Consider the following 144,179-nt stretch of genomic DNA (forward strand, 5'->3'; position numbering starts at 1 on the left):
AGAACAGTCTTACTGCAACACCAGTTTCCATACTCAATTTGCTGAAATTCAATAAGGACCAATCCCTCACAATCTTCATAAAGATTAAGTGGATACATCCTGATTATTGGTAAGCATGCTTCTTAAATTTCAATCAACCCCTTAAGTACTAATTAGGGGATTCCTACAATATTTGAATTAGTCTATTTGTCTTTTAAATTTTCCATTGAGTTCAAAAACAGTTCTGTAATTATATTTAAAAAAAACATTTCATTTATGCAGGGGTATTAAGATAAAATGTAAAAGATTAAGTCATTAAAATGGGTAATTCCCACTGAATGTTTTTGTACAATTAGTGAAAAGGGCAAGTTTGTATTAGTAGTATCATAGTAGTACTGCTTAAACACTTTGAAGTAGGCTATTAGACAGAGCTATTAGAGAAGGGAAGCCTTTTGAAATATTTTGACTATGTTGGGATATATTTACAGAAACTGTAAATGGTCCCCACCCCACACACACTTACCATAAGACCAAGCTTCTACACTAGGTTACACATGACTATTATAAACAAGTCAAAAACACCCCTTAAAGCTGTCCCAACGTTTTGTGAATAGGACTCATAGTTTCCGTCTTATGCCAGGAGAGAGGAATTGCTCAGTCAAATACTAAAATAACTTGAGATTCTAGGATAGATGTACACGTGAGCAATATGAGATAGTTAGTACAGCAGGTTTTCCCTCCAGAGGCCAGGGTTCAGATTAGGAACAGGGCACAATGGGGCTTTAACTAAACTATGCAGGAACATAATGTTAAGATCTTCAGAAAGCTGTCCACACAATAGAATGAAAGTGACAGGAATTTACATAGTTCTTAATACAAACACATGACAAACAACCCAGGCAGCACATTAAAACAATGAAACACCCAGTACTGGCTTTACAAACTGTAATCTGCAACCACACTCATGCTGGTGTCATCTAATTCAATACACTTTCATTACTGCAGGATCCAAGACGCATTATTTTGTGGCTTGCCTCTCCATACTGCAGGGTGATGAAATCAAACCTTCGTGCACTGCAAATAATGCCTCACGCCAGCAGCTTTTAAATCACCAACATAACCGGTTTCCTGTATTAACCAGTGTGAAGGATTGCATCTCAGTGTAGGATTTATTTCATTTAAATACATAGAGCATACCCTCTTGTAGTGAAGTGTGAAGGGAAATGGCAGTGATGCTGGTTTGTGATGTGTTTTTATAGACAATGTCTAAAGTCTCTCCATTTGCTTCCCACCTCATTAGCACTAATTTAACTGATAAGTAATTCCCTCGCACATGGTGACAAACGATAAAGAAAACCCGAAGAGAAATTTTGAAAAAAAAAATGACATTAATAAATAAAATTGGAGATGTAATTATAAATCTACTTTACTATTTATACCAGCATCCTCTTGATTTTCTTTTGTCCAGAGCCTCCCATTATTATTCCCCATACCAATATTATGTAAGTAACACTGCTAAGACTGTTTCAAGAGAAATTAGAATGAGGTGATATTTTCTAGGAGTGTCTAGGAGTGAGTTTTTTTCTAGGAGTGAGTTTTTTTGCAGCAGATATTACAGGAAACCAAACAAGCCTTTTCATTAGTTTGGCCAAATCAGGACCCTGCATATCTGTGAAATATATATATATATTTTTCTGGATCTTTTCGTATCGCTAAAATGTGAGAAGATGCGTATTTCTGCAGCAGGAAGGCATATGTATATTTTTAGCCTAAAAAGAATTACAACATAACCTTGGTATCATTAGATTCATTGATCTTAATATGTTTATTTTGGGCTGGATAGTGCTTAATACTTTTCCTTTGGATGACAACATTTGTTATGATTTCAATTCCAAATAAATCACACACCAGCTGTATACAAGCTCAATTTAATTAATGTTTTATAGAACACCCTGCAGTGTTTACAAGAAATGCATTACTGTGTCCGGTGTTGTCCATATCACAACAATTTATTTTTCATCATAATCCCAGTTGTTTTGATAGCTTTATTTGAATGTCATGAAGCAAAAATCAACTTTCACCCAAGAGCGTTCAATAGGAAAAATAGTTTCTCTTAGGCACTATGATGCTAAAAGAGAAACAGATAAATGGATTTCCAGCTGATTTATAACCCATGATGTGTGAATAAAATCAGGTTTATGTTGAAAAACGTTAAAACACAGGATAAAGCAGCAGTGGTTTCTTGTAAACACTGCAGCGTACTCTGTAACACGTTAAGGGTGCTATGAATGTTTTCAATGATTTTTTCATAGCTGTTTATCCTGACTACTCCTATGATGTTTCAAATGCAATACTTGTACATTTAAAATAATGATTTCCCAAAAGACATTGCTCCTTAGAAGTGCTCTCCTTGAAAAGTGCTCTTTTCACCAGGGAAATCCCATTTGACTACTTGTAAGGCTCTTTGGTTTTTCTTTTCTTTCCTTCCTTAACAATTGGTCTTCCTTCTCATCAGTTGGTGATGTAGCATGTTGGTTTTTTTTTAAACCTACAGTAACAGCAAAGTCATACAACCTTCCATGCGCAATCCCAGTCTTTGCGCAGAACCATGCATGCAGCTATTAAATTGCTGTGTCTCTCCATTGATTTGCTGAAGATGTTTCATAGGTTCTGTCTTTTTGATACATTATACTTTCGATGAATTGTCCTGTATTCATTCTCACAGCTACATATAAAAATAGCTTGGAGAAAGCTGACGCCATACCTGCCTCTCAAAGATCTTGCTTCCCGAAGCCATTTTGATCTGAAATGAAATTGTAGGAGTCAATATTAGGAAAATAAAATGCAAAATTCTGTATTTTCATGATTATGGAAAAAATAGTAACAATGTTTGATGCCTTACCCCAGTAGCTACCCCAAAACTGTCACCCTTTTCAATGAGTTCCCTTTTGAAGCTGTAGTACTGTACTGATCTATTAAAGTGACTGCTGGGACAAGAGGTGGCCATTTGTTTCTATTGTTTCTGCTGGAGATGCGTGGATAGAAGTTCAAGTCCACTGAGACTGGGATTATCATGTATGTTGAAGAGTGGTTCATGAACAGACAGAAATGAATAGGTTATGACACATACAGACAAAGCTACAGTAGAATGTTAACTTAAGCTGCGGTCCTAACAAAGACCTTATACCGGATCACCTAGGTATTCTAAAGAAACTTGTGAAACAACAAACAAGCCTAAAGAGATCTAAGTGTCAATTGTCTCAATCACAATAAATAGTTCTGGGCAATAGGTCTGGGCAATAGGTCTTTGATTGACACAAATTTGAATGTATTATCATTAAAACTACCACAATACACTACTAAAAATGAATGGGGATGCACTGCTTAGCCATGGAACTATAGATAAATCATTTATTAAAAACAGGTTCCAAATTATGCAACATTTACATATGAATATATACTGTTTATAGAAGGGTATTCACAGTTCAGTCTGTCTTAATGTGCTACACCCTACAGTGTTTAAAATAAATCCATTACTTCACCTTTGTTTTATCCTGTGTTCGTATCACAGCATTTATTTATTTTTATATATATATATATATATATATATATATATATATATATATATATATATATATATATATATATATATATAGACACACACACACACAATATGATTTTTTTCATCATGGATCATAAATCACATGGATCATACAATTTTCAGCATTTACTCAGAAGCGTTTCCGGAGCACATTTTTGTATTCAGTTTATGGTCCCTACTGCAACAATGCTGGTGCTCTAATTGAAATGAATGGAAAATTGCGGGAAAAACAAAAAAACAACATTGTTGTAGGAGGATACACTACAATGTCTAAAAGAAAACATCTCTTTCATGGTGAACCCTCCCGAGTAAAGGTTGAGAAATGTATTTTCAACTGATTTGTGACGCATGGTGTAATGCATGTAGGATAGAGCAAAGGTAAAATAATTAGTTTTAGTTAAAGGGTGTTTAACACTTACTTTTGTCCTTTTTGTCCCTGAGGCTCTATATTGTTTGCTTTATGCCATTCAGCTGCATAAATAGATACCATAATCAGGTGTAAGACTGCGCATAAGAGATAATGTCTTACATATAGGAGAAACCTTTGTATCAAGATGACCTTATAGAGAAGTAGCAAAAGGGATTTCTGTTAATGCCCAGACACAAGTCATTTTAGCCTAGTATATCATTTATCTTTCCATTTCCAGTATATCGAACATCCATAAGTAAAATAAGAACTGCATCTTACATGACAACACAAACCCTTCTTTATCAGTATATATGATCTATAAATACCGCTCACATTGAAATTAGGTTTACACACGGTAACAAAGAGGCTAGACAGACTGTTTGTAACTCAAAAAACATTTCAGTTTTTGACTTTATATGATGCTGCTATTCTTTTAACAAAGGTTTAGATTGTGCAGGCTCTTTCTATATACACACATTTGTGAAGAGACATTGATTTCATGTTGAAGCATTTCCCCCACTTTCCAAAAGCCAAATTTTTTTTTTTTTTTTTTTTTAATATTCCTAACTTAATACCAAAAGGTCTGCTCCCCCAGGTGAGCAATTTTAAGAAGGATTACCATGGAACATATGCCTTTTTGAACATTGGTAGATAACCTCATACATGATAATATCTAGGGAGAAGAACATAAATCAGTTGAACTCCTTTGTCTTTCATTTTCCAGCACTCCCTGCAGCTTGCTTTATTCTCCTTTTTCTAAAAAGCAAGTCATGGCTATTACAGCAGATCTGTACTGTATTGTACATAGTGGCATTACTCGGAGAGTCACAAGCAATATCTTACTGTCCCCAGTCATAAGCACGACACTTGGACCCCATTGCTTCTTGTGGATATAATTGGATTCAATTGTTGATATGGCCTTAATGATTCTTCAGAGCATAAATTTTCAGCTGTTCCATGAGGTTCATATGTCAGAATAGCCCTATTTATCTTATACTACATTTCAATTGTTTCTATTGTATTGTTATAGTGCACAATATGAGATTAATACAAATGAGTGACAAGAAATGTCTCATTAAATCAATGCCAATATCTCTCCAAATTTCATATCTGATCTCAGCGAGTGACAGTGTAAATGTCATAGCAGCATGTTGGGAGGGGGGGCTAGATTGGTCAACCAGACTCCTCTTTACATGACCTGGTTCATGTCTTGCTTTGACTTTGGAGTTGAGCAGTTCATGTTGCTGCATCACTTTGTCACAGCATGTGACAAGAAATGAAATGTCAAGCCAGAAGACAGCTCATCTCGTTTCCCATAGCTCTATGTTTGTTCATGCATTCTTGTACAAGTTCATTTTCATGGTGACTTTACACATTTTAATTTATTTTTCACTTATTTTCTTATCCTAGGCTTCATTAGTTTGATGTGGAAAGCTGTTCTCTAATTTGGCAACTTTCAATTTCAGTGTTAAACCCTTAACGCTACACCCCCCCCCCCCCCCCATAATTACTTATTAAACGTCAGGAGCTGCTACATTCCTTCCTTACATGCTTGAAATACAAGTTATACAATAATGGGCAAAACCAATGATTTTGTATATCTAATGTCTAATCCCAACAGCGGATACATCTGAGTGTAACCATTAACTGGTCCCCACTGTGCCCACTGGATGTAAGCTTTACACTTTAAAAGTTACCTGGGTGTATTGACTAAAACAGAATATGCTATACAAACTGAATCTAAACAAGATGATGAATAGATAATTAAGATAACTGACATTTTAAACACATGCCAAGTGGCTCTTTACATACTGTATCTTTACAATTGGGCCCATATTACCTTAAAAAAAGAATTCTGATGTGCAGATTAAGAGAACGTATTAACTACTGTCACTCACGGTCAGACAGCTAACGTTGCATATGCCTCAGTCACACAGCACAGGTATCACAGAGTGATGTATTAAATGAATGGCAGTCAGAGTAAAGTGCATTTCTCTCTGAAAGCCTATCCTTATGTAAAATGATCCTTAGCTGCACATCGCTTCATACTGTATTTACATGCAATATCATTAGTGTATATCCACTCAAGAAAAAACATCATGCAGGATATTATTTTTCTATTACCGTACACTGAATTACCCAAAAGCTGTGAAAACCTATTTACAGACTTGCTCAAATTTGTTGGTACCCCTCCACAAAAAACAAAGAATGCACAATTTTCTCTGAAATAACTTGAAACTGACAAAAGTAATTGGCATCCACCATTGTTTATTCCATACACTTTGCTTTTGATTTTTTATTCAACATAATATTGTAAATAATAAAACAAATGAAAATGGCATGGACAAAAATGATGGGACCGCTAACCTAATATTTTGTTGCACAACCTTTAGAGGCAATCACTGCAATCAAACATTTTCTGTAGCTCTCAATGAGACTTCTGCACCTGTTAACAGGTAGTTTGGCCCACTCTTCCTGAGCAAACTGCTCCAGCTGTCTCAGGTTTGATGGGTGCCTTCTCCAGACTGCAAGTTTCAGCTCTTTCCATAGATGTTCGATAGGATTCAGATCAGGACTCATAGAAGGCCACTTCAGAATAGTCCAATGTTTTGTTCTTATCCATTCTTGGGTGTTTTTAGCTGTGTGTTTTGGGTCATTATCCTGTTGGAGGACCCATGACCTGCGACTGAGACAGAGCATTCCGACACTGGGCAGTACGTTTTGCTCCAGAATGCCTTGATAGTCTTGAGATTTCATTGTGCCCTGCACAGATTCAAGGCACCCTGTGCCAGGTGCAGCAAAGCAGCCCCAAAACATAACCGAGCCTCCTCCATGTTTCACTGTAGGTATGGTGTTCTTTTCTTTGAAAGCTTCATTTTTTCGTCTGTGAACATAGAGCTGATGTGACTTGCCAAAAAGCTCCTGTTTTGACTCATCTGTCCAAAGGACATTCTCCCAGAAGGATTGTGGCTTGTCAATATGCATTTAAAAAAATTCCAGTCTGGATTTTTTATGTTTTTCTTTCAAAAGTGGAGTCCTCCTGGGTCTTCTTCCATGGAGCCCACTTTCACTCAAAAAGCAACGGATGGTGCGATCAGAAACTGACCTTCACCTTGGAGTTCAGCTTGTATCTCTTTGGCAGTTATCCTTGGTTCTTTTTCTACCATTCGCACTATCCTTCTGTTCAATCTGGGGTTGATTTTCCTCTTGTGGCCGTGCCCAGGGAGGTTGGCTACAGTTCCATGGACCTTAAACTTCTTAATAATATTTGCAACTGTTGTCACAGGAACATCAAGCTGCTTGGAGATGGTCTTTTAGCCTTTACTTTTACCATGCTTGTCTATTATTTTCTTTCTGATCTCCTCAGACAACTCTCTCCTTTGCTTTCTCTGGTCCATGTTCAGTGTGGTGCACACAATGATACCAAACAGCACAGTGACTACTTTTCTCCATTTAAATAGGCTGAATGACTGATTACAAGATTGGAGACATGTGTGATACTAATTAAAGAAACTAATTAGTTTGAAATATCACGATAATCCAATTATTTATTATCTTTTCTAAGGGGTACCAACAAATGTGTCCAGGCCATTTTAGAATATCTTTGTAGAATAAGCAATAATTCATCTCTTTTCACAGCTTCTTTGCTTTATTCTATGACATACCAAAGGCGTGCAAGTATACATGATAAAATAGCTTTTAATTTCATCACTTCTCAGGAGGAATGAAGCATTATTTCAATGAGCTGTAAGGGTACCAACAAATTTGAGCACGTCTGTAGTTCATTACACCTCCTTGCTTTATTATCCAATGATAGCCTATGAGTTACCACCTTCATATTTATACTGTATCACAACTCATGGCATTACTGAAAAGAATACTGTATTTTCTTGTTACGTTCTAATCAGGGTATTTTTATTTTATAATCTGACCAGGAAGAAGTCTTAAAAACAAGGTTAATGTTTGCTTTTGTACACATTGTACATATTATAAATACCTTTTGGATTTCTTATGAAAAAGTTAAGTGCAAAACAATGGTTAATGCAATCTATCTATCTATAAATATAAAATACATGGATGAAGGCTATATTTGCATCCTGAGCCATTTGAAAAAGACACAGTAGTGATGTCAAAATGTCATAATTCCTCTAGAGGAAAATATACTTGAACTTTGACCCATTTGACTCGACTCCTCGAAACCACTTTCGATTCAAAACACAAAATGTCTCATTTTCAAATCACTCGACAACACCCACAGTAGAGAAATGTTCATTAATGAGCAACAAAATGAGAATACGTATAAAAAAATAAAAAAGAATAAATGTAAAGCTGGTACATTCGTATATCAGAGAAACTGGAGAGGAACGGGAAAGTAAAGACATTTCTGTCAATGACTTTCAAAATTTCAATCGCTAGACAACACCCACAATTCATGTTTTTTAGGCACTTTTAACTAATCTGTCTCTGTGAAGATTTACAATCATTCTTCACCAACGGGAGCACCAACTAAGCGAGCGACTAACAAAAAATAAATAAATAAAGCATACCCCATTGAAACACATTTTTCTTAAAAATATGTTATTTTTTGCAGTTCATTATCTACCCAGTTTAATTCACAGTTCCTGAATAATCAAAAAGAAAATTATATTTAAGATTTTTAAATAGACTTAATATACGTTATTATTGTTCATTAAATTCACTTGCAATTTGAACCGTAACACTCGTTTATTGTCTATTTTTATTACAGATACTAATATCCATGTGCTATAAAAACTAATAGATGGACTCCAGTGAATTCAAGTAAAATAATTCCATCTCAGGCTCTGTGACAGTTTATAAACTCGACCTGACGGTCTCGTAGTTTATGACATCACATAAACCCTACATGGAATTATTTTCCTGTAACTCTCAAAGCCCATCTATTATTCTCTTTCTCTCTATATATATATTGTATATACACGCTGGTTAACATTTGTTAGTATTTTTATTTGAATGGGTGGTATTTAATTCAATTAAACATACATGTTAGTAAGGGTTAACTGTTTATAATCTGTTTATAATTTCCAGTACTTTTTTTGCCATTACACCGCTGCTTGCTGCTCACTTGAAGTGTATATCACAGCCAAGTTTTCCCACAAGGCTTCATTAAAGCACGCAAGCGAAATATATTTTATTGATTTTATATTCTAACTTACTGACACATATTGAGTGCACTGCTGTCAGCTGAAATAATTGAAGTCAGTACTTTAAGCTATCAAGGCACAGGGAAACTCTCGGCCTCTTGAGCTGGGGTGGAGAATAGAGTATGGGGTGGATAATTGCACCAGTTGCCAACGGGTAATACAATTCTTGCAACTACTCCAGCTACCAGCAGCTGTGCACAATCAGCGAGACATCACCATACTGAAACATGGCACACATTTAAGATCTGTGCTTAAACAATGTGTTTAAGGGCAATACATTTTCTTTAGCTAGCTTGTCTTGATGAATCTTTGCAGTGAAACGCTGGTGTAAGCATCTTATTAAGAGTGTACAGTTTCCATCATGTCACACAGCACACTATATAATACAATTCAAACCCCAGGTTTTAGTAAAGCTTGCAGAAACAGAAGCAGTCAAGCTTGCCCTGTGTAATGAAAAATCTACTTAGGTGAGAACTTACTGACAGCTATTTGACCTTTTATTTCTGGTAGCAAAGGGATTGTTGGCTCCTGCGAAATGTAAGAGAGGTTTACGAGCTTTATGAAATGGAAGAGTAGAATTGAATATTTGCAAGTTGAGATGAATATATTGCAAGATCACTCAACCTCAGTTGACTGTGTGTCTTGTTCTACATGGATTTATCCCACAAGTTGCTACAATACCTTATCTGCCATGGCTTAGACATGCATGGTATTTGATGACATGTCCTGATTTATGAACACAGAAGGCCTGTTTGAAACAAGTGCAAAGCCAAATTGTTGGAGATTAATTAATTATACCGTATAAAGCCCACAGTATAAAGTAACAATTTTCGTGCCGGAAAATTAAGACTCAGAAAATGAAAGCACTCCTATGGCTCTCAAAATAAGTGCAGCTGGTAGACCTGTTTCTGAGTATAAAGAAATTGCTTATTTCTTTATATAGTTGACCATGTAAGATCTTCTGCAAATGTGAAATTACTACTGTATGTGTATGTCAGATTGTGGAACCATTTCTGTGTCTGCTGCTTACAGAAACTTTGTGTAGGTTTAAAATTTCTGTAATTCCAAAAACATTGAGTCAGTATGTGAAACGGAAGACTTTTGTCCAGGTTATTAATTAACTTAAAAATAATACAATTGGGTTAGAACTAATCATCACTGCATCACCAGAATAGCTCATAGTCAGCATTCTTCATCAGATATTTATAATTACCAGACTGGAATTTTGGCCGTCACAGAAATTAAACAGATACAAAATCAGTCCAGGCGGCCATCTGAGATTTGTAACAAAATATCAGGTACATTCTGGTAATTCAAGAGATATTCCAGATAGAATATTGTTAAATCTAACACAGCCAGGTGCATTATATGAAGCAATATTAATTTATAGAATAAGAATTAATTAATAAGGCCACTGATAAATTATTTTACTATTAATGAGTTTGATACTTGAGGGACCCTGTCAAACTACTGTAGCAGTATATCTTCTATCTGCGGTTGTAGTATGTTTAGTCAGTCGTTTAACTTTAGTGGTCATTACAAGACAGCAATGCTTACTTCACATAGTCCTATTGCTTAAAGAAGTGCAAACTCGTTTTTAAAAATTATGATTATTATTTTTTTTTTTGTTGTTTTTTACCTCATGAGTTTTATTAGCAATATTACTGGTACCTCTTTCATTGTGTTTCCATAATACAAGATATGAAAATGCAACACTTTAGATAAACTGTTGCATCCCCAGAAAGCAACAGCAACTTTTCATGTATAGTGTTTGAGGCAGCTGCACATTCAAAATGGAAATATAAAATGCAAGCAAATAACCAAAAGATCTTCAACAGAGGAAAAGGGGGGCACACAGTAATATTGCTAGTGCTGTAAAACATTATTTTACATAGAGAACTTTATTACCACCGGAATCCTTTAAGGACCTAGAAATTGCACACGATATTTAATATATGCATTCATTTGCTTTTATATATTTTAGAATTTTAATGTATTCATATGCTCAGTTATTTTATAGAACAAGTCTGTTTTAAGATGTTATTTCCTTTTTTAAATACTAAACACATAGATACTGAAAATAATCTTTTTGTGTCCTATTTTTTGACTGGAGAGGTACAGTTTTGTTCAATACTCCATATGCATTTCATTTCATTCAAAGCTAATATTTCACTTTGACCTTGAGTCGCATACTGCGTGGCATATTTTTAAACACTATTGTTTAAAGTCAATTATCTGTATTAGACAACAAAAATAGTGCCTAGAACAAGCAATTTCCTACTCCAGTTTAATTCAGTTAATGTGTGTGCAAGGAGTAGGTGTTGATTGGTTCAGCAAAATGCTCACGAGAGAAGAGAGAAGTTACAGAACTACAATGCAGGAGTCATTTTAAGTGTAAATTAAGTCCTGGTTTGATAAGTACATTTTCTTTTTTAACCCACCTTCCAATATCTAGTTTTAAAGTCCCCCAAAAAAGTCCTTGTGTATGTTTAACCACCAAGGTGGAAGGTATTATCCTAAAATTATATATACATTTTTAATTTCTCTTTGATTTGTTTGTGTTGCACTACAAATAATAACTAGAAACAATAAAACGAGTATTAATATTTAGCAAAAATGAAAGCCACACTACTTTGTTTATCTTAACTACATTACTGTATCTGCTTTGTGGAGTCTTCCTGTTTGGATGGGAAAGTAACTGATAGAGTTCTCCCCTGCTGACTGGAGAATTGCCAGTTGGGATCTTCTCTCCTCCCTTTTAAAATGTCTGTGGCATACCTGAAATGGTAAAGACCCAAGAATGTAAAAAAAAAATTTAAAAAAATAAAACAAAACAAAATGTAATTTATTAGCAAGTGTGCAAATGGCTCTCTCTTGAGAACTCTGTATGCTTATCCTTTGTTCTCAACCCTCTATATAATGGCCTTCAGGTCGGTGCTTTGATGTACTATGTTTTTTGGGGACTACTGAAGGGTATACTCACCCTCTGAGTTAGAAGCTTAAATACAGCTCAGATTAGTTGTCTTATTTTGAAGGATATTCGCTCAATTAACAATCACAGGGCCACTGGTTCAATCACCATCGCCTCCACTATAGCTATTAAGGTACTGTCAGTCCCAATGCTGAAATCACTTGGCTACATTGAAATTCAAAGTGGCTAATCAAGTGTCAAAATACCTTTGTAAAAATTGTGTAAATCATTTACTATCTCCAAAAATTTAATAAATAAACAACTTGTTCCATATGCTATAGCAACAAAATTAAAACACTTTCTAAAGTATTCAACTGTAAACAAATACACTTTCACTCCATGACTTCCTGCTTGTTACCATTGTTTTGAAATACTTTTGAGACCTATAATTTGAATCATACATATAAATACAAACTGAATCCCAATAAACGATGCTCCACATGTTTTTAGTGTTTATTGCATGAACTTTACCAAAAGTTTTCGAAGTGCACCATTACATTATTTTCGGAGCAAAACCTGGCCACAAGTTTTGTTAATGGCTAGTTAATTAGTTAATGCATACTAAACTATTTATTTAATACAAATGCTAATATAATATATACTTTTTAAATCCCAGGCTCGCGAGCAGAACATTGTTAGGAATAGCTTTAAAATTGTATTTTATACACATGCTACAATTAACTAACCATTAACAATTGGGATCATTATAAAATTGGAGAACTGATGTATATTTCAAGGTGTTAGAATGGATTCATATTTTAATGTATTGGTGAACACTTTGTAGGTTCCTTTGGGCTATTAATCTGTTTCACAACATTATTCCATTCAGTATTGTTCTGAACATTATGGTTAAACACACCTCTGGATTACATAATCGACTTGAACATGGGGCCTATATGCATGTATTTACCTATTAGAGGGAGAAAAAGAAACAAATACATGTTATAAAAATAAATGTATACATTTTTCTTTTGTTGGTTTCTGTACAATGTTTAAGATTTAGGATTTTTAACACATACATAACTGGTTGGTTTCACAGACCTGGATTAGCAATAACTCTGGACTACCCTACCTTAGGTTACTTTAGGCAGACCAAGATTAGCGTTAATCAAGAGATCACAATGAGCTAATCATTGATGTATGACCTATTAGCAAGGAAGTTAAAATGAAACTGGTTGTTTTTCAGATCATACTACCATGATCAAGCACTGTGGACACCAAAATCCAACAGATTTATAAATATTCTTTACTGTTTAAAATATTGGAAAATGTCAAACTCCGTACAATGTTGTTTATTGTAGTTAAATTTTAAGAAACAAAATTATGTTTTAGTGACTTGCTGTGGAAATTGTGGGTGAAAAATGTTTGTTGTTCATATCCAGCAAAAAGATCCTATCAAATGTATGTAAAACTAAGCTAAACTTGTGCACTGCATTCAATGTAAAATTGAAAATGCTTTAAAAGTTAACTAGGTTCTTTATTCATTGAATGTATCATATGATCACAATTACATACATTTAAAATTATAATCTAGGGGAACGATTGTATAATTTTAATTGTAATATTGCAATCCCCAGACTTCTGCTTAATATCTGCCTAATATTAGGATTATATTAAACTCATACTCTGTAATAATTCAGATAAAATGTGCAACGGACCACTCAAATGATAAGTTTACATCTGGGGGAAAAAAAAAAAAAAAAACTTTAGTTATTCCTTACAAGTTCTGCAAAGACATTACTCTTGCACATAGGTAATCGAAGCACTGTTAAAATACTAAAATCTACCATCTTTATGCTTTCATAATATTTATTATCAATAGAAAAATAAATCTTATACATTCGAAGTCGTACACAAAAAAACTGGGATGTTTACCAGATTCTCTATAGCACCATTTACACAACCTTAACGTAAACATTAATTATAAAGCACTTTCTTAGAAAGCGAGATAAATATAATACAGGAGGTTCTGACCTCTGTTAACCAACTGAATGTGATGGAATTGTCTAGCTCAACGTCAAGGTAGCCTTGTGCATGATTGCGTGGCAAATTCTGTTTAAGGTTTGTTACAGATGTGATGGAAAGCTGAAAAGGAATCAAATAAGCAGAAAAAGAGCTTAGATCTGTTGTGAGCAATGAATCGGAATGAGCCGTTAAAAGGTTAGAATTTATTGTTGTTTCTGATTTTGGATTGATGAGAGGAATGGATCCCACAATCAATAGGGGAGGTGAGGGAAAACATTTCAAATTATGATCATAAGGTGTGACGCTGAAAGGAAAGCATACAGTGCAAAGTCGAGACTGCCTTGAAACTAGCTATGATGCTGCGGTGCTGATAGGAAAGATCCCAGTGATGAAGCAGAGAAACTGTACTATTAACTCTAATTGCAATTGTGAGGTGCTGAAAGGACAGCTCCCAATGCTGAAGGAGAGATCTTGAATCTAGAATGAGGTGTCCAATCTGTATGATAAACAGCACGCTCCGTCTCAGAGCGCCCATTCAATCTCAGTAAGTAAATGAAATATTGATTGAAAAGTGACCCTGAAACAGAATGTATTCAAAGACACAGAATGCTGCAGGACTGAGGTAATTCTTATTCAGTGCATTCACCAGCCTCCATATGGCGACCTAAGCCTATAAATAGTTAGCAATTTATAACATGGTTGGCTTTTGTATCAAAAGCATTCTCCCTCCTTTCATTTGAAATAGCTGAATTGCTTTTTGTTGTTTGCTTACTACTGTCCATTTTGAAGGCAGTCTAATTGTTTAAAATATAATTTAAGCGCTATTGAGAGGCTTACCTTTTTAAACAAAATCATTGTGTAATCCCAAAGGTCACAGACTAGTCAATTACTTTCTAACAAAACACTTCAATTTCACTTAGAAAATTGTCTTATTAAAAAAAAAAATACATTTTTCAGAGTACATATCCATTTCGCTTAAACCAACAAGAATACAACACCTAATATTAATTTTATTGAGTAATCTCTATAAATGGCTTTAGCTTAAATAAGTCTAAAAATGAAATGAAAGCTCCACTGTCAAAGCTACTTTTATTTTTTTTTAAACTAAATTTTATTTAAAATCAGGGACCAACATGGTTGGAATGTTATCTAATATAATATAAAATCCAGACTACTCATGCTTTACCATCTCAGCCGATGAAATAGCTCCCATTAAATTGCTTTTGTTCACTGCTGACTAAGACAGCATGGTGAAAGAAACTTACAAAGATATTATTAACTGTTAATGTATTATAAATGAACTTAGACTTGTGACATGCAAGGAAAAAATGAGACGGGAGACAAGTGATGCTACATGATGAACTAAGCACATTTATAATGATAAAATGAGTAAATATAATAGCGGCAATGCTAACCACTGATTTCACGAGATACACTATTTGTCAAAACTTGCACAGCTACAGAATATTTGACGATTTAAAAGTCATTTCCAAGTAACACAGTTTACTACAGCTTTTCTCTTTCATTAAACAAGCAAATCATTCCCTTTTAATAATTCTCTAAATAGTAAATTTAGAGATTGAGAAATCTAAATGAAGAAACAATCCAATGCCAAAAAACTGGAAAATGAGTCTACTCTTACAATTTGACAGAAATGAATTATTAATAGTGAAAAGGGGGAGGGATCAGGGAATTGTTTCAAGTTGTCAATGTCCAAAAGCAAATTGCACAGTAAATTAATATGAAATGAAGAGTCCATATAGTTCAATGAACAAAAGGGAAAGTTCATGGAGGACAAAGATCACAGTTCAGAAAGAGGCTGGACGAAATTCAGGACGTGGAGCATCACACTCATTGTTCTTTGATTGGTTGCACAGAAAAGGAGCAGCTGGGATGCCATTTAGCTTGGCAGGATGGACGTTATCAATGGGTTGAAGTTGAGATGGAAGTAATTCTCTTTTAAAAATTCAATTGCTCAGCCTGATGATCCAGAGGTAGCCAGCATGTTATTTTGTCCATTGAATTTAAGACTGCATGCACAGCATGAGGAGGTGCTTGGTTATGAATGCCCCTATGAGTGGCCTTGAGTGGGCAAACAGATGGTGGGTCAATGGCCTGGGCAGTTGGCACTCAGGAGAGATACAGAAGAGGGTGACAGTTGTTGGGTGTTGGGAACAAAGGCTTACTCAGGAATTACCTGTCCAAAAGCTTGGGAAAGGTAGATCACACTACCTCTTGAGATTAACTGCCTTGTCTTAAAAGCATGCAGGAAAATACTGGCTGGCTGGTGACATAAAAATGCTCCACATACATGCAAATTACCGAGTAGTATAAGCTGCACTGGCTGCTAACACCGTGCTGCAAAGACGCCATCGTTGGAGCGCACAGCTAAAATCACAGATATCTTCACAGTAAAATCTACATTCACGATACTAATGTTTCTAGTGTTAAGAAATGATACACTCTTAAGTATAAGCTCTTAAAATGCAACATACTGTATCAAGCAGTCGCAGGTTATAACTATTTTAGCTGTCATCATTTTTGTTGGCACTTTCACTTTTTTTCTTTTTTTCTTTTTTTATAAAATTCCCAATACACTGCATAACAACAGTTATATGTCTAGACAGTGAGGATGTTAATGGAGTAATGACTGTTCTACTGGCCAGGCAATGGGTTCAGTAGTGATTTTTAGTGCTTTAAAACAAACAAATATACAAGCCTCTCTGGAGGTGGTATTGGGGGGTGGCTATTTTTGTTGAACTTCTTTCAAGACATGGTGAAGAATGGGCCATGGCCAGCGTGCAGCATTATTTCCATTGTCTAGTTCAGATGGAGAACAGGTGCTTTTGTTGATTTGTAAACTTACCAATACAATAATCCACAGTTTTAACCTTAAAATATTTTACAGTGCTTTTGCAACTATATTGCTTTTTAGTTATTTTTTTTTCCTTTCATAAAATATGAATTCCTACTTCTTTATGCCCTACGCAGAAGTAAGACTGTCATGACAGTGCTTTGGCCTCACTCCATTTCAGGTCACTGACCCGACCGGACCCGAACTAACAGTAGTTAATTTAGCGATATCACCTATTTTAACTAATACTGAAAACTATACGCATATCCCTGTCTACATTCAATTGGTTCTTTTTTTGTTTGTTTGTTTGTTTTTTAAACTACAATAATGCTGGTAAAATGGCAGGCTAAGATCTTCTCACACTAGAAACAATTCTGACAAATATACACAAGCAAAGTATAGAACTAAAACATATCAAGAAAAATTTCTTTCTATGAAACATCTGGTAAAACACGTTATTTACATATACACATCTTCAACATAAATCGCATTCTTTTGCATATAATATGTTAACAGAAAAGAATACTTCTGCAAAATACAGTACATCCTTCTTGAAAATGATAAAGGAGGGATTAAATAGAATAAGTTTAGGCATTAACCCACTTTTTGAGGGTTAGCAGCCCGAACCCCTTGCTCGTATGTGATCCGCTGTGTTATTAAATACTGCGCAGCCTGTGTAGCAGCTGGTGTTCCTGTGATCGTCACCTTCCGGTTCCTCGTGCCAGGTACAAATTCTCCCTTTTTTGAGATCTGTATCCTTGCACCAGTCAATTCCTGGTATTCCACCAACGTTTTTCCTCCTTTGCCGAGTATTGCACCGACTAGGTTTTCTGGCACTGCTATTTCAACTACATCTTTCGATCCGTCTGTAGTTTTCTCCGTTCCCAGGATGGCACTAGCTGCAAGTGGAGAAGCGGCACCAAAATATCCATTTGTTGCAGCAGTGGCAGCTGCCAAGCTACCTAATGCGAATGGGCCTGCCGCACCGCCAGCAGTGCCGCCGCCGCCGGAGGCTTCACTTGCATAGGTGGCGATCAAGTTCGCTGCCGCTGCTGCTGCTGGGTTTGCACTTGCAGCAGCTGCAGCCAGCGCCCCCGTGGCTGCAGCTTGGCTTAGGCCCAACCCTAATGTGTTGAGATTATATCCATAGCTGGCTAAAGTGTTGAGTGCAGAGGTGATGGCCACCAGATCGTTCCCGGTGAAGCCGGATAAAACTGCTGGGAATGCTGCAACTCCAGCAAGGTTAGCATGTCCTAGCAGCCCCGCAGCAGCTGCAGCAGTGGGTAACACTTCGGCAGTATTTGCGTAAGGAGAGCCTGTTGGGTTGGAGTTGGCCACTGGACCAGTGACATTGGCATAACTGATATTGAGACAGCTGCCACTTTGGGGATCTTCTTGTATCTTTTGGATGATGAGTTCCACAGCTTTGCGGTTCTGCTCTGGTTCACCACTCACTGTAACTACTCTCTCCTGCAGGTTTATCCCATCAGGTTTCTGAGAGAGCTGGACCCAAGCCCCTGATTGCTCCATTATAGCTTTCACTGTTGCACCACCCTTTCCAATAATCAAACCTGCTGTGCTGTTGGGGACTATTATCTTCACCTGCAAAAAGGGGAACAAAAGAAAAAAAAAATGAATTCCATTGAAACACATACAGAAGCCACTGCACGACTGAAAACAAAAAAATGCTCCAATATTAAAATTACATACATGTTTTATATATCTAATAAACTGTATTCTTTGTTGTGACCTTGGGAAGCTGTTTTTCTTCCATTCTTAGGTTGCTTTACTTTTTGGGTTATTAAAAATGATACTTCTATCCAAATATTTTGTTTCATTTGCTTCACAGAAGCAGGATTCTAAATCCCTGAACTAAAAATAAGTTACGTGACAATTGCTGCTTCACCCTATTTAATAAACTTTAAGGCTTATTTTGGATGCATAGGTATTCCGTTTACTTATGATATGCACAAAAAAGAAGCTGCTGCATTATCAAATAATGACCATAGGGGTTGCAGACTTGCAAAAACAATTTTGTGGTTAAATACAGTAAGCAAGCTGCATTTGTTGGTGATGCACGTTTCTGTATAGATCACCTATCGCTTCAAGCAACAGAATATAAAAGGGATAGTTCACCAGGTGTCAAGATTTAAAATGAATATGCCATTTTCATTTTAATTACTTCACATCTGAAGCAAACATATTTGGATCAGAAACTGTGTATATTAAAAAGCCTATGAAGGTACCAGCTTTTATCAGCTTCTCTCAAACCGTAATCTCTGTGTATTACTAGACCATGAATGTACAATTTATTTTAGGGAAATCACATTTGCTTTCATGTTTAACAAGAAAAACGTGTAACATAGTATGCATCTGATGCAAAAGCGTAGGCTAACTGTGAACAGATTAACTGCAGTGCTATCAAGGAAACAGTGCATAAAAATGCATTAGATGTTCCTGTAAGCTTTGCAGATAGCTGTGTTGCTTTGTAACATTTGGAAAAGAAAATACAACAAATAAAAGAAAAAAAAGAACTGAACAGGAAAGCTAGAGTAGACAGTGAAACGAGATGTCATTTTAAACTAGAATTTCTGTAGGTCTCATGAAATAGACCAATGAGAAAAGTGACAGTGTAAATTTACCAGGCACCTGTTCATAGCTAACTAATTACTCATTTTACCAAAGCAGTCTAAACATCAAGGTAAGACATAGATGAATATGTTATTAGAAGCCCATTGAGAATTTGAAACAAACTAATCGATTTAAAATTAAAAACGAACAGTAAAATGATCAGCAAGATTCTATTTGTGCATGTGCATAATCCATCAAGGGTTTCCAACTGTCTGAAAAAAGACTAAAATATTCACTACATTTTCTAAAATAAAATAAAATAAAATAAAAAATAAAATATGTCAACTTATCCAAAGCTTTCACTTTAGGGAAATGATTTGCATGCTTCAATCTGATTAATTCTATATTAAACTGCCGTTGGGCCCCCAATACATGATCAGAAAGCCCGTGATGATGACGTTAGGAGTTATCAAAATATTATCTGCATTATATGGATTTTATTTACACTATTTCAAATGTTACATTATTGTGCAAAGGATCTGCCCTGATCAATTTTAACTGTTGCTGTACATTCTTGTAACTCAAAAGGGCTAAGTAGCATGACAGGATTCTTTGCAATAACACCTCTTTTCTACAAGAAGGACACATCTTAACACCAATATAGTGTTCACTCAATTAAAAACACAAAACACCCCAATAACAACATATGCAAATTAACAACTGTGTTACTGTTATATTAGATTTAGAAAGTCTTAAACAAGACGACATTCTTTGAAGGTCTGTAACCCAATAGCTATCATATTGCACTTTCAATTAAATTAGTACAGATACGTTTTGTTTGTAAAAAAAATTAATCTGTTGACAATTATTAACATGCAGGTACACGATCTGGTGAAATCATGCATAGAACTTCATGAGAAAATCTAATTAAAATCAGGTCATTTTAAAAGGGGAATGAAAACAACTCTTAACCTTTCAATCCTCTCCGAATCACATTTTATGGAACTCATGATATCACTCCATACTGAATTGATTGTGCTAAAATTAAATGGTTTAAATTATCAAATGTAGTGTGAGACTAAGTAAGTTCCAGAGGGAAGTTTCAAGTACAGTAAAATAAATAATAATATATAAAAATGTAATCTATATTTTTATCACTTGAAGCTAATGCTGATGGGGAGCTAGTCCTCTGATCAGGTCATGACTGTGGCGTTGGATTGCCATCACAGATAAATCAGGAGATCTGAAATATCAAACTTTGTTAAAGTCAAGGTGGTCTTTCTCAATGTTTGTAAAAAGCATGTGATACAGGACAATAGTTTGCATAAACATCAATTACCTCAAGGAATATTGAGCTTTTTATACATATAAAGTATCACATGAAAAACACATGCAGCACTCCCTTGTTATAAGGCAGTACTTTATACAGCAGGTCCAGTCATAAGGCAGTATGGTAATGGATCCCATTTGCCCCATAATACCATTCCACTAGGCAGAAAACAAATAGCTGTTTTAACTACGGCTCCCAACTGCTGAGGTATAAATTTTTTTTTTTGTTTAAGACAAATCTAAAAATAATTACTAACTGCCAATGCAATGCTGTATAAAAGAAAAACAAGTCCGAGTGCAGGGGGGCTGTCTTCTATCACCCTGCTGCAGCATGCAATATAACACTACACATATTGCAGTGCACACAAGGAAATTCTTACAGCCAGGGAATGTTTTATTTTATTTTATTTTGGTGCACTAACATGGTGGGATAGTGCAGCTTTAAGTTTCTACTGTTTTAGTTATTCACATTTCTTTGGAGCGTAATAATAATAACAACAATAACAATAATAATAATAATAATAATAATAATAATAATAATAATAATAATAATAATAATAATAATAATAATAATAATAATAGTCTGCTGATTTGTTCCACGACTCAACAGAAGTTCCTTATGTAACAATGATTCTCTGTTATTAATGTACACATATCCAACTATGTTACTCAGTTGTTAGACTCGACAGCAAGGAGTGGAATCGATACCAATGCTAGTTACCTGATCAGCTTCAGGTACCATTTATTTCTCTCTGCTACAGCACATTTGGAAAAAGGCAGTAGTGTGTAGAAGATTTTGAAGAATTCAGTTATATGGTCCACTTAACTCATTCACAAAGGAATGACATTAATCACAGTTCAATTTCGCAAGTAACAGTAATCTAGTATCTGCTTCACAAAGCAGCAGCTTTGAAAGATGAGCTTACATGGAAGACTGCATATGTAATATCCACTGGTAGGGGGCACAATAATTGTCCATCATAGCCGATAATTAAAAAGAAAAAAGAAAAAAACATAACCAACCTTTATTTTTTAATTCTAAGGTTGAGCTCAAACTTCACTGTGTTATTTAATTAAAATCAGACTGTCATTTTTTCTTTATTTAAATGAAATCTGACTTATTATTGAAATAAAATACATCACTTGAATACTATTAATGCCTTTAATTTTAAATTACCGGAATAATATTTCGTTATGAACATGTACTATGAAACGCAACAGTTTATAAAGTTGTGAAGAGCTTTGTTTAAAAAAAAAACAAAAAAAAAACAAATTACATGGTCAAACAAGATAAATTATGTTCATATACTTTTATTTTGTTTTTATAAAAATGTCTCAATCCTAAAATTCCAGGTGATGCAAAACTTGTGTTTATTTTGTATTGCATTTTCATTAAGATATAACAATAACAATCAAAATGCAAAACCTTTGAACATAGCTGTAAATGTAACAGAGGACAAATTTAAAGCGTGCACTTTCGCTTTATATCCTTACCTATTGAGTCTTTTTCTTTTATAAAAAGGAAACATTGAGTCTTACCAATGACTCAGAATGGGGGGTAAACCTTCTTAACTCAGTGTCAAAGTACAAAATTGATGAGATTATTTTGAAATATTATTTTATTTTGTATTGTGTGTTTTATATGAAAGTTAACATCTTGATGGTTATTTAAATAAAATAGGCAAAAAAGAAAAAAAAGACGTGGCCTGCCAGGAATCAAGCCATTCCGGGCTTGATGTTTTCAGCGAAGGTTGTTCATTAATTTGCTCTGTATTTATGTTTAATCAATATTATTTAGCGAAGAGCATCTAAAACATCTGTACTTGAATTAGAGTATTTCCATTAAAACCCAATGTGAAAGTAAGACCTTGCAACAAGACCAATACACTTGTCTTCCCTGTGTGTGACTGACGAGCATCTGGAGTTAGGTAAACAGGGACATCAAAGTAAATTTAAACATTACCAACATTTATTTTTGGCTATTACTTCACCTCTGCCAAGCCATGTGAAATTCTACTTTGAATGGCTCGAAACTACAACTTAATTGTATTTCACTCTTGCGAGTCATATTTTGTATTAGTTTCTAGATATTGACAGGCAACAATAATTCAAAGTCCTAACAAGATCAAAGAGTTTGCTTATTTTTTTTTTTTTGCTTCAGTGCACTTGAGATCACAAGATGATAGCTAACCTCATTTTCTCCTTCTGACTAGATCTGGCAAGGACTAGATCAGATATGGTCTGGTATAAAGATGATGTGCAAGGAAGACACATGAATGGATGGGGTAACTATATAGAGTGTCAGATTCATTGACAGCAGTAAAATTAAAGTGGACATTCTGTGTAACAATCGTGTGGTTTCTTCAAAACATTAGTGTCTCGATTATAATTATTAATTAGCCTAAATACAGAAGTCCACATATCCAGCAAGCGCCTTAAATGCTGGATAATCACATTACATCACACACACACACAATTTGCCATATATTAATTTTAATGAGCAATGTGACATCACTGCAGTAAACAAACTCTGCATGGCTGCAGTAGTGATTATCATTACAGTAGGCATTAATATCATCTTGTCAAATGGGGTCTGCTCAGTAACCTAGTGTTCCAAATAATAAAATCTCACTAATATGACATTCTTCCCTTTATTATTGTTTTTACATTACTGGTGTTATTAAAACAATTATTTAATGCAAGTCCTGTATTTAAAGTCAAACTCTGAATCTCTTTGAAAACCAAGTGCTAAATATTACAAAACAATATAGTATCATTGTGCAGTTTTCAACTAATCAATATCTCAAATAAGTTTGGGTGATTTTTTCTTGTAGCAAGAACAGTGTTCTCTGGTGTCTCAAGGTGTATAAAGAATCCTTACATGTGAACAGATCATCCCTCTCCTGAGCACCAAAGACTCAACATACTTCTATTCTGCAGTATCCTTCAAGTGATAATGAAAAGTAAAATTGATTTTATTTTTCTCCTTGTAAACAAAAGAAAAACCTTTTCTCTGCTTCAGGGAGCATGTTTATTATGCCTCCATTCCTCCCATCTCCTCCTCCAGATAAGGCTAATCTCTGTTCAAATACAATAGTGATGAACGGTGTGGTTCTGCAAATCTCCCTGTTACTTGCTTATAGAACCACTGACAGCTTTGAGATTGCTGTGCAGGAACCTTTTCTCATTCAACAACCGCAGTGCAGATGCATGCCGATATACTGGAGCAGAATGTTAATCACTGTTGCACTCTGGAAACAATTGCCTACTACTGTATGTCAGTTACTGCCACAAAAGAACAGCACAGTTTCAAAATTGCCTTAACCATCAAATCCCTTACAAGTACATGTGCAATTCTAGAGATTCAGTCTCACCAATACAATAACTATGGGACATTAAGATTATGTGCATTAATAATGAATTGTTTCATAAAGGAGAGCCAAAATGGATTAAAGGAAAAAAGAACACTTTAAAAAAAAGTAAGATCAGGAATTTTCAGTCTCAATGTTTGCCAACATAAAAGATACACAATTTAATTAACAAATTATATAAGAATACATCAGAAAAACTATTTGTAAATGTAATCGTTTTCTTTCAAATACTGGCATATATAATCTCAAAATCATTTGGTATAATAAATATGCCAGAATAGACATTTATCCTTTACATGATGTTTACTATTTTAACAAAAACATAAATTACTTACAGCAGAGCATATCAGCATTGGTATAAGAAAATCCAGGTGGAAAAGGGAAAAGAAGATTTCTCGCTTCTGTTCATGTTTTCATTCTGAAAAAAATATCTACCTGCTACTTTAGAATAACGTATTCTTATTTTAACAGCCAATGTTTACTTCAAGTTGCATACCATTCAGATCTAATTGTAACAAACATCACAGAATGGAACTTGGCAACAAAGAAGTATTTGATTTCTTTTTTTTTTTTTGTTTAATTCATAACAGAGAAGCACAGATCCCTATCAGATGCTATTATTTTTACACTCTTCCACTGTTGGTATTAAATGGTAATATTACTGTGTGTGTGTGTGTGTCTATATATACATATATATACACACACACACACAATTGTCTCTGTCGATTCACGCCAACCACACCCCTTAATAATGTAATGGAAGGTTAACCACTTACTCCATTTCATGAAAAACTATGGCTGCTCCCCTGGTTACATGTATGATTTAACATGATGCCATAGTGATACGATTCATTATAGTGCTTTTTTTGTTTTATAAGGATGATGAAAGCATATATTAATCTATGAAGTCGCTGCTGATGTTAAAACAGTTTCACATGCATCTATTTTCTTTATTTCACATGCATCAAATAGTGAAATAAAGCTTTGAACAGAGATCTTACCTAGTTCTTTTCTGCCAGTCAGATGTTAGTTAAAAGAAGTAGTACTATATATTGTGAAAGCAGCAATACATTTAACCAATTTTATATGAAGGCATAGCAACAAAATAGCATGCAATAGCTGTCTGCAGCTGGATACTAATTAACTAACTGCTGTCAGAAGCTGTTTCTATTTTATAGAGCCACCAGTATTTACATGTAATTGAGGGTTAATTCATGGACCTTAAACATCCAATCTTCTGGGTTGCTACCTGGCAATGTAAAAATCATTGATACGGACAACAATTACTAGTTTTTAAATACACAACAGTATGTTTATATTATATTTATATTAGAGCATTTGTGTTTTCAGACCTTATATACAACTAAAAGGGTTTACCAGTTCAAGTGTACATTTTGAAACACACATCCCAATTTCACCCGAACGTCAGATGGCACCACATCATCACAACAGCAGCTGCAGTTTTACTTTTGAAGAAGCGAGTCGGTTTCTACCTCAGTAGGGGGCGGCTACAGATTTAGGGGCAGCTGTCTGCATGAGGGTTATAACTAGCATTTAGACTTAGGATAATTAATTGTTTATCCAGCTGTTCTCAAAGGCGAACAAAAATAAAGTTTGGGGGGAGGTGATCTGCTGTCATCTGGCTGGAAAATGTAATGGTGATGTCAGATGCTGGTGAACAAGGAACGTTAATACTTCGCAGTTCTGCCAAAAGTAAACCTACCTTTTCAGCTTGCAATCTTCCAAACTGTTTATGATGTTTTGCAAACTGTAAAAAGATGGCTAAGGTTTTCCCTTATGAAGGAAATCTAAAACCCTTCCTCTTCCTGTGTGTCTACCTGTTCTCCAGCTGGCAACTGGTCACCTGTGGAAGGCATGGTGTAGATGGTAGGATGATACCGTACCTGATTGGCTCTGGAGGTGGTCATGGGATCGGATGGAGAGGACTTGGTGGTAGTTGGGGAAGATGGCAATGTCTGGGAACAAAAGCAGTTCAGGAGCAAAATCACCAACCTTTACAAGCTTTATACTAAATAGTAAAAAAATAAATAAAAAATAAAATGAGTGCAGATTTTGTTTAAATCAACTGCAAAAATCTAGGAGAACAAAAAAGATTTTTTTTCAAGACTAACAATGTTCCAGAATAGTCCAATTAATAACTGCCATTACTTTAACTGTAAAATAACTGATATTTTTAAGCAAGATATCATGATCACATTCATCAAAAGATAAATCTTTATCCTGTACACTTCCATTGCTGCATGGCCTTCAAGTTAATTTTTATAGGTGAATCAAACCTTCCCAGGGATGTAAGGAATGATTGTGCAGTGTATGTTTTGTCGTTGGCTTATTACATGTAATTGGCGATTAACCCTTTGCTTCCAAACCTCTACACAGCTATTCTAATATGGACACTGATGCTTTATAGTTGTATACATTCATATATTATATACATTTAAGCATATCACCACACCATTTATCCAGGACAAAATCAGTAAAGGTTGTCTACAACGTCCAATGAAATGCAGTTGTATTGGGTACGGGAAGTTGCCCGTTAAATTTGAGAGAGTTAAAGAATACCTGACTTTCTGCTGAATTGTCTCTGTATAAATGTGGACTTTTGCTTCATTTTCAATTTCATGATGAGTCACATTTTATTCTGGGAACAGGGATACACTGCAAAGGTTTAGAACAGACACAGACATATCTGATTTTCTCTGATGTACAGTACAACATTTATTTTATGGTAGTCATGAAATGTTACTGGCCATGTAAAGAAAAGATTACTTAGAAGCAGGGGTATTTTTTGTATATGTCATTATACAAATTATCCCGAAGGCCATGGAGACATCTACTGTACGTAGAACTCGTTTGAGATTAAAAAGGAACACCACATTGTTGTGTTTAAAGTAAATCGTTACATGCATATAATTGGCCCACAAAAGACAAAACGAATTTGGTAGGAAGCCAAGGGTTAATCTTAAAATATACCACCGAATGCAGCTTGGTTTGGCACCAGATGTTTAAAATGATGAATAAAACACTCACATAAACCATGTATGCTGAAATGAATGACTTCTCAGAATGACTTCCTTAACAAAAGTACTTCAGCAACAAGTAGTACAAGTAAACAATGACAGTCATTACATATTAAAAACACATTGCAATGACATCATCAAGAAGTACCTCAGCAGTTTTACTCTGCTTTTGCATTTTACCACTGAAAATTTGAATACAAATACACCAATTTTGCAAAAAACTATTTTAAACAGTGAGAAAACATAACATAATCTTTCCCCTAACAAATGTGGTAAAAATATCAAATCCATGACACTTACTTTTAAGGTAAAAAAAGAACAAAAAAAAAAAAAAAAAAAACCACAAAAACACAAAAACTATAGCCGAAACATTCAAAATAGTTCAACAAAATGTATAGGATTGATTACTCTTTATATTATTATTAACATACAATTAACAAGTATATCAGGTCACTTTTGTAAACCAAATTATACATCAAAGAAGTTTCATCTGGTAAAACAGTTAATTACATGTAATACCAACATAGATGAAATACCTAGAACAAGTTACAGACATACAGAGATATTGATAAATACATCTAAAGAAGAGAAATCATGCCTATAATGCATTAACTGGTACCATTTTGCTGTTGGTTTAAAGAAACTTACCAGCAAATTACAAACAGCTGCAAACATTTGACTAAATTAGCACCTGGTAATGACTAATGCAATATATCTAATTTCAATATCTGGCAGCTTATCTTTAAATGCACGGGTCACAGAAAATTATGATTGCTAAGCATAGCCAACCCTAAACACTTGCAATGACCTAGTCTCATTTAAAAATCAGCATCATACATCATACTAGATTTATTCACACTAGACATAAAAACATCTGTATTTTTTGTAACCTTGGAAACCTGTGTGTCAATAACAGTGTATTCATTTATTTTGCATACTATGAAAAGCCATTTCTACATCTAGTTAGCAGACGGAGAGCTCAGTTCTCTCACCTGTTTGATGCGATCTGGGTTAACGGTGGTCTGGGGCTGCAGGATGCTGACAGGCTCTGTCTTTGCTACATTCTGAGGCATTTCCCGAATCTTGTCGGCAATGAAGCCGTGGACTGCATTTAATGCTTCAACTGTTCCCTGGATCAGACATACCCGTTCCGTGGTACCTGCAGAGCCCATAAAACTGACGTAAGTACCTTTAAGGAAAAGTAAGCAAGGATAGTAAGGCAAAATCAAGACAATGATATTTGTTGTTGCATTCAATGCTATCCAATTTTAAAAATTCTAGTAAATCAATTTCATCACTCTGTGTATTAACTACTGTTGAGATAATTTGCTATGAGTTTCTAAACTACATTCAAATTGTTTACACTTTAAATATTTGATCTTAAATTATCAAAGCATATTACAATATCATTAATTGCCCAATAGTTTGCTTACTTTTTAAAGTAAATGATCATGAAAAAAGGGTAAAACAATAAATACATAAATAAATAGTAGAGTTCACTGGTTGCAGCATTATATTTGTTTTTCTTCATAAATTCCCTGTTTTTTTTTTTATTATTCTAAATAATTACTTATTTTCTCACACATTGTACCTTGCTTAACCTTTGTGAATGGATGGATACACTTTATAACTCAGCCTTGTATTGTTGTAGGACAAGGTTTTGAGAGCTTTGGTGATATTGTCATGTTACTTTAAATTGTGTTTACATGTTAAAATACCAAAAATGTGTTGGTATAGTATGATGAGATTTTATAAAAATATAAGCAAAGTATAGCCAAAACTACCACAATTCAAAAACTGAATGTGTGAACTAATCACCCAGTACCATATAGGGAGGTCCTCATTTGACAACTGTGTTAACAACCATTTTAACCCCCTCAGTAATGCATTAAAAAGTAGTCCCTGAAACACTGTGTCATTATTCAAGTTTACATTTTTTGTTTGTAAATATTATGTTTATATACCAATTATACTAATAAAACATTCTTGGTTTAAAGTTTGTTTTGTAGAGGTTTCTTACAGTACATTAGTTGCACAAAAATGATCTCCATTAATGACCAATACCACTCATACCAGTTTAAATTGGGGTCTGCTTCCAATACACATCACAAATCAAATGCCTTCCATAATAATGGAAATATACAGTAGACTTCCTAGATGACACTATTTAAAATAAATAAAAACAAAAGGGTATGTAGGTACTGTAGTCCAAGATTAGTGTTACTCATAGTGTGAAACTAGTCCTTAGAAAACAGCTTGCTGCTTTAAATCTTACTTTTCAGTTACAATAGATTTAAATTGAAATTCAATAACAGTAACTGGAATGAATACCGTTGTGGTTTTGTTTTTGCAAACCACGTTTAACTTTGTGTGGTTTCCCAGCTAAAATATTTAGTTTCATACATGTGCCTTGGGGAGTCCTTATAATGCAGTATTACTTGTCCGCTAAATGATGAGAAGTGATATGGATTGATCAGTGCAGCTAATGCAAATGTTTTTCTCCAGGTCAGGAGACAACACATTTAAACAAGCAGAGACTGAGTTACACTGTGCTGCAATCACAGCCTGTCTGACCTGGAAAGCAGCGACGGAGTGAAGCTGTGTGCCAACAAACTGCCACAAAGCCTTGTAACCTTGTAGGAGACGCAGCATATTCAAAACAAAACGAACAAAAAAAAAAAAACACAATTTAAAAATCAATGTAAGATCCTTTTTAAACATTTCCATTAAAATGTTTAGTGAAATACTATGCTGTTTGAGGTTGTTATTTGTGTTTGTTTATGGCAGCATATCCACAGATTCTGACACTGTCAATAATGACACCGTAGATAAGTTAATACATACTTAAAGTACGTAAAGACAGGCAGGCATTATGATACGCTCAAGTTTTTTTTTTTTTCTTTTGTAACACAATCAAGTAACAGTCCAATACATGGCAGTTTAACAGCTTTGCTAACAATAAATAAATAAATAAATAAATAAATCAATCCACACACTGTTCTGTACTAATGTTGGGAAAAATAAATCAATCTTTACAGTAATCTCCCAATCATCACTTCTCTTTTGTTAAGTTGCTGATTAAATGTATTAAGTTGTGTTCAGTAAAAGGATTGTGAGAGGTTCTTACTCCAGATATCCGAACTACAATGATCTAAAAACAAACTTTTTTTTCTTCTCCTTGGGTTTTTAAAAAGGTGTATTGCAACTGAAGTTGCTGTCTGACAGGTTAAACAATTATTAGGAAAAAGGCCAAACAGATGTCATGTATAATGACAAATCTAAAAGCAAGTCCACATCCTCTGAGTGGAAATTATTATAATCTAAAAGGCTCTTAAAAAAAACTAAGGGCAGGCTCAAACAGCATGCAAATGTTTGCAGCACCACTCAACGCTTTTTATTCAGTCCTATTTGATTTCAACCTAGAATCTTACAATACTGTTTTTCTGAACTTGAAAAATAAGAATGGCTATGTACAAGAAAAGAATACCGAATGCTTAATATACATGACCAGCAACTAATGGCAAGTATAGTGAGCTTTTATGACTCGCCATCCCTGACAGTTCACTAATTTACAGAGCTTTTAAGATCCATTAGTGTCTAAAGTAAACTGGTAGCTTGTTTTTCATTTTCATTTGTCTGACAGAAGTAACATCTCTTGCTTTTGTATGAGCACAGTAATTAAAGTGCAGAGAAATGTAATGTATGCTTCCATAAACTTTAATAGAGGCAAGAAAAAATACATGTATCTGAGGCTTCTGTAGATTTCATCCATAGCTTTCGCTCAGATTCTCAGAAACCTCAAAACCAGAATGCAAACTTATAATTAAAAGAAAATAGATGACAATCACTTTCTTATCAACGCTGGAAAAGTACATCAAGTGTAACCCATGGTACATCTATTTGTAATTCTTGTAAATAAAAATAGCCTTAAATCTGGGGTATACCGGTTGTAATTCCAGTCCGATTGCAAACCTTCAGAAGAAAGCAACAGTACAGTATTTACAGGAATACCATTCAGAACCTTTTTGGGCAAAAACATCTTTATTTGTTTATAAATAAATACTGCATATTGGCAATTTCAATTATAGTAAGTTTGAAAATGACTATTTACAACAGTGCTTGTGGAGGAAACAGCAAGTGTTACTTGCAGCTATTGTATTACCAACTGTTCAGATTTCTGAGCAGATGCTCGATAGCGACCATGTTTGGAACTTTTGGTAAACATCACACACTCATTACTCATCTCTGATTCATCGCCCTCTACACTGCACATCTCTCTAGGGAGAATGAGGATGCTGGTATCCAGCTCCAATCAGCAGATGTAAAAAGTCACTGTATGAGCACATGAATACAGATGATGCAAGGTGTATCCTTCTGCATTTCTGTTAGGTTTCCTAATCAGCTTCAACACGACAAACACATGAGCAAATCATGTTTTTTTGTTTTGTTTAAAACTACAGTGCTTACTAGATCACGTTATTAAAAGGGGAGCACACCCTCATCAAGAAGCTGTGGCAGATCAAGCGAAGATTTGAATCAAAGAGAACTAACCAAATTATATTATTTTAGTGACGTTCGAGTGCAAGTTTCAAAAATTTAGAACCTGCATCCTAATATGAAAACACATTGGGTCACTGTTGTACTATGCCAGAATAGCCAATAAGCCACAGCATTACAGTACATGACTGGCTTGGGGTACTAACCTAAGCGATTGTGTGGCACATCAACTAAACAATTGATACTCCTTACAAACCAGGATATTCGGTTTCTAATTGCAAAGCACATTGGGAAATATTAGGGTACAGTACTATCAAAAGCTATGTCCGGCACGTTTCATTTGACAAATACCACATCCTTGTTCTTCTCTCAAGTTGTTTCCTTCAAACAAAGGAAGACAGAAAGGCCAAGAGAGAGATAGAAATGAGCAAGGGGGCTAAAACCAATTCCAAAAAGGTTTTCCAATATTATAAACAGCAAAAGAACATTCAAAGGAAGTAAAACTTCTAAGGAGATACAAATGGCAAAATCACAGTCGAAGAGAAAACAAATAGCAAATATATTAAATGATTACTTTTCACAAGTTTTTACAAAGGAGGATACGGACAACATGCTCCACACGTCGACCTGTTCCTATCGAGTTTTAAATAACTTTAGCTCTTAAAATAAACAAATCCCCTGGGCCGGATGAGATCCTCCCAATAGTATTCAAAGACATTAAAGAAGTTATTTACAAACTGCTAACCAAGATCATGCAACAGTCTCGAGACAGGGGTTGTACCGACAGACTGGAGACTTGCAAATGTAATACGGATCCACAAAGGGGGAGACAAAACCGAACCAGGTAACTACAGACCAATAAGCCTGACTTCTATTATATGTAAATTATAATAAGATCCAAAATGGAAAATTACCTATATGGTAACAGTATCCTGGGAGACAGTCAGCATAGTTTTAGGAAAGGGAGATTGTGTCTAACTAACCTGCTTGATATGACATGGTTTATTTAGATTTCCAGAACGCTTTTGACAAAGTCCCGCATAAAAGATGAATTCTTAAACTGAATGCAGTAGAGATCCAAGAAAATGCATGCAAATGGTTTAGGGAGTGGTTAACATGTAGAAAACAGAAAGTATGGATTAGAGGAGAAACCTCAAAATGGAGAGAGGTAACCAGTGGAGTACCACAGGGATCAGTATTAGGTCATCTGCTCTTCCTAATCTACATTAATGACTTAGATTCTGGTATAGTAAGCAAACTTGTTAAATTTGCAGACAACACAAAAATAGGAGGAGTGGCAAACACTGTTGCAGCAGCAAAGGTCATTCAAAATGCTCTACAGAGCATTAAGAACTGGGCAGACACACAACATATTACATTTAATATAGAAAAGTGTAAGGTACTGCACACAGGCAATACAAATGTGCATTATAAACACCATATGGGAGATACTGAAATTGAAGGAATCTAGAAAGAAGAGCAACCAGAATTATTCCAGGGTTAAATGGCATGTCATATGAAGACAGGCTAAAAGAATTGAATCGATTCAGTCTTGAACAAAGAAGACTAAGTGGCAAACTGATTCAAGCATTCAAAATTGAGAGATATATGGACAATGAAATTGACCTGAAAAAATAAACAAGGACCAGGAGTCACAAATGGAGATTAGATAAAGGGGCATTCAGAACAGAAAATAGGAGGCACGTTTTTACACAGAGAATTGTGGGAGTCTGGAACCAACTCCCCAGTGATGTTGTTGAAGCTGCTTGATGAGATTCTGGGATCAATAAGCTACTAACAACCAAAACGAGCAAGATGGGCCAAATGGTCTCCTCTCGTTTGTAAATTTTCTTATGTTCTTATGTTCACAAAAGAGTATGCCTACTGTAGTACTGCTAAATAATAACATAGAAATTCACCAACATGTGGCAAAGACATACAGCAGATAAACGATACTGTAGCTGACTGGTTTTACCTATAAAACTGCAGGTTTTGTCATGCAGCATTGAAGGAATAAAACAATAAAATCACACATAACAAAACATGGCAAATTGGCCAGTCTCGGATCCAATCTTCCCGATTTCAGTTTGTTTCTTCAGACAGTACATCTACTGTACTGCACCCTGGCAGAGGATGTATGGTAGTTTCATGCAATAAAAACAGGCTCAAATGGTCAATTTGAATATTTTTGACTCCTAAACTGTCAAATAAAAATCAATAAGCAAATAGTTTTAAATAAGCAATCTGTTACTGTATGCTGTTTTTTTCGAATGATAAATCAGTGTCAACAACTTTAAAAATAATATATGTAGCGTTTCAAAAGTGTGTTCTCTTCTTGCTGTCAAGAAGGTTTAGTTCTTATGCTCAGGTTCATTTCTTATCCAACTTCCAGATGGCTTCCAATCGTTGGGTGTAAATGAAGCCAAACTATTAAAAGCATAAAGCACTTTAAGCTAGCTGGGATGCAGATTCTTAAATGCAACAATGAATAAAAAAAAATACTCCCTGAATACTGTAAAAAAAAAAAAAAAAAAAATTATATATATATATATATATATATATATATATATATATATATATATATATATATATAAATTTAAAGAATTCATGCAATTATTTCCAAATTCTTCCAGTATGTAAAAGTAAAACTTTACTTTCAATAGTATTACAGTATTGTACTAAATTAAATGCTCATACAGTAGATAGCAGGTGAATATACAATGTAATGAATGAAGTTTGTTAATATGTACTGTAACCAATGATGTTTCTGATGACGTTTGTTACAGATACTGCTGACCGCTGCTATTGGATAACAATTTCATATTTCTTTTACTGGTTGAAACTGATCTGAACAACACTTAAGATGCTGGCTTAGGGAGCACAAGGTAACAGGTTTGTGCCCAATCTCTCCTGATTGTGGAGGTCTCAAAAGGGAGAAAAGTATATTTTAAATGCAGCTACATCATAGTGTTGATGCTTTGGTTACAGATACTGCCAACCCCCCATTTAAAGAACAGTTAGTTAAAAATATGACCTACTTTTCATAGAGAAGGATCAAATCAATAAGCTATGTTACATCTACACAGGGAACACTGTAGCAAGAAGTATAACAAACTACAAAAAATAGTCTTGTCTACCATGCTTTAGATTCACTCTCTCTCTCTTTACACTTGAATGTATGGCACGGTAACCTGTATGTTACAACGGTTATACAGTATAAACTCACTTAAATACAAGTGGTTGGGTCAAACAAGTAACTTTATCCTTTTTTTAAATGTCATGCACAGAGATTCTTTGCCGTGAGCAAAAAATGACGGTTGTATTACTGCACATGCTGACTTTCAGTGAACTGCACTTCGGTTAGCTGACCGTGAGCCGATCCCTCAGACCTCAGCTGCATTCCATCACATCTTATTGACTTTTCATAGGCAACTGTATATCATCCAGCAAAAACAACAAAGGAATAAATCGGGACAGACTCAAGGTCAGGAAAGCCCTAGGATGTGCCATCATCTGAGAAACCATACTATACACCTTACATACAGCTCAGTATATTAGGAGATGACTTAGAAAATAATCCAGAGTGATTCATTGTACAAGATCATTTGATAAACTAAGCATGCATAGAGAGGCATTAATAGGTTGGTCAAATATGCAGGATGACCACTATATTCTCACCCTTTTTCCTTAAACCTGGTCCTGAGCAAATAGTAACATTCCAGAGATAAATCGGCAGCTTTGCGTCTTGTGGTTTACAAAGACACAACCACTGTGACTCCCATTACAGGGTCAGATTGATGCTGACAAGCAGGTCATGGCCTCCATTCTCTGGAAAAATAAACCAAAAGGACGAACGCGTTACCATATTAATCATGCCAGAGCGCTAAATTGATACCCAGGATGCAGTTTTGAATGTATTCTTGCAAGAATTTAATTTAGAAGTAAAACTAATAAACATTTAATACTTCTGTAATTCAGATTCTTGGTACACTCAATGACTTTTGCTAAAGAAAGGTCCTTATAAGCTTAGTCACAAAAGGACACTCACTTCTGTAGATATATATGCAAAACTAAAGAGTAACAAGTGTGTACATCTTCATCCACTGTATCCCAGGTGGTGTTCTTAATTGCTCAAAATTAGCCAACAGCAATTGGATCCTAAGAATAGATGGATTTTATTACTAGTTTTGAAAAATATTTTTAGTGATGCAAAAAACACATGTTTATTGACATGTATGAAAAGCACTTTTGTATTGTTTAAACTTGAAACCCTGATACTGAACAGTAATGCAAGTGATCAGGAGGTAAAAAGGAAACAAGACCCAGTCCTGTGCACATCATAAAAAAATTAAAGATGCATACATTTAAAATGGCCAAGCTTGTGGTATATTACTGCAATTTCAAACCCAGACAGAATGCGGTTACACTTATATTTCATCTAGCTTCTTCCTTTAGAGGCTTTTCCTCCCACCCATGAATTATTTAATGCCTACCCAGAGTAGTCACTATTGAAATCTTTTCATCAGAAATCTTTTATTTTCCAGTACATGATACCAGAATTAATTACATTTGGAGCAGAAACAACTCTTTATTAAAATTAAACTACCAAAAAGGCACAACATGTGCTCAGTGTTTAAAAACTGAAAATAACTTTATTCTATAGGTAAGTCTCAAAGTCAAGGCTAGAAAACAATCAAAAAAGCAGAAAACCCAAACAGAAAAAAACAGAAAGCTAGATCTCAGTTGTGGAGTATGGTAAGGTGACATGCAGAACAGCTTCATTCTTGCTGCACTGCAGGGCTGGATACAATTGTCAGAACCAGGGATGGGTTGCCGCTGATGCTGGGTCACTGTGGGAATATCTTTGACAAAAAGATGGGTGTCTTCAACAGTGTCAATAAACAATAAACACTGTTCATGAGGTTGTGTCATCACCTATTTTAATTGTCCTTAAGTCAATAGAAGGAATAAGGGCAGAGTCATGCAGAGCTACTGCAGGGAATGCCTGCTCTAATATCAGCATTTCTGCTCCTCCTTTTGGTAACTTTAGTATATAATGTGCTCATTATTATCATTATTTATTTGATACAGCCCTTGGCATGTACTGAACAGACTACATGCAACTAACAGCACAAGATTCTAAAAGTGTTACTCATCATATTAAAAAGTAATGAGGAAGCATATGAATTTAAATTTGAAAATAAAACATTATTTAACTCAATGTTATTCTTGCATTTCTATCTTCAACGAAACACATTAACAGATGGCAATAACTCCATTCTTTATGAACCCACAGGACCTTGACATGTGGCATCTACAGTATATACACTGTACCAATTCTGTAGTTTGTTAGCAATATATATATATATATATATATATATATATATATATATATATATATATATATGTCTGAAAAACTCTGGTTCGACACTATTCTCTGTGATGTAAAATGCTGAAGGCATTGATCAATAAAATACTATCCCCAACATGAAACAGGGTGATTAGAAAGTAAGTTTAACACCTATTTATTACATAAATGATCCATTACATACATTTAAATTACCACATGATGAAATTAAACAAAATGAGGAGTAATATGACCATAACAGATAACACATTATCTACAGAATAAAGCTGTAACATTTGCCTAACTGGCTTGGTCACTGTATCTCTTAATTAGGCTACAGCAGAATCCACAGGGACCTAGCATGTGTTGGTTAAAGCGATTTGCCTTGCCTTCCAATAAAGTAATTTATTTACCTGTCACTGCTGAGCCTCCACAGCAAACAACTTGCAAGCTTCTTAACTTTGCCCACACCGCCTTTTCCAGCCCAAAGGTTTTAATACAGAATTTCTGACAGCAGATATGGGGTGTCAGTCAGGCTGGGCTTTTTTTTTTTTTTTTTCCCACTCATTTTGGACCTTTTAATAAAACATTGATATTCAAGCAATCTTTGTGTAGAATAACTTAACAAAAAAAAAAAAACACAATTACAGGACTAGCAGAACAGCAGTACATTCGTTTCAAGATAAGTCTTTGGACTAGTAGCCCAGTAGCATGTAAATCACCCATGACTGGTTTCCCCCATTCTGTATATCTATTTACATGTGCACCGAGTCAATTCTGAATCAGACAGATTATGATATGGTTTGTCGCCCCTCCCCCAGTTAAAATACAAAACACTGTTGTAATAAACACGACAGTTTTTAAATACCAAATTCTATAACATTTCCACCAGATTAACAATCGTGATTGAATCCTCCAAGCTTGAGTGGAGCTCAAAAGAGAAATGTTGCCATGGAAACAGCCAACTCTCATTCTACAATAAAACCATGAGAACATGTCAATGCCTTTGAACAGTGCAATGTGTACCGCTAGTCAATAACCCCTCCCCCCCCCCACATTTTTTTTTATATATACAGTACATAGAAGGAAAAATAGATTTTTCATGCTAGAACACGTTAAATTCGACTTGCAAGATGCACTGCCCTTATTTAAATCAACACATTTAACTAATGATCTCAAGACACTCAAGACAGAGGGTTACTTGTGGTTGTTTACTTTATTAAAGTGTTTGCTAATAAGATTAGCTATAATACACCATAATGTCAGAAAACCCTCTTTAAAAACAATAGACTGGTTAAAATGTGCCCTTGACACATTCTGACTGAAGGGTTTTGACAGATTATTAAATATTTACTGGTCAAAACACACACTGTGGTTACCAAAATGTGAAGCAAACACAGCGAAGAAAATGAGGGAAGCACAAATCACCCCAGCCTGTGATTAATGATCCTTGCATATTTTCTTCCCAGTCACTGGGATCAATTTTGCCCCCGTCACATAATGTAGGAATGCAATAAGCAGACATTGGTTGACATTAAATCATGAACATTTGACAACAACCTCAGTAGAGCTTGATCGAATTCCATTGTTTAGCCTTTTAAAATTGATAAATACATACATATACTATAATATAGAATGTAGTGGCATTTACAAAAAAGGCATAAAAAGGTGTCCTATTATAATGCTTCAAATTATGCATCAGCAATTGATTTCTACCTTACTGGAGGGTTTAAAAAATAAAACAGCTGTCTGGTATCAAATCAGCCATTTTGAAGCAGGACACAGACAGCTAGTCAACTATCTTTGAAAAACTAATATCCTGTTTCTAAGAAAAAAAAGACTTTCTAATGACATAAACCAGGTTACACCAACATCTAAATACATGAAGCAGAAGAACATGAGGAAACAATATTCCATAACCAGAAACAGGTCTCAGCGAGAGCATTTTAATAGGCTGAAGTCATGACACCATATTTCTTGAAGAAAGTCTCAAGAACTCCCACTGAAGATATATAAATCGCTGGCAACTACACAGATGAATGATGTAACAAACATAAATGTTGTTGGGCATGATTCGCCTTTTTATCCCTCTACAGTATATTTGACATTTGAGGAATTTGAAGATGCGTGAAGTAAACAAAAGAAAAAAAAAGTGCAGATTTTAGAGCCTTAATCGTGTCATTGCTTTTTTGAAAAATTTCACACTCAAAATGTTAATTCAGAGAAGTGAAAAATAAAGTCTGTGCACATTTGCACTAAATACTAAAACATCTTTCAGCAGACTGCCATACCCTTCACATAGCTATAAGGTCATCATTAAGGCTTTCCAACTAAAAAATACTTTCCATGTGATGTCATTAAATTAAAGCCATCAAGGGAATACAAAGAAACAAATGTTCTGTTTCTGATAATAAAATACTCATTGAACTCATTTAAAACTAACAATATAGCACAATACAGCTTGTACTATTTTTATTTGGTATTTCGACATAAGACTTTTAAGGCCAGTGAAAAACCAACAGCTGTGGTTAAAGGCAGCATATATTTAAAGTGATAATGCTTATAAACAATACAAACAAATCGAACCACCTTTAACTACACGACAGCTAATTGTTATGTTATGCTTTGCAATATAATCACAGAGCATTATGTAGGTTTGATGAAGCTAAAACCCGCTTGTAAAACATTCATTTGCAACTACAGTACACGTGCTTTTCATTACTGGGTCCTTGTAAAATGTCCAGGGATTTGTTGGCTTCGAGAACTTCCTGTTCTGTTCTCTTAGCTCAATATGTGTTGACACCCAAAACCTTTGTTTCTCCGAATCCCCAAGCTTGGAACCCAACCCAGAAGCCTTTGGTGTCCAGTAAAGACAGATGCCCTAAGCAGAGACAGTGCAAACTCCAACACCCGAAGCCTTCAATGGAAACAGGAATGGAAAAACCAAAGCCATTCTGAGCCCTTGCCAAGCAAAACCATAAATCAGCGTCTCGGGTGAAACTACACTCTGGAGAGTTTTCATTTATACCAAACCACGTTAACTGCACTTAAACAGATTTGGGTTGTCCCTAATGCCATTGTTAAAGCTTGAAAAACATGCTTTAGTTACAAATACATAACCACGACTCTATAGACGTCTTGTGTGACCACGCTAAATGGTTGCTAAAGTTAAGAGCAATGCAACAGGAAACCCACAATATTTACAAACAATCTATTTTAATACATTAGTAGAATCACAAGCTTATATTACTCTTTGCAACAGTAAGGGTATTACAGCAGATTTGACCAAATTATAAGGCTTTAAGGACTGTTAAATTATACATCAGTATTTGAGAAAGAATTCAGTACTGCAAAATGCCTGTATTGGTTTATTTTTGTGCACCATATTTGCAGAACATTGATAGAACGGGGTTAAATAAATGTAATTGTGGTGGATATGGTTTCACACAGTCAGTGTTGTGAAGATAATGCTTACAGTGTTGGTATTAATGTTGTGAAATCTTAATAAAACCTTTTTTTTGCACAATTTACTTTGTTCTTCTGATGAATATTTAAACTATCCTTCAGAATCTGAAAGATGCATTCAACTGCATGCCAGTACCCAAGACTTTTCTCTCAAGACTTGATTTAAACCGATGTGCAATAGGCGGACTTTTCGGCACACAAGTAAAAAAGCTCATTGTGCTCACAAGGAGTGTTTCGCTACGAGTTAGCACTGTGATGTCAGCAAACAGGTTTCATATTTGTGTCAGACTCAGGACTGTGTGTACCATACTATGAAAGTGTCTCTGTGTTAGTAAACTGTTTATATATCCTCTATGCTAATACAATCTCTCTTCAAATATGGTATTTCTTGGCTCACTTTGTCCCATCCATCAGTGGCCCAAATGCCAGCCAGGGAGACAGAGAAAGCAGACGTTCAAGATTTTTTGAGGTCAGTCTCAACCTGAATGATGAGGCTGTTTTGAACTTTACAGACAGTTTGCACTGCCATGTCTCAGGGTGTGAAGCAGAGTATTCAAAGAGGGGATGAATGAATTGAATACATTATTAATTCCTCTCTATGCATCCATTTGTTAAGGATCAGAATTAAACACCTGGTGCATGACTACATTTGATCAATTATTACATGCAAAAATCAGTATGCCCATGACTGGTCAATTAATAAACAGTTGTCCTTGCAAAAGAGCACGCTGTGTATGCTTGCTGCACTTGCTGATCATTGTGGACGACCCCTTTACATAAAAATAAAAATACACAAATAAACACTCCAACCTACTGTACATTACATTTTGCAAAAATGAACATTAAGCACAATAATACTGTAACACAAATCCGCGCAAGTGGATTAACAGATGGGAACAAAAGGGAATTCCGGAATGGTAACCTAAAACTGGACAGTTTAACCAAGAAGAGAGAGATCTGCTTGTGGAACAAATTAGAAAGAAAACTAAGAGAACAAGAAGCATGTCATTCTGGAAACCCACAATTGTTGAACTTTTTTAAATGTCTAACTGGGTGTGCATTTCCTCCATCTCTATTTTAAATTATTCAAGGTTGCTCTACTCTGCCCTTAACAGCTTGCCTGTGTGACATGAACTTCCACAAAGAAAAACAAATACAATACTCCCACTCCCTCTGTTGGCTGCCAACCTGTATGGAATAACTAAAATTATTATTATTATTTTTAATCAAGGAACACCACCTCATATGCGAGAACTATTTTGTAACAGGAACCCTTCACAGATTCCCCCATTTTTTTAAAGCCTGAAACAGCTTTCTGCTTTAAATTTGCAATTTTTTTAAATTTATTTTCATTTATTAGCAGTCATTGTAGGGTGGGCTCAGCTGCAATTAATAACACAGATGCCGTCAACTGTCTTAGAAGTAACTTTTTCCAATAGTCAACAACCAGGCCTTGGCAGAAACCTTTTATCTAATTTACTAACAGAAAAAAAAAAAAAAAAAAGGTTTCCAGTTGAGTGCAATTTCCTCGGGTCATCTTTCTCCCATTGTTTATGCATGTGTAATAGTGCCGTTGCCAGAAGTGATTGTAATGTATTTCCAAGGCAGCTGGACACAGTAAGCTCTCATTTTCCCTTACAAACTTGGCACATATTGGACTGTCACCGAGAACCTTTTCTATACTGTATATATATTTAGTGCCTTGATACACTAAAATAGTAGATTGGCCTGCTTCTAGGGACTGCAGTAGAAAATAAAATTAATACAGTTAATTATAATATAATTATGATTTACAAAGTTTGAAGGGCATGAACAGCAGTCTTTTGCACATTTACCCTGCTTCTTACAGTATGTTTCGCTCAGTTAGATTAAAGTAGCTGCAAGTAGCTCTATTGACACACATTAGTAAGTGCAAGCACACAATCTAGAAAACAGAACCTTGGTCTTCCCAGCTGCAGTCTACAACAGAGTCAGTTCAGCAATCCAAGTCTTGCATATTAAAACAATTTTTAGTGGGCTAAAGGGACGTACCATAGCTAATCTGGTAAAGCAATTTGCTACATAAAACTGTGTGCATACTGTAGCTGCTTTTCACAACTTTTTTTTTCTTAATGCAAGTGTAACATTGGTGCAAAAAAAAAATCCCTTAAATTTAAATACATCATCAGAAGCAGTCTTTTAGCATTTGAACCCATATCATTTTTTCTTGTTCTGCCATTAGTGAAGAGAGTCGTCCGTCCGTCCCCCCCATTTTACAAAAACATAATGCAGTTGAGCACAACCAATCACAACGTAGTTGTCGACTGAATACCCTTTGCCATGCTGTGGGGAGCAGTACCCCGAGGTCAGGATTGAGGCTTCCAGGCAGTGTGAGGAAGCCTGTCATTAGACTTTGATGTGTGAACCACCGCCAGTGTCCAGAGGGCTTTTTCGGTGCTATCAAGCCTATACTTTCATCTAGCAATAAATTATTCAGCACTATTTAGAAAAGCAATTTAACAATAAGCTTTCTATCGTTTCATCCTGCTTTATTTAAGCTAGAAGGAAAGGGTATTACAGTAAATGTACCATCAATCCTGGTCCTATGTTACAAGTTTGATATAAAGGATGGGGTAATGAAAGCAGTTAATAGAACCCCAAAACTATTCTCCCACTCTTAATCTGATCTGATGCAATAAACTGCAAAATACTGCAAGCAGGGTGTACCTGGGTTAGCAGCTATTGCAAGCAACTCTGTTAAATGATCTGTAATTCTGCACTGCTGATAATTATTTGTCACTTACAGACGTTCCCTTGAAGGCAGACACAAAGCCCTCATAATGAATTGTGTGAGGGTAGCACAGGAAAATTTGAATTTAATAATTACCTTAGGTGTTAGGACGGATTAACTCTAATACTGCTATGGAAGAACAAATCACTTATAACTTACTCTGAGAAGGAATTAAACAGTTGAATTGCAAATGTCATGAAATTTGACAGCTTTATGTCTGTTCATTATCATTCTTCGTCTCTTTCTAGACACATGTGCATATCATCTAAACAATACTTAAGGTATAGTATATTGGAAAAGGGTAGTCTTTTCTCAAGAATGTTTCCTGCCTTGCTGTAAGGATTTTTTCAGCAATTTTGAATAAACTTGAACAATAAAAGAGATAAATAAGTCTACCTTATTATATTTCCATTGATTTGCTACATCAATGTTACCTTATATGCCACTTGGGTAGCCCCATTTTGCACAATCAATAAACCTAATCAAAAGTTAGAAATCCTAATTTAAAAGGCAAAAATTTGCATTTCCCTTGGACTGACAGTTTTCTGGCCTACCAGAAGTTAAATAATGAGTTAATTATACAGGCCTGAACTGGTACAGAATGCTGCTGACAGAATGCTTACTGATACTCACTGTTCTTAATGTATCACTGGCTTTTTTCTGACTTTCAGAATTAATTTTAAGAAGTCATGGCTTGGCTTACCACATCTAAGACACCTACAATACATGGCCTTGATGATACCCTACCTTCCTAGTAGTTCTTGGCATACACTGAATGCTCATCAATTGGTGCTTCCAAAATTGATTTTTTTTTTTTATTCATATCCTGCACAGAGAACATTTTCAGGTTGCTGACCAATGAAGCAGAAATGCTGTCAACACACTTCAGAAACATGTGCCTGAAGCTGAGCTGCTCATGTAGTGTATGGAACAGGGCCTAAATATGCAGAGAATCCAAAAGAAAAACAAAAGGTGGCAGACAACATTGCACTTTCTGTTCTTGACGGTGTGAAGTAACTTTGTTCCACTCTTTGCCCAGGTTAGCTTACTCCACCTCATTGAGCACGCAAACTCACTAGAGATGAGAATGGACATTAAAAACAATGCCTTTTGGGAGTTACAAAAGTAAAATGGTTAACATTTAATAGCATATCACAGAAAATATTGCATTGATCCGTTGGCTTCTTTATACTGTATAAAAACTCCAGTACTCTGTACAATAAGTCTCCTGACTTCTGGACTGAGCATGAATACAAGCAGAAGGGACAACAGTGGATTTAGAAAAAAAATAAAAATCTTAAAAAGAATACAAATTATTGGATTTGTTCTGCTTTTTGAATATATATCCAAATAACATTTTAAGCTTTTAAAATCTGTTTACAACACCCCCAACCTGTTATCGCTTATGAAATTGAGTCATATACATTAGTACATCAGAAAAAGTTCATTAAAAATACTTATGCTTACAGAGTGTCACATTTACTGTGTTAATACTCAGGACGGGGAATATTTAAACAGAATCAATAACCAATGAATAGTATAAATAACTGGGGGGGGGGTCAATACATGGCCCTTTTCTTAGCATTTGTATACAGGGTTCAATGCGGAATATGCACAACAAAATGCTTTGAACATAGGCAAAAACTAATGTATTCAGACAAAACTGAGTAAATAGAATGTATGCACACACACACACACACACACGCACACACACAACTGTAGACTGATGAGTCTTGTTTATTATAAGCTGTGAAATTTGTTTGTCAAAAGAGCTGGGTGTCATCTTAAGTTACAACTTTATGAAACAAGGCTATTTAAATGAGCTGGAAGGAGAAGATGGGAGGCAGTAGGAATTCAAAATGCTTGCATTAAAATACTGCATAATGGCTTGGAAAGGGTTTCCGGTAGGGAGGGAATGGAGCAGGAATCCACCAGCAAGCAACAACTGACTCATGTGAGATTCATGTAAAAGCAAATTACAGCAATAACTATACATTTCAACATGTTCAATTGAAATCTGAATAATTTATAGCAAATTGCAATGTGAATATTCAGTGCAACAGTATATTTACCTCACACTTTGACATTGTGCTATCATCATGCTTATTAGGGTACAATGTATGCAGATCTACTTTTCAATGTTTATGACAGATTTCTACCCCCTCTCCAAACTCAAAGCAAACAAATGATAATGAAAGGATTGCCCGAAATGAATACAAATGGAAAGCATAAAAAATGTGTGCATCTGTACAACAGTATTTTCAGTGATAAAACAGCTTTAGGTTATATAATCAGAAGCTTGTGCATCATTTCAAGTGACAAAAGGATTAGAGAAGACGATAAGAAAATGTCTATGCACTGTTCCTAATCAAGTTACAGGGCTGTTGGTTTGCTCCATTGTTAGCGTTGCTTTTGAGCACACTAATAAGACTTAAATTTTTGTATAATTTATTTTTTAACCTCGTAGGGTACCCAAGACTTAAATTAAGTAAGGGCTCATATGTAGTTTTCTACAGATTAATATTCATGAGGCTTGCTCAGTCTAATCAAAGGAGTCCTTGAAATATTCTTTGAGAATACATTAATTAAGCTCTTGCACTCTACTTATAGGTTTCTGGTCACGTTTTGGGCAGAACACAATAGAATGCATTTATGGCAATAGGAATTTATCTTTAAGTAAAAAAAAAAATCCCATCATTTGACAGAAATTAACACAACTGTTAGGTATTTGGGTAAACCTCATTTATTTTACAATATAAATACTTAAATTATTTACATAAACATTTTAAACAAAAAAAAGACCCATTGTTTTCATTTTTTGGTTATGAAACCTTGTACCATTATCTTCACAGCCTATGTGTATGACACATACGTACTTACTGGAACTACAAGGCACTGAGATTAAAACAAACTTGTATGAAGTGCAGTCCTGGTGTTCTTTAATGTATCTACCATACTGCACTAATAACTGCTTTAAAAAAATGTAACTAATGACAAAATCCTGCCTTGTATCTAGGTCTATACCAAGGGATCCAAAGAAAAATGTCTGCAGGTCCACACCTGGGCCAGAATTAAACACGGACTTCATAGCATACTATAGCTTGTGAGTGCAAATGCAAACCACAAATTGTTGGGAAAATAAATAGACACTCCTCATGCCACAGTACAAAAAAAACGATATTTTTTAATCTAAACAAATTGACATTTTAAAGTGTTCCCAAAGCAAACTGCAGTCATGACATCCCATAATAACCTGAAACACTACCGTTGTACAGTACATGTATATATTTGATGATTGCCTAGCAACCACAGCAAAGCGAATGGCTATGGCTCTGGTTTGGACTGGTTTATTGGAAGTACAAATCCAACACATTTTAACTGTTTAAATATATAGTGCTTACTTCTTGTTATTGGCGCTATCTTTTCATACTTTGTTAGGTTGACGTTCAATAATGTTTAATAATGTTTTAGTAGTCTTCTGTTTGCTGATCCCTGCTACTCATGTAGTTCTATGTTAAATGTGGTTGTTCTATTGCTCTTAATGTGGTACACATGAGAAATGCCCAGTCCTTTTTATTTTATTTTCTCTCTACCAAAGCAACTAAAAATAAAAAGTATAAATGTTTCTACTGTAGTTCACATTGGACACAGTTAATTTTCTTTAACTATCTTATCAAAAGCTCCCACTTGTCAACTGAACCATTTCAATTGCTGTAGCTGTAACACTTATTTGGAATACCTCAAATGGACCCTTGAGCCCAGATAAGCTCTGACTTGAAGTTTTATTTTTCTTTCTGTCAATTTTTTCGCCTTTGGCTATGTCTATGGCTATCTTCATTATTATCAACAGTTGGATTTCCTGTGGTTCCTGCGAGCTGATCTGATCCTAAAGGAGTTTCTCCATTAAAACTTGCAGACTATGAACATTTCACAATGTAATTTCTCGCTGCTGTGCTGCTTCATTTATTCAAAATAAACTCACTGGAGCCTCTCAACAATTAAATGTTTTCAACACTGCATTTAAACCTCTACAAAACTCATGTTACAAGGTTTGCAAATGTTCCTGAAGGATAGACAAGTAAAGTAAATTTCAAACAGAACAGTATGCCGTGACTAAGGTATAGTACAGGTTAGCAAAGCTGTACCATGAGAGAATCACATTGTTAATCCTGTTTTGTTTTGTGAAAAACTGTCCAACTCCATCTCTGGACTATTTGGTTGAAATTGAACTCCCATTGGTTGTACTGTAGTGCTAAGGATCTCATATTCCACAAAGTACGCATTCCATATGCCACGAAGTATCCATATTTTCTAATTCCTTTTTACAATCAATTCCCAATTCCAATTGAATCAATTCCAACACATCATTGATCAAAATTGCAATTAGCAGTATTCTGTTAAAATGAGCTTCTCACAGTGACAATAAATTACTTAAATTTAAGTCAATTAAATTGGCTTCAAAATGATTCATCAAAATTCATTTCCGTGGGTAGCAAACGTTTTTAAAAAACACTCACTTTGTGGGGACAGTTAACTTATATAATGTCGTCTAAACATCTGCCTAACAATTTCTACATACATCTGTTTGCAGCATAATAAAATAAAAAATAAAAACACACCAAAGGGTAAACCGTGACTTTAATATTATTCAGAAAGACAGATCTCTAAAAACATTACATCTGTTAAACCCATTAATAAAAACTAGATAAGTAGAAGAATGTGTTCAATCCTGCCCCTCGCCTCCCCTCCCTCATTGGTGTTGTACTTAATTTTGAATATATTTTCTTTCTAAAGAGAAAATCCTGTTAAGTCTTAGCTTGGCCAACCCATCCCTTAGTCAAACAAGATGACTCCTTTTAAAATGCTGCACTGCAGTTATTAAAAGTTATTGATGAGTCTATACACTGTAGCTTGTTAATCTATTGTACACACCAAACACTTACTGTAGCATGACAATCACAATATTTGTCCATGTATTTGGAGTACTGGTTAGGGCTCTGGACTCTTGACCGGAGGGTCGTGGGTTCAATCCCAGGTGGGGGACACTGCTGCTGTACCCTTGAGCAAGGTACTTTACCTAGATTGCTCCAGTAAAAACCCAACTGTATAAATGGGTAATTGTATGTAAAAATAATGTGATATCTTGTAACAATTGTAAGTCACCCTGGATAAGGGTGTCTGCCAAGAAATACATAAATAATTAATAAATAAAGTTAGTTTTCCTCCATGTATTCTTAAGCTAAATGCTTTTTTCACACTTAATTTAATGTCTCTACCCACAATTAGCCCAATTTCTATGTAACAAACACCTCACAGCTTTTCCCACACTTCTGAAGTGACAACTAAATAGTGTTGTGATATTTCCTTTAGTTTTATGTAATATGGAGTAAGTGGAAAATAATCAAGGAACACAATGCCAACAAGCCTATAACCAGTTTAAAAAGCACATTTGTATACTGAACAAGAAAGTCATACAGTAATAACTTAGTTCAATAATTCCTAGTGTAAGGCAGCAATTTAAATTGGCTGTATAATCAATTAAACATCTGCTGTCAAAGGCAGCTTGGATAGTTGGTAAGTTAAACCTTGGGGCTCTACAACAATTTACCACATCATTTAACATACCTAGGTCAGCTTGGTGTTCATTTGCCAAAAAGCCTTAGGCTAGAGAAACAAAATTGGCTGGAATGAACATCTAAATGAGCATAAATATCACAAGAGCAGCAGTAATATGGGAATGCCGCACACAGACTTTAGACATTACGTACTTTTCATGGGCTCTAAAATTCACATTACAGTACATGTATATATATATATATATATATATATATATATATATATATATATATATATATATATATTTTTTTTTTTTACTTAAATGTTGGTATTCTGCATTACTTTTAGCCAGTGGCATGTTGATGTATAATAATGTAATTGTTTAGTAAATTCTGAGTACACAATTATTAAAATAAGGAAGTGCCCATCCCTAATACATAGTTCTCTAGTAAAACTAATTAAACTTGGCTGAGAGAATAATAACTATATTTAGAATGTCCCTTCAACTTATTTATTTTTTTAAAGAAACTGAACCAAGCCTTTAAAAAATAAATTCCAATTAACAGCCACATGAAATGATTTCAAAGCGGTTAGAAAGCAAATTTTCATTGGCATGTTTACTGCCTACTGTACTGAAGGCTGTAAATGGACATAAAATATGTAGCGAAACTAGCAAATGCCACTGATTAAGAGCTACATGTGACTTTCTCCTTAATAACTGTTCTACCTTAAGAGACCACACTAACTGAATTATCTACAACAGTGTATACTGGGAGACGTATTATTTATTTTTTTAGTTTAAAATCAGAATTTAAGTCTTACCCAGGACTACAATCCCAGAATTAACTCCAGAGATGATGCATTCCTATGGAAACAAGTAAAGTTAAAATCAAGCTATAAAATCCAAATTATTTTATATCAAATCAGATAAAAGAAATAATAAATTGCATATAAAATAAGTGGTTTTCGTTCATTTGACCAGGACAGGATATATATTAATTAAACTGGTACTCAAACAATTGGGCAAAGAAGGGCACTTGACCAAGAGAATCATAAAACACAGCTGTGTACCAAGTATGAAGCTAAATCTCATCCGGAAACCACATGTTTCTTAAAAAACTAAATCTCAATACAGTAGGTAGAAGATTACTTTCAATTCTGCACTGATACTGCACACTTAAAGCTAAATGTCTCTTAATACCAAGCAAAGATATAGTAATCACTACAGATTTGACAACAGGTCTACACAACTATCTACGGCCCTACCGAGGTGAACATTCAACTGCCACAATTAATTCACATAATCCAATTCATACAGCAATGGTACCGCAAGTATGACAGTATCATGTCCACCACCATTGATGTAAACACAGCATTTTTTATATCGGATAATAAAAAAAAATGACTGTAGAATACCATGACCTGTAGGCCTACATACAAGTACTTTGGTATTTCATTACAATTGGAGATGAAGATCTCCGGATATATGATGCAAGTGTGACATTCTCACAGACGAACAGGCAGCTCCATTATAATCACCACTGCCATGGATGTGCATCCCTGGTGGGGATAAAAAGAAACTTGCTGCATCATTTTGTTTTTAAGCTCAACACAGAATACAGAGGGGCTTTCAAAACAGCTTCATTATTTTAATTACCACTTTGTACACAGTGTCAGATTCACTTCACACTAAACACAATTTACAGTCAACATCTCAATTCAGTAGTATTTAGCCCTGCTTGATAAACTGTATTAATCTTATTTATAATTCTCTCTGCAAAGAGCAAGATAAGTGTGTTAGAAAGGAGGCCATTTTTCCCCACTGAAACAGGCCAGCAAAAACAAGTTAGGTCAGAATTCTGTCTCCTTGCCAAATGTTCTCAAGGACAATTGGCTGCATGTTACAGAAACTTACAACAAATATGGAGAACACAGCTAATTGGAGGGCCTCCTAGAAATCTACTATTGCTGCTTCATTAAAACAGCATAAAAGATACCCACAGCTTCTCTGGTATTCAGGCAGCACATCTAAAGCCAAGGGGACACTAGTCTACATGTTGCTAGAAAATGTAGAATGAAGTCTGTTGCTACCGCATTGTTGCTTCAAATTTCAGGGGACGCTATTCTACATTATGTAGAAATTGTAGATAGAATGTTGATGGACAACAAAGAGAAGACAATTCACTTTATCCATTACTATTAAGTTCTATCAAATGGAAGCCTTTATTTGAGACAAAATGACCACAGAAAACACAACTTAGGAAGTAAATGTAACATACCGTTGCAGTTTAACATGAACGTTCTTCTACAAAATCAACAGTCATTTGATACTGTTGCTTGCAACAAAGTTGCCTGAAACTTGTAGCTTGCACATCACTTTCTACAAAATAAGTATCCCTTTCTATATTTTTCTAGCAACATGTAGACTAGTGTCCCCTCGACTTAACTGTTCAGGAGATACAGTAATTACCTGATTCTATACAGAACAAAACACAAAAACTATCCAAACAAACAGAAACAAATACACCAGCGCTTAATTTCCAGTGTCGAATCTATCCATTTAAATCAAGAAATGTTGCATACAGTAAATATATTTTGTTTTACATCAAGATTGTCAGTGTTATTAGAAGGACCATGAAAAAGATATGAAAGGATACCAAGTTATACTGGACAATAATTACAAAAAGAAAGAATTGCTGAAGAATGATGTAACCTGCAGGTTAGGTATTAAAAGGAATATTTAGGACTTCTTTGTTAGACCAGCTGAAGAAATGAAGACTGCACATGGTGTTGTTTGCGAAACTGGCAAATGTGTGCATGAATGCCTTTTTAGTATGGCACGCTGATATTGAAGTTAATAAAACATTAGTATTAAACTGACAAATTGTTGTATTGAGTGAATCACTCAGGGTTAATCTACACAATACAACACAACAGTGAGCCAGTTAACATCATGATTTATATAGTAAACCTGGAAACCAAGAACTCTTCATATTGTATGTACAATATGGAGTTCAACAAAAATAGTAGGTGGCTAGTAGATTCAATTCTTGTTGGTACCCTTGAAAATTGTAATATTCAATTAATAAATTCTTTGCATTACTTATTTTATCAAATGTCTGCAACAAATATGTGCGCTTAAAAATAAAAGGTCGATAAACATAAATTTTACATCTCAAAAAGGTCTGGGCCTTTTTTGTATTTTATTTCTGACATAACTGCTATACCAGTATTCAGTGTCTGAGTGCATTGTTACTGTTATTCAATAGAAATAAAAGGGCCCAACACTGCAATTCTCTTTCAATAAAACAGTGAGTAATACTCATGATACAATCAGTCCACTCTCACATACCTAAGAGGCATTTCAAGTTGCTAGGATACCAAACAGCATATTATTTACATGAGTTCTGTCATATTCATGTGGCAAGTTTAAAATACCGGTAACATAACTAGCATTCATGGAACAAACTCAACAAATTCACAAACTTCCTAGCACTTTTTTTTTTGTTTGTTTTTTTTAATGGAAAAATAAGGTTTGTCGTAACATTCCAAGTATTTCACTTTTTAACACATTTTCTTAACACATACGTATGGATTCTTAATTTCTAACCACATTTTTCCTTTTCCCCTGATATAAAACATATCTATTGCTGAACACATGTTTTGGGGCTATGCATTTTGTGAGGCATCTACCGTTGTGGCTTAGATATTTCCTCTCTGTAAAAATCTCTAATGATGTAACCTATAACTCTAATTAATGGGTTTGAACACTTCAAGCGCTTTCATGTATTTATTTATTTTTAGTTTTCTCTACTTTGCTATTCTGGTTCACTCACTGCTTGGTGAAGTAATTTTATGACTAATGCGTTCTACTCTTTGAGGTTTCAGGAAAACATCATGTGGCCCCAAGTACATAATTGGACGTCTGGTTTCGAGAAGACTCAAGCATGTTTCTTTTGTTGTTGTTTTGCCAAGTTATCTCTTCAGTTGAAATTTGCTACACACAAGCCAGCAAAATGAAAAGCTGCAATAATTCCCTGGCAATAGCAATGTTTCTACACAGGCTCTTGACACAAGCTGCATAACTGGACATTCTATAGTCGTGCTTCCTGCTCTTATGTGAATAGTGACAAAAACCTGAAAATGGCAACAGCATTGCCTAAAAGCAGTTCCAATCAGAAGTAATACTGCCTACAGCCAAATCTATTTAGAACAGAAGTTTGTTATTAAAAATGAGTTATTTTAGAAAGGATTATAGCATTTTGAAGGAGGGCTAAATTTGGTCATGTATAATAATCATTAGGCTATTTAAACTGTTTGATAATACAATGTATAATTTAAATAGATTTGTATAATACCCTCAAATTGAATGGTGCAAACCTATCAATGTAATTATTTGTCAACATTAGATCCATCATGTGTACATACATGATAACCGTCAGTACTAATCAATCAATGGTTACTCAGACACCTCTTGCAGATCTTCAGCAGGGGGATTTAATGAGCATTTCGCCCTTCTTAGCCCTATGGAACTTTTGCCTTCACTCCAAACTCCAAAAACTGAGTAAACACAGGTCTAAACTCCAAAAACCCAGTAAACACAGGTCCAAACTCCATCCAACAAACAAACGATTTTTGGCTCCTTTTATACATGTGGCTACTCCCCAATTAGCACCAGTTACCTAATAGGGGAATGGCCACACCTGTGATTGCTGGCAGAGACAGATTCAACCCCATCCCTGCCAACCCTACATTCCCCCCCCCCCCACACACTACTTACAGCAGCAGGTCGGCATCTGCCCTGCCACAGCAGGTTTTTAATTTTATTTGACTAAACTCATTCTCACGGAAATAGGGGACCAAATCAAAACAATAGAAATATGAAATTATTTGTTGTTATAAAACACGTATTGGTGGCAGAATTGTTTTAACTGCTGAAGCGCAGCTCCATCCTGAATTTCAGCAGCACACCAGTGGACTGAAATGTAAGCATGCTAGTTATACCCACGCTTGTGGTATATAACATGTTTACCACCACAGCATTTAGTTTGCAACACATTACAAACGCCAGAATGTCTGTACCCGTTATAATACAAACACACAGTGCTCTCTCTTTCTCTCTTCCACATCACCAATCCCAGTGTTCTCAAGCAAGGCGCTGCTGCACTACAGCACGGAGGCAGACAGAAGATTTTGCAGCTTGTTAATATATATATATATATATATATAGATAGATAATTAGTGCTTGGACGAACACTGGATTTTCATGTTCGGATATTCGCTCATAATTGAAATATTTGTTTTTCAAAAAGTGATAAACGCCATTATATTGCTCTGAACGCAGGCAGAGACAGCATAGCAGCAGGGGCAGAGGGCGTGACCATGGCCCCTGTGTGTGTGCCTTTATTTTACAGCAAGACCTTACAATATGTAACACGTTAAAATAGAAAGATATCCCAGGAGTAAAGACTAAGTTGTGTAGGACTTACTTTACCCCAGTGAATCAACTACAAAACAAAGGATGCCAAATAGCAGTTCAAGTTAAACATTGTTCTGTTTATTACCAAAATAAAAATAAATAGTACATAAAGTTGACAACACATTTTTACTTTATTTTTTCTCACTTTGCCATTGCCTTTTCTTCACAGTAAACAGTGGCCATCGATACGGTTTTCATAAAGTAATAACATGAGGTTTACTTGTGCCTTTTTGTAGCTGAACAAGCAAGACGAAAACTGAAATTGAACTTTAAAACACTTTTTGGAAATGGTGTTGTGAAGTGAAGGGGAAAAAAACTCACCGTTTTGGTTCTCAATTATTACATTCCACATAACAGAAAGTAACAAACTATATTATATATATATATATATATATATATATATATATATATATATATATATATATATATATATATATAATAATGACTAAACAACATTTACAGGAAGTTGGGTACTGTTTAAGCGAGGCATTTCAGAATGACGTGCTTGCCTTTTTTCTGTCTCATGAGATTCTGGCTCGCTCTAAAGCAGCACAACACATTTTTGTCCCGGATGGCTTTCCAGAGAGATCACTATGCGTGCACGCACATAACCTGGTTTGTTTACATTTTGCTGTCTAAAACGTTTAAATAGAGGTTCAAGAGCTGCTGTGTTGATTCTCTGTGATAGATAGATAGAGCTAGAGAGATAGAGAGACAGATAGTCGGATATTTGTCCCAGCACTAATTATATTTTTATCATATACACACACCTTTAACCTACCTGCATTTTATCGGCACCGGATTTGTTTAGCTTCAGCACATACACTACCTTTATAAAAACACCATCTGCAGAATAACATTTGAGTTCCTCATTAAAACATTATTTAAATGAATTGCTATTGTAGCCTACTTAACACTAGTCATTAAGTTTGGAAAACAACATACAGTAATTATACATTGCAGGGTAAAAATAACTGTTACCTTGCGAAGTCGTTACAGTTGCATGGTATTTTGGTCCATTCTACTGTAAATTGGTAAAAGAAAGAGCAGCTGAGTGATTATAGCCAAAAAATAAATAAATAACTCCTATCTTGTACCAGCCTAATAATGGACAGCAGCTGTTATTTGTAATATATACTGTACAAATAACTAGAACATATTTTAAAAACAAAACAAAAATATTCCCATTAAAAGAAGGATCCCCCCCCCCCCCCCCCCAAGTAACAACAATAAAGCAATCTGGATTATGCCGTTTTGTGATCCTTATTGCTGGCTGATTTTGCAAACATGATTCTGCAGAGTTTTATTGAGTGAAAGTAGTTCTCTAGCTTTTTTATTGTCATTTTCCATCAGCACCAGGTCTGATGCCTTTTTTTATTACTGCAGGTTGTTCTGTGTCAGGAGCTTTTAAATGGCAGGAATACGTGTGAACCATGTATTTGAAACTAAGAATATGGAAGGCAGTTTTATATTAGATCAAACTGAGGACTATGCGATAGATATTGTTGTTGTTTTGTGCAGTCACTGACACATAAGCCAAATACAAGACACTGCAACTGCAGTAAGGAAAAATACCATTTTGTATTGTATTTTCCATGATCTTAGCGTCTCTATAAAAGCCAGGAAATTATCATTTGTATACATATATAAATTAAATCAAATGGTTCTCTCACTTCAACTTGGAAACATCTCCTCCATAAATTTTGTATGGAAAAGCTGTATGACTCATTAATCAGTCACGGTACTTAAAACTACATTATCTTTCACTTGTTTATTGCTGAATTCAAGTGGCAGCACTGGATGGTTTTGGCCATTGCAATGTAAGCAACAGACATAATGGGTACTTAGCTCATTGGATTTCAGGGCTTGCGGAAACAAACAAAAATGTATCACGTATCTTAAGTTTGCTGTAGCCCCCAGTGCTTTCTTATTGGTAGCATTATCTATTAAGTTGCGTAGCGCATTGAGTTTGCATGTACACATGAGACCTGTTGGAAACCAAAATGCAATGGGCTATATTCTAATGAAGTCAGCAGACCATACATCTCTTTTCAGCTTGTATATTAGAAACAGTTATTTAGAAAGAGCTACTGTACTAGTATTGTACCATTTGCTTTTTGACCCGTAATGCACATGTTCACACATACTTCATAAAACCAAAATAACTATGTTTATACATGTACACAGCCACCAAATGAGAGCTACACTTATCTTTAAACCACAACTGGTTCCCTCAGTGCACATTAAGCTTTTACAGAACTGATTCTTACATACCATGTAACACAGATTCTTTTAATCTCAGGAAACCACAACTACCAAAACCCATTTATTGAACATCATCCTTACCACTGACTTGTGTTATATTTATGTATTCCACCGTTGTGTAGGTTCATAATGAAATAAAATATAAAGTTCACACAGCGATATCTAGGTTGACACTGCACAGCTTATTGTTAATGTGTTTTTTCGTTCTTTTTTTTCCTATAAATCAGTCCTTCTGTCGTATCAGTCTGATAAATATCCTTATTTGACAGTAGGCAATTTATGATGAGATAGTGCCTAGTTTTACAATAAATTTGCCAGGTGAAATTATTAACGTTGCTTGCAAACAGTGATGGCGTGTGCTGGGAACGAGTGGAGATTAGAAGCAAAGCACAGAATATTTAAATCACACAGCGACTTTCTGATATGAATTAAGAAGCTCTAAAAGTATATATACTAGTATATATAACTTACGATTATTCTTTTTTCATTCATTTTTGTTTTCATTAAACTCAAAATTATTAAGGTGACCAATGTTCTATTGTTTTCAGTGCAAACAAATAAATTATATTCCAGGAGATTCAGGGAGCTCAGCAAAATCAAATTAAGTATTTTTCAAGAATGCAGTTTTAGAAATGTATTTCTACAGTGCTTAAACGTAGAACACGGTTTAAAGTAGCAAAGAGAAAGGCTCGTTAAAAGCCAAATAATTACTTGGTTGTTTACCATGCTGGTATGTATTCATTATAAGACAATGCATGCATAAATAAATAAATAAAGTATGCAATGGTTGCAGTTGGATTTATGTGGGGGTGTGTGTACGCTACAAACTAACTCCCTTCCAATTTCTTATTCTTACTATGATTGGCTGCAAAGACAACAGGGTTAACCAGCGATTAGATAAGGTTTTGTTGGGTGGGTTTTTGTTGTGCAGTTTCCTAGTAACCGTAGCATTACTTGTCTCGTCGTTACTATCTCCGAGTCACAGAACCTGAACGTTCCAGTCCAAGCCCGAGTCCGAGTCACACAAGCCTGAGTCTTTTGCGGCCGTGACTAGTCTGAGCCACGAAAAATGCGACTCAAGTCCTATAAGTTTGAGATAGACAGATATATAGTAGACTTGTAGGACTCGAGCCCCATATATTCTTTAAATAGTTGGAGTTAAAGCTTTGTGAAAAGGGCCTTATGTTTTAAAGGACAGCCCACATTGTTGTTTGCTTAAGCACTCCTAACAGAAAAGTATAAATGAGATGCATCTTAAGGTTTTTTTTTTTTTTCTTTTTCAATATTAATCACATAGGATTAGCACTATAATTTGGATATTAAAATAAAATGTGCTGCATTCAAAAACTAGACATGTATTAAACCAAAAAAAAAAATGGTCATGGAAATCAAATAAGAAATAATGAATCCAGAATTACACATCTTAGCTAAATGCTATGCCAATGGAGATTTAAGTGTGGTTTTCACTTTCAGTGGAGATGCTTTAAGCCTGACAGTAAATCAGTTTTTGAACAGGAACAGGTACAGTACAATGCCTCAATAAAAGTGTTAATTCAAGGACTAGTGTGCACATTACAATATTTGTACATTCTTTTGTTTACTTTGCTGTATACATTCTGTAACATGTTTTTTTTTCCCCCTCTCTCATATTACCCTATAATGTCTCAAAAAGAGATTCACATATATCATAATACCATCTGGGAGCACCAGATTTATTCAAATACACTAACCCAGGTCACTGCTTGTGTTTAATGATAAAACTGGATATTGGCAAATACATAAAACCTACACATTTTGTAAAACACAAATTTAAATAACAGATTATCTATTTCAGTTGTGCAATACATTTAAAATTAGACAATATGGGCAAGTATATTTTCTGTTAAATGTTACATTTGAATCCTCCTTAAGATAAGCACTGAAATAAAGCTTTAATTAGTGCCAAAATCTGTCATTTAGATTTTTACACTGGTTATAAAAAAATAAAAACATTATTCTCTATGCCATTCATTATCAATGTGACCAAGACTGGCTTTAAACCTAGATCGACATGTCAGCACCTTAAAGCACAATTAAACTTGCTAGTGCATGTGTACACACACAGCATGCAGCAGGTGGAAATTCTGCTCATTATCACAGTTTGTTCTCATATTTTAGAAACGTTCACAGAAAGTTGTCAGAATACCTAATTTCTCCTACTACATGGCGATCAAGCTGAAACAACAAAATAAAAGTACCAATTCAAGCTAAGTGCTGTAACGAAAACTGTCATACAAATAATGGCTGAACTGTTTTGGATGTATGAATTTTAAAAGCTAGTACGTACAATACTCTTTCAAATAAACTTGTTATGATTTTGAATGTGCGGTTCTTCAGAACGGTATTATTGTCATTGCTTGCGCCCCGGCACCTCTTTCTTTACACATTAAGCACTGGTAATTAGTATTGTTTAAAATAAACCACAAATAAATTACATGTTTGAGTTGGAAATAAAAACAAAATGTTATTATGTTTAATCAATGTATAAATCGAATATATGACTATTCTTTCCACACGACATTTCCTTTTTTTTCCTGTTGCTCTGCTAGCATTTGCAAAAATAGCTGTCTGAAAGCCATGTTCACTCTAACTAGAAACAGACTGTCCTGAAATACTTCCTGTGGAATAACTGAGGAGTGTAACCAGTCTTAAAGGGTACATAAGGACCTTTTTATTTTATTGTGTTACATGTTCCCATGTGTTGCTACAACTGTTTACGCAAGGTCTGTGTATTGGTTTAATATTTTTTTTTTACATTTTGACCACTTTTTTAAACTTTTAAAATGCATTCCCTGCCTCAAGGCGGCGTCACATGTACCTGCATGGACCTCTCTGAACTACATTTTCCATCATCCTCCTGCTCACTGGTAAATCCATCTCAGGATTGCTTTGCCCAATTAAATCATCCTTAGACTCCTGATGGTAAACAATATTGTAGCTGCTAAAGATGCAACAGACAAAAACAAAATATGGGACTCAAAACGTTGAGTCAAATTTAGGCACTATTCTGGCGAAAGATAACGTTGGTTTATTGGTGTTGCCCAAAAAAATATTTTTTCAGCTTGGTACAGTAACCTTTTTATTTCCTTTTTTGTTTATTTATTGAGCTTTTGCTGCAATACAGCACTTCATTAAAATGACTTGTGTTAATGGCACGTGTGCAACACACAAACCTTAAATGTATTTTTATTTCAGTTTTTCGCAGTTCTAAATTTCTTGAATGCAAATGTTCATTTTAAGCAATTTATTTACACAACAGTACTCACACACGTTTGGTCACCATCACAACTGCTGCATGAAACTGGGGTTACTGTATTCAGCTGGTGTTAATACAGCACCTCTCTGCATTGAAGCATTTGTATATCAGCTGACAATGGCTTGACTGATATTCCATCATGTATTTCTTCTTAAAGGAATAGAGTCTCTATACATGAACCCCCAATGTTTCTGACAAGCACCCGGGTACACATTTTAATGATATCACAACAAAAGGAATAGGCACTTTTTTTTTCGTGCATATATGCAAGGCTAGAAACTGACGTTCACCCATTCGCCCAAGGTGAATTAAAACTGATGAGGACTAGTTGATGACTGTGTCTCCCTAGTCCTGTGGGCAAGTGCTTAAAAAAAAAAAAAGTACAGTTATACTCGCATTCACAGGCTTGCCACGCCAATTTTCTAACAGGGTGTAGCAGTCGTGAACAAACATTAATAATGCTTACAAAACAGTTACTCAGAACTGAAACCTCCCTTCTCCCCTTGTCATGCCAAATTTTGCATTATGCTAATTTGTCAGCATTTCATTGAATTCTGTCTGTGTGATTACTTGCACTATTCATTTATTCATTGCCGTGGTTTAACTGAATTTTCGGTATAACCAAAATGTACTTTTTAGACACCAAAACAGTATTAAAAAATTAATTTCCTCACATGACATTTCATTTTTCAATTGTGTATTTCTTTTTTGACAAAGCCCAATTGCTGAACACAACACACTTAGTTGGTAGGTCGATCTTTAATATGTGTAAAATATTTAAAACTATATAGAGTCAAGTGATGATTGCTTAACTATGTCTTATTACTAATGTATTTGTACAACATTTAGTGTAAAATATTACAATTATTTCATATGGTCAGTTTCAAACAAATGTAATGTGAGGAAATGGCTATTCACTTGAGCCATTTTGTGTTTTGATGTTTTTATACTGTTTTGATGTCTACAAAGTAGATTTAATTTATAATACTGAAAGCTTACATTCAAACCACGGCGATGAATACAATTAATCGCGTATTCGTCATATTTGTGCCTGGGTTGTCTACCTTTAAGATAGTGGATTTTAAAACACATGAAAAATCAAGTAATCATTACAACTATGTGAAACTGATGAAGGCAAGACTGCCAAACAAGGCACATCAAAAGCGTAACAATTACTACACACTGTAAACCCCTCTGATTTTAAAGCTAAAAGTGCTTTTTAGAACAGCTCACGTCCTCGCAAAGCATGCATGTGCGTATTCTGATTTTGAAAGGATGTTTGACTTGGATGAGGCAAAAGGATTAAATGTGGGGAAAACCTATAGAAATTCTAAAACAGGCACAGGAGTGTATACACGCTATTGCGAGGACCCAGCATCTAGCCCAGTTAACCAGAATGGCAACCGATAAATATTTGTGGGTTATCTCAGATGGTTCTACAGATAGTTCCATTACTGAGGCAGTGATATGCTACATGAAGTATGCTGCCAACATTCTCCACAGACTTTGCTGTGGTTCGGAATGTGGGGAAGGCAGATGCAGAAATCCAATCAATGTATCTGAGAAGGATCATTAATGTTTATGTATCTGTTTTTTTTTTTTTTTTTAATACAATAAAAAAATGAAATAGAAGTGTTTATTTTTTAGGAAAATAAAATGAAAGCCTAATATTTTAGGGACCCCAACAGCTGTTGTTGATTCCGACTCAGGAACTTCACATAAGGACTAGTAAGTTTACATAAGGACTTGCAAGTTTCAAAAGGTACTAGTCCTTAGGACTAGTACCACAATTGTGTTAGTTTCTAACCCTGATATGTATAGCTATTATGTACTATATATTGCCTTACAATACGATAATACTACAAAAAATGTACAAGGCAATATCCAAAAATAATCATAATATGTTTTAATATAGAATTAGGCGGTGGATTACCGGCTTATTTTGAAAACCCTGCTCATTACACAAGAAACCGTTTCAGAGCTGACTTGGGCCATTGTCCTATGCAGCTGTTAAAATGTAAACCCCTTTTATTTAAAGAGAAGTCTCCTTGTTCTGCTTTATGCATTGTCGAGGAACATAAGAAACAATTTTAGGGTCTAAAATTCTCGAAACCTTTGGTGAAAGAGAAAGACTGCACAGTTTTACACTAAAGTGGTGGTATATGTTTGATAAGCAAATAAACATGTAAACATAAAAAAACACACATGATTCTACCTCTAACTTGTGTTGTCACTGTTTCAAGACCAGGTTTGTATTTTATAACTTTTGACTATTTTTTCAGGAAACTAAAAGGGCTTGAACAGGAACAGCTTGATATGTCTAACAACAAACCTCAGAATCAACAAACCAAGCAAAATATAGGCTTTGTGGGAGTTATTAACATATGGTTTTATACTCCATACTTCCTTTTGTGCTCATAACTCAGCCAAAAATGTTAGATAAATGGTATTCAGCGAAAAAAAAAGGTCTTCCATGTTCCTGTCAATATTACTACTCAAAATGTGAAAGATATTGTTCACATCCCATGGCATCACGTCATTATGCAGCCTCGCATGTGCATCCAATAGTTGCACTGCAGAAACACTGCACTTGTGTTCTGCCTTTATGCGCAATTCGACCTTGGTGAACACAATCACCATTGTGAAGTAATGTATTCTAATTGCATTTCTATATAGATGACACACTGCATATTTTGACTTTGATTCTCCCAGCTGGTACCTAATGTCAGTTCAGCTGTTCGAGATTTTTTTGCCCCATGTTTCTTTACACAAGAACCAGAGAGTGAAACCTGAACTAGTGTTGCACTCTCCAAACCAAACAGAGTTTAGTATCCAACAGAAAAAAAGAAAAAAAAAAAAGTTACAAGACAGCTGTAACGGATTAATTATTTTTATTTTTATTTTTTGTAAATCGAATCGTATTCTTTCAGGTTGTAATGCCTTTTTTTCTTAATTAAACCAACAAAGATAAAAAGCAAGATCGCATACTGTGTGCCACACAGGTTTTATTTCTTGAAGCTTCAGATAACACTGCTGGAAATCCCTAATATTTCCTAGACACATTTTCTCCACCCATAAATGATCATTAAAAGGGAAATCAAAGTTTTAAAAATGTGTTGTCAGAAGTCTGCAAAAGGCACGTAGCCTATCCATTACCGTTGCCTTGTGTGTGTTTCCTACCATGACGGTGCAGCCTCTGAGGGTCAGATTAATGAAGCTCAGCAGCAGCTGCAGTGTAACGCGAGACACACCAATGCCACAGTTCCCACCAGTCCAGCCCAATTACCTGAGGCATTCCAGCACTGGACAACTGACATTTCTCCTGCTTCGTTCACCAGGGTGCTCACTCTCGCTCGCCCGCCTCCCCCCCCCCCAGTCCCTCCTCAATTAATTTTTCAATCAAACTTCAATGTCTTTTGAAAAGGGGCCCGAGGAGCCCACTGCACCTGCTGTGGCTGGAAATGCTGAGTCCCAAAGAAATGTTTGTCAGTCAGATCTCTGCAGATGTTGCTCCATTTCAAACAAGAACTGCATCCACACATGAAAATGAAGAGGATGATCTCCAGACTTAGGACCTCAAAAGGGAGTTCTATTTCGAAAATCTCAGAGCTAGACAAATTCACAAAAGCCAATTTTTTTCTTATCTCCTGTGAAAGCAGCTGAGACTAAACTTAATGGTCACCAGTAAATAGCATAAGCAACATCAATGGCAGATTCCAGTGGTTCTCAAACTTTTTTGTTCGCGGACCACTACTTTTTTTTTGGGGGGGGGGGGGGGGGATGGATCTCAGATCACACAATAAACAGTATAGCTGACTGAAAATTAAGAACATAAAAAAAAAAAAATCACTATAAATAGTAAGAATAACCATAGACTTACCTTTCTTTTAATGCCATGGGTGGGCCTGTTTCTGTGAGCAAAGTTATTTTAAAATTGGAGTTTTAAAGAAAGGTTCTAGTTTACTTTTCATTAAGATGAATTTACCAAGAGGGGGACAAAAATTGTTTTATTTTTAAAATTGAGAGTTACAGCAGGAATTGATTTGTGTGAATTCTGAAGTTACTGTACAATACACCCATGGAGGTACCAACACAGTCGGAGCTACGAATCTCCAGCTATAATCTTTATTTATAAAACAGAATGTTTGGATACTGCACGCGGATTGGGTGTTGAGGATTTCTTATCGTGCAGTTCTATAATACTGTACAATGCACAGCGGAACTTATTTTAGTCAAAGCCACAATTCAATTTATAAATTATCAATACACAACATATTAAACACGTAATCAATATACACATTGTTGTGAGAGTTCTTTTAAAGTTTAAAAAAAATGAGTGACATTACTTTTGTCACATTTGATCTTTTCGGAGGCATGAGAGTGGACAAGTAGCTAGAATTACAAGAAAAACACTAAGACACTAAGATTTAACAAGTCAACAACTTAATGAAATTTAACAAAATAAATTCTTGGGCAGCTGGTGTTTTTATTGATTGGATGAACAGAATGAAATGGTAAATCGACTTAAAAACTGTTTATCTTAAAAATGTAAATGGTCTGCTACGATAATTGTATGCTTCAGTGTGCAATTCAGCTGGTCAAGAGTACTCAATTTTGTTAGCCTCCGTGCTGGTCAGTGCTGACAAACTGCAATGATAGCCTGTTGGTGACCAAGCATTTAAAAATGCCAATAACGTATTTTTGTATTAGCTTCTCCAGGTCAGCGGTAGTAATGCGTGGATAGTGAACTTTGTCTTTGCCTCCTTTTCTGTATCTTTTCATTATCAACAAAAATACATGATTGGCATTTTTAAATGCTTGGTCACTCAAGGCTAACATTGCGGGTTATGCCAGCTCTTTTTACGGAGTGATTGAGACCAGTACGGAGGCCTTGATTCATTTTAATTAATTACAATAAATGGAAACTTTGAAAACCTCCCAGTTTAATGTTTACAACAAATACAACCTTGTTTGAGGGATTATTCTGTCTCCAAAGCTGAAGGAATATAATAAAAAAAAAAATTATATTTTTTATATTGTATCAGTTTTTATAAGCGGGATAACACTCGGGCTGGTGTGCTGTGTTGGTTCGCTTCATGCCTCCAACCCAACTACTGCAGTATGTTAATGCAACACAATGCACATCCAGTCATGTGTTATCCCTTCACTTTACAAGCTACTGTGTTGAGTGCACGTGAGCGCAATACACAAAAACTCCAGGAGAGAATACATAGACACTCCAAAACTATTTATGAGTTTAGACTTTTTTTTTTTTTTAACAGAGATATTCTCTATGTATGCATTTTCTTCCTGCTTCTGTAGCCGAGTTTAAGGTCTCAAATTTTGAGTTTGCAACATGATCTATAAACCATGCTACCGCTTCCTTTCACTAATTATGTAACCTTTCCACGGATCACTTGAAGGGAGCCGGCAGACCACTAGTGGTCCGCGGACCACAGATTGAGAACCACTGTTCTATTCCATTCTTTTTTTTAAAAAATATTTATGGCAGATATGCACTTTTTATATATATAATATATATTGTCACCATGTTTTAAGACTGGAAAATCAAAAGCACAAACATGTTTCTTTCATTGAAATACCTACAAAAGAAACTAGCACATTATAACATGCATGCTCATTTGTATGCTTTGCTGCATTAGGCAAAAAGTTGTAATGAGCTAAAAACCAAAAATAAATAACACAACATTACAACTGCTCTGTTTAACAGAGGAGACATGGAGACATGCATTGTATTTAAGGAATGCAAGCAGACCATCTTTATGCAACAAAAAATGTAATGCTGCTATTAGCCTGTGCCAAGGTAATTAAAAGCATATCATTTACTGGAGTGCTATGGTATGCACTCACTGAAAGTAACAACTAATGGAATGATTATAGCAAAGAGACCTACAAACACCCCAATATAAGATGACTCTGCAAGCAAAACTTGGAACTGTATCCTTTCCATCTGTGACAGGCTGTAATTCACTCTCTGCTTTCTATTTAACAGCACAGAGGATTTAATATGGAGTTTGCCATGCATGGCATACCAATACACTGCCAGTGCAAATTCTTGTCAGCATATAATAAATAATAAAAAAATAAATTAACTTCAATTTTAACCCCCACCCTCACACGAGGGATGTATGTTTTTTTTCATATTGTTTCTATTATGAGATGCAGGCCATACTGCAGAGGGGTGTTACAGTATTAATATATGAAACAGCACTGCATTATACAAGAGAAACTGTTGCCACTCAGTAATGTTAACTTATTACAAACATTACTTTGGAACAAAGTAGTAAAAGTGTGCAAATGTGTTCTTGATTTAAACTGCAACAGCCTGGAGGTAAATATACTGTATACTGCAATATGGCTTTGTTTTAATTACTGAAAAACATGTACAAATTCTTATTATTGTCACTAAATTGTGGTAAAGAATAATGCAACCCAGCTCTATATGTAAAAATGAAAGCCATCTCCTTATATAACTAGATTCAGTACTTTCAATAACTTATGTAAAACTCGACAGTGTGTTGCATGTATGCTTCCACTGTATTCGGTCACCTGGGCTATGCACCAGTGGGATATACCCCAGTGGTTTTTAAATTGACCCATTATACTTGTGGTTTAATCCTTCCACAACATGGTATGAGTGACAGCAAATTAACCTGTGAACTGATCTCATTGTAAGAGTCAAAGTTCAAGATATTAGCTTCAACCCATTTCAATGGTAACAAGTGGCAAACAGATCTCAGTAGGACATCAAAACAAAAGCATAAGACTATACATCTACAATATCAAGGGCTACAAAGAAGAAACTGGTTTCATTCACACTGCTGTGATCATGTGTGCCTTTATAATTAAATGTTCACTGTAGTTTAAATCTGTCCTGGCAAATAATGCAATATAAAAAATATTGTACATACCTTCTGTGATAATGGAAAATTATTTTAGATAATGTATTATATTTTTGGAAAGACATCTAAAACTACAATACAGCTACTGTTCAGTGCCATCAAAATTTCAAATTATTAACAATGTTACAAACAAACAAAACTTAAATACAAACAGCAACTATGTTTTATTACTACAAATATGATGTATTACAGCTAGGTATATTAATTTAAAAATATTGTACAGGGATTCTTTTTGTATGTATAATTTTGCTATACTTGAATTTTATATTTCCACACAAAGGACTTCCCTCAATCTTGTTTGATACATAGTTTAACTGACCATGTGACTGGCTGCCATATTTAAATGTGTCAGTAGGAACAGCTGGCAACCATTGTAACCTGCCTCTGCCATACTCTTAGACACTAGTATCACAGAAGCAGTTCAGGTTCTTAAAACACTGGAAGGTAGGCAATTACACAAAACGAAGCAGCAAGAACAGGCTCTCATGGTTGCTGCTTAGTACAGAAATCATGTACACTGCAGCAAAATATATCATCTTCAGGGCCTGTTACCTTAGCAACCAGTTTAATCACGCTATTTATCACATCTCCAACTCCACACAGAGAACCCACCCTTTGAAATATTTTAATGCACTCTTAGTTAAAAGCTAACTTTGAATGAAATGAAAAAAATGCATTACAAGGTAAAACCCCAAAGTATTCTGTTCATTTGATGGAGTATTTTCCAAAGTACAATTTGTTTTACTTGGTCTAAGATGCTAAATTTAGATTCGTAGATTAAATATATTTCTTTAAAAGGTACTGATTTAAGGTACTGCAAGAATCCATATACACTTATAATACTACGACTACTACTACCACTCATAATACGTTTGTACTACACCAGGCCTAATTAATACACCCCAGGGAATTATGCACAGAAAAAAAAATCAAAATTATGCTGTACCTCTGTACAAGTATGTGCAAATTAACAAAAAGTCTTGTGCAGTTGTATTGGGTTCTTCTCTCACACTGTATACCAAAATACAGCATAAGGGGGGAAAAAAAGACTTTTTTTTAACATAGTCTTTCTAAATTCCAAGATTGAAATAAAGGAACACCAGTTCTTTCAGTTTGTCTTCCGAAAGAGAACGCACTCAGCATCAGCTGTTTTTGTTACTGCATTTATGTATCTGAAAGCTAATGTTTTCTAATTAGGAAGACACTCAGCTGTCGATGACCAAAACAAGTCGGCGGTAGAGCGCTCTGGATCGCATCGGGTGCCACCTTCACAGTGTACAAAGCAAAGAACAGCTTTTTAAGCTAGCTTTTGCTGATATTTGCAACGTGTGACCTTTGTCGTGACATTTTCTGGCAAAAAAAAAAAAAAAAGAAAAATCGCTCAATGTTCCCTTTATCCTCAGTGTGATCCAACATTTCTCTATCCTTCTCTGTTACTGCGATATTATTTAATATTACGCGCCTACGCATGGTGATATGTGTTATGCGTAAAATTATGCAGGCGCGTAATTGCGTAATTCCTCGGGGTGTAATAATGCTGTCCAGTATGGATTCAACTAGATTGATCATTTCCAAATGCTTGATGCTTCACACAGTCAGCTATTCATTTAATAATACTAATATATATATATATATATATATATATATATATATATATCATTGTACAGAGAGAAGAATGAGATTACATGAGGTTCATATCTTGGGAGAAATAGACTATTAATAAAGCAAGACATATTAAAAACCTTTTTTGTTTAACTGCAAAACCAAATGTACTTCCTTACAAACAGTTCTTCAAAATAAAAAATACAAATACAGCCACAAATACCATTATATCAATTTTAATAAATAGCAAAACCCTTTGGCCTGCTGAATGCTTTCATAGTGTTCCAGAAATAAAAAAAGCCCTTCCCATATCTCAGTCTTTAGAAATATAATGTTATTTTTAATCACAATTACTCATCACAAATACCTCATATTATACACTATATTATGGTTGCCTTATTCATTTAGGGCACTTTGAAGGTTTGAATTTCCTTAGTAAACCTTTTTTTTCTGTTGTAAACACTGGTTGTTCAGTCTCAGCAGAATACCTCAAGTTTAACCTCTGTGTCTTGTTTAGACCAATTTAAATGTTTAAGCCAAACATGATACAAAATGTGACTTTCATGACCTTGTGGAATGTACAATAAGTTCATGTGGTGTCACATTCTTGATCAACTGTATTTCCTGGATTGGTTAAGACAGAATCCAATATACAGTATCTCAATATAACAGCCCTAATAAAAGAATGGTCCTCAGCTCTCATAAAAAAGTTAACATGTATAATTATACTGAGTGAAGAATGCTACACAGAATAAGATCTCAGATTTTTCACTCGCAAATGACTGTAAATATATTTGACGTGAGATCAATCACAAATGGATGACACTATATAAGTATTAAAGTAATGTACAAAAACTACTGACCATTTAGCACTATTCGAATGTCACTAACAATAAAATGCACTATAAAAAATACCATATTTACAGTAAATTTACCTTAACTGTAGTTGTAGATTCATTCCAGTACATATTTCCGTAGTATTAAAAGGTACATCTTATTTATTTAGTATTTTACACTAATATTGCACAACTTAACGTAATTCTTAAACTGAAAAAATCATGTCAATATGAAGGTTAAATTTACTGTCAAAATATGGTATTTGTATTACATATGGATTAGAATTTTTCAAAAACTTTCTTTTTAAAATTGCAATGAATTAATGTTTGACAAAAAATATTAAATCCATATTGCAGCATGCATTCATTGCCTCTGTTTATTATTTGCTTTTCACAAAACCAGTAAAGCAATAAGCAAAATAAAGACTCATGACTGTCTACTGCTACAATACTGTGGGAAGAGCAAGGTTCACACCCTATGCAATGAAAGTAAGAGGGCTGGAAGCAGCCCAGAAGTCGTCAGCTCAGAGAATTCCAGGACCTCAGAAAATTCCACAGGCTTGTGGTCAAATACAAACACTAAGCAATAGTCAGCCATGAGAGGATACATAAGCGGCTCATATGTCCAAGTGATCAAGAGATGGACTTCACCCAATCTTCACCCAAGACCACAAAATGACTTCCATATTCAAATCCTCAAATAAAATGCCCCATAATCTGCAAGGCTTTATTACTTCACAGATTCTCTTGTACCAGACAGCAGCACAGACAGATGTCAAAAACGCACTGTGCATGCTTCTAACTTGCCATGGTGTATCCTTGGCAAGCAAGATTTATTGCCTTTTGAAAAGCAATTCTGTTCTTGTGAAGTGTACCTTAAAACAGAACCATTTTGTTGATCTCTTAAAGTTGGAATTAAATGTCAAAACCATAAATCAATAAGCAGCATTACAAACTGAGATTACTTTTAATTTGTAAGTATAATTTATGAAAAACATACTGCAATATGCGGATATGAGAAAGATATTGGTCTCAAATGTGAATTAGAATTGTAAACTAAATGAAGGACATTTCATTTCATAAACACTGTTTTTTACACTTCTACATTATTGTGAAAACTTAAGGACGGATATTAATCTGCTGTTACATCTATTTAAAAACACACAACAGCACTGCTTACTTGCAATCAGAAGTTAATCAATCTTTCCAGAAGCACAAGCCACAACATACAAAACACATCTACAGTAACTACATGGCAGCATCCTTTGAAGCTGTTTAATAGAATTGCTGCCCTTTCATCCACAATTATGATCTCCTCCCCACCCCGAGTGCAGAGTGGACATGAAAATGAAATATTCCAAATGTTTTCTGTCACAACAGCTGTCCAGGCTATTTCATGGAACCCGTTCAAGTCACTGAACAGCCTCCAAAACAGCTCTACTTCATTACAAAGAAACTAACAACCCCGTTGTCATCGGGCTTCTGATTTATCTGTCGTAACCCCCTCAACCTGAAGCAAATCACATCGATATGAAACATGAGACGGTACACACAGCACAGCCAGCGAGTTGCAGCCACAGCAAATTCATGGTTTCGACGTTACCCCCCTTTCTACATTACAAATAATACAGCCTTTGTAAAGCATGTCCAGATAAGAACAGATAAAACACTGCCTGGCTAAATGTCTTCTCGATAAAACTGACCGATTGGGGTAGCAGTACAAAGTTTAGATTTTTTATTCCACGGTGATACTGTAAAGACTACAGTAATCAAAACTAGGTTTGTAGGTTTTAGGCTACGAACACACACATTTCAGTTACTAATAACAAGACATTATAAAAGTAGCAATCATAATTTGCACAGAATAATGCATGTGTGGAAGACCTGCATGATCATGGAAAACTGGAAAGGCATATAATGCCACGCAATCATAGCTACATTCTCTTCTGCAAAGAATCCAGTCCGATTGCCATGACAATAAGGCATTCCTTTTTCCTCGTACCATCTCTGTGGTTTCTATGTGTACCTGTCAAACTCAAAATTACACAGAACACATATGTAGATTCTTATACTAGCAGTACGTTCTGTGTATTTATTCTCTAATCCTTTATCTGCAACCAGCGACCCACTAACTGTATGAAAACACATGTTAAAAGAATTACAATGAATATAAAATGGTACAATAGGTATCAAACTGATTTCAGGTCAGGCACAAGTCTTGCAAAGTGTTGTATAATGTATTTTCCAAAACATTCTCATTTATGTAAGCATTTAGAAAGTCCACCTACCTGGGTAAAAATCTTTGGATTTAGATAGTTTGATGGTGGCCCCGGTCTCTTTCTGTAACTGAACAATAGTCTGTCCTCCTTTCCCAATTATAGATCCAGCAGCATAACTAGGTATTAGGACTTTTAAGAAAAACTGACCGTCTTCTGCAAAAAACAGTAAAAAAAACACATATATTTGTATTAATAATTTAAAAGTGATAAATCAACACGTCAAACCATAAAAGCTATTTGTAAAATATTTAATTAATTTAAAAGGTAACCAAAAATTCCAAGAGATGTATTTGTACCAATATAAAACGTATAATTACAATAACATTTTAAAACGTTGTGCAACATAAAACCTGTACGACCAAAATGCGTGAGGATGTGCTATCATTGTAGACTAGAGCATGCAAAAACCTCAATGAAATAGAAAAAAAACAAAAAAAACACATAAGCTTTATGTTTACTTAGATACTGCATTTCAGTTCCCTTTGTATGGAGCATTTTCGTCGGTCTAAATTAGAAGCAGATGACAACTGTGGTCCCAGTGATTTGTCATGAATTTCTAATTGATACTATGTTGCTCCGCCAATACCAACAACGCCTTAATCCGACCGACAACTGCTGTAAAATGCAACAAATGGACAATGTTAAAACCAGTGCCCTGTCTGAAGGTGATCATTAGAGGGAATGGCTTGCAAACAAGAAGTTAAATTAGCAAATACACGTGAACGTCCGGCAAGTGTAAATAACGATCTGCACAAAAAGCGATTAAGTTGTTTATTTTCTTTAAAACTGTGATTCGTGATCCCTAATCGCTATATCATTAAGTGTTAAAATCCGATGTCAAAATAATCCTGCAGTATATCTTTCATTGAGGATTTAGGCGAAGGTGATCTCTTTTAAACTCATTATAATTATAGAATCCTTAAGTACTATTTTCCAAATTAAGCTTTTGATCAGTGAATTTGATTACAGAGCAGCACGCTGTTGAACGCATGCAGGTGGTGTTGCTAGGTACTAAATGGAGTACAAGCAGACCCACTCAAGTTATATGGTTTGCAACCAAATAAACTAAACAATCCCAGAAAACAACACAGTTAAAAAATGAATTCACTTTTTTTTTTTTTTTTTAATGCACCCTGTTGAGGTTTGTATAAAACAGTTGACCAATTTAACAGATTTTTTCGCCAAAACATCCAAGGCACCAGCATCCTGGAAATGCTACCAGTACCAGCAATGTGAGGGTGCTACAGTACAGGTCAGACACAGTATGGCATATTTAAATATGTACGTTGTTATGCCGAGCATCATCACAGAAAATAATTTTGTAACTTGTCGGTTTTTGCAAAACGAACATTAAATCAAGTCAAGATGGTTGCAGGATAACAACAACAGTTTTCAGCTTTGAAATAGTAGTGCGGTTATACTAAGTTTGACAACTGATACAATGCAACACTTAACAGGAATTCGTTTCTTTCTTTCGTTTTGCAACTCTGTCACTTTCTAACCGTAGTTAAGACACTATAATCTTTGTTGAAACTGGAAATTGCTTCTTTTTATTACAACTATATAAACAAAAAATGGTCGCCATGTTTGTTTGTTTTTTTCTTTTTGTCTTTTTTTTTTTAAATTTGTTTAACAGCAAAAGCCCTGTGAAAAACGCAGTGATAAATATTAGTACCCACCACCAGTGTTTGTTCTCTTGGTGCTGCCTGCTTCAGGCGGTGCTTCCAGCGGTCTCTTTCTGGAATCCGGCGGGTCCAAGTCTATGGGCACCCCGGTGTGGTTTCCGTTCTGCTGGATGGGAGCTGCCGCCATCATGTTTGCAAGCTTTATTAAAAAAAAAAAAATAGTTGGCTTGATTTTGAACGATTTAAATATCAAAATAATAATGTAGGTGCAGCTTTTAATCCGATATGTAGGTGGATGGTGCTGGGGAAAGCTGAATGTGTCAGAGATGGTGGGGGGTGGAAAACAAGAAGAGGAGGGGGAGGCAGAGAAGTGGGGAAATGTGAATGTTGAGCGTGTGAAATGGGTCCTGAAGCGTGGCTGTGTTGCTTTCTAAGGCTGGAGCTGCTCTGTGCGATTTCGGTAGTGCTGGTGCTGCCGCTGCTCCTTTTCTCTCATTATTCCGCACAATTCCTGGGGGCTGCCGGAGCTCTCACACACCGTGGAAGTCAAAGGTCACCCATCCCCGCAACACGGCTCAACCCACCTTGCACGCTGTCACTGAAAACAGAAGGGCAGCAACCAAATTTGTGGGAGGGAAAGATTTGTGAATGATATCCGAGACAGCCAATACAGAGAAAAGAGGTGAGATTGGAGGTTCTTTCGACGAATCGATGATATTAGAGGCAGGAACCTTACACATAAGGTTAATATTTGGGAATTACGTCATGGTAACCCAAGCTCAAAGCTGTCTGTACTGGTTGCATTTGTTTTGCAGCATGTATTGTCAATTTAGTAACAATACATTCACCTTAACTTTTTGGACAATACTGTAATTTATTCATTTAGTTTTGCTGTTTGTTTATCTGGATTCTTTCCAAGTTAATAATATGTTTGTTTGTTTTCTTAGGTGCTTGTTTTCTTTTTTTTTCTCTTGTTTCAGTAACAATAGTCTTGTAAGACCATGACGTTAATAACGTTAAAAAAAATAGTCATAGGTGCGAAATAACATACAGGTATATTGTATTTATGCTAATCAATTAACTGAAATCATTATTTATTTATTTATTTATTTATTTATTTATTTATTTATTATTAATTTCTTAGCAGACGCCCTTATCCAGGGCGACTTACAATTGTTACAAGTTATCACGTTATTTTTTACATACAATTACCCATTTATACAGTTGAGTTTTTACTGGAGCAATTTAGGTGATGTACCTTGCTCAAGAGTACAGCAGCAGTGTCCCCCACAGGGGATTGAACCCACAACCCTCCGGTCAGGAGTCCAGAGCCCTAAAAAAACTAAGACTCAGCTTCTCAAGAGTACTGATGTGGTGAATTTAAAGCTTTGAATGGATAGATAAATACTAATGTGAGCAGAACTCTTCAACTTCCTTCTAAATAAAACGTCTCTTCGTTATCTCTGTACAGCAGTTGGTTATTGTGCTCTAATGAGACTGTGATTACATACTATGCATTTTGATATTCCAAATAATCTGCATACGATAATGTTATTTGCTCAAATAAGTTAAGTACTGTATAATGTAAGATGCTATTCATTGTGCAGCTGGTATTAGAACTGACATGCTTATTCTTTGATTTTAGGGATGTAATCAAAAGTACAGTGCTGCATAATGAAATGTTATTAAACCAGAAAAGACTGGTGGTAAACCCCAATAGGAAAGCAGCATCAATAATGGCATCTCAACGATGAATAATGTGTAGGTGCAAAGCATTGTGTTACCCACAGTGATGTGTTACAGTGTCTGTTGAATCACTTTCCAAGTCTGACCCGGGATAGATCATCCAGTGTTTAACAGTGGTCATGTGAATGTGGCAAGATATTCATAATGTTCATTCAAGCAGTATTTTGGTGGTGAATAAAGACTGATGTGTACTGTTATTTGTGCTGACCTCTAGAGCATGACATTGTAGTTGGCCTCCCCTGTTCTCTGCCACTTGTCCCTACTATGAATTATAATAATGATCCTTGTTTTTACAGGATAATATGTGCTGTCTCTGTCAGGTCTGATGAAATCATTGTAGGTGCATGCAGAGGGTAATGCCAGTTCTGGTAGGGATCCTTTTTGTTATTGACATTGTATTTGCTTTATTCCTTTTCAGCAGTTATGAATAACCTCACGCAAAGGTTATGTAATATATTAGACCATGGCCAGATGAAAATCACAGCTTTATCTTTTGCTTCTTCAATGAGAAAAACTATGAGGGGCCGTTTCGGACAAAAGTCTGTCAAAAACGGCGAGTGAAGGGTCACGTTTCCGCGCGCAGGGAATCATGTTTCCGCGCGCAGGGAATCATGTTTCCGCGCGCAGGGAATCATGTTTTCCGCGCGCAGGGAATCATGTTTTCCGCGCGCAGGGAATCATGTTTTCCGCGCGCAGGGAATCATGTTTCCGCGCGCAGGGAATCATGTTTTCTGCGCGCAGGGAATCAGGTTTCTTTGAGGGAGGAGTCGGCTTTATGAATTGAGACAAGGAAATCAGTAAATCGTCATAAACAGAAGAAAAATGGCTACTTGTATACATTTTTTCATTATAGTATTGTGCGCTATCTGTTCCGTTACTGACAATATCGAGGATCTGAATTTATATTTTTTGGAGCTGGATGACTGTTTAGAACAAGTTCAACAGGCATTAGATACTAATGATTTTAATACATTTGACCATCTACATCGTTTACTCGAAGAACATGTAAGGATTTTGTCAACTTTAGCATCCGTCCTGGACAGTTGTGAAGTAAGAACAATACCTTAGACTGGTTGTCTCAAAAATCTACTCTTTATTTGATGAATAGTGAAATGTAATGCATTTCTTAAAAAAAAAAATACATTAAGTAATAATACCAAAAAATAACATGTACACAGACCAATTCATACATTGACAGACATTAAAAGGAATACACTAGTAAATACTATTGCAGGATTTCATTATAGGACAAGTTACAGAAAAAACAAAACTGTTTTACATGGTATTTAACTGAATTGGACTGTTTTACATGGTATTTTATCTGAACACCTGACCGATATTTGTCCTTAATTAATAATCAGTTTGGACTGAGCACTTTCTGCACGTCATCACTTTATTTGCCTGCTCTTTAATCAATAAAATAATATTTTTTCACATGGTTTTGATCAGTGGTTTTTCATCGCCATTCTTCAAAATGCATTTGGACATCTACACACCTGGTTGTGTTTGTTTAGACATCATTTTTAAGGCGCAGTAAGGACTTCATTTCAGACTTAAAAATAAATACAAACATTGGACACAAGGAAACATGTTTTTCTTTCTGGCTTTCTTTCCTTGCATTTATTTCAAACAAATAACTAATTTTAATCTTGATTTTTCAACAGGGAGTGGATCAAGTATGTTTGCTGATAAATAGATTATTTGACGCTGTGAGGACAGTGTATGGTGAAGTTGACCAAAGATTGGCTCCTCGATCCCAATTTGAATTTCTTTTCAACAGCCCCCTTGAAAGCACAAGAGGTCGCCCAAGGTATGGTTAAAAGCATTAAAGTATATTGATTTAAATGCTTATTGTATTGCTATTGCTACATTTTATGCTGAGAAAACGCACTACCATATTTAATCAGAGTAATAATAATATGTGTTATTTTATTATTAAACAAATTACATTTAATGTTGCAGATACTGCATAACCAAAGATCAACTACAGCAACTACGTGCAGCAGGAATGCCATGGTGTTCAATTGCAGCTTGCCTCTGCATAAGTGAGCGGACACTGTTTCGCAGAAGGCAGCAATATGGAATGACAGGAGAAAATTATGCCAACATCTCAAATAGTGAACTGGATAATATTATAAGGGAAATCCTGAGAGAAACGCCGAATGCAGGAGGCAACTATGTTCAAGGTAAAATACATTTTTCGCTGTAGAATTTTTGGTATTTGTTCATCAAAGGTGTGTAATAAAACATAGGTCTCAATCAGTGCATATCCTCTTACCCAGTGCAACTTAGAGGTTTCACAAAAAATACACATTTCAATAGTTATTTGTTATATATATTGCATGTTATTTTAGGCAATACAGGTGAAAGTGTACTTGCATGTAGTTATGATTAGGTTTATTTAATTCGAACTAAACAACATTATGAACTATTGCTCTATTCTAAGGTGGTGTCCTAGCCAGAGGATTAAGAGTTCAGAGAAGGAGAATTAGAGATCGATTAAATGCCCTGGACCCAGTTGGCAGAGCCCTTAGAAGACGGCATACAATTAGAAGGAGAATATATAATGTCAGAGGACCTAATCATTTATGGTAGGAACTTAAACATTTATATAATGATTAAGGAAAGTTTAAGGTAAAAATAAAGTTTAAGGTAAATTATAAATCCAGCAGTCCTGTACTGCTAGGGATTAAGGATTTTAAATTATATATATATATATATATATATATATATATATATATATATATATATATATATATATATATATATATATATATATAAATAACACTATTTGGTTGTGGATTCACAAGGTCCATTGTGTACATTATGTGTAAATTGTTTTATTGGAAACCATGGAAACCTAATACTTAAAACTTCTATTTTTTCTTTTCTTCAGGCACATTGATTCAAATCACAAGCTTATTTCATGGAGATTTGTGTACCATGGATGCATTGATGGTTACAGTAGAATGATTATATACCTGACATGCTGTACAAACAATTGTGCAGCTACTGTTTTGCATTTCTTTGAAGAGGGTGTATCAAGGTATGGGTTACCACTGAGAGTTAGAGGGGATCGAGGTGGTGAAAACATTGATGTTGCTAGATACATGATTATGAGCCGTGGCAGAAACAGAGGAAGTTTTATTGCAGGCAGAAGTGTTCACAACCAGAGAATAGAGCGTCTTTGGGGTGAAGTGAACAGAGTGGTTTCTGAGTTTTATAGGCAATTGTTTATGTACATGGAAAACATTGGAATCTTAGATTCTACAAATGAAGTTGATTTATGTGCATTACACTTTGTTTACATTCCAAGAATAGGAAATTCTGTGCAAGAATTCACTCGCCAGTGGAATTACCATCGACTTAGCACTGTTCAGTCAATGTCTCCCTTAGCATTATGGCATTCTGGAATACTTTCAAATCTTACTACAGTAAATTCACAAGATCTTCTGAGTGGCATAGATAATTATGGAATTGACCATGCAGGCCCAATTACAGCAAATGAGGCAGACACATACATTCATGTTCCACATAATACAGTACAAATGAGCGCTGAAAACCACAGGGAGCTTCTGTCGCTTTGTGATCCATTATCAGATGATGACAATAGTGGTATTAATCATTATTTATTTGTTTTGGATTATGTGATAAACAACGTTAGATAGTGTTGTATACAAATACTTACGTTCCAACTCAATTAATTGCAAAAACTATGTTGTTGTATCACTCCCGATGCTACATATGTGGGTGGATACTCATCCCCCTGTCCCTTTTAAGTTGGGTTAGTAGCCTGTCCAGGTCAAAAGCTTCAATCCCCATAGTTCCTAGCAAACCTCCTTTGTTTGTCCTCTTTCTTTCTTCTTCCTTTTTCCAATAACAATTCCTTTCTGTTATCTTCAACTCCATCTCTGCCACATCTCTCTCCTCTACCTCTGATCACTTACAACCATCTGCTAATGCTGTGCATGCAAACCTTTCCTCTAGTCTTATTCTTGATTTTTCGCCAGCCTTCAACACCGTGGATCATTCTGTTCTCTCTACCACTCTGTCTAATCCTGGTATTTCTGGTACACCTTTGTCTTGGATTCAATCTTACCTCTGTTAACGCACTACTGTGGTTTCTCTTTTCTCTTCTTGCCCCTTCCCCCCCTCCTTCACTGGAACAGGCTCCCCCTTAATATTAATCAGTCTCCCAACCCAATGACATTCCGTTCCTCCCTCAAACCCACCTATTTTCTGTGGCCTACCCTAATTCACCTCCGAATCCTTCCATACCATCTTTCCAATTAGATTTGTTGTTGTCTTTTTGTTTGTCTATTGTCCTCTCCTGCCCTTCCCAGCATTCATTTATTTACATATTTGTCAGTTTCCTTTGTTTAATACAATTTTCATTTATCCTATACTGTACTGTTACACTTTGTAAAGCACTTTGATAAAAGCGCTATATAAATATCAATAAATAAATAAATACATAATTGGCCCACTTAAGTAATTTAGAGCACACCCCTGCTTGTCAGGTTTTTTTTTCAAAACCATTATTAAACATTCAATTTTGTGTTATGACTAATAATAAAAAGTAGTGCTGAGCCAAATATATTTAATACAAATAATATTTAATATAAATAAATTTGCATTTGCCATGGAAATAATAAATGATCAAATCAGTTGCCCATTTAGTGTTTGTTGTTTGAAACTGATGAATTGGTTAAAGTAGTGTTTCACAATTCTTTTCTATACCTGTAACTTCAAATTAACTTTAAGAGCTCCAAAGAAAAGAAAAAGCTCAGATTAGGTAAAGTATTAGTTAAATGAAGGGTGCAATTAAATCATTGAGTTGGGGGGAAAAAAACAGAACACACAGATCTCCCCAGGACCAGGAAAAACAAGAAATCCCAAGTATACTGTATTTTTTTTCTCATTTTTTTTTTTTTTTCCTTTCTTTGGTTTTATCTGGAGCATCCCTACCATCCAGCACACCAGAAGATCAATAGTTGACTATGCAAAGCCAAAGCCCTGACAATTTAGAACAGCATATCTCATGGCTTCAGTGAATTCTTCATAAACTACATGTACAGTTGGCAAAAACAGCGTACAGTTGCATGTATTTGCCTTTGGAAATCTTGATTTCTCTCCATTGTCCTCAGCATCATGTAAAAAATCTACAGTGGGTTCTGGTCTGAATCCCAGTGGTGGTACGGTCTTGCAGCCAGTAATAAAGAATAGTAGTGACTTCAATGTGACATCTGATGGCTCATCTGAAATTAATAAAATAAATAAATAAATAAATAAATAAATAAAGCTTGTTACTTACTGTGTTTGTGTGGCCAACATCAACATAATCAAAATACTTCCAAAGACAGTGTGCCCAGCTGAGTGAAAGATGAATCCCCTAAACAAGTTAGAAAAGTAACCTAACTACAAAGAAGTATGTATTTTTTTCTAGTGAACAACAGTAGTACAGTCACCTTGTAGTTCTTGTATAAAGTCTTTCCAGTGAGACAATACAAGATTTTCTGTTCCCCTTTTATTGGAGCCCAATGGGTGTAGAACAGGGCGGAAGATATCAAATGTCTTGGCTGTGAGGGTGTCTTCTGTGTAGCACATGACATGCTTGAATGCATTGGGATACTTGGTCATAGCATCCAGTACACCTAGAGTTTTCAGCCCTTCCTTTAATCTGAAAAAGAATGGACATTTTAAGAATTAAAAACATAGGGCCTGATTCAGCTTACCATGTGCTATCTGCTTTCCATGCTCTATCTGCTTTTTAACACATGGACTATATACCGGGGACAAATGCCATTGAAATGTATGCAAATGACACCACAAGGGAGGTATTTAATATTCAGAAGGGTGCTTCCTTCCACAGTTGCCTTACTGTGTGTTAAAAATAACAATTACTAAAACAATCATTTCGTACAAAATCACAAGATAAAAAGAGCAGACCACTGGAGTGAAGTCTGTGTGAAATATGGATATCGTACAGTGCCAGAGAACAAAGAGCCCAACCATAAACCGAGCTTGAACAAGCACATTGTTTTTAATGACCCCACTACAGCCCTCTTAAAAATGAAAAATAAACATCAAAATGAATTAAACATTAATTAAAAACCAATTACCTTTCATTTATAATGCAAAGCAAAGTTAACCAACAAACATAAAATCTACATTGCAGCTTTGCATTGTTTAATAAGAATTAAAAGCAGGGCCAAACGCAGGGCATGGCCGAGCAGAGCGGGGCAGAGCAGGGCAGAACGGCAGAACAGAGCCACGTAGGGGGCCAAGTGCACATGGCCGGGGATGGCCGAGCAGGACAGGGCAGGGCCGTGCAGAATGAGTGTACCTCTCAAATGCTGCCCGTGTTCTTCTAAAAATGTACCAATGTGCAGTTTCTTCAGCAATCTTGCGATAATCATCAGCATTACGGATAACTTTGTGTGTTCCAGCCAGCTGCATCAGAGTTTGGATTGGTTCAAATAAGTTTGCTGTGTTTGAATGTTCTTCCTGGTAAGTTAGAAGCTGTAAAAAATAAAAATGCAATTTGTCTTTATAAATCTTTCATATTACATTTTGCAAAGAAAAGACTACTTATATTCATTTCCAGGCAATCTGTTATGGAGTGAGATTACTGTCAAATATTTTGTACTATTTACAAGAATAAAAAAAAAATATGACTATGAATCAAAAAAGCTACGAGTTGGATGGAGTGTGATATCACTGTCAAAAATACATCACAGAAGCCACAGATTGTTAATGGTGGGAACAATTGATTAGGACTTCTGAGCGTCCTGTTTTTTTTTTTTGTGGTCGTATTTACGATTCATAGTCGTATTTTTTTATTCATAATGGTAAATACAAGTACATACTATTTTACAGTAATCTCACTCCATACCTGTGCAATATAACGTGAATAATTGTTCTAATCAATAGATACATTGATGAATAAGATTAGAAAAAGCTGTAAATATGATGGTAGATTACTTTTGCAAACACAATTGGCAAATATTTACCTTCTCCAGATAGTTCCTTATGTCCATATCAGGGATATCTTGCACTGCCACAAATGTGGACTCGGGTGTACTTGAAAGCGCCTCAAAAAGTACTGGTGATAAGAACTGTGGGCCAGGTCCTCCATGAACCAGTGATGTTGCAATAGTCATACCCACATAAAAATAGTCATCCGAGACCATCACTGAAATAAAGAATGTTAGATTTAGACAGACTGAAAACGTAATGATAAAGAATTAAAAAAGCATAAATTCATTACATCCACTAATGTAGTTTAGGAACTTGGCATGGTCTGGTCCCACAAAGAGGCTTCCTTGGTGCAAGGACTCCATTAGCATGGTTAAAAATTCTCTCCTTGGTCCTCCGAGGTCGACGGCTCCTTCGCTCACTCCTATATCGTCCATAAATTTCACCGAAAGCCTTTTGCAAGGTAAGAAAGTTTTTTTTTTAAAGCCTCGTTTCGCTCCTTCCCATAGGTGATTCCGGCTGATATTAAACAGGGAAACATTTTCTGTATCAATCTGGGAGGCCAGCTCACAGAGAATATCCCCAATGTCTCTGGTGAAATAATAAGAAATATTAAAAGAAAATAATTATTTATTTTTAGCAGATATTATTGTATCAAATATCTTGTCAGAAACACTTGACTGTGATACTATAAATGTAAAAATCAAAGAAATATCTGACAAATAAAACTACATTAACTCATAAGAATATATACCTATACATCAAACTAAATGCCTATAAAAGGAAAGATAATAAAAAGTTGTCTTTAATTTTAAATGGTTTACAGATAAAGGCTACAATGGCCCCCCTTTTAACAGTTAAAATTGTAATGTATTACAAGTAGGGCCTTGCGGTTTTTTGCAACCTGCACCTCAAGATGCCGATACAGTGTCCTCATGAAACTACCAATTAAGCAATTATTAACACTCACCCCATTGCGTTACTTTAATCAACTGAAACACGGTTTAAAAAAACAAGTAGCGAAAAACATAGGGCCCTAATTATAAGGAAGGAAGTATGAAACACAAATGCAACTTTACCGTTCATGGTGGGATGTTTCAATACCAGTGGAAAGGGGTATTGGATCTTCAAAGCTTTCGCTGAGCTCTTCATCAACAAATAAAGCAGCATACTGCCATTCACTAGAAAATAGATTTGATAGGAGTCCAGGTATTGTGGCACCGATTTCACAGCATGACCTGCAAATCTGTTGCTATTCAAGAAAGACTATGACCTGTTGTGATATACTAATAGCTAAAGTCTTAATATTTGTAAAAATAAAAAAACTAGCACTTTTTTTTTATTGTACAACTGGGACATAATACACAATCTGGATCAAATAAAGTGTAAGCACATTACTGTAGGTGTGATTTCTTACCTTGGACAATCAAGAACCCTGGAAACTGTGGCATTTTCTTCTTCTGTTATGATAAGAGGCCCATCTGAACCTGCTGTCGAATACGGAGCATCTATGAGTTCTGAAGGAGCATCCTCAATGACCTGAAGAACTGTTACATTCAGGCTGTTCATTGGTGGACTGGAATCAGTCAAATCTATTTCAATATCATCATCATCATTATTTGACAGAGTACCTCTGTTCTTCTGCAAAAAAAAAACTCCTGTAGTGAATTAAGTTTAGAAAACTAAAGTGCCTGAATTAGTTGCTTTTAAAAATAAATACAGTAAGACTGTGAATGAATGACTATAATCTTTAACAATCGCTATTTCTATATACGGTACATTCGAACAAATAGAAACAGTCATTGACTGTTACCTTTGCATTTGCAGGAACGACCAGCAGTTGTAAAGATGGACGAAGGCACACAGTTTTGTCCTTGAAAATTTTATTTAGTAACAGTCCATTCATCTTTTGGTCTTGCTCCAGACTTGGCTTTATTAATTTGTTGTGGAGTGTCACCATTATTTCAAATCTACAAGAATAGAGAATGCAAGCTAAAATATATCATGGTCTTAGGAAACCGAATACATCATACCCTAAAGCACACTTCTTCAAAATGCAACATTATAATATATATTTAAATCTTAACTACCAATTATCATTATATTAACAGAAATGATAAAGTGCTTATGTTTACAAAGACTGCCTTCCTTTACTCACTGAATGTTTTCTGTCAGGTTTCTTTCAAAGACTGTGTGCAAGTGGTTTTGCACCTCATATGGCTCCCACTCCTTCATAAATCTCACACCTAAAACCAGATGCCCTTGCTCTGCCAGGTATAAGCGTATTTTGCCTTTCGGGACGTCTGTGTCATTGGGACCCGTTAGTAGACAAACATCTTTGTGGAAAGGGCCACAAACATTTCTGGGTCTCTTTCTGTGCAAAATATATATATTTAAAAATGTTATGACCACTGCATTCATTATATTACTCAGGACTAACTAGCCTTAAAATAGGATTATCTACTCAAAATAGTATATTGTTTAGTATAAGTCATGATATACCTATAAAGAAAGAGCAGCAGTGTGGAGTAGTGGTTAGGGCTCTGGGCTCTGGGCTCTGGACTCTTGACCGGAGGGTCGTGTGTTCAATCCCCGGTGGGGACACTGCTGCTGTACCCTTGAGCAAGGTACTTTACCTACATTGCTCCAGTAAAAACCCAACTGTATAAATGGGTAATTGTATATAAAAATGATGTGATATCTTGTAACAATTGTAAGTCGCCCTGGATAAGGACGTCAGCTAAGAAATTAATAATTAATTAAAATATATACAGTAAAAGCAAAACATCAACCCAGTAGATTTAACATATATCACTTAATGGCAACTCGTTTATTTCTCATCTGTTCCTAAAGCAAACGGACATGCAGTTGTACAAACTACAATGATATGACAATGCCCATAAATTACTTCCATGAGCAGATTTGTAATTTTTTTGCATTGCAGGAAATGAAGATCTGGTTACATTTGCCTCATATTCACTTAATATTAATATAGCCTATATTACCACCACCCCCCCCCCCCCCCCCCACCCACCCCAATAGGCCCATAAACCATACATTTTGTTCCACATTTCAATATGTATACATATACATTATAATAGTCATATTTACTATATTATACAACCAAAAGATAAATATTGTATAATTCACTGCAGTAGTACTGGGTAATTGTATGTAAAAATAATATAATTATAAGTCGCCCTGGACAAGGGTGTCTGCAAAGAAATAGAAGAAGAAGAAGAAGAAGAAGAAGAAGAAGAAGAAGAAGAAGAAGAAGAAGAAGAAGAATGCAATATTTTGAACATAATGTAACTAATACCCAAAATATTTGCTTTCATGGAGGGCTTTTTTTTTTTTTGGGGGGGGGGGGGGGGGGGGAGGGGGTTGCAGTTAGCAGTTGAATTAAATTGAACAGTAGGCCTCATTATTAGAAATTAACTTACTAAAAGCTTTACAATTGTTGGTGCCATTGTAATCCTACCTTCCGTTTGTAATATGTAAATACAGTTACTAAAATACAAATACAGCTCGTAAATAATAAATACAAATAAAAGAAAGAATAATAGGCCTACATTTGTTATTATTATTTAGTATAGAAGATGCCCTTACCCAGGGCGACTACAAAGCAAAGATAATGGGTATTAATTACTTTATTACTACTGTGTCCAAAACATTGCATTTGTACATTATTCTGTGTAATACGGGATGTTAAATCGGTTCTTTTACATCGTTTATTTATTTATTTATTTATTTTATTTTATTTATCTTTTTGCATATACTAATGAGTAGACTTTCACTAGAGTAGAAGTATTAATCATGAGTTGGAGGTACGTATTTCTGAATCAAATTAAAATAGTCCTTAGCAGCATAACTTAAGAAATGAATTGCATATATGTTTTCAGAAATAATAATAATTACCTGGCCCTTCTATTTAAAATCCCTGGAACTGCTCCGGCTCTGATAAAGTTTCTTTGCATATTGAATGCAGGGGAATTATTTTGAGCGGGACGATCAGCGACCACATTCCGCCCTTGAAACAATTGACGAACTTCTTCATCAATAGTTGATGTCTCCTGTCTTGTAGTAGGCATACGATTGTTTTTACCATTCAGGGCACTTTCCAGACGTTGAAGGATTTCCGGGTTGTTAATTATTTCTTCGGCGATTCCCCGGGCTACATTACTATTCGAATGTGAAGACATGTCTAGCTCCTTAGTTTTTTATCGCCTCCTCTGGCAAAATACATTTGTGTGACGACAAAAGTAACCCCTCCCCTCTAGCAGCATAGCCTGCTGATTCCCTGCGCGCAGAAACGTGATTCCCTGCGCGCAGAAACGTGATTCCCTGCGCGCAGAAACGTGATTCCCTGCGCGCAGAAACGTGATTCCCTGCGCGCAGAAACCTGATTCCCTGCGCGCAGAAACGTGATTCCCTGCGCGCAGAAACGTGATTCCCTGCGCGCAGAAACGTGATTCCCTGCGCGCAGAAACCTGATTCCCTGCGCGCAGAAACCTGATTCCCTGCGCGCAGAAACCTGATTCCCTGCGCGCAGAAACCTGATTCCCTGCGCGCGGAAAAGTGACCCTTCACTCGCCGTATTTGACAGACTTTTGTCCGGAACGGCACCCTATCGTGCAACCTGATTCCCTGCGCGCGGAAACGTGACCCTTCACTCGCCGTTTTTGACAGACTTTTGTCCGAAACGGCCCCTCATAAAAAACAACCTGTATTAGGAGTTTAGAAAAAGTTTGGTCCAAAGGATGAAATTCAGTGGCATTATACTTTAATGGTTAATTCTAACGTGTTATACAAAATGCATTATTTTCTGTTTTTCTAATCACAATGTTACCCATTTTGGAAGTGTAACAAGCTGACCCGACATCCTCTCACACTGCAAGCAAGTGTCTTAACCAACATAGGCTTATCTGAATTGGTGGTTTTAACCTCATCTCATTTCATCGACAGAGGACAGAAACCACAGAGGTTACGTGCTCTGACTGGCAACTTCCAGTCCTCTTTATTTAAATCTTTTCCCTTTTCTTTAGACAGGCTTTCACATAAAAGGAACTGTATAATGTAATATTTGCTTCCACTAATGCACATCTTTTACCTACAACTCAGTACATCCAACTGATCAAATCCATTAATGCTTGATTTTCTTACTATGGTTGCTACTGTATTTGCACAACTCTTGCAATTTAAGAGGTTTTTATTCAGCAAGATGGCATTTGCGCACATTTCTTATCTTCTTCTGTTCTTCCCCGCCTTTTAGTACCAAACTGGTAATTCAAATCTTGAACTGTGTCAAAACTGCTCCTAGCAATCTCTTGACAACTCAAACGTCACTAAAGAATTTCTTTCATCTTCCAGCACCAATTTAGATCTATCATTAAGCCAGAAAAAGCCTGAGCTGTCAGAACATTTACTAAATCATTTCTTAAAACATAGAAATACCCCAAGCTTTTAAATTAACTTGGTTTATCTGACTTTTGCAAAGAATAGGAAGCCCAAGTTTCATGCCAGGAGACTTTGAATAGGTGAAGTTATTTAATTGCGTTTGTATAAACTTTCAAGATCGACAAAGAATAATATTTAAATGTTGTACCTTTTATATTTTTCTTTTCACCTTAAAAGAATAACGTTTTTCTATGGAGCACATTATGTTTAAAAATCTACTGTTTTGATTGCACTAAAAATGTATTCTGAATAATGATTTGAGTAAATGTCAATGGTTAAAATTCACCAGTCAGCTTTTACATGCATACACTTTACAGCTCAGTGTTCAAAAAAAATTCTAACTAAGTCTTTCATTATTGTTTTACAGTCGGTGCCTATTGGGTTTAGAAGCATAGCCTTATCAAATCTGTTTAAAATTGCATGAAAATACAATGGCTAATCAAACTTCCTTTTATATCCACAGACATTTCCAAAGCAAGGTATATTGGCCAACACTACCTTTTTCAACATTATTTCTCAAAATGAACTACAAATAAACATATGTACTATTGATGCTCTGTTGCTGGTTTACTGAAAACTGAATGTCTGGGTAATGCACAATGTAGTCAGTGATTTACAAACCAATGCAAAGGCCACAAAAGCTCTTATCATGTTAGGAAACTAGTTATTAACAATAAATAAGCTATAGATTTCAATCTGCGACAAACCTGGCTAGCTCAGATACTGTTTTTTACTTGGCTCAGAGCCAGAGGCAGTGAAAATCAGTTTACCTTTTCACAGCCAATCAGGGTAATACTAAAAGGAGAACAGTTGAGATTCAGGGGGTCAGGTCGGGATCCAACTGACTTGGTTCATCTAGTTACCTTTTTTTTTCTCTGGGGCAGTCACTGTAACGTGTGCTGCAATGGAGCAGCCATCATCCTATTTTATCTCTTGTAAGATTTTTTTCAAAAGACCATTATGACCAGCTTCAGACCACAAATATCTGTGAAAAAAGCCATGACATTTGATATTGAGAATTTTTTGTTTATATACAAATTAGCCATGAATTATTTTCAGTTAAAAAGTCATGGATGTCATCGAGAATACCACTGCAATATGTATTGCAGTATGTGTTTGTAGTTCTTACAGCTATTTTACTGTGAAGTCACAGAGGGTTACAGTGGGGTTAGGTGACACCACAACCCACCCCTTCCATAAGGTTAAGTCATTATAGTTTTCCAACATAATATCCAATACATACAAACAAAAGAGTAACATTGCAGCGAATTACATAAAATCAATTTCTGAAAGTTTTGTTTATGAGAAGGAATAAAATCATTTGTAATTTTAAAAACTCAATAAAGCGGAAAAGGACTCTCTGGTTCATCAAGTATTTGTAAGTTATTTGTAAGTGATTTGGAAGTTGCCCATTTGAAAACCTTGTGAGGTTATCTGACTTCAACATGGAAAGTAATGAAAGACAAGAGAATCTATTTCCATAAGAAGGACATTTTAAATCTAGAAACCCAACAAGTTAAACCTGAATTGTGCACGATCTGAGGTAATTTAAATTAAAATAGCTCTATTTTCTGATAGCCCTAAACATAGGAAATTGTGGATTCTCAAATTGCTTTTGTTGTAATTAAAGTGGTAACAGTTCCAATTTCTATTGCTCATCAAAAACAAAACAAAAATCTTACTAATTCACAAATCCTCAGCCTGGAAAAAGCGTTCATAGATTACTTTTTAAAAACTGCTTCTATATGAAATATTGACGGCTACAAAGCATTGTAAAAAATATATTTTATGTTATGACATTCACAGACAGTAAAATATTTCGAAATTTGAAAACTCATATAGGGACATGCTATTAATGCAATTAAACTAATTAAAATTCAGCAAAAGAATTGCACGGATTCAGAAGTAAGAAGGTGGTTGTGCTATGCTTCAAAATCAAGTACAATGGTCCCGAAAGACCTGATATTTAACTCTGACTTCAGTGAAGATTATTGCAGATCATCCATAAACTCAGAATGCTATGGAAATTATTGGGGATAATCCCCAAATGTAAAGGACTGTAGAGATTGTGTGTACTGTACCGTTATAGCAATATCTCTACTGTCCTGGAGTGTTTTCTGTACTTTTCTTGTTATCGCTGGGAAGTACTCTGCACCTTTTCGTTCTTGAAATCTGACTTTGCTTGGGCCTTTCCCTATTTTGTCCTTGGAATGTTAATTTTAAACTCATACAATTCTGTTTCCTTTAAGAAGTGAAGTCAATACTTTAAAATAACGTGCCAACATAGCAATGTCATCTATACACACTCTAGACTTCTGACTAATTCACTCAATCCATGTGAATGCCTTCTCTCTCCTGTCCATCACTCCTAATACATGGTCCCATACTGCATTAAGCAGTGCTGTCTAACTCTGGTTCTCAGTTCAAACTAGTCTGACAGAGCCTTTCAAGTCTTCCACTTGCTGCTGTTCATTTATCAGTTCTATATAGCTTTCTCAATCATTCTTGATGGTATATCTGTTATCCAAACCGCTCATAAACCTTCTTTCTGTGAAGATCTTAGTAGATAATCCTAATTTATAGCACTTAAAGAAAAACCTTATTTGTAGGATGTAAACCTTTTTCAGCAAATGGCTCATTTATTATTATTATTATTATTATTATTATTATTATTATTATTATTATTATTATTATTATTAGCAATGAGGAACAAAAATGACATAGTGAAACAGTGATGGTATTATAATTAACATCAATTTAGTAAATGTTCTTTTATCATCTGTAATTTTAAATTGGCAAATGTAATCTATTTTACTGCGGTATCTCAATCGGGTTGACATTTTTCAATGATATGTAATTACAGGAAGTCCTTCAGATTTAAACTACATTCCCATGCTTCTCTGTATTTGATCATAGTTATACAACAACCGGACACTGGTCTCCTATTGTTTTCTATGGAGGTCAAACGTTCTGTTATTACTCAATAGCAGAACAGCAAATAAAGCATGGCTGAGAGATAACACCAATTAATGGATGCTTTTAGGGTTAAAAAGAGGTCATAAATTACTTTTTTTTTTATCAGATATCAACTGACCTTCAGAGTTTTGTTCATAGCTGAAAAGACTGCAAGGAACATTTATTAGGACCTGTACATAATATCATGTTGGACATGTGTTTGCCCTAATCACAGCATTGACACGATGTGGCACAGACTCCACAATGTGCTGGAAGGTGTTTCGAGGGAAGTTAATCCATTCAGTCATTAATACTTCACATGCTATTTGTACAGTACGAAAGGATTATTTTGCCCAAGTGATACACATTAGATTTGTGTAAGCAATGGACTTGTTTTAGACCAGTTAAAACAAACAAAAAAGAAAACTTAATGAGTAGTTGTCTATTTAAAGTAGATACAAGTACATTGATGAATTCTCTTTGATGATTGTCTCTCTGAGATACGATATTTTTATATATCCGATGGACCCGTGGAACTAATTAAATCGGACATGACAGGTTCTACTCTAGTAGGAAGCTGATTAGAATGTTATCAGATAAATGGGGCGGCCACACCCTGTTCACTACCTGAACTTTTATTTTACCAGCAGTGCTTTGTGTTCCTCAAAAAAAAAATAAGAAGAAGAAGATCATAATTTAAAAAATCTATAACAAAGGTAATAGTAAAGACATTATGTGTTTGAGGCATGCAAAGCAATTAAAATTGGTTAAATTGAGGTAGAAATCCATGTTATAAATTTCCAATTAAATGTTAGATCCCTCATCAAAAAAAAAAAAATACACTCAAGCTAGCCAAATATACTTATTGCGATAGTATATGTGTGCGTGTGCATGAAATTAGTTATTGATTTTATTGATCCTGTATAATATAATTTTGGCTGAAATTACGCAATTAACTTCAAAGTCAAATTAATTAATGCTTATTGACTATGATGTAAAATTGGGTTGAAAAGGAAAAGGAACCGCTAGTAATGTTTATGCGAATGACTGTGATGCAAAACTTCATTCCAATGGATTCCAGATTTATTTCGGGAATTTCTTAGAGCTGTCTTATGTGGTTGGTAAAATACATGTCATAATTGACTCACACGATTTCATGTTGCAATGCTGCCACATATTTATTTTGTAAAAGATGTTGTTACATGTTTAGTGTTTCATTTCTATTCTGGAGCTTGCCCCCCCCCCTCCCCCCCCCTCCTCACCCTGCAAATGTCAGATCTGGACTGCTTGATCCAAGCCTGTTGGGTTGTGATTCAGCACCTGGGAGCACAGGACGTTCCCAACCTGTAATGCAGGGAGCATGTACCTCAAGTTTATTACAACAGCCTAGTTCATAATTATCTATCAGTTGTAGAGATTATTCAGCAAGATAGACAACTGCAACAAAGTAGAACACTGGGTACCAAGAATAGGTAGAATGTGGCTGCTGTATTTCCTACATCATTTCAACTCAGAAATATCTACAGGATCAAAACATATCACTGCCAGCAAAGCATTAAGGGGAGCTGTCGTTTGGGTAATGACAGAAAATGACAGAATATTAGTTTTTTTTTTTCAAAATAAAGCATTGCTACATATATTTAAATGTATTATCTTTTTCTTGTTTCTCAAGAAAATTGACCAAAAGTAAAATGTTATCCATTATCTTTCCAACTCTATATGACATTTTAGCTTGTAAGATGGGCTGAATGGCCTCCTCTCGTTTGTAAACTTTCTTATGTTCTTATGTTCTTATGTATATTCACTTGTTATATCACATATTACTATTGCATTGCTCCTGTCTACTTCTCCTTTTGCCAACAGAAATGTCCACATTGGAAATTAACCTTTGTTGTTAAGTCAGGAAGTAATATATACACTGTATAAATACTATCTCAAAGTTAATATTTTGGAATATGCTTAGTATATAAAAATTATGTATCAGATTGGTTTTCCTGAAAGGTTTTAAGTTAAAAAGGGATCTTGTCGCAGCAGGGTTTCAAAAGCACAACCACTTACTGTAGTGTTTAAAGACAAAACAAGTCTGTTCATTATAATACAAAAGCAATCACTGGCATATCATGCTGTAGCCTTTTAATAATTAGAGTCTGAAATTGGCATTGTGCTGCTATTCACGTTAATCACATGGACAGGGATTTCAAGATGCATTCTAATTATTTAGATCTTCTCTTTCACACTGTGGATTCATTTGCTGATTAATTTTCAATTTTCTGACGACTGTTTAAATTAGCGCACTCCAAGATTTATTACTTCAGTAAATTGACTGCAATGAACTATTTCTGTAGCAGTCACTCAAAACCAGCATATTAAACAAAGTATTTGATATTCTTATAGGTATACGGATGAACATTTATACAGCTAATTATGTCATAGGCAGTGCCAACTATGTTCATTTGTGGTCTGGTTCTCTATTTAATCCTTTATCTTTAGGAATATCATGTAATGCCGATCTGCATATTCGTAGAACAGAAGGTTTAAAGATCTGATTTCTCATAAAGTGTATGACATAAAAGGTAAAATATTGTCAAAAATAAGTGTTTTGACCTTTCCGTACATCAAAAATGTCACAAAGGGAATATTTGCATTCTTTGTACATGTCAAAAACGTCTCCAGGGACTAAGAAAACGTTATATTTCTAAATATGAAAGTTTTTTCAGAACAGCTGATTACATGGACTTTTTGTCAATCATATCTTAGGAAATTTACATTGCAATAAAAGATGAAACAACAAAAACATCCTTAGGCTGTAATCCTTAGAAAGCACTGCAAATATGACATTATGCAACAAAGAAAACCAAGCAAACATAGACACTGTAGTTACACAGAATATGAACAGTTATCATTAAACACATTTTGACAAATCTTGTTGGTCCTTAAGCAATAAGGCATGAGAGGACATGGGTTGTGCTGGATATTGTCACTTCTTGGTGCGTTGTTATGCAAGAAAGCAGAAATCTATATAGTTTCTAAAGATTTATTAACATGATGTTTGCAGTAAAACATGTGCTAAAAAGACACACATGATGTTTGATGTTTAATTTTCATTACAAATTTCAAATATCTCAATGGACCTCACAATGTTATTAAAATACTTTGAAGAAAGGCTTTGAAAGCATTTATAGTGAAATGATGTTTTCACACTTATTTTATTTTTTCCTTAGCATTACAGAAAATGTATATTTCTGTTGACATTAATTTAAACTGTATTCTGCTTAAAGAGACATTTTATATTAAATAGTCATTTTACATTTGTTTTTTCATAGCTCATATATTGATTTAAAACAGGAAACTATAATGTGGCAAGGCATGCCTACCTCTTGTTATTAAACATCAGGTTGTGTGCTTGCAGAACGAAAGCAGAATCTTTGTATTCCCAGCTTGTACTTGTATTCAATAAACTACTAAACTACCCTGACAAAAGGGACTGCTTGAAGATAAAACATGATTGAACTTTTAAATATTATAAACGATTGGAATACAATAACTGTCTGAAGACCAGTGGTGTAGTCAAGCTTTTCCGATACTTTTTTCAATAGGCAGAACCTTGACTTAAAAGTTAACTTAAGAATCAACTTAAGAACAATTTCAATGCATGCGCACCGATGAAGCGATCTCTGTTCCGTGTGGAAATCAAAATAGTCTTTCTGTACCATGTTATTGAACAGGCATTAGAAACCAGATTCCCTACGTGCCACTACTGATGGTACACGAATCGGAGTCTCTGCCTCCGATAACCGGCACGTATTTTAAATGTCACACACATCTGATTCCTGCACAATTGTACGATTCGTCCTTGTGATGCAATGAAGAGAACATTAGGAACTTCTATTACAAACTACAGTACTAAAGTTTAATAGGGCTAACAATGTTTTTTTTAGTAAAAATTCTGATGAAGAAGTAGCCAAATTGTGTTTTTTAAAGCAAAACCAAAAAACACACTACATTTAAGATTTAATATATATTACAAAATCATAAATTATGGAAGTGCATTGCTGTCATACATAAAAAAAAAAAATTATATCATGTAATTACGTGATAAATTATCACGTAATTACACGATAGGGCATTATCACGTAATATTGTGATAAGTATAATTTATGGGGGCTTTTTATAACAATGTTGTTTGAGTAGATAAGCTGTAAATACGATATAGTAACTCTAATAAGCACATGTACTGCCGTTACTCATGAGTAAATCCTTTACCAGCTTTGGAAAAACGTAAATTTGCGATCACATTTGTCCATGCATACTGTTTATGCTATTCTATAAACCTGTTGTTAAATTAAATAAATGCTGTTTTTTAAAAAGAAATTTTTGGTTGTACCATTAATTTACTAAGAGTATACAAACAACAAGAAACAAGTATCATATGACACACTTGCAGAAATTGAATTTTAAGCCAGTATCACTAAGTACATGAAAATGAAAGACCACGCAGTCCTCCTGAATCTAGAGAAAGCTTCCATGTGACCCAGTGTTGCAGTACCAAGTGTTAAGAATTATCACGTGATTAGAAATGATCACGTAATTACATGATAATTCCCTATCATGAAATTACGCGATAATCATCACGTAATTACGTGATCCGTAATAAATAAGTGCTACACATTTATTTAAAAAAAAAAACAATAATGTTATAAACTCTGTATTTATTTATCTGCTTTGCTTGTTTTTTTCTCACAATTTACAGTACCAGAACCACTGTTTGTTTTTTTGTTGTTGTTTGTTTTATCTGATGAGATCAGACGCGGTCGGTCCAGGAAAAAACATGTATTCAGAATGCCGTGTAAAATTAAACTGTCCAGCGGACACATTCTTTATAAATAAATTGAAAAACAATTGTAATTATACAGTTTCTGAAATAGGTGACGAATAAAAAAAAAGCGTTTGTGTGATTCGTAATAAATCGTGATTCGTAATTATTGGATGCAGAGCTCCAGAAAAAAGACAGGGGGAGGACGTGATATACTATACAGGACGTTGTGGTGATTGACGTTCTGCGCTGGTGATGACCTCATAATCGAAAGGAATAGAAAAAGAACACGCACAATAAATAACTAGACCACCAAAGACAGTATTTACCTGCAAGATGCTTTCAAAACAAGACAAATTTGGTTGGAAAACTGCCAATCTGGCAGCACTGACTAGGGGAGTAGCCTATAAAAGTCGCATGCGAGACTCATGCATTACCTATTAAATGTTACCTCAAGCTCAATGAACAAATCTGTATTTTGTTGGCGATCCGGTACTTTTGGATTTAGGAATACATCACTGCTGAAGACCCACAAAAAAAATGCACATCAACGATAAAAACAAATGAAAGGTATTTACAAAACCTACAGTGAAAACGTCTACAAGAAAGGCTACATTTAAATTGGTCAGTCCCATGATTGTGTATTACAAAGAGGACATTTGTTTTATAATAAACTCTTTATAGCATTTTAATTTCCCTGTGCAGCAATAGGGTATTCATACACTATTTATATTGATAAAAGGATATTGTAGGCCCATAGCTCCCAATTAAATTAGCAGGGTGACTCTAAACTTTTTAATTAAGATGACACTGACCTTTAACTAACTGAACCCTGAAGATTAAAGCATAAACTATTTGTCTCATTAAGAGATCAATTTGAGACAGTGTAATGTTATACAGTGCACTGGTTTCAGACTTTGAGTATTCAGCCCTGTTAACAAGATACAGTTCATATGACCAAAAAGCCAGAGGAGAGTTTTGTATTTGTATTTAATCGTGAGGCAAAATAACTACATTTATGATCTCATCAACCAATATATGTCAAGACCTCTTATTGTACACAATCGAGTCCAGAATGAAGCAACATTTCTTATAATACAGGATGATATAAAGTCAGTTGATCATTGTTTGCCAGGCAGAGAAGGCCAGAACTTCTGTATTCTGATATGGATAGAAGTTAACAGCAATGGCAGTGCAAAAACAGTGAAACGGTAATAATCTTTTAAATTTCTAAACATGTAGTCATGGTAAAATGTTTATAAAGCCACAATACAGAATCTCACAAATAAAGCTTATTAACACTGCATGTTTATATTAGCATTTGAAAACTGCCAAAAGGAAATAATGTGCGCAGTAAACTCCAGACATTATATGTAAACATCATCAAACTGCTTTCAAGGGAGAGCAACATGGTGTCTGGATGCCTCGCTGAAATCACTTTTATGGTCACAGCATGAGGGGAAAACATGATTATTTAAAATTATTTCTTAGCCACACAACAGGAAGCATTGTACCATTGTGTTTGTGAAAAACAAATAAGAATAAAGATACAGTGCATGGGTTTGAAATGTGTGATACAGTAGACATCGACCAGCACTTTAACTGTTTGAGTATGGGTATTATACACTATACAATACAATATTGTCCTAATAATTAATGATTATTTGTATTCAATTACATTTATTGATGTATGAGTGTATTTGAGACTCATCTGTAGTCGACATTTGTCTAAAGCACATTACATTATTTTCCCCCATCAATATGTACAGGATTCAGGCTGAATCATTTGCAAGGGCTGTCATTAGGCCACGTTACATGAGTGTTTGACTTTTCTCCAGACATTATGTCTCGTGAAATAAACGTGGACATGGTACCTTTTTGTGTTTACATGTAAAGCCTCTCATTTCCTTTGGAACGCCTACTTTTCCCAGAATGCCATGTAAACGAAGGAGAGGGGGTGGGCAGAGTTAAATTAGCCATGCTGACGGCCCACTTAGATTCTCGTGCTGTTAACCGTGAAAGTCCCTAAATACTGTTTACATGAGCAGAGAACCGTTTCATGAGAAAGAATCCACGTGTCATTGTGTTTAATGTAAATGGATATTAGAGATCTGTACAACAGCGATCTGAAGATGGTCCTGCTATTAGAGATGTACGGCTGTCTTTATTTTTGTAACCCGACGGTGTACTTTCTATCACTTTTTTGTTTCATTAGATAATTTTGTATCTCTTTATAGAAAATATAGCATCTTCGTTTGTGCTGTACTTATATGACTGCTTCTGCTAAATAAAGAATTGGAATATTGAGTTGATTGTTGATTCCCAAGAAATAAGTCGAGAAAATTCTACACCACATTTTGTTTTGAGAGTGGGTTAAACAATGTTCGTGTTGTGCATTGTATCAAGCTGCCTCATCATAACGTCTTCTCTTGGATATTAACACCCGAGTCTCTTCATCGCTCCAACGGATGTAAGTGGAGGATAGACACGGAATTTGCGCAGACATAACTAGGAGAAATTGCATTGGCGTACAGTTATACACATTTAAACACTGTACTTAGTAGTATTTTACAATAAAGTCGTTTTGACAGATGTTTGGAAAGCTATTTGCAAGTGTATTCTGAAGTACTGTACAGTAGCTGTAACCACCTGAATTCACAAACCCACGATGCAGTTTATCAAACATTTTTAGTAATAGTTTCAAACAGAGACTTGGTAAATACAATCTGTATGATACTTTACAAACACATTTAGATCTATGTATGATTAGCATTATGCAAAGTTCTAGGGAAGACGCAGAAAAAAGTGGGGTTATTTGCAACATCAATCTGATAAGGGAAATACTACAAACAAAACATTAACTTCCCTGCTGCCATCTTTGGACCATGGTAACTGACGTATTCCTATGTGACTTTTATAGCAGCTTTAGGAAAGGACTTGAACGAGCTAATTAACATTTTCACAAGAAACTCATGTTTACAGAAGTAGTTCAACTTTCCTAAGAAAACATTGGCTGGTAGTGGTGGTTAGCAAAGTAGGATCAACCAGTAAAGGCTAGTACAGAAAAATGTCAGAACTGGAAGATTATTATTTACCCATGACACAGGAACCAGGAGACCCACCTGACTAATCTTCGAGATCAACATGAATTAGTATTCGAAAGATAAAAGATAAATAAATCCGGAATCAAAATGCTGCTGTACTAAGGAGGCTTGTCTACTAATCCTTGGAGGCAGTATGTTTCTGGATGGAGGAGTGAATAATGAATAACGCATTACAGATGCATTGGAGAGTCGTAAACACAGTGCTGCTTAACTGACTCTGAGCAAGAAAAATGAGTAAATGGGTTTGAAGATCAGAATGCAGACGTCCCGTTTTATAATTTCTCTTTTCTTCTATTTCAATGCTTCTCCAAATTCCTGTTTGTAACGTTTCAAAGCACCGTGAATATTTTATCATCATGCATTTTCCAGTCATTCTTAAGTTTCACCTTCAACATATGGTTTAACTACTGAATTACATTACATATGGTTGCACAGTTCTTTGGACATATTAAATAGTGAACAGTAACCATTTGTAAGGCATTTTCCATAAGCGGCACTATATACCTGTGAATATCAAGGCAAATTATATTAAATACTGACCTAAAAGGCTTAGCAACTCTAGGTGGGCTCTCTCTTGGCCACACCACTACCTGTCTTTGCATTAAGGCAACAACTGCTTAGACCTTTCTTAATGTACCTAGTATTTCAGTGATTTCGCTCACCATAATACAGTACTTAAATCACCAAATCTCAAAACTAAATTGGGAGAGACATTTAGATTAATAGCTATACTGTAAGTTATTTTGTATAATTGTAATGTATTTACTTGCAAGGTAAGGTTTGCAGATGTATGTAACACCCCTTTGCTTTCTTTAAAAACATTTCGGACTGAGACTTTTAGACAGACAAAGATCCTTAATCAATCAAAAGAAATGTACACATAATCTGAGAAATTGGAAAGCTTCAGCATCTTTTATTTATTTAGCATTTATTATCAATTAATCTTAGTCAACAAAGTAGAGCTAGGCCTTTTTGTTAGTTAGTTAGGCATTTATCACAGTGGCTTCCCAGTAAGCATTGCCTGCACTGTGATGAGCCACCCCGAGGAGTGATTTGAATTTAAATGTAATTCCTTTATTAGTTTCTGCTAACTGCAATTATCTCAGGCACTTAATTAAGTGGCAGACTAATGTATGAATGCTCAGTTCTGCTTGTCACGCATAACAAAGTGATGTATTTATATTCCATGCACAATACGAAATGTAATGATAAAGGCAACAATAATTGTCCAAACCGTTTGTCTTTGTTCTTGCAGTTGCATAGGCACTTTCACTCCCTGTTGGGAATACTTTGATAAAGACAAATAGTGGCACATTCAACTTTAATACAGAATCAGATATGTATTCATTGTGTACCCTGGAAATGCATTGAATGTGTTTAATAAGTGATGACAGACTCACTGTTTTTATGTCCTGATTTGGCACTCAATACTATATCCAATAATGTCATTTGAAACCAATGAAAATAATTGGAAAAGGCCAGTATAAATCGATCCTTTCAAAACTCAGCCAGCATAACTAATTAACATACAATGAGCCAACACTGATTTTACGTCATCATTTTGAACAGACCAACCAACTCTCATAATAATGAATGTATGTTTGTCAGAATAATGTAGTATTTTTAGCTGCTCATAAATCATCTCATTTAGTCTCAACTGTTACCGTTTTGTCCTTTATTTCTTTAATGTTGTTTTGTACTGGATACATTGAAGTAATAAATAAAGATTAGTGTAAATGTAACGTCTGCTGTCACGCATATTCATTACACTTACGAAGGCACTAGCTGACACATTTGTCTGCTTGACTTAGGAGTTGATATAATCAACCTAAATCCTGCTAAGATACAGCTGTTTTTTCTTTAGACCATTTTTTTTAGCATTGCAATTAATCATGTTACGCATGCATGGCATATCTATTTGACTGTTTATTAACATGTAACTGAACTTTAGCAAATGGTTAATTGTATTAATTAAATACATTTATGCCAATTGGAATAAAGCGTTACCACATACCTTTAAAGACCAGAGCTATTACTACCTAAACATCTGTATATGTCTGTCAGTTGATTATTTTAATCAATATACTGTAATAGTTAAGTGTTTTGTTACCCTGGGTTGTAATGATGTGAATATTATTTTTTATTTTTTTTAAAAAAAGGTCAAATGCGCATGTAAACCAGCTACTTGACTTGTGGGTACATTGTTAACTGAGTACATTGTTAATTAAGATTTATTGGGCTTAACAATCAATAATGCATATACTTTCCAAGAAAAGTTGTGTTTTTTTTTTTAAATTTAGCATGCCCAATTATTATCTGTATCCCCGGCTCACCGCTCACAACCCCCGCGCCGACTCGGGAAACGGAGGCTGGAACACGCGTCCTCCGAAACGTGCTCCTGCCAAGCCGTCATTTTTCGCACTGCAGATCCACAGCAATGCCACCAGACCTATAGTGCCGGAGGACAACACAGATCTGGCGGCTCCGCTGCAGAGCCACAGGCACCCTATCGGCCACAGGGGTCGCTGATGCGCGGTGAGCCGTGGATTCCCCTGCCGACCTAAGCCCTCCCTACCCGGGCAGCGCTCAGCCAATTGTGCGCCGCCCCCTAGGAACTCCTGGTCACGGTCAGCTGTGACATAGCCTGGATTCGAACCTGCGATCTCCAGACTATAGGGCACATCCTGCACTCCGCGCGGAGCGCCTTTACTGGATGCGCCACTGGGGAGCCCTAGAAAAGTTGTGTTTAAACAAAGTGTTGGTGCTCCCCTGGGAATATGAAAAACACAATCTTAAAGCCTCTAGTAAAAACAGAAGGCAGCAATGCAAATAAATGGGGAACAATGTAGATTTTAGTGTAATTCAATTGGCACATGCTGTTTACGACTGTAAACAGCAGATTACAAGTTTGAATTAAAGTTAAACAAAAGGGAGATTGTGACTAATAGTAGTTAAAAGGTCAACTCAGTTCCATTTATCTGTAGCTATGATCAAACAGAAGCCTATATGTATTATTTATATGCACTCTTTCCTATCTTTCTGAAAAAAGAAAACACAAAAAGGGCTTACAGGAATAAAAAATCAAGGACATTCTTTTTAATCTTCTTTGTCAAGCAATGTGAACGTAACTTTCTGTTACTATCGAACATGGAGTTTAAAGACCTTGTGAAAATGTAATACTGTTGCGTACGATAATAATAAAGTCAGCAGAAGGCTGATAAAAAAAGGTAATATGAAACAAAGGGTGTGAACCTGTAGGGGCACCATGCGTCATAGTATGGCATTCAACTGAATATACAAAGTAAGTCCAAATTAAAATATAATATGCAACAAAGCATATTCCTTCATACACCATTGAATTAGTTATAGAGTCATCGCTTACAGGAATTTAGATACCAGTGTACATCTGTGTGCTTCCCCAAAGAAACGTATCAGCAAACGTAATGGTTTACTTTTATTTGCTCCTACTTGAATTTGCTCTTATTTACTACTGAATTTATAGTTTTTTATAACTGCTCTCATCTGTAATGCGATATTTTGTAACAAATGGTTAAGGGCGTCTGTTACTACATAATAATAATAATAATAATAATAATAATAATAATAATAATAATAATAATAATAATAATAATAATTACCAAATATATAACCAAATAAAGGCTCCAATTTAATGGACCTAAAGAATAATTATATTTCAAACCCATTAACCAGTTTCTAATTATAAAGCTGGTCACGCTTTATTTTAAGGGCTGTTTTCTTAGTTTATTAACTGTTAACAAACATTATTAATTTTTAGGTAAGGGTTAGGGTTAGGGTTAAGGTTAGGGTTAGGTTTAATAAAAACCTGATTTAATTTGCTAAGCATTACTACAGTAACAATCTGAACCGCATATGATTGACTGGGTTTTTGATCATCCATAGGGCTCTGGTGTTTGATTGATCAGCCACAGGGCTCTGGTGTTTGCAGTTTTAGCTGGCCTATTATATATGATTAACTAACAGTTAACAGAAAATAAATAATGTACATTAACATGCTTGTTAGCTGTTTGTTGACAATTAATAAACAAAACAAAAAAATGTCCTTAAAAATAAACGTGACGTAAAAGCTTTCCTAAAAATGAGTAGCAATTATGGCCATAAAACAGAAAACATCGAGGATGGCTTTCTCTGCTTTGTTGTGGAATGTCATAGTGTGACAAAAAAGCACTGGACACATAATGCATCATCAGCATTCTTCCCACATGCACGTCACACAGGCGGATGGGAACCACTAGGCTGTGAAGAATGGAGGTGCGGCAATGACATCTGAGTTGTATTAGAGAGACAGGGATGAGCTGAGAGACAAAGAACCCCAGAAACTGAAGAAAACAGTTTTCCGTATTGAATGGACATTATCTTGAGTACTGCACTGCACCAGTGACTCTGACAGCTAAAGCGGTAACAAAAACTTGACAAAGATATTGGCTTCTGCCAGTGCTTGGCTAAAATGATTAAATATTACTGATTTTCCACTGACGATATCAATCAAAGTTCCCTAAACAAAATAAGCTCCAACAAGAGCAATTTCTTTAGGGCACATGGAGATTGATTGGAATTTTCTGTTCCAATTTTGAAATATATTTTGTACGTATGGAGTGAAACATTAGATTTGATTCTAGGTTCCAGGCAAATACAATACATTAGACCTTACAAATTTTCTGTCAGGATAATACTGTAAATAGGGGTAATCGCAAAGTCTCATATGAAATTTTGATTGATACAAACCTAGCCAGCTAGACTGGTCACAGTGTAATTTGGCCGTTTTGTAATATAGGTGGCTGGCTCTGGGTGACTTGCAATTACATTATCAAGTGTGTAACTTGAGAAAAGCTTGTGTATATTTTGTTTGTATGGTATATATGTATTTCTAGAAATGTGTGTAAATGTTTTGATTTATATATATATATATATATATATATATATATATGAAAATGTTTTGGTTGGTTATACTATATGTAAGTCTCCATAGTCCTGGTATAAAAGAAATCCACTGAACAACTACATTCTGTGATATTCAAATTACCCCTAAATCACCATATTGTTCTTTTGCAATGGCAGCAGCATGAAAAATTGTCCCAAGTCAATATTAATTCAGTATTCATTAAATGACCAGTTTATAGATGCACGTTACAAATAGGTTGTTAGAAACAGTATTTATTTGTAGGTTGATTTGTAGCAAGTTGTCATGGGATGCTGTCTGACGAGGTTAATTTTGTTAAGGGTGAAAAGACTGAAAACAAAAACAATGTCATTTTTGATCATGAATCTTGTGATACAGGTTGTAAACAGGAGAAGCAGATGTAGATTTTGACATTGTCAATGTTTGTTTGTCTCTCATTTAGGCTGCAAATGCATAATAACAGTATCTACTGATAAAAAATGCCTTTCTGTGTTATCTCCCCTGGCTTCATCAGACGTTCTTTTCATATGCTTGTGTGATAGCAACAGATATTCTTGAACTGCTGGAATGATCAAGAGATTTGTTTATGCTTTGCAGTTTTGCAACAATTCCACTCTCCATGCAAGATGCTACCTAGTTTTACTAGTTGCTGTAAGGTAACATTCTTTCCCTGTTCTTTCTGTTTTTGATGGCCTTATATATAATTCATAGTTCCCATGTGGCTTGTACAGTCCAAATTGCTGAATAAATAACTTATGCAACTAATATACTGTATATATTGTATCGTAAAGTAAGTGTGCTTACTGTACATGCTATAATACATAGCCAAACTGGGATTCCTATTAACAATAAAAAAGGTTCCAGTCATGTCTACGCTTGTGTTTCACGTCTACCATAGAAATATCAAAATATATTATTTTACATCTCATGACCTGAGGTGGCTAACCTCACTGGTATACTGTATGTGAATGTGCTTATGAGGCTAAATAGAAGATCGCTTACCTGGAAGTCTGTCCCTTCTGGTGATTGTCGAATGACATTGCATTTATCACTTTCCTTTCTTTAATGAACACTACATCTGAAATCTAAAAGAGAATCCCCCTAAGCTTTGAATTCTACTCTCAGAAGTACATAGTGTGCTTAACAGTGTTATCGTCTGCCCACCCCCTCCCCCTCCCCCTCCCCCCATTATGAGTGCTAGGGTTATTGCAAGCAATGTATTAGATATATTACAATGTGGTACATCACTCCCTGCCAGCTGGTCCAGCAATAACACCTCCAAATGTTGAATAAAGCAGAGCACCTGCTACTTACCCTGCTAATGCAGTCAATGGAAAAATCGCTATTAACAATAACATTTTATAATTACAACAAGATCAAAGAAAATACAAAGTACTCTATCTTATGAAGGAATGTCTACTGCTGTCTTTCCACAGCCAATGCACAATAGCATCCACTAAGTATTGAGCAAGATAAATAAATACATAATGACTAGGGTGGGTGTGGCAGGGCAAAGTTGTCCTGCCCCTTTAATGGAAGAGGTCACGTGATTGGCGACCATTCTGGCTCTGGAGTGGAGCTACAGACCAGAGCTGGAATGGCCGCCAATTAAACACACATGATCCCAATCACCAAATGGGGGATTATATCATTAATTGTTTAATTGGCCCAGCTGGCCAATATAAAGCGGGCCATGCTGTAGCACAGGGAAGATATTTCTGTTTTGTTTAAATCGTTGTTTTGGCCATTGTGCCCTTTATTTTGCTGTGTGGTATTTTCTTTGTTTTATTTATGTTTTGGTTTATTAAAAATGAAACCCCCATTTGCTAAAATACTCTGGCTCTGAGTCTTGAGAATGCCAGTATCCTCGGCCATCTTGTCACATATGGTTGTCAGATGAAGGATGTAGCGGCCCCGCTGTACTGGAAAACGACCACAGGCAAGGAAAAAAAAAAAAATGACAAAATGGGTAGAAAACAAAGAAAGGTCCGGCCACAGCAACCACAATGGCGGCATCCGCAGCAAGTGGGGGCAGAGCCCTGGGACGTCTGGCCCGGGTGCACGTGGTGTGGCCAGGAGGAGCACCGTTGGTGGGGATGTCTGGAAATTCCCCCAGATTGGTGCGCCCGCTGTGAGGGGTATGGGCATGCCTGGCTGAGTTGCCCCTACGTCCTGCCCCTCACAGTGAATTACAGGACTACATGTCTGACATGTATGTTAATAAACAACATTTATTATGCCAATTATATATATATATATATATATATATATATATATATATATATATATATATATATACTATAACAGCAATTTACAGTAGCACGTACACATGTATAGATAAATGGGTAGTGATATATAGATACATAGATACCGGTAGATAAGATTTAAAATTTTGGTCATGTTTTCAGTAACGTTTATTCCGAGATTTTTTTTTTTTTGGTTTTCAACAGCACAGAGAACTTGAATGTGAACCGATGTTTCAGAACATTGTAGCCTATATAATATCCTTTGAGTATTTTTTGAATTTTTTTGAATATTTTTAGTACTTGCTGTTTGATTTTGCGCCTCCAACTATTAATTATTTTAACGGCGGCATCGTAGAATTCCACAGGAATAACTGAGGTTGAATCTAATACAAAGTTCTCTTTTGACCAGTCCAACAAATTTCACTTTCAAACCCAGTACTTCTCTCGCACGTCTCCTCACTCTCGTGAGATTTTCACACACGTGGTGTGCTTGCGTGTTGGTGGACAGACAGACAGCTGCTGTATTTTCAGCAGTTTTTTTTCATTAAAACTTGTTGTTCTTTGAGATTTTGTTGTGTACTCATTTAATCAAACCAAATAGTGTAAGACATTTTTCAAATCAAGTAAACTTATTTGTGAATAAAAAATGAAAAATGACAACAGAGTCGCAGTCCTTGTTGTGCTACCAGTGTCATTAAAGACACTCAGCTAAAATTGTTGAGTATAAAAGTACGGACTTGGCAGCGGACTGTCTCTCTGTAGCGCGGATGCAAGAACTGTGTTGAGAATTTTAAGAAAACGCATTTGAGAGAAAAAATTTGTATGAGATTTTTAACTTTCATAACTGAAGAGGCTCCAGGGCTGAGCCCTGGCAAACTCCGGCACAAATTAAGCACTGATATAACCCTCCCCACAATTTAGTACAACATCTACCAAACCTGATTTTTTTTTTTTGTTTAATTGTAAATACACAGTACCTGAAGAAGCCATCAGGAATCCATTGTTCAAGTCTGTTGTACCCTTAGGCTTCTTTACATAACCATTAACTGTAGTTTGTGATTAATTAAGTCCTAGATATTAGACTAAGCCCAGCTGCTTGACATAAAATATTGATGAGCTGCTTTTTCAGCTTTTCAGGCAGTGTTGAGAAATATGTGAGAAAATTAACATTTTTAATCTTACCTGCAGTACTGAGTCGCTGCACTGGTCATTATACCTGATTTGCAAATATGACTGAATGAAGGCTATAAACTGCTTGTGTTTTGGCAAGTCCGTTCTCAGCCTGAATTTAGATGCAATTTTTAAAGCAGTGCACTCATACACTGCCTCTCCAAGTTCCATGTTTAATTTTTAATGTGCATTGTTAACAATATACCGAACTTGAAAGAAAATGTAGTGCTGACATATGGAATACAGAAAGTATATGCTGCATTTTATGCTGTTTGATTTCTGTTTTTTTTATCATGCAGTTAAGGTGGTTTTGTAGGCACCAGTGTGCTGAGGTGAATAAAGAAGAAGAAAAAGAAGATGAGATGTGGGACCTAGGTTGGTTCTGCAGGGTGGTGTAATAGGAAACTAATGAGTTCTGTCAGTGGCCTTCAAGCCATTAAACTGCTGTCAGAACTTAAGGCTAAGAGGCAGGAAATCATGCTTGCCACACTGCAAGGCTGACATTTTGGGTAATTAGAACTCCAGGATTGTGATCAGATATCCAATAATAACCCTCATTGTTAGGTTTTCAAGGTGCAAGCCAGGGAGATATGCAAACATGTACCTGTATATACTGCCTGTACACTTCATAGCAGCCCCATGAAAATAAATGCTGTTCGCTAACATGCTGTATATAATTAATAAAAGGCATTCTCTCAGGGAGCCATCTAAGAGGCTTAGCTGTCTTCACACTGCCTTTCTGTCAGTGATCTATGACCACTTTGGAATTTGTGCATTGTCGTTGACTGAAGTTACTGTTTCTAGGTTGAAAAGTAAGTTACACCTGTCAACCTTGGAGACTCGTCAAGGAGAAAGAAATGAAATAACAAACACCAGTGTGTTTAATCAGTCATCACACACAGTTTCTGGCATTGTAGCAGCTGGTTTGGGGCAAGCTAACACCACTGCCGTATTCATGTGTAAATTTTCTTTGATTAAATAAAACAACAGCTCAGAGATTCTGAAGCTATGTGTGCGCAAAGTCAGGCCTGGGTGTGAATGCAAATTGCTTCATTATTGGCTGGGTCTATGCACATTGGCAAGCAGTAGGACACTTGTGGTGACATGACCATTATATTCCAATTTCTCTGTGTTCTTCCATCAGGAAACTAGTGGCATGCTATTTTTCTTTGTGAAAGGGGGGCAATTATTTAAAAAAACTATATATTCAAAATGGGGTATCTAATAATATATTTTGTATTTTATTGTTGTAGCAATAAACTGTACAAAGATATATCACATGTTTTAAGAAATGCATGACCTAGCCACTTTCATTCCAGTTAGTTATTCTGCAAAACAAGCCTTCAACCTCACTTTCTGTTCTAATTTGCCGTGTTCAGTTTGGTTCTCCAGTGCTTCTTAACACAGAGCTGTCATAGAGGACACAATAAAGTATGGTTATTATGATGAAAGCTGATGAAATGCTAACCAGTCCACACATTTTATTGCTATTTTCGAACCCTCTGGTTACCATCTGTAGAGGCTCTAGAAGTGTCCATCCTGTTGTGTAGCTTTTCTTAATTATTCAGACCATTTCCTTTTAGACACATCTGGCAGAACACCTGGATAATTTTACCAAGGTCATAGGCATAAAAACGAAACTTAGCATTCTGATTAGATTTATTGAACTATTAAAAAAAAGGTTCCTCTTTATTTATACCTAATTCTAAAAAGTCACTTAATTAACCAATACTAGAAACCCTAAGCGTTTCCTTGTATTCATTTTAAAGGACCATAAAGAGTACACATGGCAACAACAAGAAAAAAAAAAAGAAATGAGTGTTGCTGTGACCATTCATTCCTGTTCTGATCGCTTCCTTACATTCTGCCCCATTGCGCAGTTAAATTTGCTTATAAAGGGAAAATAATTTCTTACATCTATGTGTTTGAAATGTGCATTTCACAGGCACAGTTAAAATGGTCTGCTGTGCGGAACACAGAAATTATGCATATTAAGAAATAGTGTATGCGATATAAATTAAATATTGTATCATTCTGAAAGGAAATACATTGTTTCTGAATCTCATTTGCTAGTTTATTTGATACGTGTCCATTCTGCAAACGCTCCGAATCAGCTGGAGCTATATCTAAGACTTTGGAGATGTATATTGAAATAACACAGTGCTGCTATAATTGTGGGTAGATCACTTCATTAATTGGAAATGAGAACAACTCTGTCTTGTTTTTCTTTTCCCCGCAACCACTTACACAGCACAGATTTTTTTTTTTATTTCTTATTTTTTAATGCAACATTAATCATAATAATACATCAAAATACAGCATGCGAAGGAAACATGTACAGTGTGAAAGATGTCTACTAGACAAAAGGAAAGCAGGTACAAGTTCCTTCCTTATAGAAAATTAGACAGACCATGTTTGTCACACAGACTAGTGTGTATCCACACGGAGGTAATGTAGCTTATACAATGCTTCACTGGGCATGCGGCGGTACATTTCAGAGTACATGTGAGGGTACATGCGAAAGTCATGTTTTTGGCTCAGATGCTCGAGAACAATGATTAGCAGTGTGGCATTATGAAGATGTTTGGGCGCATATGCATTATTATACAATGATGTACCATTTAAATGCAATGTTACATTGAACTACTGTACAACCACGCGTGTGTTCCGGTTATCGGCTCAGTGTGTTTTTTTCGAGGTATCACACTGAATCTGCAAATTAAATACGTTACTTATATTTTAACATTGAATTCTTAAACTCAGTGAACATTTTAAAACTTCAATATAAAGCCATACATATAAATAAAATATGGAAATGCATTAATAAGTTATAAAACAGTTTTAAATAGTTGGAAATAGCGGTTTAATATTATAGGCACCTTATTTTAGCAGTTGCCTCTGGCAATGGTTCCAGTTGGGGTGTTTACACCTCAACCTGTACAGCTTTGAATTTTTCTTATTCTTATTGTGATTGACTGCAAAGACAACAGGGCTAGCCAGCGATTGGTTGGTTTTTCTTGTGTACAGTTTTCCTAGTAACTGATGACATTGTAATCTGGGGGATGTAGTTGTTAGTGGACGTTTTAGGGGAGGCCGGAAGGGAGGCAGACCACCTGTACATATATTTACGCATTAAATTTAAATTGAGTGTGTATTTCAGATTTATTTTATATTTAAAACTGCAGGTACACAGCTTCTCAGATGATTTTAAATTGAGGCTGGAAATAGCTAATTAAGATATTGCTGACAGGCTCTAGACATGTATTTTGAGACAGTCGTTTCTGTATATCTTCCTTTTATCTTGGGATATGAAGGTTTCAGTTACATGACCTGTAGCTTCTTTACAGCAGGGGATATTTACTGAACAATACGGGGACCACATCAGCTCTGCAAACACATGCTGCAGCTCTCTTCTTGGTAAATGTCAGAAAAGCCACAGGTTTAAACACTGCTCTTTCTGTCAATGTTTTTTTTGTTTTTTGTTTTTTAGCTAGGCAAATAAAACCTAACCTTTTAGATCTAGGTGTTTTACTGCATTGTCTTGAGCCCATCAATAATAGATATACCAGCCTGAAGAATAGGTCTTATACTTTATTTACATTTCAGTAGCAGTAGTGTTTTTTTTACAGGTTTATTAGTTTTTTTACACCCGACATATATATATATATATATATATATATATATATATAATATATTCATACCATGCTGTGCATGTGAAAACTTATCCAGACTAGTAGTTTAATTTACTCGGGAACGAGAGGGCAAGACAACAATCTGACTTCTTAAATGAGCTGGTAATTTCATCTTGAGTTGTCATTCTCTCAAAGCAATTCATATTCCAATCTTGTTTATTGACAATGTGCAGTTTTATAATTAGTGTAGTACTGCTGATAGACCCAAGAGATGAGAATGCATGGTTGACTTGTACCACAATCCTTTCTATTTTTAAATACGCATGCAGATACTGGTTTATAGTGGCTGTTAACTGAAAATGGGTCAACCTTAATGAAAATAAAATAAATATCTTTCAATTTTTTTATTGTCATTTTAATTATATTATAATGCCATTTATGTTGTATTGTCTTCTATAATGTGCAGCATTAATTCAAATACTAGTTTTATTCAGAAAAGACTTATACTGCGAGGTTTTAAACACAGTATAAGCTTCAGGGTATTCACAATAATATCTAGCTTAGATAGACTACATTATATTTTAATGACTAATGTAATTCCTGTGCATTGAAACATATTATTCTACTTCTTCTTCCTCTACTTCTTATAGTCAAACCCAAGACTTATGTATAGAAAATTGCCTTAACTGTCGCCTAGCCTAAATATCAAGTAGATATGAGATGCATGCATTTTTAATAAAGAGTTGCTCTCAGGATCTGTGTCTTCAGCTATTAGCATATTTATGAAAGGCACCTGTCTGTTGTTTTTGTCAGATGGTTAATGTGACTTATTTGAATATGCTTCATGGAGATTTTAGGTGTGTGAGTGAATTCCTCTTCTTTACACAGGGCTCCCTGCCGCTTGTGTTTGTCCAGTGTAACTAAACAGACAGAGATCATTTAAAATATTATTATTATTATTTCTTTCTTTCTTTCTTAGCAGACGCCTTTATCCAGGACGACTTACAATTGTAAGCAAATACATTTCAAGTGTTACAGTACAAGTAATAATACAATTAAGAGCAAGATAAATACAATAAATACAATGTTTGAAACAAAAACATTTAGAATTAGTTTGTTTGCAGACCTGCACAATTAGGTTGACATTCATATCATTTGCAAATGCTGATTTCTTTAATATATTATCATAATCTGTAAGAAAGCAATATCTGGGTGACAAAATGTTTAGAATTATCCCTAGGATGACCCGCTTTAGGGCAGTATCAAGACCAGTAAATCCTTTAGAATATATCAATGTCAAGTTTACCCTTTAATGTTGATTCCTCCTGCCTATTATATTATACTGTTGGGCAGGGTTTCCTACAGCTGTGTTGCAAAACCCTCAGCTGCTGCTTCTGCCTCTTATAACACAGAACTGCCATCTATAAGTAGAGACAACAGAAAAAAAGAATAAAACTCAGTATCAAAAGAACTCATTTTTGGTGGTACACCACATAATTGTTTGTTAAATTATTAAATTCTCCAACCAGGAGAATATATTTACTAAACACATGCTGTTGTGTAAATAATATGTTATTTACATTACATAATTTGGTAATCTTATCTGATTGGTGTGTGCTAGGTAACTGCATTGAATAGAAGTAACAACAGTGTAGCTGCATGTAGTCATACTTTTGATTTGCCAATGGGACAGTCTGATTATGTCCGCTGGGTTTGGCAGGATTGAAGCACCCACAGCTCTTGCTTGTCAGTTCCATAGGACGCTTCCATTAAGTGGTGTGCAATGTCTCAGCCCCCTCCCCTCCATCATGCAAAATAACCCACCAACCGCCAGTGCAATCATGATCTATAAACTCAATGCATTCTTATTGTAAGATATATGTAGATGTAAGGGTTGGGATTGGTGATATTTTTATAGTTTCTGCATGGTCCTGCACAGGTAATGGGTGAAGGTTAAGTGGTTGTATATCTAATAACGTCCCTATCGTTTTGATGTAAAGAAACAAAGATAGCATAGAAGATGTACAGCATATTATAGCTGCATTATGATAGACTGTAATATTATATTCAGTAATATTCACAAACATATTACAAATTCAGCAAAATGTATAACCTAAAGAACATATCCGACAGTGCTAGCAAGAACCAGACAGCTATAAACTCTAGGGTGCCTTCATAATTATTACAAGGGAACATCTGCTGTTGGGATTTAATTTTTTCTGTAAATATCAATCAGAAACACACACAAGCCCCCAAAGTGTGCTAAAACTAGACAAGTGTCCTGCTGAACTTTTGTTTTTTTATCTTAATATTTATAGAAAAAAAAAATTATGGAATAGATGTAATGCAATTTCTTTTTTAAAGGTTTGTTCCAACTGAGAGGATGAATGCATAATTGTTGGCGTGGGACCTGCCTCTGTTATTAATAATCATAGACTTTTTGCTCAACTGCAGTGTAACATTTGGTCAGATCATGGTACAGGGTAGTTAGGGAGTCAATTAGCCACTTCATCCTGCTGCAGAAAAAAAGAGCAGTGAAACTGATAGGGAACCATACATTTCTATTTAATGTTAGTGGCTGGACAAATAGTCAGTGTAAATAAGCCCTGACATAGAGTGAAACAGGTTAGTTTCATGCTATATCTGTGTCCATTTTTATTTATTTTTCAGTATAACAGAATTTGGTAGCTGACAGTCACCTCAGTCTCTAGCTGTAGGCCTACCAGCAGTAAATAGAGGGCAAAACACAATTTACTAGTCTGTCACTTCTGTGATGTCTGTGATTTTTTTCCCCCACCATGGCAGGGAACAAGAAATACATGGCATTATAGCAGGTATGTTACAAACTGCAGCATCAGTCTCAGGCTTCTGCATCTGGTATGCATAGTGCTTCAAGAACATCTTTGTTTGATATTTCAGTATTAACAGTTCCTTGTTAAGAGTTTTTAGTTACAGCAGGGTTGCTGGCTGAGAACTCTAACTAATCATCTGCAATGTTCTGTAGGCGTATGTGAGAATTCCTTTAGTCATCTTCTGTTGTTTTTATGATCTGCATATTACTGCTGTATGTTTTTTTTTTTAATGTGTTGTGCAACTGCAGAAGTTATACATCTACTCATATTGATTGAGGCAGGGTGGCACACTCATCGAAAGGCTTTCACCCCTGCCACCTGATTTGAATCTTGCATCACAACTAAATCGTGAAGAATAATGTACTGTGTGCACTGTTGTGTTTATTCAGTTGATAACAATGGCGTTAAACTTAAATCCCGTCACTGTTTAAATGATTACATGTTTTGAAAATCAAACATCCAACAGTGCATGTTAGTCATTTTCAGTTTATTTCCATGTTCATATTTAAATAAAGTAAAATGTATATATGCCACTGTTTAGATCAATTCAATTGTTCAAAAGTCTATCAATGTAGTAAACAAGTCCAGCAGTTTGTCTATGAAAATAGGCAATTATCAGTGTCTGTGTGTTTGTGTGTGTGTTTGTGTGTGTGTGTGTGTAGCTTGATACAAACATGTTTTTTTTTTTAACCACTGGAAATCTGGTCATCATTAATAGAACAATGAGCAAAAAACAATATCCTGGTCTAACAGCATGCTCACCTAGCACGAGACTACAGCTTGTGGTTCCATTTCCTGCATGATCATTCTCAATGCCAGAAAGAGAGATCGGTGAAACTAAAAGAGATAACCGGATACGAGAAGCACGGTAGCACTTGAAAATATCAGCAGAAGTGGGGTGAGATTCCATTGGAGTTCTTGGCTCATCATTAACTCCACTGATTTGGCAGCTAGGCAGCTAGGCACCTAAATAAATGTATTAAACATCTCAAAGCATCAGGGTTGCAGAAACTTATGGAGATATAATACATAATGCCTAGAACTACCGGAGCTGTAATTTTGACCGTCGTAGTAAAAACAGTGGGTTTGGCTTAGTGCAGATTAGTGCAAATGTCAGATTGAGCACATGATGGAGCTGCTGAACTTGAAAGCTTTGTATTTATTTTGAATAGCTACAAAAGGAGACTTTTTCAGACGTGATTCATTTATCAATAACTGTAAAAATACTTATTGTCCAGTGAAAATGAATAGACGAACACAACGTAGGACTGCACAGCAAGTCTTGCAGTACTTTCAGTAGTTATCAGAAGACAAATGTGGACACGAAAATGCGGTTAAAATGACCACTCCGGTAGTTCTAGGTATATATGTATATCTGGTAGTTCTAGTGTTAATTCAGTTGTTTTACATACTAGTTACCTAAAGCACGTTTCGACACCTGGCCAATGTTTAAAAGGGGATTACATACTGCAAGCACTGTTTCCATCAATCAGACCTATACAGCTTGCTGATTTGTTTATTTGTTTGATTGGGCAGGACTGTGTGAAGCTGGAAGAAATCTTAAATAAATAGAAATTGAATCACAGAAACTGGAATTTTAACAGGTTAAATTATGATTTGAATCCATGTTGTTACTATGATGTCAGGATGGGCTAGCCGCCACAATTAAACAATTAAATCAAATTATTGATGCATGTTATGCAATACACATTCACTTTACATGTTGATTTAAATAGATTGGTTTGTGGTGAGTTAAAAAAACCTGTGACCTGGAATTATGGAGGCTGTGTGGTCCAGTGGTTAAAGAAAAGGGCTTGTAATCAGGAGGTCCCCAGTTCAAATCCCACCTCAGCCACTGACTCATTGTGTGACCCTGAGCAAGTCACTTAACCTTCTTGTGTTCCGTCTTTCGGGTGAGACGTAATTGTAAGTGACTCTGCAGCTAATGCATAGTTCACACACCCTAGTCTCTGTAAGTCGCCTTGGATAAAGGCGTCTGCTAAATAAACAAATAACAATAATAATAATAAGGGTCCAGATTGCAACCCCACCTGATATAAATTAATTATCATTCCTGAAGATAATCCCACTAAATAGTTTTATTAAGATAATATTTAGCCTCATAAAGCTGAATCAGCTACATCTAGATTTTTGTCCCCAAATCATGATTGTGACTTAATTTCAGCCTCGTTCATTTTTGAGGTCTAAGACAGATAAGCTTTGGAGGTCAGTCTATAATGTTAAGTCCTGTAGCTGTTACAGAATCACACCCAAGAGCATTAATTAGCTCCTAATTTGTCTCAGAGTGGCCAGAAGGTCAGAGAGTGTGGAGACTGAAAATGTAAAGCTGAGGTGAATTGGCAGGCTAGTGAAGAAGAAATCTTTGAATTGTTAATATCTTGAATGAGCTTGCTCTTGCATTGTCTTCCTGCAATATGACAAGCACCGAAACTCAGCCAGTACCAAACCAATAAGAATGTCTTTTTTTAATGTATTAAAGTAACATGAGAAACCTCCATTTCACTTTGTTGTCTGTCATTGTCTTGAGCAATGCATCACCCCTACACCTGCGCACTGCAACCACTTTGCCACAAGTACTTATTGCTTACTTATTTCTCCCAGAGGAGTCAGATTTGTAGGTGTAGAGGCGTATTGAGGTACAGTATTTCATTTTGTTAAAAACAAAATGGTGAATTTATCACTCCACTGCCTATCACTTCCACAATGCTCAATCAAAAACTTGGAAACTGCCAAAGCCCTGTGGCTTTTATTTTAATCTAGCAGGTCATAACACCCAGTTCATGCCATTACCCATATCATAATCTCAGGGAGTATGCAGGCTTCCTGTGTGTTCATCCAACTTTCTGTCTGTATCTGACGCTAACTTTGAATTTACAAATGTCAGTGACCTGTTTGGTCTCGCTGATGTCATTGTAAGATGCATATTAAGGAATGGTGAGCTATTTTTATTTATTACAATTTTTGGCAAATGTAATGTGTGTATTGTAAAAGCAATGGAAAAAGATTCTGTCAGACAAGGAGGAATTAGAATATGATTAATATGGGTTCCCACTGATGACTCATTCTGTGTGATTTCAAAATGAATTTTCTGATATGCAATAAAAAGCTTATTTCTATGTCTGCTGAAAGATACTTAGAGGTCATCTGTGGTTATGCTTATGCATTTGGAATGTTCATATTTAAAAACTGATCAATGTCAAGTCGGTATAAGGGGGGGTCAGGGGTCAATTCAAAGCAAGGTCTTCCAGGGGTCTAAGTGAATGTACTGAATAATTTAAACATGCTTTATTCTAACAGGGTTTTAGCATATATTGTGCATATATTGTGTATTCAAATGTTTTACATAATTGATTAATTTTGAACTATGGAAAGCAGGAAATAGAATCTAATCCCTGTGCCAAGTCTGGGAACCATGGCTATTTTTCATACACAATACTTTTTGTTAAGAGTTATATTGAGGGCCTATTTAAGTGCTTATCTAGTGGCTTCCAAATGGATGGATTTGTTTTTATAAAAGAGGTAGTATAACATACATTTTCATGAACTTACAAGCACTATAACATATGCTGGAGATCATCTACCAAATACTATAAAAAATGGAAACTGCCTTTGGTACAAAGCTGCAAGTACTAATTAAATGATCAAATAACATATCTTATAACAGCAAGCTCAATTTCTACAAAGACATTTTCTTTAATTAAAAACACAGCAAATGGGCTCCCGAGTGGCGCATCCAGTAAAAGCACTCGCTAGAGTGCAGGATGCGCTCTATAGCCTGGACGTTGCTGGTTCGAGTCCAGGCTATTCCACAGCCGACCATGGACGGGAGCTCCCAGGGGGCGGCGCTCAATTGGCCGAGTGTCGCCCGGGGGGTGGGAGGGTTAGGTCGGCCAGGGTGTCCTCGGCTCACCGTGCAGCAGCGACCCATGTAGTCTGGCCGGGCGCCTGCGGGCTTGCCTGTAAGCTGCCCAGAGCTGCGTTGTCCTCCGATGCTGTAGCTCTGAGGCGGCTGCACGGTGAGTTCGCAGTGTGTAATGAAGCGGGCGGCTGACGGCACATGCTTCGGAGGACAGCGTGTGTTCATCTTCGCCCCTCCCGAGTCAGCGCAGGGGTGGTAGCGGTGAGCTGAGCCTAAAAAATAATTGGGCATTTCAAATTGGGGAGAAAATAATAAAAAAAAACTAATTGGCAACGACTAAATTATTAAAAAAAAAAAAAAAAAAACCACAGCAAATAAATTCGGTCTTAGAGGTGCTTTTCATTATATAAATATTTCACAAGGTCCAAGCTTTTACCATCACATCCTAAACATTTAATGGTGTTAAAAAGAAAAATGCATTCATTTAAAAAAAGTCATTTCTACACATTGATATCAACCAATTAAAGTGTGACAGATAGTCACGTCCTTCAAGCTCTTGAGAAAAGAGCTTGAAAAACAGACAAGATGAATTAAGCGCTTTTTGTTGTATTCCAATTTCCAAATAAGTGTCTGTTCTTAATGACGTGGATTTACTATGCAAATTGCCCTTTGCTTCATGTGGGCTTGATTGAAATAATCCTTGGTAATGCAGTTGCACAACAAGTCATGCAACAGAATAGATTTAAACAAAAATGCAGTTTAGTACATGTGTGGTTTTGTTATTTAGAGAAATTAGAACTGTCAAAACATGAAGAAAAAGAAACAGTAAGGGCAACTTGGCTCCTTGGTCAATATATGATTGCTCTAGTTATTACCCAGAAAAAAACGGTTATTTTCCTTGTATTTAAACAAACTGAAATCTAATAAAGCATAGGAACACACACAGTACATGGCAGCATGATCACATGAAATCCAGAATTACATTCTGCATTCTTTCTCATAACCCCTTGCACCTAATGTCGCTGCATGTATTTATTGTGCTAATGTTTAGTGTTGGCCAATTATCCCTGTTGCTTAAAGATCCACCACTTCAGCTTCAGATTTAGTTACAAAGGGGTTTTCTGGTCAATGAATAGTAGATTACATGTTGACAGAACTATGCATAAACTATAATACAGTATGTTGCAAAAACATTATAGATCTGATTTTTAAATATAGTATGTTTTATCTAAATCCTCATAAGTAATGGAAAATGGCTGTGTCTGGAAGACAGGCAGTATGTGCTTTGCTTGACAAATTAATATGGGACTCTTTTCCCAGCTTTGGCTCATTATGCTAATGAAGTGCCATCAATGAAGGCATTCCCTTGATTATTAAAACTGTCAGGTAATACTTCCTAAAAGCTGCATTCTGTTAATGCCTGTTCAAGTCTTTCTCTTACCCTTTTTTACTGCTTTTTTAATCTGGAGCAGTTCCAATAACCAGCACTTCCAGCCACACATTAGTCTTGACCTTGATACACCCGAAAGTGGGGCATTCAATGTTAAATAGGAAATGCAGCCTGTCGCGATGACATGGCTAAGCTTTTGTATAATTATGAAACAAGAACCCATCATTCTTCATTTGTGGATCATTGTTTCCAACAACCAGGTCACAGATGGGACAGAAAAAGCCAAGTTCCTTTTAAATTCCATTGTATTTCCTACTTTTTGCAGATATATACGCAAGCAAAGTAGGAGGATCATTTCCAGCAGCTGTCTTCCGCAAGGACATCTCAAAATAACAGAAATAGAGCAAAGAAATTCAGGTCGTTACTAAAAATATCAAGCACTGTGGCTGTATCTGACTAGTTCAGAATATGTAAAGGTAATTACCTACTCCAGTTTAGAAAACTATAAATGCTTTGTGTTCTGAAACTCTGTATACAGCTAAGCTTAAGGTGCACCTATGTAAATCCACTCTACATTGGCTAAAACACGATTAAAATGTATCATGGCATTTACCTCATACAGTTTTATTTTGGTACAAAACAATATTGTTTATTATAGATCATTATTGAGAATTATATTGAGAACTTTGAAGTAATATGTCAAGTTGCTTTTCACAAATTAAAAAAAAATCATAAGGCAACAGAGACATTGTAGTCAATTTGGTTATGAATCAATTTTTAGTTACCAATTTTTTCAATCCTAAAGTACTATTAACTATTGATGTGTGTTTTTTATTCCTTAATGCAAAATGAGAAAACAATGATCTATTTAATGATGTTGTAATTTATTGCAAAGCTGTCTTTCCCCTTTTATAGCTGTTGTTTAATGACACAAAGGGAATTTGAATAGTGGCAAAAGTGTTGTTTTCTTATACCAGCAAAGCTTTACAAGAGATTACTTCCATGAATTATCAAATTTGTTGTTCACACTTTACAATGAATCTACTGTTTTTCATATGTAATCTGAATGTAAACAGCAAGTATTTTTTTTTTTTACTTGCTTGAGATGTAGTAGAGTTTAACAGTAAAGTGCAAATACAATAAAGCATAGATAGATTGTATACTTCCAGATACAAATTTGAATGAATGTAACTTTTATTTTTACCTTCAGAACTTTCTTATTTAACTTTGACAAGCCTCAGCAGCCTGTGGATTGTTGATCCTGTTATTGTTCCCTTAAGTTATGCACAAATCATTCATAACAGTTGTTCTAATCATGCCCCAAACTGACACTCTCAGTAGTGTAAGCACAATCTAAGTACAAGAGTACAAGAGTTCCTTGACTGAATCACTCAGGAGGCTGAAGTACACTCTCGCAACAGCAAAGGGTTGACACTCTGCCTGGCTTCAGAATGCAAGACATCTTAATTTACATGTGCTGTCAGTACCTCACCTCTCTTCGATCTTTCCCACACAAGCCATCAAATACATGTTTACATGTTAAATGCACATTTTTTATTTCCTTTTCAGGGTACATGTGCACACAACCTTTTCTGTATTGCTTTGTCATAATAGTTTGCTGAGTATGCTGTGCACTATTACATATTTAGTTGAAAGAGGTGTTATTGTATGACATATCACAGTACAGTATATATTTTTTATCCATAGTATTTACTGGGCTCACCTGGTAAAGGCATGACTGCGTGCACGGTGAGCGACACAGAAGAGCTCATGTTCACATCCTGGCTGTATGAATCTTTGTTGTGGATTTGCATTGGCTGTGGCACGCTCACGGTTTAGGTAGGAAAAATCGTTAGGGAGTGAGTCACCTTACTGTGAAAAGTGACATTAGCAGCCCGCCAGTTAAGTCATGCATCAATAAAGACATACCCATACTGCACATTCAAGACATGCAGGAATTGACTAAAATGACAAGTTTGCTCAACTGTAATGATTTTAATAAAGTGTGGAGATACCAATCAAAGGGGTGTGTAGAGAAATGTGGAGCATTTGAAATGCAATTAAATTCAGAAACGGTGGCGAAAATTTTAATTTTTCGTCATCTACAGTTATTAAACTCCTATTAAGATCTTCTATGCCAGTGTTGCACTTGTTTTACAGCTCCGGTAATTGCAATTAAAATAACCCACTTTTTTGTGCATTGGCATTGATTTATGTGCTGTTCATGATATCTAAATAAAGCCTGGTCATCTCGTTTTGAAAATGGTGTTATGTGCTTTCAGCTGTGTTAATCATTATGTAAGAGGTGACTGATGAAACCGACCTATTGTTTTCACAAGAGGTGCTGAGGTGCAGCACTTAAAAAGGATACATTTGTCAACCTCTTGCGTGGGCAATTTGGATTGAGAACAATAGAATGAAAGGAAAGGCACCCATTTTGATTGCTGCACACTGACACTTCCTGTAAGCTTTCCGATATATTGATCAATCACTAATTAGATGGAAATGACATTTAAAAAAATACCAATGCATGAAACAAACATGAATATATTGGACGTCATGCAGGGCACAATCGATATCAGGTAGTCATTTCTTATTAACTTTTACAAGGAACACACAGAATTTAAGAAATTGTATTTCTGGTATTATTTAGGTGGGCAAAATATATTTGACCTTGTCTGACAAGTCTTTAATTTGTTTTATGCGACACAGGAACTGAAACAGCCTTGAGTATTTCAACTGTAAGTTGTAATACTACCAACACTATTCCAGGCTACTTGCTTTTAACCGTATTATTTCAGAGCTCAAAACTGCTAAAAATGTAAGAGCAAATAGCTTCTACTGACATTTTAACATGCTCAGAGATAGAGCTTGGTAAGGAAAGACAACTTGCATAGTGTGTTGGTAATGTGGCCATTCTGAGTTATCAATTTTACAATATCAAGCTCAATTTTGAGTGCTATCAGCAAGCAAGATAAATATTTCTGGTTGACCAAATGTGTATTAGTGTGTATCTCATTGTCAATTGATTTATACCTCATAAAAATAGAACTTACCCTGATGTCTAATTTTTGTAAATGAGAACAAAGTCTATTCCTTATATAGAATACCCTTAATTTGCATTCCTCATTGCTGTGCACCACAAAATGAGTCATGCTTGTAGAAGATAAAATGAATGATATTAACCATATTATAATTCAAATTGCTGCCTGATTTCTTCAGCTTCAAGGTTAAAATAACAGACGTTTGTGCCGTTGCCTGTATTCCACAAACTGTGAGGGATCAGCAGTACTGTATGCTTGATTATGTTTTAAAAATGCGAAATATTTGATGTAATAAAATCTCTATTACAATCTGCATGTCATTAACAAAACAATTAACACAAAAATGGAACTGCTGTAGCTTACAGACAATTCCAGTCTAATTACTTGTTTGTTTTTCTGCATGCTATTGCAACTTTGTAATGGGGCTATATATTTTTATGGCATTTTTTTTTTTGGATCAGCTAGGTAATGTCATTTACCAGGAGTGTTTCTGCACAATGTTGTATTCAGTCTGACTTTAAAAAATTTATGGAATGGAATAGATTTTAACCCTGAATTTTTAAATATAATAACCAGGAACAATATTAGGAAGTGAAGATGGTGAATCAAAACTTACTGTGCCTTTCAAATCATACAGATGTCTATTATCCATATATTTATTAATTCCAACAAAATGAGCAGCTGATATCACAGGGAAATGTCAGTGTGTTCTAGAGGCTACTGTTGTGAGCAATGCAGTTGAATACAGAAAGAGAAATTCCAAGGTTTATAATGTTAATTTTTAACCCTTTGTACGGTCTCTCTCTACCCAAACAACATGATTCCAGGGCAGAAATCAAATCAGCACAATAAGCGCTATACTTTTTAACTGAATACAATCAAACAGCTTTGCTTCCTCCAAGATTTTTCACAAAATACGCACAGAAATATGTAGGCAAACTTAATGCACAATCAGTGTTGCTATTGTAATCTGCATCATCCTAATTTTATCTTAAAATGGCAAATCTGCTTTGCCCGTTGTGGTGATCTGTAAAGTTCAATGAATAACTCACAAGTCATTTATTATATAATCTAAAATATAAAAATGTGTGACTTAAGACATTCAAACATCACAGGACTTTTGGAATATGAAAAGCTGTTGTTTTTTCAAGGCAATTTCAGGACATTCGAAACAATTTGCATGCCATTTTGTCATGAAACAACCCCCTCAAGAATGTCACGAATGCATGACAACAGAGTAACCAAATTGACCATGGGCAATTAATACTAGAAAACGTCACTGCAATAACATTTTGAGTTGTAGGTCAGAGAACAATAGTGAAACTGCAATCCACAGAAGATTGTATCTATTGCTATGGTTATATAAAGTACAGTGAAGATAGAGAAAATGTAAGTTGGTGGGGGAAAACAAAAACAGCCTGAAGTTTTACATGAAGTAAAATGTTGTGCATTTCCCCTGAACAGTGAATCAGTATGAGAAACGTACATGCAGGTTCTGCAATGGCAATTAATTTACAATAGCGGCACTCAGTGTGTTGCTTATCAGGACAGTGTTGAAATATTCAATTTTGATGAGCTGTTTATGAAATTAGATTTGAAGCTATTGCCTGTCAAAGCTGTTTCTTTTCTTTCTTCTTTTTTTTTTTCTTTGCAGCTCCAGCATGTTTAATGAATTTAATGGCATTGTGGGCCATCTGTCACTACACGAATCAGAGAGATGATCAGATTTGTTGTGCTGGTGCTGTGAATCATCCAAAACCCACAACACGCAGCAGGGATGGAGTTCTGCATCATTAAAAGCCTCAATAACAGGCAATGAGAAATATAAATCAAGAGTACAAATTGCTATCTAAGGACAGGTGACTGCGGCCTAATATATGATAATGTTCCAGTAAATAATCGACCATTACTATGTTTGAAAGTGTCGATGCATTTTGACCTTTTAGCAAGTTATTTTATGATTTGTGTATCTGTTATATAGCTCTAATGATGTCAAAAAAATGTTAACAGCGCCACACTTGCAGCACTGTTGATTTGTTAAAACATATACTGTATTGTAGTTTTAGAGTTATAATGTGCAGCCTTTTACATATTTTTGAGGATGATGAAGAGGGTTGCGCGGAATGCATCAAAGCGTGTTATCTCTGATTTGTTTTTCAAATTTGCGGTGAACGCACAACATACACATATGTTGCCAGAGCACAGCTGTGAGGAAAACAAGAGACGCCACTAAAACTTGAATAGTACTGAAATCTACAGGCTTTCTGAAAAACATGTGAGTGCCTGCTGGCAGTGGATCACAGTAAATCAATATGACCGTATAAGAACTACTGCAACCATTGACATAGAATAAAAAAGAGCACCTACTGAATTGAATCACATACTGTAGCTGAGACTATCGCTGAGGTCTGCAAGCAGGTGATTCTCATTTCCAAATAAATTTCTTTGGATCAGTTAACCCTTGCTTATGCAGTGGACTGTGGGACACTGTGGCCCAAAACTTTTCAGACTGTCGGGGAGATGTTTTAACCTTCTGACTGTTTATCGTGTTCCAAGCAAAAATCTAAAATAGCCAAGAAGGACGAGAACAGTGGCAAAACCCCAAATCAAACAGTAATTAGGGACCTAATTAACATACCACCCATGCAAAAATCAAAAGGGCTGATGTGGTCAGATTTGAGTATTTTCGCCTCTTTCAAAGAGTCCTAAGGAGGTGGGAACATATTCCAAACAGGCTTTGTGCTAAAATATATTCCAGTATGGAATCTCAGATGACGGCGAAGGTATACCCCATGGGTTTATCGTCAAAGTTTGGACCTTACAGAAGAGCAAGTGCTACGAGTATATCGAATGGATAAAGCTATGATATTGTATTTATGTGACGAACTTAAAGAGGATTTAGATCATGTATTAGCAGTATTACTCACAGCTTTGTAATTCTTTGCCACCGGTTGTTTAAATGATATCCTATTATATACTCAAGTGTTATTCATTTTCATAAAGTGCAACCTGGTTTATGAAACTATAATTTAATTAATACAATTTTCTCTTTGTCCTGGTGTACTTGCTTTATTATTAATTTCTGTTATTATTCAGTTTTCGCTTCTGGTGTGTATAGTCATGTCGCTGCGAAAGTATCTTGTCGCCCAATGAAAAATCGCATTGTGTCTGGTGTGCGGCAGCCTAACACTCCAATTGTGTGTAATCTTAAAAATCACATAATTAAATTTGAATAGATAATTAGAGCCATAAATCTTCTAGAAACATATTAAATAAAAATCTTTAGAAGATGCAATAATCCTGAGCATTGTAAAAGCTGTAATAAATGTCCTAATGTAATGGTGCAGCAAGTTGTCCAAAACCAGTGTAACACTTTTCTGAGTTGAAATCTTCTGTTGCTTGCAAAATATTTCTGTAGTATTATAAATTATCACTGTAACATTTTAATGTATTAGGAACTGTATTTGTACATATGATTTTTATACAAGGCAGGACTAAAACTACCAATGTTTAAATAAAAGTAACATTTGTTAACTTTTTAATACATTTGGCACTATGCTGAAAATACTGTATTTGTAGTAGTCTTTTTCAATCCAGAATACAAAAGGAACTCTCTGTCATTTAAGCATGGCACTGTATTTGGAATACAGATACCAATATTCTAAATAGCAGTACTCCACTGCCCATAATACATGGTGCACTTAAAAAGGTTATCACTTGTTAAATAATATGATCATTCAATCAATCAATCAATCAATATTTATTTGATATCGCAGCTTTCATAGTAGACCACCATCAGAAAGTGCTTTACAAGATAGTGAGGAACAATGCATAATACATTACATACAGTGAAATACAGGGCATAGTACATTAAATACAAACAGTAAAAAACAATGCAAATACATTACATGCAGGCATACTACATTAAATGAAAAGGCTGAATTCTAAACATTGTGGATGTACAGAATCATACGAGTAAGATGGAGTGAAAAACCTGAAGTAGCAATTTAGACAACAGCTAGCAAGAGATATCAGGCTTAAAGAGTATTGAAAGCAAGAGAGACTAAGTGGGTCTTGAGAGTTGATTTGAAGCAAGCGATTGTGGGAGCCACACGCACTAAAGCTGGGAGAGAGTTCCAGAGAGTTGGGGCCATGAAGTTAAAAGAGCGCTCTCCGAGTGTGGTGCACTTTAGCTTGGGTATAACAAGCAAGCCAGAGTCAGAGGACCTCAGCTTGTGTGCAGGGACATAGTGGGTCAGCAGACTGGAGAGATACTCTGGACCTGTGTGATGAAGGGCCTGTAATCCTGAACTTTACAGGTGATACATCTTATATGTTGTTTACTTCCATTTGCTATGTGCAGTATTCAAAGAAGCACATGGTACTGTATAGGAAACATGTATATTAATTACCATAATAGGTTAAGAAAGCACTCATTTTACTACAAGGTAGTGTTACTGTTTCACTTCCTAGGTCATTTCACCTTAGCAATGTCTTCAGGGTCAAAGCATGTCAGTCATGACAGGAGGAGCTGTACAGGTGACATTTGAATGATTTACATCCATTGAATACCCAATATTGTATATATGTAAGTTTTCTTTTTAACATTGGGTTAAAACAAATCAAAACAATCAATGTGATTACACAGTATGTATAAAGTTTCCATTGCTTTGCTTGACTAACCATTCAATACCATTGGTTTTATACTGGGGGAAAATGTGGTGGTCAATACAAAGTTAGCAAGATATATTATTGATTCAGACTAATAAAATGTGGAATGCAGTGTGGAAGAGGGTAAGCTTCAAAGATTATACATAATTCATGTTTTAGTCTGTCTCGCTCTCTCAATCTTTCAAATTAATCTTTCACTCTCCCTTACCCCCTACCCTCTTTCTATGTTAAAAAAACAGGACACTTCCATGAATTTATATTGTATAGTAACAAATAAATCTATTAATATTATACACAACACAGCTAGTTAACTGCAAATACAGAAATGTAGAAGACTCTGTATGCAGCAAGACTTAGTAAAAAGTTTCAAAAAGTAAGTACAACATTGTCAAAGTTCATGTCTTAACCAGCAAATAAGCAGGCACCATCAGCAGTGTTATATTCTGATAAATGAGCCCTTCCTTTAATGCAGCTATTTCATTCATAAATCATTGGATGCAACAATGAACAAGAGCAAATATTCAACTCAATTATTAATACAGCATCATTGTACAGTGTCCCAGGTAGTTGAGGAGATTGACTCTTCACTGGAAAGCAGTGTGATCCCTTGTGCACTCATTATCCCTGCAGCTTTTCCTTCATGCTCCAAGAAGCATGTTGTGGACAGTTAAAGTCAGGGTCAATAAGGGGGCCCAATGAGATAGGTTGCCATATCAATAAGGATGGATTAATAATGAAAATAAAAAGTCCATTGATCAACAGAAGAGACAACACAAGAATGATTTATTGTCCTTTAAAGATGGAAAACATCTTGATTTTTTTAAATTGTTTTTACCTCTAAGAACAACCAAACTGATCTCTCCTGACAAGATTTATTCCAAAACCTGCAATGCCTCAGCAAAGAGACCTCTTAACTAAATGGGCTTCACCTCCATATTTCTTAAAATAACACCCTACAGTTTGCCAGTTGCACTGTATCCTATATTTCACTGACCGAGCTGAGAATAATTTCTGAATCATGGTTGGCGATATTCTCTTTAACCTTTCTTCCTTTATTGAAGACTTGTGACATATGGTACTGTATGCTATGATGTCTTTAGACAACCCACGATCAAAGCACAATACCGATTTTTAATGCAACTGGCAAAGAAGGCATCTGTTGGCTGTTTGCTGTCAGGTAACTGTAAACAGGAATGTCTGTTTCATTTCTCAAATTTCTATGGGGCAAGGGATTGGCATAGTGTATACAAACATAAGCTGCCATATGCTCTAGACCTGATTGCAGTTATTTTGCTGAGGCGTGTATCTTGAAATTAAAACAAATCGATAGTGTATTGGCCAGTGGGATCTGTCTTTGATTTGAAAAGGAAAATAGAAGCAGCAGGTGTATTTATTTGTTTATTTATTTTAATACCAGTTAATACTGTACCAGATAAAACACTATCATGTATATTATTGTCTATGTTGAGCTGGGATCTCAAATATTTTGAATGGGGATTTTTTAAATGGTGTAATACTGAAAGAAACTACCATTTTGACATTGTTTCGACTAGTCTTTATCAATGTGTTCAACAGTGAAATGAGATTTTGTAAGTGTTCCTTTACCATATAGGTTTGGTGTTGGCTCCATCCCGAGGTGATAAAGTGTAAACACCTTAATGGTCCCTTTAAGAGAGACTGAACTCTGTTCAACACATAGGTACTATTGATCTACAAGCCTGAATTAAAGATCAATTATCTCTCAAGCCATGCAGATGGAAAAAGAAAACAATAACACTAAGTAAAATTAAGTAAAAAGTTCTGAGCTGTATGTTAGTGATGATAACTTAAGTGTTACATATTATCTGATATAGCTGTGTTATTTCGTTTATTCTGATTTCATAGCTTTAGCATTCATTTCAGTTAGTAGCTCTTGTAATCTGAGTGTGTTTTCGTAAGAAGATTGACTTTGTTTTATCAAACATATGTATCTTTGAGAGCATCTTCATTTGTCATGTATTAACACCATACTGTACATTTTGATAAGACTGCCAAGGCCAATTGTAGTCAACTTGTTGGAAAGTACTGCTAGAACTCTATATATTCTATGTGAAAGTGAAGCTAATTCATCATGCTGCTGCCAACAGCAACTTTACTTAACCTTAGAGTCAAATCCAGCATTATCTCACATTCCACTGCCCTGAATTTCACTGAACAACAAACTTGACACATACAAAGGTTAGAGTAAATTTTTAGAACTCCAATTATCTCTGCTCAACATTACCCAAAGCTTTCACCATTCCTATTACAGTACAATAACTTATAGGTCACCTATCAAATAATCCTTGATGTTCAAACTTTTAAAGATATACCAGTATCAATACAATTCTCCAGAGAGGCTTACATTAAAAAACATGTGCAGGTGTATAGGTACAGAACAGCACAACAGTGTCAAACAAAATCTCTGTAGGATGCAATATGCCACTGTCAAACCATTTGGAAACTGTGGCCATCTGCTGAATTCCAAAGTAATCAAAGAGGAGAAGATGGTTAAGTAGGTATTAAATGTTTACCCATTGCAGTTCTTATAAATGCAGTTGACAGAAATCCATACCAAATAAAAGAGAAAATTCAACAAAATAGAATACTCTTAGCTAGTTTAATTACACTAGCTATGTGTCTGTATGTCAGTTCTATCTAAGAATACAACTGATGTTTCAAGGTAGTTCTGGTGATAAACTCAATCAATTGCACTTGAATACTAAAAATCAGACTCAAAGAAGGGATGTCGTGGGTTAGACACCCTCAAGCTACACAATTCTTCAGATTTGCTTCAATATCATTCCTAAGGGACTCTAAAGACTTAGATGGGCCATTTCTAAGGAATACGTGGATCGTTCATTTATTTCTCACTCACAAATAAGTGCTGTTACAATGTCACATTTGAGCAATGCCATTTACAACTGAGACTGAATAACCAACAAAACTTCTTACTGCCATAAAAACAAATGTAATCAAAATACATCAGCACTGCACCTGTGTACCCTCTGTAGGCCATTTTGTTGTATATATGTTCTACTCAAATACTTCTGAAGAATGTCAAAGGTTGAAGAAAAAGCAGTATGCAGAGAAACTAAAGTCGTTTTTTAATGTTTATGTTGCATATTAGGGGTCAGACTGACTCTGTTGACTTAATAGACTTAAAAGTCTGGGAGGAAAATAATTTTTACATCAGTCATAATGGATGGTCACAAATGTGTAATGTCAAAGTGTTAGAACTGTGTTTCTAATATGTGCTTTGCTATAAGGCAAATAGAGATGGACACATTCAGAAATAAATAAAAAGCAAACAACCTAGATGTTAAGAATGGGCAACAAAACTAAATATCGTCTTCTGCTTTGAGTTGCTGGTCACTATACACTAAACTTTAAGGACTGTTTTTAAGAATGTTTTGTCAAGGCACTCTAATTAAAATAGGTTTGCTGTCCATTACAGGCAAGATAAATAGAGAAATTTAGATGTAAAACATAGAAATAAATTGTGCATGTTAAAATAGAAACAAAATATGTTTAGATATATTACTTGCTTGGCCTCCTTTTTCCCTGTTTTGTACAGCTTCACTGCATCGAGGGACAAGGCTGAAAGTACAGGTGCACACAGCTCCAATATAAAGTACTGGGTCTCCTGTACAGTTTAATGTCAGTGCAGAGTTTTACAGCAGGTAACAATTGCCTTGATAAATGGCCCTGATACCAGCTTTCTTCACTCCACTTTCAATGTCATTGCAACATGGAATTAGTCAGAGGGTAAGGCCTCAATCAGCTCCCCAAACCAGACTAGTTTTCAGACTGCTCCATCTCTTTATCCCACGTGTGCAATAAATGTGGGAAATAACACGTTTATAAACTGATAAAACACAACCTAGCTAATACAATGAGGCATTTTATAGGCGGTTTAATAGTGTTCTTTGAAGGCCGTCAAATAAAGCATTAATGTCTGCAGAGTAAACTTTGGTCAACGACATCAGGGATAATAACACAGATTAAACCATGTCAGAAAAATAATGCTGCCATTATTATTATGTGGTAGCTTTAGAAACTGGTAACTTTGGAACTGCAATTTTATGACCTGGTTTTTATTTTATATACTGTACATTCTAGAAGGTACCGGGTTATAGAGTTATAGATTTGAGGAAATAAGAAGGAATACTACCCTCAACCTTCTTATTTTTTATTTTTTTTTCACTCTAGTCTGAACATATCAAAGCATCAATAATTACTGTGCCCATTGAGGGGATCTCTTGAGACCCTCAGTCTGCAAGTCAGTAAAGCCTTACAGACTTTTACATTGCCTGATCTGCCTAACAAATGCTCCAACAGTTTGTGTCCATGCACATCTATTTACATTATTTTTATTCAAAGGCAGACTATGACCAATGAATTTTGTATACATATTCTCAATTTAAAGGTTTAGGTGATTGATCTGGAAGTTCATTTCAGGGAGCAAACATAAGAAAAACGCCATGACTTTCCATCAACATTGCTAACAGTTTGGTGGTCATTTAACACAAAGAGACAGGTAGTGTCAAATCCAACTGCCTGGCATCCACTCGGTGTAATACCACTTCAGAGTTAAGTCCATGCACTCCCATTTGAACTGGAGCCAGTTTGTTATTTTTGGCAAGGTTCACTTTAAAGTTTGACTTATAAATGCAATGATCACACTGAGATGTAACTTCCATAACTTAAAACACAGCTGCTCTCTGGAACTCCTGCTGGTATCGATGGCCTTGACGGGCCTTGGACAAACTAATTTAATAAGCATAATTTCTCCAGCCCATTTTCAAAAAGTTTACTTTGTTTAGTATAACACAATTAAGTCAAATATGTAGCATTGCATCCCTGCCGTGTATGAACAGCCTATCGACTCCCACTCATTAAGAAGGTGTCTCATTCATTTCAATCCTCAGTGCTGCCAGTTTGCTAATGTGTTACACTCCTAGTAAGGACAGGAATTCAATATTTGAGATTTCTGTGGGAGGTTTAGCCAACACAATCGTGTAATTTGCAAAGACACACATGTTATTCTTTTGTTGAAAGACCAGCGTTTGCTGCATTCGGTTCTTGGGTAAAATAATTGTAAAGCAAATTAAACAGGTTTACAACAGTTTGATATGTAGAGTGTATTCAGTATTCAGAGTTGGGTTTGGGTAACCAGAAGATAAAAAAATGTGCTGATTGTGAAATCCCAATAATAACCAGGGTTTTGGTCCACCTTTAGTCTGATGCCAGTCTAAATATCCCCTCCTAAAATACTATTTATGAATCTGACAACAACTAAGGTAAATAAAGTACACTTAAAGAAATCACATGGTTAATGTTTTATGTAAAAAAAACCATAATATAGCTTCAACAATAATAGTGGTATTCCTTTTTATACACAATGTTAGTCCATTGTTTTCTTGTAAATGCTTGAAAGCAAAAGTTAAATGTATGTCATGCTGTAAAAATCTATTCATAAGCTTTTTTCTATAATTTCTACTTCCACTAAAATCATGCACGCTTAAAGAGATGTTGTACTCACACTAATATGGCAAGGTACATCTTCTAGAGTATTAATAACCTTATTCTTTGTGGACAAATGACATTTATTCAAGGAACAGTATCTGAGATATTAATTGATGGATTATGTTTAAATTTTACAGCAATGGAACACATACACTATATGCATGCATGTGATGTTTTACTGTATTACTGCAAATCATGCTCTTTATTATTTAACACATTTAATGATTGGTACTTATTTCCATTTGCCTTATTTCCATTTACCATTACAGAACTATCCCCTCCACCCTCAAAAAATCACATTGGCAGACTTTCCCTGAGGTCCAAAAATATCATCCATTTAGAAAACAAATATTATTATTATTATTGTTATTATTATTAGTAGTAGTAGTAGTCGTAGTAGTCGTAGTAGTCATAGTCGTAGTATTCAAAAACAAATGAATCTGAGGATATAGGAATAACAGTACATTTGTTCCCAATGTTGTAAGCAGTGTGATTATCCATTATTCTGTATCTCTTACTGTTGTGTCAAAATAAAATTGGTAGCCACTGCAACCAAATGCTCTTTATTCATATCACATAGAAGCGAGAGATGCTGTGTTGCGCCGACAGTATGTGCCATTGCCTAGCAACACTGATTCACTTTCTTTTACCATTTAATCAGTCAGTGATGCACTTAGAATACATAAATTGAGGGCGCTGTTTTAGCCACCTTTAAAATATAAAACAAATGAACATATTAGGAGATCTTCAATGGCCCTGTTTTTTTAAGCCAAGCCTACAAGTAGTGCATAATGAAAAAAAAAAGTGGCTTCAGTCTAAACAGATTAAATATGTTCTTTTAGCCAAAATAAAAATCATAATTTATATTGAATATATATAATGGAGCAGCAGACTAATGCACATCTTCGTGGGATGAAATTGAAGCTGGAAGCTATTGTGCTAAGTTACAAAACAAGTTTGCCATGGGTGTCACTTTGGAATGTCAGGGTGATTTGAACCTTTCACCCCCCCCCCCCCCCCCAGTAATCAAAACACTATTTCTTGGTTGATTGCTTCAGGGCTCTGTTATCAGTCACAGTCCATGTGCCATGCTAGTGGACAGGAATGCATGTCACAAAACAATATAACTGTTTAATGAATATCATGTTTAATGAATATCGCAGCTTGGATTAGTCCAGATTGCGATCTCTCTAGGTATGTAAAGATTAGGGCTAAGTTGCAACATTTTCTTTGTGACATTATACTATAGGTTTTCAGATTTTAGGGTTTAAGCAATAAACACTGATTAAAGAAAACTCATCCAAAACAAACAAAAAAAGAACAAACTGCTTTTTATCCTATAAACACAGAATGGTCTCCAGAGACTACTATTAAATTTGTGTTAACTTCACCCTGTTCATCGTGGTTTATTGTATTTAGTTGCAAGACAGGTACAGCACGTATTGTGATTATCATATTTACTGTTATTTGGTTTAAGCGGTTCTCTGAATGCCTCAACAACACATCACAACTCCAGTACTTTTGGGGCATTACCAGAAATAACCAGATCCTCCTTAACACCATGTTTTGTCCATCTTCTAAAATAAACACAGTAAAAAGGTAATTAAATAAACAGAGATAACAGAAGTCCCTGTTTTCTAATAACTTGACACATGCAAATTCATGTTCCATTGCTGAGACTGGCAGCTGAAGTTCAGGTTTTTGTTTTATATAACAGCAAGTATATATATATATATATATATATATATATATATATATATATATATATATATATATATATATATATATATATATATATCTCAAATGTTGTGCTACTACCGGTATGAGCCAAGGATATTTATTCACTCGATTTTCCGGTTGTGGATTATATTTTCCTTTTAGGTCCCAGTTGGCGCTTATCGACACCTCACATGCCCGCTGCAATATGTGTAAGCATGATACAAAAGTAAGAGAATGATTCTATAATGTTTTACGCAGGCTAGCAAGAGAAAAATAATTGAGTCTATATTTGATTCACTAGGCAAAGATTCTTAGGCTCTACTCGCATCATTTAACTAATTAAGACAGAAGTCTTCTATAAAAATAATAAATTATCCTCCTCAATTTTCTCAAGTAAAGAATGAACACTAATTGAAAAATGTTTTAAATACCTGAGCATCAGCAGACAGTAAGTTCAATCAAGTCTAGGAACATTATATATAAATCCAGTTAATGTCTAATTTGAAAGTATTTCTATGGAACTGGGTTGAAGTTTTTAGTATAAATCTAACAACTCCTTATTTTGTCCTTTCAGAAGATAATAAAAAAAAGTCATATTGCCATTTCACTATCATTACATTTACAGTCCAGAATGTTTTACATGCAGCAATATTATCCGGTCTATAAAACACAGCCAATGTTTTAAAGTCATGCAGCTGAAGAAATTGACAATTATTTTAATGTGGAGCCCTTGAACTCCATCAAGGTGTTTGCATGTAATGAACAAAACATATTCTTTGCAACAACATGGTATTGATTTAGCCTCATAAAACAACAAACAAAAGCTGCATAAAAGCCTCATTTTTGAAAAGGTCTTGTGTAGATTTTCTCAACATGACGTTTACTTTAGTCAGGGTGTGCATGAACCCTAACCCAAAACCAAATTGGTTCTGGCTTTTCTTTGGTACTGTGTAGACCAATATGAGGTCTGGAGGATAAAATATTAAATAGCTTCCTCTTTAGTCCAGAGGATGCTCTGCCAAAGAAATAATATACATTTCACACAAACTAGATTATGCCCAGTATGTTTTGTACATTTCGAAACTGTGAATGAAATTATTCATGTTTTCAACATGTGTTGATCTTGCATTATTTAAGAAGTGCAAATAAGGTATACTGAGTGTTTCCTGGGTTTTCATCCTGTAAGGAGCAGTTTCTTATAAATATCACATAGTGATACATAGTAAGGGATATATCCTGAATTTTGACTCCCCAATAGATATTATCTTGCAGTGACTCGGAAAAGATTAAAAAATGACTTCAAACACTTAAAAGCAGTATTCTAATGCTGTTTTGTTCATATATTAAAATTAGTACTGGATTACAATATCAAGTATATGTATTTCCCACTTTCATTTTTGATGACATTAGTAGCCACATCATGTGAACATTGACATACTTTTCTCATCTATCCTTTGTCTAGCTACCCTTGTAAGTTATTATGTAGCCTATACTATCCTAGCCCACTTCTCCCCTAGACTTCTTTTGTTGAGTTCTTTTTTCTTCCTAATTTGCATATATTAATACAGCTATAGCTTAAGACAATTGAATGGGTGTTTCAGTAGGCCTATGTCTCTTTTAAATACTTTCCATGTCTAAAGTACGATTTTTAACCACAGCTCAGCAAACTTGAACCACCCACACAATACTATTCAAACTATTTCGTTTAGAGTAACTATTTTCCAAGTAACTTTTTTGGTATAATTGTTTTTATTTAAGAAACTTAATAGCTGCCAACCATGCCCTCAAGCACTGAAAACCATGTGTAGTCACAACCCTCTTATCAGAATCCAGTTTGTTGTCTATTTCCATACAGGTACTTCTTTAGTGAAGTGTTAAAATGAGATAGATAGTCAAGGATTTATTTAACATTTCATCATCAGGATAGGTCACTGGGGACAGCAGCAGTCACTAATGTCACATTTGTAAACAACAAGCCACCAAGTAAAAAAAAATATGGATTTTAAGAAACAATGCTAGTTTCATTTATTGCTTCTATAATGGCAATTGCAGTCACCAGGACAGCACACGTGGTCTTCACAAGCAGCATGCTTTAATTGGGGAGCTACAATCTGCAGAGAGACTTGAATGGTTTTCTTCAAATAGAGACGACACAATACATAAGTGAGGTCTTGATTCTTCTAAATGATCAAAGCTACAGCAGCTTCCCCAGAGATCAATACAGGCATTACGAGTCCAGTTGTCTTCATGCCATCAAAGCAATGTCTTTCATTATCTGCATTGCTTTTCAAATGTGATATCTGCAGTAATTAAGGGTCACTGTATGGAAACTATAAGTCTGCCAGTAAAGCATAACTAGTCTCCAAAGGAATATAAAAAAAAAAACCTACAAAAACAGGATCTTACAACAAATACTAAATCAAAGCCATGTTACTACTGATGCAGAACTCTTCTAACCATGTGTAGCAAAGTTGTTAGCAGTGAGCAGGTGTAGAGGTGATGCGGTGCTTAGGCATGATGGACACAAAGACAGTTCATAGTGAAAAACAGCTCTTTCAAAGGCTGGGTTGTGTTCCGGCAACACGTAAATAATAGAGAACAGGCTTTACACAACAATGTGTATCGCTCTGTTCGTAAACAGATTTGCAGTCCCGAAATAATAACGCACGGATAAACACACACACAAACACAGCACAGTCACACGTCCAGACTAAGAGCTCTTGGTGCAGGTGGTGAAATACAGGGGTGTACAGTGGTGAAGTGTAGTCTGTGTTTATTACTGGCTTCTCGAAACAGCTCCCGGATAGTTTAGCCATCTAACAATGACAAACAAAATAATTACCAGAATTCACAAAACAAAACAAGCACTTACGGATAGTACTTGGTTTTCTTTGTAGGTCTGCTCATAACCATAACACAAGGAACAGATTGCTTGGCCACATCCCCTGATATACCTTCAGTCCCACCCCCTTTGGTAGCAAGTGCAATCATGTATCCTCCAATTCATGACTGACACATCGCCTACTGTTTTAGGGCGATGACTTCTGGTATTGTGGCTTCACCCCCTTCTTGGATGGCCGACTTCCGACAGACCCTGGAATGAACTGTCAAACCATCCAGTCCGGGGCACACTGTTCCTGTTACACAGCGCCCTCACAGGTCAGGTCATAGGGGAAGAGACTGACAAGAGGTAAAATAAGGGGAGAAAATATGAAAACTGTCTTTCCCAGGGAAGGATGAATTATGTATAAAAGCAAGCAAGGAATATATTTAATGGAGGACCTTTACAATTCCACATAGAAGAACGTGTCATGATTTATGCAATTTGAATTTGTTCTTGTTCTGGTAATTGCATTCAATAAGAAACACATTCTCCTAGGGCACAAGTGGGTACATATTCATTGTGTTCATTAATTATAGTGTACTTGAAGCAAGCTCCACACTCAAACATGCTGATCATTGGTGGACAGATGAAATCTTGGTTCATCAGTGAACAAAACAGGTGCCCAATGACAGTTCTAGTGATCAAGGCAGTAATACAGAGTCTCTTCAGTGTTGTGGGGTCTATTGAGGAGCTGTTGCTGGTCTTCTTGACCTCAAACCAGACACAAGCCTCTAACAAGTATGTGACAGAGATCGAATGTTTCTTGGTGTTAGATCTCCTTCCCGACCTGTGAGGGTGCTTACAGGGAACAGAGTACCATGGACCCGACAGTTCATTCCCAGGGTTAGGCAGAAGTCGGCCATCTAGAAAGGGGACTGAGCTACAGCACACTAAATCATTGACCCAGAAAGTTAAAGGTGTAGCATCTGTGGATTGAAGGGCCGGGTGCGCTCGCTAACCAAGGGGTCATGGTTGACAGTATATAAAGGGGATGTAGTGAGGTGATCTGTTCCTTTGCGAATGGTTAAATCGAACAACCAAAAGGAGAACCTATGTTGTGATAAGTGAGTGTTTTGTTTGTTTTGTTTGTCGTTATTAATATACTGTTGTATTATTATCTGGACGGCTAACACGATCCGGAGCTGTCGCCAAAGGCCAGCACTAAACCTGGATCAACATCAATGCACTTTGTTGTAACGAAATAACTGTATTCACTACGAGCACTACGAGCATGTGCTGTGGACTGGTGTTGGTGTTTGTGTATGTGTTACGTGTGGGTGAACTGAAATGGGACTGTTACTATTTCGGGGCAAATCCGCAGATTATAAATAAGCAATACACGCCGCTGTATTGCTTCATTAACATTGTTATTGTTTACTGCTGTTAGCCATCAGGCACTGGATTATACAATTAAACCTTCATTGCACCTAGATTATCGTTGTTTGTCTGATTATTGATCACCTGCACCTGCACACTGTTAACCACTTTGCCACAAAGTAGTAATAAACTTGGCTTTAAGAACTGCATCTATTAATCTGAATGCTTGCAAAAATGGCATGAATTATGGTAACTTTCAGAGTTGTTATCACATTGCACCAATTGCTGACCCAGATAAATAACATATACTTTTTTTTTTAAAGTCCCATTAACAACATTTAAATAAGGAAATGAGTTTCAGGGTGGTCACGAAAAGACCACCTCACAGACCTAAACAACAGAGCATTACAGCAGATCTTTTAAAGAAAGACATTGTATATTAAAAACTGTCAGGTTAAGTTTTAACAATACATTATTGTACACTTATTAATTTATCTTTACTGGTAGAAAAACATGCAATATTGATACATGGATTCTTAAATTTCTTGGAACACCAATGTCTGTAGGGTCAAAAAAAAAAAAGTGTAACATTTTGTAAATGATCTTGTTTTTTTTTTTCAATTACAAGGCAAGGCACAGACAGAACAAGAGTGAAATAATACAATTTCAGATGTAGGGCCTAAAGAAAAACATTTCAATCACAGCGTGTTGAAATAAAGAGTTTTGTAATGATCTCTTCTACAGTTTGGATTTATGGTAGTCATGTGTGGACACAGTGGTATAGGTAAGGCGATATTGCTAGATTATTTTTATAGGTGGTAATAATACTAGTTTCAAGATAATATATATTTTTTGCTAAAGAAAATGACACCTGCTACTGATAATACACCAGAATAAAACATCAACTGGTTAGCCTGCCTTCCAACATTCTTTATTTGTAGCTTCTGCTGGTATGCAGTTTTTACCTTATCATTGCAAATGAAAAAAAAGTAACTTTGTTTGTTAAGAGGACTGAAAGTGTTTACCTTTATTCCTAGACTAGGATGTCATGGGCTGTGATTGTCAAACCATTAAGGAACCATGTTAGCATTATATTCTTTTGCACTCTGAAGGAACCTACAAAGCCTTGGTTTCTCCAAATTTCTATTTTTCCTAGTAAAGGATTCTTAATACAACTATTGGAAAAGTTGTTAAAATATGCTTAGCTAGCAAGAAATATTGATTTATCATTCAAGTCTTCTTCATGTCAATATCTGATCATTGAGCAGTTCACAGATTTTACCAAGTGTCTTCTACAACCTCATTTATCATCTTGACACAAGTGTGTTTTTTTTTTTTCTTGTAGCTTTTCTATGAAACTACCATGGATGTTCTGTGTAAGAGTTTTACCTTTTATCAAGGCATTAATCTATACATTTGGAGATAAAATAAAATGATCAAATGCTATGTATTGATGTATTACTCATTAACCCATGGGACCAAAACACAGGACTCTTGAGGTGCTATCATTAATGTGCCATACTGAAATCCTTTGTGAATGTATGTGTTGGGGAATTAAAAAGAAACAAAACTTTCTCCAACCGGCTTTTCTCAAATTCTTATTGAAGTAAATCTTTAGAGACCGATACAATCCCTGAGCAACCATTCAGCTCAAAATACTGTAGTGTAGAAAAAAGAATACAATTGTACATCTGTGAAGCTGACAATAGGTCTCTCAGGAATTAACTTTTTGAATTTGGGTTAATCATAAATTATCAGAAGTATATTCCCTCTCATTCATTTTCTTTACATCCTATTCATAGCGATTCACTTATTTATATAGGCTCCTGTTAGTTTGAGACTACAGGTATTCTTTTATTTTCTTGCTGGGTTGCCATCTATTATATTGGTAAGCTAAACCTACTTGGGAAACCAGTCCATCAGATTCCAAGGTCAGAACACAATGCTGTAAACTTTTAGACCATTTTAGGGCCTGTCAAAACTAGTTCTATCAATACCTGTCTATGTCAATAAGATGACAGCTCTGAATATTTTTACATGACTGTCAGATACAGACTTTGGCTAGATATTGAGCAAGGTTTCACCAGGCTTCAATTAGCAGATGGCTCACCAGGTGTTACTGATGTTTTCAGAGGCTGAGTAAATCGATATATTCCTTTCTCTGATAGGTCTAAAACTAGAATATTGATGTATAGTGTTATCTTCTTTCAAAATTGTGACAACCTTTGAAAACCACTATATATATATATATATATATATATATATATATATATATATATATATATATATATAATTTATTTGCAGCTGGCTCTTTGAGCTAAAATTATATATATGGATAAAAAGGTAGTAGCTCTTAAAAGGTTGTCAAAGTTTTAATAAAAAGGCTTTTTTTATAAAGGGAAGATTATGCATGATAGTTTGTAAAAACTTATTATAGGGCTGAGTCTCTCGGTGCTGGAATAAGAGACGATCTATATCTCTTCCATCAGCTCAGGTTCCTAGACATCAACACTCTCTCTATTTTCTTGTGCTATTTATGTGGAAGACTTTTATGTGATTATAAGCCCCAAACGTCAAATGTTGTACTGAAAGATAAAGCCCTGCTCTTGGGGTGTAATTAATGCTGTCATAAGCCACATTAGTTGTGACATTAGCTGAATAAGGCCCTCATTTACAGACACATCTCTCTCAGTGTAATACCCAGGGCCAGGCTCTTTTCAATTAGACAGCCGATCTCAGATAGGACAAATGTACAAACAAGGATAATTCAATCAATTATGTCTTTAATAAAAAATACAATTTAAAAGAACAGAAGGAATGGAGAGAGAGAGAGAGAGGATACGATGTCGATAACAAATTCTAAAACGACACTTCACTTAACACATCAATACAATATAGGACCAAAATAAAAAGTGAACAACCCAAACACTCAATTACACAGTTTTCAAATAAAATCAACACAGTGCAAACAAAATAAAAATAACCATTTAACAGATCAAACAATCAAAATAAAGGAAAATCTCATATAACATAACACCCTGAACACAATATAAATCAACAATTTGCAAAAAGAAAAAAACAAAAACAACATTAACACAGCAAAGCAAAATGGTTGAGAAATGAAAAGGTCCACAATTTACAAATGAACTGTATACAAAGTGACAGTGCCATAAAGAATAACTATAAGATAAATCCTATAGACAAAGCTCACACTCCATTAACCCCCCAGACAAAACATATCCACCAGCACAATTAATACAATAATTAAAATAGAATTACCGGTTTCAATTCTATTAATAGATACATCATAAAATCAATTAACCCATAAACAATAGATAGTAGCCCTACGCGAGGAAAAAACAGAGAGCCAATATATTACAAGCGTCGATTTAACCATAAACTCTCGGCTACACAAACCTGCTTTATTCTCACCACATACAGCAAGCATTAACGGATCACGACTCTTCCGCGGATCGACTCATTCGTGGATAGAACATTTCACTTTCCAATCAAACCGAAATAAACGCTAAAAACAAAACTTAACTAAATTTAGCAAACAAAGGCGCTCTGTCTTTTCCTGGCGTTCACAAACACAACCTCTCTCTATCAAGGGCACACCCGTCACCATCCAGCAGCCGGCTTTTAAAGCAGCACGTCAATTAAGACAGCTCATTTATCCAATAGACTCCGGACAGAACATATTGCGCTCATTGGTTTCAATAAAGTCGTCATAATACCAGGACCAACAGGTAGAATCCCAAACTAATATAATAAGTAAGCACCGTTTACATCAGTTTCAGGGATACAGAAAGACTCATAGTTATGTGTACGGCTACTACTTTATTTCAATCATTGTGATAAAAAAACCATATATGTGCAACTTTAGCAGAAATCTTGAATCTGGTTCTTTCATTTTGTGTATGTACATAAATGTTGATTTTTTTTTTCTTTACAACACTCAATCCTAGATGCAAAACTAAAAAGACAAGCACTTTGAGTAATGCACTTATAAGTGTAATATTGCTGTAATAGTATTGTAATATTGCTGGTGGAGGCTTTAAATAAAATGTATGTGAATAGAGATTATTTATTATTTTATTTGTTATAGGAATCAGTTTAAAATACAAAAATCTGTTTTTTTAAATATAATTTTAGTAAGAGCTTCAGTTTAATGAAAAGCTTTTGTGTACTCTGTTATAAGACATATATATATTGCAAAAGCAAATTGTATTTTGTTATGAGTGTGCAACAGTGGATTGAGAGTAATGTATTTTTATTTTTGCATCCCTTTCTGAGTTAATATACCACTATTGCCATTCCACTGAGCAATCCATCACTCCACCATTCATCTTGTTCTTTTCTAAAAAAATGTATATGATGTCATTGTTTTACCACCCACCCTTGCTAAAGTCTAAAATGTAAAATAAACATCCACTTTGAGTTGCATTAGGGAGACCTATAATCCAAAATGTCAGTAATCCTTCATGGTAATGGAGATGCCTAATGACTTATGACATGACAAAATGATACCCCTCCAGCTCTCACTTTTAGCAAGAATATAAGTGGACAGCTCTTATACACATTGGTCTATCAAAACGAATGTGTTGTCTATCAGTGATTACCTCTATCAAGAACCAACAGCATTGATCAGGCCAAACAAACACTCAGCTTGGGCCACTAAAACATATAACTGTCAACTGCAATTTCTAGACTATTGTGCACTCATTTCTCTTCCATGAATAATCCAATTATACTGTATAGAGTAAAGTGGTTCCAAAACAGCAGCAGAGTATTACATTTACTTCCCTTTTCTTCTTATGTTACTCTTATAATCCGCTTATAGAATAAATATTCCACTCATTAAATGGTATTTGGGTTGATTGCTATGGTAACATGTTACTAATCATTGTTACACCATTTAAAAGGGAAGCCTTTTTAAAGTCGTTGTGCAGTGATTTTGCCTCCCAAAGTAATACCAAAGCCAATGTGATTCTTCCTGTGGAATCTCCACCTGTTCTGGTTTTGCCAGGATTGTTCTCTTTTTGAGGCAGCTGTTCTAGGAAATTTGTAAGTCTTCCCGGGAGATTAAAAGTCCCTGTTTTTGTCAGTTCCCTATACAGTAGAAGCCGCTTGACATCACTCAATTTACATCGTCTGATAGAAACGTTCTTCTCCCCTTTTCCAGTATTGTGAACTATTATGCTTCCTGTGGCTCTGAGTTGCTATGTGCATGCATGCCAACGTGAATGTCCGCGCAAACCTATAGTCAATTAACTGTGAAGAACACGGTTACACTCAAGCGTCACCTTGCATATTACAACTTGCATCGTAGTTCGTTATTGTACTGTTGACCATAACAGAATTTCGACAGGTTACAAATTAATTAGCAGCTGGCTAGTGGAAAAGTGGCATGGGTGGAGAAACTGGCGACGAAACAATTTCCCAACCAGCAAAAAAGAAGTGTGAGCGGTTTACGTCTTACAATCACGAATGGGAAAAAACAGAAACATTCAGAGACTGGTTACAGCCCGTCCAAGGAGATCCATATTCAGCTACCTGTGTTTTATGCCTTGCAAAATTTTAGTGAAACATGAAGGCAAATAGGCACTTGAAAATCAAGAAAAGACCAAAAAGCACCAGAAGAATGTTCAGTCGAAATGCTAAAATCTGGCAAATGCTGCCTTTATGATAAAGTGAGATTCTACAGAAGATGACAAAATTACTGTAGCAGAACTAACAGCTGTATCCATGCAGTGAGGCACAGGCATAGTTACCTTTCTACTGACTGTGGAAATAAGGTTAGTTCAAAGATATTTAATGATTCAAGGATTGCTTTGAAAATATCCTGTGGTAGAACTAAGAGTGAAGCTCTGGTGCAGAATATTCTAGCACCTTTTAGCCAGGAACGTTTAGCTAGAGATTTGCAAAACGTGCACTACTTTGCTGTGTGTTCCGATGCTTCAAATTCTGGGCACCATAAATTGCTCCCGTATACAGTTAAGTATTTCAGTAAAACCGATGGAGTAAGCTACGAATTACTGGATTTTTATGAAGACCGTGAAGAATCTACCAGCGCTGTTAACGAACAGATTTTGCAAATTACAGAAACAAATGGCCTGTCACTCAATCAAATTAACACGTATAGTGCTGACAATGCATCGGTTAATCTGGGGTGTCACAATTCTGTTTTTCAAAAGCTTAAAGAGTATAACAAGTACATGTTAAAAGGCAACTGTAAACGTCACTTAATTAATAATACACTATAATCATCTAATAGAATTCTCAGTGTTGTAGGACATGATGTTGAATGCTTGTAGTCAAGGTGTACAGCGAGTTTTCATGCGCTGCAAAAAAGGTTGAAACCCTGAAGGATTTTTTTTAATTCACTTCAACACAGTATAAGGAGATACTGAGGCACGTATCTACATGTTGGCTTTCCCTGCTACCTGCTGTGCAACGGATCTTAGAGTGCTGGCCTGCATTGAAATCTTACTTTTTGTCACTTAGCCCATGCATTATCTGGAAGTTTATGTGCAGAGCTGGGAAGATGGCGCAGATGACAATGAAGCGAATGTTACTCCTTCAAAATGTTTCTTGTACTTTTTGCACAACCTAATGCAAGAAT

General features: G+C 35.5%; 3 protein-coding genes across 15 annotated transcripts; 1 reads left to right on the forward strand and 2 right to left on the reverse strand.

The window, feature by feature from the left end:
- Positions 1–1,775: 1,775 nt before the first annotated feature.
- On the reverse strand, positions 1,776–73,872 carry LOC117418358 (RNA-binding protein Nova-1). Of its 11 annotated transcripts, none has more exons than XM_058991593.1 (7): positions 73,795–73,872; positions 73,265–73,409; positions 71,595–71,738; positions 28,264–28,460; positions 26,138–26,209; positions 17,566–18,564; positions 1,776–2,782 (listed from the first exon to the last, which is right to left on the reverse strand). In XM_058991593.1, exons 2-7 carry the CDS (start codon positions 73,398–73,400, stop codon positions 2,705–2,707), a joined length of 1,626 nt encoding a protein of 541 aa, XP_058847576.1. In that variant the 5' UTR covers positions 73,401–73,409; positions 73,795–73,872; the 3' UTR covers positions 1,776–2,704. The 11 variants fall into 11 exon arrangements, with proteins under 11 accessions (XP_058847576.1, XP_058847577.1, XP_033887213.1 ...); XM_058991594.1 differs by lacking the exon at positions 73,795–73,872 and adding an exon at positions 73,749–73,765; XM_034031322.3 differs by lacking the exon at positions 73,795–73,872 and having other exon boundaries at positions 28,264–28,430; positions 73,265–73,784.
- Positions 73,873–75,643: 1,771 nt separating this feature from the next.
- LOC117422506 (uncharacterized) lies at positions 75,644–79,650 on the forward strand. Of its 2 annotated transcripts, XM_034927220.2 has the most exons (5): positions 75,644–76,006; positions 76,621–76,766; positions 76,919–77,142; positions 77,403–77,547; positions 77,853–79,650. In XM_034927220.2, the coding sequence occupies exons 1-5, from the start codon at positions 75,779–75,781 to the stop codon at positions 78,622–78,624; spliced, it is 1,515 nt and encodes a 504-aa protein (XP_034783111.2). In that variant the 5' UTR covers positions 75,644–75,778; the 3' UTR covers positions 78,625–79,650. The 2 variants fall into 2 exon arrangements, with proteins under 2 accessions (XP_034783111.2, XP_058847583.1); XM_058991600.1 differs by lacking the exon at positions 77,403–77,547 and having other exon boundaries at positions 77,853–78,995.
- Positions 79,651–79,697: 47 nt separating this feature from the next.
- On the reverse strand, positions 79,698–86,347 carry LOC117418160 (G2/M phase-specific E3 ubiquitin-protein ligase-like). Of its 2 annotated transcripts, XM_034927544.2 has the most exons (10): positions 85,853–86,347; positions 84,093–84,308; positions 83,748–83,904; positions 83,352–83,575; positions 83,014–83,115; positions 82,227–82,525; positions 81,970–82,151; positions 81,303–81,478; positions 80,425–80,636; positions 79,698–80,214 (listed from the first exon to the last, which is right to left on the reverse strand). In XM_034927544.2, the coding sequence occupies exons 1-10, from the start codon at positions 86,134–86,136 to the stop codon at positions 79,955–79,957; spliced, it is 2,112 nt and encodes a 703-aa protein (XP_034783435.2). In that variant the 5' UTR covers positions 86,137–86,347; the 3' UTR covers positions 79,698–79,954. The 2 variants fall into 2 exon arrangements, with proteins under 2 accessions (XP_034783435.2, XP_034783436.2); XM_034927545.2 differs by lacking the exon at positions 84,093–84,308 and having other exon boundaries at positions 79,702–80,214; positions 85,853–86,345.
- Between the last annotated feature and the right edge of the window lie 57,832 nt (positions 86,348–144,179).

Source organism: Acipenser ruthenus, chromosome 18 (genome assembly GCF_902713425.1).
Source record: "Acipenser ruthenus chromosome 18, fAciRut3.2 maternal haplotype, whole genome shotgun sequence".
NCBI classification, from domain to species: domain Eukaryota; kingdom Metazoa; phylum Chordata; class Actinopteri; order Acipenseriformes; family Acipenseridae; genus Acipenser; species Acipenser ruthenus.

Coding starts and splice junctions, on each gene's coding strand:
- LOC117418358 (XM_058991593.1), bottom strand. CDS start 73,400: ATGATGGCGGCAGCTCCCATCCAGCAGAACGGAAACCACACCGGGGTG. Junction 71,739..73,264: donor CAAGAGAACAAACACTGGTG/GTGGGTACTAAT, acceptor TGTTTTTTGCAG/AAGACGGTCAGTTTTTCTTA. Junction 26,210..28,263: donor ACCCAGATCGCATCAAACAG/GTGAGAGAACTG, acceptor TTTTGTTCCCAG/ACATTGCCATCTTCCCCAAC.
- LOC117422506 (XM_034927220.2), top strand. CDS start 75,779: ATGGCTACTTGTATACATTTTTTCATTATAGTATTGTGCGCTATCTGT. Junction 77,143..77,402: donor AGGAGGCAACTATGTTCAAG/GTAAAATACATT, acceptor CTCTATTCTAAG/GTGGTGTCCTAGCCAGAGGA. Junction 77,548..77,852: donor AGAGGACCTAATCATTTATG/GTAGGAACTTAA, acceptor TCTTTTCTTCAG/GCACATTGATTCAAATCACA.
- LOC117418160 (XM_034927544.2), bottom strand. CDS start 86,136: ATGTCTTCACATTCGAATAGTAATGTAGCCCGGGGAATCGCCGAAGAA. Junction 82,152..82,226: donor CCTAAACTACATTAGTGGAT/GTAATGAATTTA, acceptor TCTTTATTTCAG/TGATGGTCTCGGATGACTAT. Junction 81,479..81,969: donor TAAGGAACTATCTGGAGAAG/GTAAATATTTGC, acceptor TATTTTTTACAG/CTTCTAACTTACCAGGAAGA.